Raw genomic sequence first — 144,179 nt, 5'->3', positions numbered from 1 at the left:
GACTCGGCGCTCCGGTGAGGGCGGACGGCGCGGGGCTGAGACACTCCCGTGCGGGCGGCACGGCTACCGGCTGGAAGGCGCTCCCGTGTGAGCGGCCTGGGTCCCGGCTGGAAGGCGCTCCCGTGGGGGCAGCCCGGTGCGGGGCTGAGACGCTGCCGTGTGGGTGGCCTGGCTACCGGCTGGAAGGCGCTCCGGTGAGGGCGGACCGGCTCCCGGCTGGAAGGCGCTCCCGTGGGGGCAGCCCGGTGCGGGGCTGAGACACTGCCGTGTGGGCGGCCCGGTGCGGAGCGGAGACGGTGCTCCGGCGGCTGAGACGGCGTTCTGGCGGCGGCGACCTGGAGCTCCCGTTGCAACAGCTGCGTCCACTGGACTGGAGGGCGGCAGCTTCGACCACCCCAGGGCCGCGGAGCTTGAACCGCGGGACTGATACCATCGCCCGGTGGGGTATCGCCTCGGCGCAGAGGGAGAAGAGGAGGGAAGAGACAGTAACTCTAAGACTTTTGCCTCCATCACAGTGAGGAGGTGTTTGGTGAACTCACTGTGGTGGATGTTAATTTGTGTTTATTGTGTGTTGTTATTATTACCTGTATGGCTGCAGGCAACAGCATTTCGTTCAGACCGAAAGGCCTGAATGACAATAAAGGAAATCTAATCTAAATCTAATCTAATCTAATCTATAATATGAGTTTGACACAGACATTCGTTTTCTCTGCTTTGTTCCATCAAGCACTCCAAGTCGGGTGCCAAAGGGTCAGTTACAGGACACTCTGCCTCTCCATTATCCAAGAGCACTCACAGATGATATTCATCAAAGGATGTAGGAAAATAAAGCTCCCTTTCAATTGCTGTGTTTCACTGCCAGAAAAATTGCATGCCGACAGATTATAAATTAGTCAGAGTCATACAGCATGGAAGCAGGCCCTTCGGCCCAACTTGCCCACACCGGCCAACATGTCCCATCTACATTAGTTCCACCTGCCTGCCTTTAGCCCATATCCCCCTAAATATGTCCTATCCATGTATTTGTCCAATCTATATATTACTAAAACTGTCATCTTGACCACTTCCTGTCTGCGTTGTAATTAAATTTGCGCAAAAAACGATCCCCATCACCATTCTCCTCTGGTGCAAGTCAAGTAAGTTTTGTTCCGATCAGTGAAATAGTACAAAAGTTATGAAGGTTTTGAAGGTTCCCCCTCCTCCACACCCCCCTCCCCCACACCACCCTTCCCCCACACCACCCCTCCCCCACATCTCCCCTCCCCCAACCCCCCTTCCTCACCGCCTGAGAGGAACAGGTGAGTGGTGGAATATTGCATTGGGGAATGGTTTGCGTTGGGGGTGACCAGGCCTCCCGTGTGACTGGGACCCAATGGGTCCCACTTAGTCTAGTTGCTTCTTAAATGCTGCAGTAGTCCTACCTCCTCCGGCAGCTCGTTCCATTCACCCACCACCTTTTGCGTGAAATAGTTACCTCTCAGATTCCTATCAAATCTTTCCCTCCCTTCACCTCAAACCTCTGGTTCTGTCTTGATGGACAGTTAATAATGTCTGTTCCATGCAGTGCACATGTATGCAGAACTATTATATTCTGTGAAATAATCTATATATTCTAATAACTGTACTAATTGAAGGTAGTGGCACAGAAAGAGCTGTTTAGCTCACCATGCTTTTGTTGGGCTAATGAGGCTATTGCCAGATCCAACTCTTGGCCCATGCATTTGTAGTTCCTGGCAGTACTAGGGCTCATCAAAATGCCTGTCATCAGTGTTGTGGGTTTCTGCCTTTATCAGGCTGCCAAACAATGAAGTACTGGACCCTTATCACCCCTTGCATGCAGACATTTTTGCTCAGTTCCCCTCTAGTCATTTCTCCCAACTACTTAAATCTCTGAAATGGATCCTTCCTTTTCATCCTGTGGAGATCTCTCACACTTGTGCTGGATCTCCCCTCAGTCTTCCCTTATCCGCATCTTAGCCAACCTCTCTTCATTACAAAAATTCTCCTGATATTACCCCCATGTATCTGAGTTAGTTTATTGTCACGTGTACCGAGGTACAGTGAAACGCTTTTGTTGCGAGCTAACCAGTCAGCTGAAAGACAATGCATGATTACAATCGAGACCGCAATCCCTGTAATGCCATCACATCCTTTTTATAATGCAGTGATGTGAACTGCGTAAAGTATCCTAGCTGTGGCTCGGAGATGCAGTTCCAGTGTGATTTTCCTAAATTTATAATAATACAGAAACCCATCACTTTTATGCCAGTCTAAGAGAAACAATCCTCTCACACATATCCATCATGTCCTGACTACGGGTGCCATCTACAATGTGTTTGTACGTTCTCCCTGTGACCTCGTGGGTTTCCGGTTTGCTCCGGTTTCCTTCCACATTCCAAAGACATACAGGTTTGTAGGTTCATTGTCCCGGTAAAATTGTCCCTTGTGTATAGGATAACGGTGATCGCAGGTCGGCATGGACTGGATGGGCCGAAGGGCCTGTTTCCGTGCTGTAACTCTAAAGTCTAAACCCCCCTCCCCCATGATTCCTTACTCCATTCTCTTAAAATAAGTGATCAATGACTGTACCATGCCCACCGATTCATTGCTTGGACATGGGAGGAAACTAAACCCCTTCCACGCAGATCAAACCCGAGTCACTATCGACCCCGGCTCCCTGGAGCTGAGGGTTTGCAGCACTGCACTGCCGTGGCATTATCTGTCCTTCATAGGTCTGTGAACATGGTAGTTCAGGCCCTCTCTGTGTCTCTGTGATGTTCAGTACCTGACCATTTATTTATCTTCAGCGTCTTACGATACACTTTGCTGGATTGAAGATCATTTGCCACTTTTGCTGCCCACGTCACCAAAGCCTTTTCTTGCCACCTTCGACTCTCTTCCTCACTGTGTTAATCAATGCCATTTTTGGTGCCATTTATGAATCTCAAAATCATGGCTCCTACTCTGTCCAGATCATTATTGTAAAAAACAGGAGACCCAGCAATGATTGCCGTGAAATCCGATCCCACATATCTCTGCTCTCACCAAAACCCCTGGGAATCTTTCCCCTTTCCTTTGTCCGACTGAACTAACCAACCAACCACTTCGCTGTGGTGTTAATATCATGAAGGCCAAACTCTGATGATATCTATGTAGACTACATCAAAGGTTCAACTCTCTTGCTAGATTTGTAATTCATAAATCACTTCATTGCAGCTTGCTTTATAAACCGCTCCAAAAATGTAGATTGAATGCAGCCTGGATATTGGGGCAACAACTGAATAGATTTATGAGACTACTGGGATTTCCTTCCCTGTCAAGTTTCTGGGTTGTGAATGGGGAGGTTGGGGGTGGGGGTGGGGGGGGGGATCGCCATGCAACACTATTGTGAGTCAATAGCACAGTCATAGATTGATACAGTGTGGAAACAGGCCCTTCGGCCCAACTCGCCCACACTGGCCAACAATGTCCCAGCTATCCTAGCCCCATTTGCCTGCGCTTGGTCCATAACCCTCCAAACCTGTCCTATCCATGTACCTGGTCAACTGTTTCTTAAACGATGGGATAGTCCCAGCCTCAACTACCTCCCCTAGCAGCTTGTTCCATACATCCACCACCCTCTGCGTGAAAACATTATCCCTCGGATTCCTATTAAATCATTTCCCCTTCACCTTGAACCTACAGTATGTCCTCTGGTCCTTGATTCCCCTCCTCTGGGTGAAAGACTGTGCATCTACCCGATCTATTCCTCTGTACCCCATCACAGTGAGTGATTACATGTGTAGGAAGGAACTGCAGATGCTGGTTTACACCAAAGACAGACACAAAATGCTGGAGTAATTTATTAGGTCATGCAGCTTCTGTGAAAAAAAGGAATAGGTGATGTTTCGGGTCGAAACCCTTCTTCAGACTGAAAGTCAGGAGAAAGGGGAATAAGAGATGTAGTGTAGACGGTAACCGGATGAGTGATTACACACTCGTTGCACTGCTCCATTTTCCACCACTAGGCAGTGTACAAGAGCTGTTCCTATCACTCTGCTTGGAACTTGTCCGATCTAACTTCATTTTCCCCACTCTGACACCACCAAGCAGTTCCATCTTTCCTCTTACTTGCTCTCGTAACTCCAGATCTCCCACTTACACCCAGAAATTTAATTACTTCTCTTCACCTCAGACCAACGGAGTACTGCATGCCGTGTTGTGATAAATATGCACCAGAGCCTCTTATCTTGTTTTGAGATGTAAGTGTACTCAGCTGTCTGTCTCTACTGAATATTTGTAACATATCAAAACAGAATAAAATCCTCACATCTTCTCCATCTCCTTTGCTTCACATATCCAATGTTACGACAATTATCCACCCTTAATCGCACAACATTATATGAACGGTGAATGCTGAAACACAGCTAGAAAAATGGTTAAAGAGAAACTCTCATCATCTATATCTCTCGTTTCCCTTTCCCGTGACTTTCAGTTGAAGAAGGGTCTCGACCCGAAACGACGCCCATTCCCTCGCTCCAGAGATGCTGTGCTGTGTTTGTACATTCCCCCTGTGACCACTGCCTGAGTTACTCCAGCATTTTGTGTCCATCTTTTAAACCAACATCATCAGCTCCTTCCTACACAAGAGAAACTCCTGTTCAGTTGACAAAATTATTTTGATAACTGATGCGAAAAGAAAAGGACTACAAAAAAATGTGATAGTATTTACAATTATTTGTAATATTATGCTCCTCTCAACCAAGTACGTCACCTATTCCTTTTCTCTAGAGATGCTGCGTCACCCACTGAGTTACTCCAGCACTTTGTGTCTATCTTTGGATTTATGTACTTGTGTAAGGTCATGATATGTCCCAAGGTGCTTCAAAGCAGTATTATCAACTGGAAATTGATACCATGATTCTTGGGGAGATGTTAGAACTGATGACCCAACGAGAAAGGTTTTAATGAGCATTTTAATGAAGAAAAAGAAGAAGAAAGAGACCTAAGGATTTATGAAGGGAATTCTAAAGCTTTTGGAGCTGAAGAATTGCTTGCTAGTAATGGAGTGATTAGATGTTAGAATGATTAAGTGGCCATCCTTTTAAGAGCACAGATATCATGAGAATTTAATGTGATAGATGACATTGTAGAAATAGAGTGGAGTAAACAATAGAGAAATTAAAATACAATTAAATCAAGGTGATTCTCAACTAGGAGCCAATATTGTGTCGGAAAGAACTGCAGATCAACGATCCTCTAGTATCTTTGCTGCAGATGCTGGTTTAAATCGAAGCTAGACAGAAAATGCTGGAGTAACTCAGTGGGGGCAGGCAGCATCTCTGGAGAGTAGGAATGGGTGACGTTTCGGGTCGAGACCCTTCTTCAGGGTCAGAAGGGTCTAGACCCGAAACGTCACCCATTCCTTCTCTCCAGAGATGCTGCCTGTCCCGCTGAGTTGCACCAGCATTTTGTGTCTATCTCTGGGCCAATATTTGTTGCTGAGGGGGGACCTCATTAAAGTCTGTCGAGTGGTGAAAGGCCTGGATAGAGTGGACGTGGAAAGGATGTTTCCAGTAATGGGAAAGTCTAGAACCAGAGGGCACAGCCTCAGAATAAAAGGATGTACCTTTAGAATGGAGATGAGGAAGAATTTCTTTAGCTCTGGGTGGTGAGTGAATCTGTGGAATTCATTGCCCCAGATGGCTGTGGTGCCGAGCCACTGGGTATTTTCAAAGAGGAGATTGATAGGTGTTTGATTAGTAAGGGTGTCAAAAGTTATTGGCAGGAGAATGGGGTTGAGAGGGAAAACATATCAGCCATGAGCGAATGGCAGAGTAGACTTGATGGGCCGAATAGCCTAGTTCTAACCTAATTCGAACCATGGTCTTTATGGTCTTATGGTCCAACTCCGAGAATTGGCGTGAGGTAGGTTATGAGCAGCAGGGACTTTGTTAGGGAGTATTGTTCTTCTCGTTCAGTGCCTCAGAATCCTGGACAACTTGTTTCCATTCCAATTTGGGGACCCTCGGGATAGTGATGAGATTGGTGTTGTAACTACAATGATTCACACCGACAGGGTAAGTGATTTGTGGGATGGTCCAATTCCTTCTGCCACTAACGAAGTGTACCTGTGTGCTCCGGATGCATGAGCTTGAGTGTCTCACTATCATCACCAATGTTCCTTCTCCACTTCCAGTGGTCCTGGGCCTACGAGTTCCAGAAGCGGTATGGTAGAGTTGCTGCCTTGCAGCGCCGGAGACCTGGGTTTGATCCTGACTGTGGGTGTTGTCTGTGCTGTGTTTGTACATTCTCCCTGTGACCACTTGGGTCTTTTTCCGGGTGCTCCGGTTTCCTCCCACATTCCAAAGACGTACAAGTTTGTAGGTTAATTGGCTTCAATAAAAATTGTAAAACTGTCCCAGGTGCGTTGGATAGAGCTAGTGTACGGGGATTATGGGTCAGGGCCGCATCTCTAAACTATACTATAGAGAAAAGGTCAGTGTTTTGTTGCATTCTCTCCAGCAAGAGTTTGACATCTTGGAATAATTTTCTCAGCCTATCTGGAAATCACCTCCTGTGAGAGAACTCGGAAAAGAATTCCGTTTTGGGAGTCTGGTGCAAGTTGCGCAAGTGAAGCAGACCATGTTTTCCAGAGTCCATCCATGTATCTTTATTGTTGGAAGACAGTGTTACATCATGAGTGGAGGTTGGTAAGGGACCGTTGTGTGAAATGCCTTTCTTTCATGTGGTCCAGTGAACAAGCTCACTCCAAGTATTTCACTGTTAAACGTAAGCTTTGTGTGTATGCTTCAGCCCAGCCACTGAGGCTTGCATGCAATTAGTTCTAGAATGTAATTACTGAAGGTGAACAAATTACCAACAAATTCTGAAGATCAACTCCACTCCCGTGGGAGGTTTGGTGGAGTTGAGGGAGCAGAATTGTGAATCTGTGGAATTAATTGCCACAGAAGGCTGTTGTGGCCAAGTCAATGGATATTTTTAAGGAAGAGATAGATTATTGATTAGTACAGATAGATTCCTGATTAGTACAGGTGTCAGGCGTTATGGGGAGAAGGCAGGAGAATGGGGTTAGGAGGGAAGGATAGATCAGCCGTTATTGAATGGCAGTCAACTTGATGGACCAAATGGCCTAATTCTGCTCCTATCACTTATGAACATGAGAAAGAGGGAGTTAGATGTGGCCCTTGTGGCTAAAGGGATCAGGGGGTATGGAGAGAAGGCAGGTATGGGATACTGAGTTGGATGATCAGCCATGATCATATTGAATGGCGGTGCAGGCTCGAAGGGCCGAATAGCCTACTCCTGCACCTATTTTCTATGTTTCTATGTTTATTCTTTATACTCCAGCGAGTACAGGACCAGTGCTGACAAGCGCTCATCGTAGGTTAACCTACTCGTTCCTGGGATCATTCTTGGAATTGTTGGAGCAATGACGCAGCATTATTTAGTGCAGGTGTTTGCTGAGATTGCCGTAGTTGTGGAGCGTTCAGCTGGGATCACGGCTTGCACGTCATCATGAAGCAAATGGAGAATTGAGGTGAATCTTTATGAGGCAGCCACATTTGGGGAGAATGAGCTCCCATCTCCTCATCTGTTGGGGAAAGTAGCACAAATGTGTCTGGCCAGGTGTGCATTTGAATTGTTGAGACTGGAGGCAACAAAGGCATCGATGAGACTTTCAGCAGCAGGTGACCAGGGGTCGGTGAACAATGGAGATAGACACAAAAAGCTGGAGTAACTCAGCGGGTCAGGCAGCATCTCTGGAGAAAAGGAGTAGGTGACATTTCTGGTCGAGACCCTGCTTCAGACTGGAGTTGGTATTGGTTAAAGAGGTGGAAATAATCTCAGCAATGGTACAAATATGATGCCTGAAGTTTATCTTGTGTCCAATTGAATTCATTTTCAGATGTTGTTGCCAGAGTTAGTGGTTAGGAATATCTTCCTGATATTTAATTGAAAGACTGGATGTCAGATAGACAGCATGAGGGGTAAGAACCAGTCAGTTGGTGAGATGAGAGTTGGATGTTGTCAGCGTACATGCAAAAACCAATGCTGTGGTTTCAGATGATGTCACAACTCTCTGTAATTGCAATCAACATTATCATATCCATCTATCACTTTTCAACATTTAACTGCTCTCACCACCTGTTCTGCCGCTTTGCAAATGAAGATAGACATAAAATGCTGGAGTAACTCATCGAATCAGGCAGCATCTCTGGGAAAAAAAAGGAATAGGTGACATTTTGGGTCAACCTGAAATGTTACTTATTTCTTCTCTCCAGAGATGCTGCCTGACATGCTGAGTTGCATTTTGTGTCTCATCTTCAGTGTAAGCCAGCATCTGTAGTTCCTTCCCACGCGGTTTGCAAACAAAACTGCTTTTCTTTTGTCTTTCACTTTCTACAGCGGCTACAGTCAGGTTTTGGTGTTTCAGATTTAAACTTTCACAACTAGTTACTTATTGCCTGTTGACTACTGCCATCCTTGTTATTTACACCGGCTTCAGAAAACTATTTGCTATACTGAGTGCATCATCTGCACTTTCCATCCCGGCCACAGCCATTACCATCTTACCTGTCTCTATTCCTGGAATGTCAACTAATGTCTTTGCTTATTAACCCTTTGTTACTGCTGTGGTGTTCACCTTCTTATCTAATGCTCTCCACCGTATCTACAATTGTGTTGCATGTCATGTCATACTCTGAAGCTGTTACTTGTCATCGAGACAGGTTGCTTAAATTATGTTACACAATTTTGAGCTAATTTTGTTTTCATATTTTTTAATAATCTAAGATCTTTGTTCCCTTCCATTTGCACAAGTCTTATAGAAACATAGGAAATAGGTGCAGGAGGAGGCCATTTGGCCCTTCGAGACTGCACCATCATTCATTGTGATCATGGCTGATCATCCACAACCAGTAACCCATGCCTGCCGTCTCCCCATATTCCTTGTTTGATTAAATATTATTAATAAATTATGGCTAGAAATAGGGAATAACTTGACTCATAGAGCCATACACTATGAAAATATGTGTCCATCCCAAACAAAATACCCCATCTAAACTAGTCCCATTTGTCCATGCCTAGCCCATATCTCTCTAAACCTTCCCTCCCTATGTATCTGTCTCAACTACTACATCTGGTACTTGTTCCATATATCCACCACCCTCTGTGAAAAAGCTGCCCCTCAGGTTCCAATTAAATCATTCCCCTCTCACCTTAAACCTATGCCCTCTAGTTCTTGATTCCTCTACACTGTGAATTCACCCTAACTATTCCCTTCATAATATCGATAAGTTCACTGCCTTAGCCTCTTGCATGCCAAGAAATAAACTCGAAACCTGCCCAACTTCAAAAATGCTGGAGAAACTCAGCGGGTGCAGCAGCATCTATGGAGCGAAGGAAATAGGTAACGTTTCGGGCCGAAACCCTTCTTCAGACTGATAGGGGGTGGTGGGGAGAAGGAAGGAAAAAGGAGGAGGAGGAGCCCGAGGACTGGGGGATGGGAGGAGACAGCCCGAGGGCTGAGGAAGGGGAGGAGACAGCAAGGGCTAACAAAATTGGGAGAATTCAATGTTCATGCCCGCAGGATGCAGACTCCCCAAGCGGAATATGAGGTGCTGTTCCTCCAATTTCCGGTGTTGCTCAAACCAACTTCTCTTCTGTCGATTCATGTCAGCAGATGCATTGTATTCATGAAATCATAGCAATGTGATCTACTGGGGACATTAATGTGATGTGTGATTCTAATACATGCACAGCCTTGTGTGAGATGTAGTGATGAAATCCATGCCTACAGTTCACTGGACCTGGTAGGTTTTAATGTGCTTCCATGGGCAATATGGTTTACAGCCCATAATATTGTGTATTCTTCACAAGACACTTCCCCCTTTTTTGTGTTCAGATGATAAATGGAAAGATAATGAATGGAAATGCAACAGATAGACATTCTCCAAATCTGAGGAAGGACATTATTGCCATAGAGGGAGTGCAGAGAAGGTTCACCAGACTGATTCCTGGGATGTCAGGACTGTCTTATGAAGAAAGACTGGATAGACTTGGTTTATACTCTCTAGAATTTAGGAGATTGAGAGGGGATCTTATAGAAACTTACAAAATTCTTAAGGGGTTGGACAGGCTAGATGCAGGAAGATTGCTCCCGATGTTGGGGAAGTCCAGGACAAGGGGTCACAGCTTAAGGATAAGGGGGAAATCCTTTAAAACCGAGATGAGAAGAACTTTTTTCACACAGAGAGTGGTGAATCTCTGGAACTCTCTGCCACAGAGGGTAGTTGAGGCCAGTTCATTGGCTATATTTAAGAGAGAGTTAGATGTGGCCCTTGTGGCTAAGGGGATCAGAGGGTATGGAGAGAAGGCAGGTACGGGATACTGAGTTGGATGATCAGCCATGATCATATTGAATGGTGGTGCAGGCTCGAAGGGCTGAATGGCCTACTCCTACACCTAATTTCTATGTTTCTATGTTTCTATGTTTCTATTCCCAGGACTGACTTTATCCACCTATTTATCTGAAGCTTATTTGCAGGCAGGACATTTTGAGAACTAAACGAAACCAAAGGTTTTTGATTGAAATGTAGCAGAACAGAAATAGATAAAAAGATTTCCAGTCTGAAGAAAGGTCTCGATCCGAAACGTCACCCGTTCCTTCTCTCCAGAGACGCTGCCTGTCCCGCTGAGTTACTCCACCATTTTGTGTCCACCTTCAATTTAAACCAGCATCTGCAGTTCTTTCTTATATCATGGATGATGCTTGGCTTTGGAAATAGTGAACACACAGGGCTGCACGGTTAGAATGCCAGGAAAAAATGGAAAGAATGTTGAATGTCGGAATGCAGGTCCCCATGCTGAATAGATTAATAGCTGCATAGTTACACATATGACATAACAACCGAAATATTTGGTAGAAAAGACCATTTGGGACAATAAGCCACTTTGTAATTGAGAATTCCAGCCCCCCCCCCACTATCCTGTTCAATATTTTTTTGGCTCCGATGGTAGTGCACAACAACGTAGACCTTTGTATAACTGGGGAACCTAATGAACATAGAAACGTAGAGCATAGAAACAGGCCCTATGGTCTACAAATGTCCATGCCAAATATGATGCAAAGTTAAAGTAATTTAATCTGCCTGCACATGATCCATATCCATCCATTCCCTGCACTTCCATGTGCCTACAAAAAAACCTCTAGAATACCCCTCTCGTATCTGCCTCCAGTATCATCCCCGAGCAGCAGTTTCACGGCATCCACCACTCTCTGTGCGATAAAACCCTTGCCCTGCACATCTTCTTTCACCTTTGCCCCCCTGACCTTCAATCAATGTCCTTTAGTCCTTGACATTTCCACCCTGGGACAAAGGTTCTGACTGTCTACCCTATCTATGCCACTCATCATTTTATATAATTCGATATGATCTCTTGTCTACTTCTGTCTTTGCAGAGAAAACAATCCGAGTTTATCCAACCTATCCTAATGGTTAATATCCTCTAATCCTGGCAACATTCTGGTAAAGCTCTTCCGCATCCTCTCCAAAGTCTCCACATCATTCCATGTAATGGGGCAATCGGTAAAAATAGTAACTTGTTCCAAGTGTGTAGGATAGTGTGTAGGATAGTGTGTAGGATAGTATGGTGTGAGCGCTGGTTGGGGCGGACTCGGTGGGCCGAAGAGACTATTTCCACGCTGTGTCTCTAAACTAAACTAAGTATAATTCCTGGGATGACGTATTTACAGTACAAGGAAAGGTTTTGGAAGGAACAGGGCTATTTACTGAGGAGTCCTATTTACTGGAATTTACTCAGTAATAAGCGAGTTTGGTATTCCAAAAACGCAAGGAATCATGGGATTTGTCAAAGGTCACTCGCTATAAAGAAAAAGCGAATGAAGCGCTGGCTACATAAAATTCTTATCTTTATTCATGATTTATGTGTAAAAATATATTTAATCTGAGGAACGGGGGTTCCAAATAGCAGGAGAGCGTGGTGTAACAGCGAGAGAGAGAGGGGGCAGATGTGCGTGGGAGACAGGAGAGCACGCACACAGACCCGCGCCTCATCCACAGCCAGGATCGAACCCGGGTCCCCAGTGCCGTAAGCGTTGCCGAACCGCCACTGGGCCGTCCCCGTCCCCCACAGCAGAGCAGAGCTAGAGCCAGCGTCCCCGCTCTGCGCCGGCTGCAAGTCCGGGGCCGTCACCGCTCCGGGCCAGCCGCGGACTGCCGGCCAACCCGTCGGGACGGTCCAGGGCTGCCGGCCAACCTGGCGGGACAGGCAGAGCCAAGCCGGAGCCAGCGTTAACCACTCCGCGCCGGCTGCAAGTCCAGGGCCAGCAGGGCCACCCCGGACACCTCTAGCCATCCCTGGACAGGGATGGGACACCCAGGAGGGGACGGCCCAGCAGCATCTTAACAATGCCTGCAGCGCTAGAGACCGGGGCCCTGGCCCGATCCCGACCACAGACGAAACGCATCCTGCACACAACGCAGCACCACAGTTGCCAAGAATGTTTATAGCGAGTGATCTATGACCTGCGCATGCGCAGTCGGAATACCGAACTCGCTTATTCCATTTATTGAGGAATGGCTAAGAGAAGGTTTCATATAAAATGGACAAAGTGGATAGTAGCAGGCTGTTCTCTTTGGTGGAAGTATTGATGGTCACATATATGAAGTAAAGGAGAAGATAGTTAAAACAGATTTGAGGAAAATCTTTTTAATATTAGTTGTGGCTGGAATCAGGAATGCACTTCCTGCTGATGTGGTGAGGGTTGGTTCCGTATGGTTTTCAAGAGAAAATTAGATAAATATACGTTGAAGAAAAAAGAGAAAGAGCTGGTGAGTCTTGTTCTGATAGAGAGACAGCATGGTTAAGTTCATAAGTTATATGAGCAGAATTAGGCCATACGGCCCATCAATTCTACTCCACAAGTCTACACGGAATATGATGAGCAGATTGAGCTCCCTCTGTGTTGCAATCATATTATCATTCCATGGTATTCCCCTCTTAAGCACAACAAATGGGTTCATTGATCATTTACTCGTCTTTATTTGTGGGATGTTGCCATGAGCACAGTATCTGCTCTTGAACAAGTAATTTATTGTTTGAACTGGGGGCAAGCGTGTTAACATGAAATTGAGATTAGTCATCCCACAGAAGACACAATCCAATAAAATGAATCTCAACTGGGTGTGCCCCAAAATTAGTCCTTGGATCCTTCTTATTCAGTTTCTATTAGAACGACTAGGAGGAGGGGACAGAGTGCAAGATATCCAAAGATAGACACAAAATGCTGGGGTAACTCAGTGGGACAGGCAGCCTTCTGGATAGAAGGAATGGGTGGCATTTCTGGTCGAGACCCTTCTTCATACTCCATTTGGACTCTACAGTAGGATGTAGATAGGTTGAGTGGGTGAGTACTTGGAAAATGAATCATAAAGTAGGGATGCATAAGGTCCTATCATAAGGCATTGCCTTATCTAAATGGAAAGAAACAGTAAATGACTGGAGTACAGGGAGATCGCGAGGTTCTTGTGCATAAAAACCAAAAAGATTAGCAGGCAGGTGCAGCAAGTAATTAAGAAAGCAAGTGGAATATTGGCCTGTATTGTGAGGGGATTGCAGATTTAAAATGGAGTTGTCGAGGCCACACCTGCAGCATTGTGTTTTGGTCCATTGAAAGTTTAGTTTAGTTTAGAGATACAGCACAGAAACAGGCCCTTCTGCCCACTGAATCCATGCCGACCAGCGATCCCCACACTCTAGCCTACACACTAGGGGCAATTTACAATCTTTACTGAAGCCAATTAACCGACAATCCTGGATGTCTTTGGAGTGTGGGAGGAGACCAAAGCACGTGGAGAAAACCCACGGGGTCACGGGGAGAATGTACAAACTCTGTGCAGACAGCACCCGTAGTCAGGACAGAACTCGGGTCTCTGGCGCTGTAAAGGCAGCAACTCTACAGCTGCGCCACCGTGCTGCCCGAAAACCTTCAGTACCCGCAGTTCCTTCATACACAAAAAGTGTATGACTTCCTTGATTTTTATCTCTCTGCCTCCTCGATAAGGCCGAGCCGTGCATGTCACTCATTTCGCAGTTTCCCTTGCCTCTGTCAATAAATCTTTCAAATCTTATTTGGAGTGTTGTGCGGCAGTTCTGGTCGCCCCGTTACACAAAGGATGTGGAGGCTTTGGAGAGGGAGCAGAGGAGGTTTCCCAGAATGCTGCCTGGTTTAGAGGGTTTCAGTTACAATGAGAAGGATAAACTTAGATTGTTTTCTCTGGAACGTCGGGGATTGAGGGAAGTCTTGATAGAAACATAGAAAATAGGTGCAGGAGTAGGCCTTTCATTCCTTTGAAGCAGCATTGCCATTCAATGTGATCATGGTTGATCATCCAAAATCAGTACGCCATTCCTGCTTTCTCATCATATCCCTTGATTTCCATTAGCCCCAAGAGCTAAATCTAACTTTCTCTTGAATACATCAAAGGATAGAAGTATATAAAATGATGCGAGGCAGAGATGGGGTGGAACAGTCAGAACCTTTTTCCCAGGGTGGCAATGTCCAACACTAGAGTGCACAGCTATAAGGTGAGAGTGGGAACGTTCAATGGAGATGTGCAGGACAAGTTCGATACACAGAGAGTGGAGGGGGCCTGGAGTGCATCGGGAGGGGGTGGAGCTGGAGGTGGATACAACAGTGGTGCTTAACCCACCTTTAGATAGGCACATGGAAGTGCAAGGAATGGATAGTGCGCAGGTAAATGAGATCAGTTTAATGTGGCACCATGTTTGGCACAGACATTGTGGGCTGAAGGGCCTGTTCCAGTGCTGTGCTGTTCAATGTTTTATGTTCTACATTTCACTCCTACCACCAAGTCCCGGAAATAGTCATACTCTACCTTTATTTTGAGTTGTGCCATTAGAATCTACATCCCGTGTGGTTGCAAACTGCACCGAGATGTATCATTTGTGATTTCCACTGCAGGTGTATTTGCAGGGATCTTTTCTAGTAACAACAACTCTGAAGAATCTATGTCCTCTACAGAACAGATCAGGTCCACAACTCCCTGACCGCTGGGCAAATGTACCAGGGAAAGGACAGAAACTCCTGTCAGTATATGGTGTAGAATGAAGCATCTGTTGGAAGGTTAAATCACGGTTACAGCGAAGTTAGAATGATCAGATTATGGTTTGATGAAGAAGGGGGAAAAGAAGGGACATCGAGATGTTTTGACAGTTAAAATATATTTCTCATTTATAAGGGGTGATAGATTTATGATATTAAAATATTAAAAGTTCTCCTTGGAATGTTAAGAACAATTAAGAATTTCAATGTTCCATTTGAGGACATATTTCAATGAAACAATGCAAAGTTGGGAAGAAAGGGGAAAGAAGTGGATATCGAGATGTTTTGACAGTGGAAAATATTTCTCATTTAGACAATAGACAATAGGTGGAGGAGTAGGGCATTCGGCCCTTCGATCAATGTGATCATGGCTGATCATCCCCAATCAGTATTTAGAAGGGATAGAAACATAGAAAATAGGTGCAGGAGTAAGCCATTATCCAACTGATCATCCAAATGATCATCCAACTCAGTATCCTGTACCTACCTTCTCTCCATACCCCCTGATCCCTTTAGCCACAAGGGCCACATCTAACTCCCTCTTAAATATAGCCAATGAACTGGCCTCAACTACCTTCTGTGGCAGAGAGTTCCAGAACATGTCATGCTTACTGATATTTCTCATTTAGACAATTGGATAATATATATATACATATAATACTAAAACATTTAACGTTCATGAAACAACAACAAATTATGTTTCATTATAAATTTCAATAAATATTAAAGACATTCCAAGTAAGAATTTCAATGTTCTGTTTCCGGATGAATGTCAGTAAAACTCTCTTGACTCTTGACTCTTATTTATCGATATAGATCAGCAACTTTCTAAATATAACCTCCTTTGTGCACTTTTCAGCCTGCTAACTTTTCAGCCTGTGAAAGACTTTATTTACACTTTGGTACAGAAACCACACGCACTAGTCACCCGCCTTTCTCTCTTGCAGCTATCCCTCTAGTATCGTCACTTTGGTTCGTAGCCACATGTTCTATTTTTCATAATATAATTAAATGCATAATATATTGCAACACTCTAACCCGAGGAGCTAATTCTAAGCATTAGTTCAAGTCTGCGTGATTGTAACATGGATTGGGATTGTTAAGTGCGGAGAGGGGAGTGGGGAGAGGCCAGGAATATATAAAGTCAGGAACTCAAAGGCAGACTGTCATGCTCACTGATATTGCAAACTCTTTGGACAAATGCCTGGTAATTCTTAGGATTTGATTGGGTCCATGAACAGAACTCTTTGCATCGTGATTTGACAGAGTTTCATGAGACGTTTAAGAAAACATTTAGACAGGTACATTGATAGAACGGGTTTCGACAGATATGGGCCAAACGCAGGAAGGTGGGACAAGTGTAGATGGGACATGTTTGTTGATGTGGGCAAGTTAGGCTGCAGGGCCTGTTTCCACGCTGGATGACTCAATGGAATATGAGTTTTATTCAATCTCTTTTATTAATTGAATGATGAGTACTGGTTAACTTTCCCTACTTGTGTGGAATGTTTGTTGGACTCAAGTGGTTAGTGAAAAGAATTTCTCAGAGAAGCAGTGGCTAATCACATTATCACCATAACTATGAAAGGATTCAGTCCTTTAGTGAGATTATTTAGGGTGCTACGGACAACATATACATTTTATATATGTTTATATACATTACCGGTTTGTTTCTTCTGAGAATGCAAATATGGCTTACAACCCAGTGTTATGAATATTGATATATCTAACCAAGTAAACGCTGCATTCCCTCTCTCTCCATCCCTTCCCCATCCAAATCGCGCCAGCTTCTCATTCTCACCTAACAAACAGCCAACAAGGACCTGTTTCCCTTATCATTGTTACATTTTTGCATATCTTCCATTCATTTGTTCTATATCTCTCCTTTCCCTTTCCCCTGACTCTAGTCTGAAGAAGAGTCTCGACCCGAAACGTCACCTGTTCCTTTTCTCCAGAGATGCTGCCTGACCCGCTGAGTTAATCCAGCATTTTGTGTCTATCTTTGGATATTGAATATTTGCTTCATGCGACCAGCCTCGACTTTCACGGTGATTTTACCTGTTTAGAGGGAATGTTCATCGAGTAGGAATTCACACTCCGTTGTTTATTATTATAATTTTTCGTTACTCCAACACGTGGCTTATAAAATATGTGATGACGCAGTCAGCGTACAGTGCTCTCTCTGTCCTGATTCTGTTCATTTTTAAGGAATTACAGCCTTTCTCCCCCCATGAATTACAATGAAAGCTGCCAGTCGGCGGTTTCTGTTGCAAGCTCAGCAGTATGTCTGGCGTGGAAAGAAGGGGAGAAGAAAAATAAAATCTCGTATGTTAGAACTTTATATTTTTAAACAACCTGCCTGAAGACATTACTGTGAATATCCTATTGTGCTGGCTTGAAAAGGTTCCAGGGACAGATGATAATGACAGTATTTTACTCCCTCATCAGTTAAGCCAAATATCTGAAGGGGCGTAAACTTGGTATCTCTTTGAATCAATGAGATCATAAGTTACACTTTTAAGAAGGCTACTGAAGAAAGGTTCCGTCCTGAAAAGTCACCTCCAGAGCTTCTGCCTGACCCGCTGAGTTACTCCAGCACTTTGTGTCTTGTTTTGTAAACATGCTTCTTCAATTCCTTGTGTCTTCCAAGTTAGATACAATTTAGTTTAGTTTAGTTTAGTTTAGGGGCACAGCGCGGAAACAAGCACTTTAACCCACCGAGTCCGTGTCAACCAGCGGTCCCTGCACATTACAAGGGACACCCTTGGGACATTTTACAGTTTTACCAAGTGAATTAAACTACAAACCTGTACGTCTTCGGGATGTGGGAGGAAACCGGAGTACCCGGGGAAGACCCACGCAGGGAAAACGTCCAAAATCCATACAGACAAGCACCCGTCGTCAGGATCAAACCCAAGTCTCTGGTGCTGTAAGGCAGCAACCCTACTGCTGTGCCACCGTGCTACCCTTCCTCTGCGCTGGGTTAGTTAAGGAAGATCACCTTCCAAAGAACCACCACCACCATTAATTTATATTCCCTTGAGCTAGAGAAGGAAAAGAAAACATTGTATTTCAGTTAATCCTGCTGTAAATATGTGTGATTAATCGGTGTGGGTAGAATTTTTGTGAAGCTCTGATGTTCCTCTTGGTCAAATGCTTTGCTAACACTCACCATTTACTTTTGTATAAGTGGGATGAGATGTGGTTATTGATATCCGTGGAACAGGCACGTTATTCAGTAGAAGAGATGTGGCACCTTAAGGTGGAATTAGACTGAAAACATCTATTGGTCACGGATGTTTTTTACACATTGTTTGTTTTTTTAAACCCATTTCTCATTGTTTAGGTATCTGGTAAAAGTTGGTGAAAGGTCAGTTAAATTGCAATGGAGGGGCAGGCAAGTTCACAGGTGGTTGTGTTGAGTGCCAAACACACAATAGCCATTGAAGCACCGTTGATATTCAGTAAATCCTCGTTATTACAGTTGTTGTGGACAGAGTTTCCCCACGGTAATCAGCCACCACTCCCTTTAAGAACACAGGTTGCTAGTTATACTGTGGAGGCATTGAAATTGACAAGCAATTGTTTCGATCGGCACTTGTGCAATGATGAAGGACACAAGTACCGGAGTAACTCAACAGGTCAGGCAGCATTGCTGGGTAGCATGGATGGGTGACGTGTCGGTCAAGACACACTGCAGGGTCGCGCCTCACATCCGTCTGCCACGAAACCGAGACCCGCAGCAATGATGCAGCACCAACAATGTTACTCATGGCTCGCTGGTGAAAGACGTTTGATCCAGTAGACACACCTCCTTCACTGGCAATCTCTACCTGGAGTGAGATAGCTCAAATCTCCCTGGGAATCTTTCATTTTACCTCATGGAAAATATTTTGGGAAGCCTCTTCCCTCTTTAGCAGTGTGCACTGACTCTTTGGTTTCTTTGACATCATGCTGCGTGTCACAACACAGCATTTACTCCCCTCAGTAGCAGCAAAGTTCCCAGCAGCTCTAACTCTGCGTTTAGCTGCAAATAAAGGAAGCTGCAATCAGGTCATTGTGGCTTTAGAGAGCAAGTGAAACCCAACCTGGAGCAGAGTCGAAGCCTACGCTAAAGTTAGAGTCATGATTTGTTAACCCACAACTGAATTTTCAGGAGCTTACAGATTAATTTCAATACATTTTGGAAGATGATGTAAAACATTTTAATACATTTATTTACTTCTGTGATATGGTGGTCACTGACAATGCCATTGTTTATTGTCCATCCCGGATTGCGCGTGAACTAAAGGGGCAACAGTGGGTGAGCCTGGGGTCACACTGATCAAAGATGGCAAATTCCCATCCACGGTGTGAAGTGGGAGATTTTTAAAACAAACCGGTACTTTCACGATTACCATTACTGAGACTACATTTTACAGAAGTGCACACATTGGCCACCACATCCCCTTTTTGCTTGCTGCACGAATGTCACGCTGCCTTCTGCTTTCAGGGTGCTGACTGAATTTCCCCTTATCAAATACAGTACGATTCTGCAGACTCATTTTTCTCATTTGCCCACCTACCTATCTAGCAGTGGTACTGCTGAATGAGAATACTTAGCTGGGAATGCAGTAAGAAGTAACATTTGACCCAAAGTTCCTTAATAAAAATAATCCAAAAGTTTAAAATAATCTAATATTAAAAACAGAAAAGTGAAAGGCTTGGATAAGGTAGATATATGGATACGATGTTTCACTAGTGGGAGAGTCCAGGACCATAGGTCGTAGCCTCAGAATAAAAGGACGTTCCTTTAGAGCAGAGATGCGGAGGAATTTCTTTAGTCAGAGGGTGGTGAATCTGTGGAATTCATTGTCACAGAAGGCTGTGGACGCTGTCAATAGCGATTTTAAAGGCAGAGATAGATGGATAAATTGATTCTTGATTAGTACAGGTGTCAGGGGTTATGGGGAGAAGGCAGGAGAATGAGGTTGTGAGGGAGCGATAGATCAGCCATGATTGAATGGTGGAGTAGACTTGATGGGCCGAATGGTCTCATTCTGCTTCTATCACATGAGAAAATATTGGAAATACTCAGCAGATGAGCCAGTTAACAATTCATTTAGAATCTTTCATCATGTTCCCGATGTTGGGGAAGTCCAGAACAAGGGGTCACAGTTTAAGGATAAGGGGGAAATCTTTTAGGACTGAGATGAGAAAAATATTTTTCACACAGAGAGTGGCGAATCTCTGGAATTCTCTGCCACAGAGGGTAGTTGAGGCCAGTTCATTGGCTATATTTAAGAGGGAGTTAGATGTGGCCCTTGTGGCTAAAGGGATCAGGGGGTATGGAGAGAAGGCAGGTACGGGATACTGAGTTGGATGATCAGCCATGATCATATTGCACCTATTTTCTATGTTTTCTATGTTTCTATCAAGACTTTCACACATTGGAGCATTCACGTTAAAATGTTACAAAGGCCTTTTCGGTGACTTGGATGTAAGATAGAGCGTTAACTCTAAGTAATCCTTACCCACAAACAAGGGCACTGGATTTTGGGTGTGAAACAAAGTAATTTATAATGAACGTTGTTAGCATCTGCTGCGGGCGTTTATCAAGGTTCTGGGATCACAAACACCCTGACTTAGAGTCAGAGTCATACGGCACAGAAGGGGAACCTTTGGACCAACTTGTCCATGCCGACCAAGACACTTCATCCAAGCTAGTCCCACCTGCTCGCATTTGGCCCATATCCTCTAAACCTTTCCTATCCATGCACTCGTTCTCCATCTCTTAACACCCCACTAGGGACAATGATGGTAGAGCTACATTCCATGGAGTTAAACTACACTATTTATTTTGCTTCATTTTTATTTCCTCTCCTGGCCCCTCTCCCAGCCAAATCTTTAGTTGCTCCATTGGTAGCTCACCCAAGATAACATTCTTTTACTGTGAACCTTGCCAATAAATATCAAGGGATTATTCATGACATTTGATATCAGAGCTAAACTTCCAATTACACATGCACTTAAAAACTGGACTCAGTTGAGCTTTTTCAAATTCATAAATCATACATTATAAAAATTTTAAACCTGCCTTCATGCATTTTAACCTGTTCGTAGGTGTTTACAATCTGAGATTGGTGCCATATACCTGCTCCTTGAACCATCTCATTTTTAGTTTAGTGTAATTTAGTTTAGAGATACAGTGCAGAAACAGGCCCTTCAGCCCACCGAGTCCGCATCAACAAACGATCCCCACACACTAACACTATCCTACACACCCTAGGGACAATTTACAATTATACCAAGCCAATTGCCCTACAAACATGTACACCCTTGGATGTGTGGCAGGAAACCGGAGCTCCCGAAGAAAACCCACGCAGGTTGCGGGAGAGCTGACATTTATTTCTAGAGGACTAGAATACAAAAACATACATGTAATGCTTTATAAGATGTTGGTCAGACTGCATTTGGAGTGTTGTGAGCAATTTTGGACTCCATAGATGTGCTGGAGCTGGAGAGGTTCCAGGGGAGGTTTATGAGAATGATCCCAGAGATTAGTGGGTTAACTTATGATGAGTGTTTGACAGCACAGGGGCTCTACGCGCTGGAGTTTAGAAGAATGAGGAACCTTATTAAAACTTACCGAATAGTGATAGGCTTGGATAGAGTGGATGTGGAGAAGATGTTTCCACTAGTGGGAGAGGCTAGGACCAGAGGTCACAGCCTCAGAATAAAAAGACATACCTTTCGGAAGGAGATGAGGAGGAATTTCTTTAGTCAGAGGGTGGGGAATCAGTTGAATTCATTGCCATAGTGGGTTGTGCAGGCAATGTCAATGGGTATTTTTAAGTGAGAGATAGATAGATTCTTGATTCATAAGGGTGTCAGGGCTTATGGGGAGAAGGCAGGAGAATGGATTGAGGGGGAGACTTAGATCAGTCTGAAGAAGGGTCTAGACCTGAAAAGTCACCTATTCCTTCTCTCCAGAGATGCTGCCTTTCCCACTGAGTTACTTCAGCATTTTGTGTCAAGAATGAGTCGACTGGGCTTGTATTCACTGGAATTTAGAAGGATAAGAGGGGATCTTATAGAAACATATAACATTCTTAAAGGGTTGGACAGGCTAGATGCAGGAAAAACATTCCCGATGTTGGGGCAGTCCAGAACCAGGGGTCACAGTTTAAGAATAATGGGGAGGCCATTTAGGACTGAGATGAGGAAAAATGTCTTCACCCAGAGAGTTGTGAATCTGTGGAATTCTCTGCAACAGAAGACAGTGGAGGCCAATTCACTGGATGTTTTCAAGAGAGAGATAGATTTAGCTCTTAGGGCTAAAGGAATCAAGGGATATGGGGAACAAACAGGAATGGGGTACTGATTTTAGATGATCAGCCATGAATGGCGGTGCTGGCTCGAAGGGCCGAATGGCCTATTCCTGCACCTATTTTTCTATGTTTCTATGTTAGATCAGCCATGATTGAATGACAGAATAGACTTGATGGGCCAAATGGCCTAATTCTCTTCCTCTCACTTATAAGCACCCATAGTTAGGATCGGCCCTGGGTCTCACTGGCGTTGTGAGGCAACAACACTATCACTTCGCTGATGTTAATGTGCATATTTTACTCATTTTATCCGTGGGTCTGTGATGTAGGACACACCCTTCCCAATAAAAGCACACATCCAGCGAACTAACGGTCCTGCCCACTGTTTGACACAGTTCCTATCCTGGCAGAAAATGTGCAAAAAAACCCCATTTAATAAAAATGTGCGGTCTGTTTGGAGGCTGGAAGGAAGGAAGGAAACAGACAGGAATGATAAGTATCACAGGAAGTGCTCTGAGTGACACTCCTTTCACTTGAGGCCTTTGAGAAAACCCAGGCTGGCCTAAGGAAGCAGGGAAACAACGTATAGAGTTGGGATGTGGACCCTGAGATCAGTCAGTGGAAAAGGTCACTAAGCAGATGGAGTTCATGTGCCTTGGCACATTCCCCTTTTTACATACTAAGTTAGTGCTTACCAGACAGTTAAAGTTAAAGAAATTCCACTCCAGCATTTGATGAGAAAAGCCCACTTTAGTTTAGTTTAGTTTAGAGATACAGTGCAGAAACAGGCCCTTCGGCCCACCGAGTCCGCACCGACCGGTGATCCCAGCACACTAACACTATCCTACACACACTGGGGACATTTTACATTTAGTTTAGTTGTTTGTATAACTTAATGCAGTGAAAGTCAGACTGCCTTGCTTGTGTTCCCTGAACCTTTCTCTCTGCCTCTTCCTAGATATATTTAGTACAGTTTTAGTTTAGAGTCACAATGCAGAAACAGACCCTTCGGCCCACCGAGTCCGCGCCGACCAGCCGCCCCGCACACTAACACTCTCCTACACACTCAGGGAACCTCTGAGGGAAACCTATGCCATCATAGGGGTGACTGCCTACAGACAGTACTGGATCTATAGATCCCTGGAGTTTCGAGGCAGCAGTACTAATTGCTGCACCACCATACCACCCACATTGAGTCGATGAGGTTTCTATTCACTGGAGCTCAGAAGAATAAGAGAGGATCTAACTACCGGTGGCACAGTGACACATTGGTAACGTTGCTGCTTTACAGTGCCAGGGACCTGGCTTTGATCCTGACATTGGTACTGTGTGTGTGCGGAATTTACACATTCTCCCTGTGACCGCGTGGGTTTTCCCTGGGTGCTCCGGTTTCCTCCCACACTCCAAACACGCGCAGGTTCGTAGGTTAATTGGCTTCTGTAAATTGTCCCCAGTGTGCAGGATAGAACTGGTGAACAGGTGATCATTGATTAGCATGGACTCGGTGGGCCGAAGGGCCAGTTTCACGCTGTATCTCTAAACAAAACTAAATTAATTGGAGATACACAAAAATGCTGGAGAAACTCGGCGGGTGCAGCAGCATCTATGGAGCGAAGGAAATTTCCTTCGCTCCATAGATGCTGCTGCACCCGCTGAGTTTCTCCAGCATTTTTGTGTACCTTCGATTTTCCAGCATCTGCAGTTCCTTCTTAAACAAATAAATTAATTAATTGGAGACCCTTGGACTATCTTTAATCAGACTTTACTGGACTTTACCTCACACTAAACATTATTCCCCTTATCCTGTATCTGTATACAGTGGACGATATGATTGTAATAATGTATAGTCTTTTCGCTGACTGGATAGCATGCAACAAAAAAGCTTTTCACTTTACCTCGGTACACGTGACAATAATAAACTAAACTAAACTCAAACTGGCAAAGTTCTGATGCGCACAGGCTGACTGGATATGGGGAGAATGTTTCTCTTGGCTATAGTATCTGGAATGATGGGTTTACGGGGCAAGAGATTTGGGATTGAGATGTGGAAAGGTTTCGTCAGGGGATGGTGCAACTGTGAAATTACCCACCACAGGATATCAAGGTCAAGTTGATGAATATTTTAAGAAAGAAATGGATAAATTCTTGATTCATCACGAATCACGGAGTATGGGGAGATCATGAGCAAAATGGTATTGTTGAAGATGATCAGGCATTACCATAGTGAACGTGTAGCAGGCTCAAAGGGCTGAATATATAGAACAGTACAGCATAGGAAACAGACCCTTCAGCCCACAATGTTTGTGCTGAACATGGTACCAAGTTGAACTGATCGTATCTGCCTGTACATGATCCATATCTCTTTATTCATAGAAACATAGAAACATAGAAAATAGGTGCAGGAGTAGGCCATTCGGCCCTTCGAGCCTGCACCGCCATTCAATATGATCATGGCTGATCATCCAACTCAGTATCCTGTACCTGCCTTCTCTCCATACCCCCTGATCCCTTTAGCCACAAGGGCCACATCTAACTCCCTCTTAAATATAACCAATGAACTAGCCTTAACTACTTTCTGTGGCAGAAAATTCCACAGATTCACCACTCTCTGTGTGAAATTTTTTTTTCTCATCTCAGTCCTAAAAGACTTCCCCCCTTATCCTTAAACTATGACCCCTTGTTCTGGACTTCCCCAACATCGGGAACAATCTTCCTGCATCTAGCTTGTCCAACCTCTTAAGAATTTTGTACGTTTCTATAAGATCCCCCCTCAATCTTCTAAATTCTAGCGAGTACAAGCCGAGTCTATCCAGTCTTTCTTCATATGAAAGTCCTGCCATCCGAGGAATCAGTCTGGTGAACCTTCTCGGTAATCCCTCTATGGCAAGAATGTCTTTCCTCAGATTAGGAGACCAAAACTGTACGCAATACTCCAGGTGTGGTCTCACCAAGGCCCTGTACAACTGCAGTAGAACCTCCCTGCTCCTATACTCAAATCCTTTTGCTATGAATGCTAACATACCATTCGCCTTCTTCACTGCCTGCTGCACCTGCATGTTGCTGTGCCTACCTGAACGTTCACTATCTTATCTGCCTCCACCACCACTCCTGACAATGTGTTCCAGGCCCCCACTACTCTCTGTGTAAAAAAACTTGCCCCGCACATCTCTGTTCAACCTTTCCATTCTCACTTTATAGTTCGGCTCCCTAGTGCTGCCTATTTTTTACCTGAGGTAAAAGGTTCTGACTGAAGGTTCGATCTATGCCTCTCATCATTCTATATACTAATGGCCTGCTCCTGATCCTGTTTTCTATGAGGGGAACATTAAACAGCCAAGGAATTGCTGAATTAGAAACACACCTTCCTGGCAGTCACACAATATGGCAATTCATTCACTGATTTATCACCATAATTAATCACCGTTAATTTGTTTGCAAAAAGACTATACAGGAGGTGAGGAAAGTCTTTGCGGAGGAAAACTTTGTGAACCATTCGCTTCATTGGCCACATGGGATTGCTCACGTTATCCATGCGAGCAATCAATCTTTGTAATTACACTTTAATCAATCATTGCTGTGCACTCTAATGTTCACGCAGAGAGCCTGTTCCATCAGTTGACCGGTCTATTACTGAAATAATTGGCACCATAGATCAATTTGGTACCATAGATCAAGCAGATATATATATATCATCTAATTCTACTCTTTTGGACAAGAAGTCATGTTCTACTCTTGCCTTGATAAAATCCTCAAAATTGCTCATTACATCAATGCTCATGAACAAATTGCACAATTATAATTAAAATCCAATCTAATCCAATCATTCCAGCAGACGGTTTATTTCCATACCTTTATTAGTTTTAAGGTAGACAAAAATGCTGGAGAAACTCAGCGGGTGAGGCAGCATCTACAGAGCGAAGGAAATGGGCGACGTTTCGGGTCGAGACCCTTCTTCTATTCATTAGTTTTAACATATTTTCTATAAAGTGGTGTACACAATACTCAAGATGCAATTACAACCAACAATTGATTTAGAATAGAACACAGTGCTGGAGTAACTCAGCGGGTCAGGCAGCATCTGCAGAAGGAAGAGATGGGAAATGTCTCAGGTCAGTATCCTTCTTCAGACTGATTGGAGTGAGTGTGTGGGGGGGAGGGGGGAGGGGAGAAAGCTGGACAAGAGGCAGGGCTGGGATAAAGCCTGGTTAGTTGAGTTTAGTTTAGAGATACAGCACAGAAACAGACTCTTTGTCCCACCGAGTCTGCGCTGACCAGTGATCAGTGTGCACTTAACACTATCCGACACAGTAGGGACACTTTCCACTTTGCAGAAGATGTCTTTGGAGTATGGGAGGAAACCAGAGCACCTGAAGAAAACCTATAGGTCACGAGGAGAATGTACAAAACTCTGCACAGACAGCACTCATAATCAGGATCGAACCCAGGCCTCTGGTGCTGTAAGACAGTAATTCTACCGCTGCGCCACAGCGACGCCCTTAAGTGAAAGGTGGTCAACAGGCAGTGGGGGTTGACTGGCAAATGGATGGATAAAGACGATAGGTGGAAAGGAGACAAAGGTTGTCAAATGTGGAGAGACGAGAAGTGAAATGTGGTCAGGGGAAGGGGGGGGGGGGGGGGGTGGGGGTGATATAGGTGCAAGGAGATGAGTATGGGGAATCTGGGCAAGATAGTGGATGAGAGAGAATGAAAAGAGAGGGGAAGGGGTGTGTTACTCCAAATTGGAGAATTCAATGTTCACATCGTTGGGTCATGAGCTTGCCCAAGCGGAATATGAAGTGTTGTTTCTCTGTGTTGCCTGTGACCTCACTCTGGCAATGGAGGAGGCCCAGGAGAGAACTCTTGGTCATATGCATTTTTTCCCAGTATTCCGGCCATCTTTCTTACTCCACCCGCCCCCACCCTAACCTTTCCACCTATATCTCTTCCTCCACATTTCCATTCCTACTCTCCTTATTTGACACTCTTTTGTCTACTTTTGCATCTCCAGCCTTTGTCCACACATCGGTCAATTTAACTCCTATTTAACTCCTCCCTCACCTGTATCAACCTATCAACTGCCAGGCTTTGTCCCACCCCCACCTCTTTTCCAGCTTTCTCTCCCCTACTCCGATCAGTCTGAAGGAAGGTCCCGATCCGAATCTTTGCTTCTCCATTCCTTCCACAGATGCTGCCTGACCCGCTGTGTTACTCCAGCACTCTGCATTTTATTCTACATTCCAGCATCTGCAGTTACTTATGTCTCCATTACGATTTTGAGCGGAGATAATTTTGATCTTCACCAAAAATAAAAAGCCGTGTTTCCCTCAAATGTGGAAAAGTATCAGATTGTGACCCAGTTCACATCATTCCAGACTACAACTGAGCAGGGCTGATATGAAAGCCTGAAGGGCCTGTCCCATTTGCGCGTCATTTATGCGACATCATTTACGTGTCACGACGCGCGCATCGTGCGCATTACGCGCGCATGGTGCGTGGCGATGTAGGCAGTGACGCGCGGTCACGCGCGACGACCCAGGGTTTTGTGATGTACAAAATCTTCGCACGCCATCTGCATGATGTGCAAATGATGACCAAGTGGGACAGGCCCTTGAGTCCCTTCAATTTAATTGTAGCACTTATCACATGTTGAACATGATGCTCATTGAAACAAATGCTGCAGAATAACTTCATACAGTGCAGCTAAGATCCCTGGTCTGAACTAAGTTAGCTGTTCACCGCTGCAACAGCTGTAGGTGACAACTACCTGAGGGGAAACAAAGATAGAAAATGCGTGCAATCCCACTCCAGTGACCACTGCAACATTTATCAGAACGGGGGGGGGGGGGGGAAAACGATGAACCAAGTTCTTCTGCAGTGACGATACACACAAAAAGCTGGAGTAACTCAGCGGGACAGGCAGCATCTCTGAAGGGAAGGAATGGGTGATGTTTCGGGTTGAGACCCTTCTTCGGACTGGACCTTTGTTCATCTGCAGTGCCCTCCATAGTCAAATAGATCGCCTTGAGTCACCGGGTTGCAACACAAGGCAAGTCTTTTGACAGAGACTGGAAGCGCTGGCAAAACCCAGGGAGAACTACACCCTAATGAGTCGACTCCCTCCAAATCACAAACCCTTCAGGCAAATTGGATTGTTAGCAGTTGGGAGGGAAGTCAGTGCAGAAAAAGAGGAGCTAATTAATACTTTGCATTCTGTTGCTGGAGCTTAGATTCCTTTTTCTCTTCCCTTTGATTTAGCGACCTGACTTGCTGCTATCAACATTAAAATGATGGAGTGACTATAGAAATCTGGTATCTATCTTGGATATGGATTCCAGAAATGAAATTTGAGCCACTAATTCATGACAACTAAACATTGAGCATGAAGGATAATGAAGACTCCATCTATTCTGTCACTATGCACAGCTGCTAGAGCTGCTGCCTCACAGCACCAGAGACACGGGTTCGATCCTGACCTTGGGAGCTGTCCGCGTGGAGTGTGCATGTTCTCCTTGTGACTGCGTGGGATATCTCCAGGTGCCCCAGTTTCCCCTCTCATCCTGAAGATGTGTGGGTTTGTGGCCTCTGTAAATTGCCCCTGGTGCGTAGGGAGCGGATGGGAAAGTGGGATAGCATAGAACTAGGGAGAATGGGTGATCAGTGGTTAGTGTGGACTTGGAGGGCCGAAGGGTTGTTTCCATGCTGAATCTTTCAAACCGAATCACACTGTACACAGGTTCAACTTCTCAGAGGTGTGAGAAGGTGATTGTGAAGCTGGCAAATAAACAGGATAATTCGAGTGGGATAACCATGTATTATTTTTAATACTTTAATTTAGACTTTAGAGACATTACAGATACAGTGCAGAAACAGGTCCTTTGGCCACCCGAGTCCGTGCCGACTAGCAATCACCCCGTACACTAATGCCCCTGTCCCACTTAGGAAACCTGAACGGAAACCTCGCGTGAATTTGCACCCCACCCAAGGTTTCCGTGCGGTTCCCGGAGGTTGCTGGTGGTTGCCAGAGGTTGCAGGTAGTGGAAGCAGGTAGGGAGACTGACAAAAACCTCCGGGAACCTTGGGTGGGGTGCAAAGTCTCCAGAGGTTTCCGTTCAGGTTTCCTATGTAGGACAGGGGCATAGCACTACCCTACACACACTAGGGACAATTAACCTCCAAACCTGTATGTGTTTGTAGTTTGGGAGGAAACCAGAACACCCAGAGAAAACCATGCGGTCACAGGGAGAACGTACAAACTCTGTACAGACAACACCCATAGTCAGGATCGAACTTGAGTCTCTGGTGCTGTAAGGCAGCAGCTTTACCGCTGCGCCACTGTGCCTTCCTATACACCGGAAGAAGTGACTGAGAATTGTGTGTGTCCCATCTAGAGTCCTGGCTAGCAATTGGCAAGGCTCTGCAGTGTGCCCACACAGCCAGTGATGAATAAATTGGAGATCAGATACAAATTTATGAACTTATGCCATTTATTAACGGGTCCCAAAGGAGCCTGTCACTGCATTGACCGCTGATCAAAAAGCCGCCAACATGAAAATAAATTAGCTTAGAAGGGAGCACTAGCAATTATTTTCATGTTGGCGGCTTTTTCATCAGAGGTCAATGCAGTAACAGGCTCCTTTGGGACCCGTTAATAAATGGCATAAGTTCATAAATTTGTTTCGTATAGACCAATGCAAGGTTGGATATGCTTGGTTATAGATGATTAAACTAACTTATTGAAGTTATATTCATCTTCTCTGCTGTAAAGACTGCATATAAATGACTGAATTTCCTGCAGCAAGTAAGAATTTCATTGTCCCATCCGGGACAAATGACAATAAAACACTCTTGACTCTTGATAACAGCTCAAGAGTAAAAGGAATGAGATGAGTGTCAGATGGAGAGTGGTGGTAACTGGCCTATGTGGATGCATTGAGCTGAAAGGTCAACTTACTTGCAGTTTGTTTCAATGGACTGCTGTCTTGCAGGTTTAGAAATCACGTTAGTTCCTATAGTTTAACAGTCAGTACATCCTCAGTGTGATGTGGCAACCACAGAGATTAGTAGAAAGCAGTTTTGTTTCCAGACGTGTGCAGAGCTACGGGATTACAGATGGAGCAGGAAGGAAATAATCAACTGAAGTACTTGATCGGAATCAATTTCAATCACTTCTGTTGCACAAGAAATGAACTTTGAACTTTGGACAGAAATAATACATTTGTATTTACAAGATGGAGGCACAGTGGCGCAGCGGTAGAGTTACTGCCTACAATGCCAGTGACCTGAGTTCGATCCTGACCTCGGGTGCTGTCTGTGTAGAGTTTGCATGTTGTCCCTGTGGCAGCGTGGATTTTCTCCGGGTGCTCTGGTTTCCTCCCACCTTCCAAAGACACGCAGATTTGTAGGTTAATTTGGCTTCGTTCTGTAAATTGCCCCTGGTGTGCAGGATAGAAATAGTGTATGGGTGGCTGCTGGTCTGCGTGGACTTGGTGGGTCAATGGGGCCCATTTCCACGCTGTATCTCTAAACCAAACTAACCTAAACAAAACTATCTTTTAAGCCAGAATGGGAACAGTACATGGGGATCTTGTTATCGGGATGAATTGGTTTATAGCAGTGAAATTCCCAAATCCATGAAGAAAAGTTCAGACAGTTCAAAGGGGAACCATTTGATAAAGTTGACATGCTCTTTTAGAAGTAGACACAAAATGCTGGAGTAACTCAGTGGGACAGGCAGCATCTCTGGAGAGAAGGGATTCCTTCTCTACAGAGATGCTGCCTTTCCCGCTGAGTTACTCTGGGATTTTATGTCTATCTTCGATTTAAACCAACATCTACAGATCCTTGCTACACATGCTTTTTTAGAAGTTGGTCTCAGATTTGTGCTGTGGAGGGCCATTCAGCTTCCTAAAGGGGCTGTCCCACTGTACGTGCTAATTCAAGAGCTCCCCCGAGTTAAAAAAAAATTAAACTCGTGGTAAGCACGTAGAATGTACGTTGCGGGTACGTCGGAGCTCGGGACGTCTCTTAGCGGCTCGTAACGCTAACGGCAGGTACTCGGAAAACGGGAAGACTCGTGAAGATTTTTCAACGTGTTGAAAAATGTCCACGAGAGCCCCGAGTACCTACGAGCGGCTATTACCATAATTCTCCAAGTTCGAATCAGGGGAAACTTGGTAGAACTCTTGAATTCGCTCGTACAGTGGGACAGCCCCTTAACCTGAGGTAGTCGGAAAACATGGACAGGGGATCAGCAAATGGGGCAAGTTAGCTTTCCAAGTTCTGAAAAGAAGAATTAATAATTTGAAGAGTGTCAAATTACATGCAGGTTTCATAACTGTGCATGTGTTATGGTGAAATATCTGACTCATCATTAAGTCCATGAACTTGAAATTAAATACATAACAAATTACAAATCTTTTCTTTATGGTACATATTTACCTCAGGTGCAGTTGAAGACAGATTATAATACAAGACTGAGCCATAAACGACAGCCATTCCCCAGCGCAAGTGGTTGCCTGATCAATTCCAACTATTCAATAAGGTCAGTATTCTGAGATGCAGAAAAATCATTTGATGTTCCAGCTCCTCTTTGCTATCTAATCATTTCTGACCGTCAAATAGAACCAAAGATGTGTCTATTTCTTTCTATCATAATGTTCACTTTCCTGGCAACATTCACTATTTGGAATAAAAACATAAGATTGGCTATTTATATGGGTTGCTGATGACTTCAGAAGTTGCACCCAAGTAAATTGTTATAGAAATGAGGAAAACTAAATACAAGAAACACAACCACAGTTTACTTTCAGCTATCCAGCATCCACCAAAAATGGGGGTGCTGTTTACATGAAAATTGGTCAAAACTTATCTATCTACAGCATACGGATAAAGGATAAAGGGAATAATGATTAGTGCAAGATAAGGTCCAGTAGTCTGATTAAAGATAGCCTGAGGATCTCCAATGAGGTAGATGGTAGCTCAGGACCGCTCTCTCGTTGGTGATAGGGTGTTTTTTTCAGGAAGGGGAAAAAAGAAATAAATAACATATATAACAACATATAACATATAACAATTACAGCACGGAAACAGGCCATCTCGACCCTTCTAGTCCGTGCCGAACACATAATCTCCCCTAGTCCCATATACCTGCGCTCAGACCATAACCCTCCATTCCTTTCCCATCCATATAACTATCCAATTTATTTTTAAATGATAAAAACGAACCTGCCTCCACCACCTTCACTGGAAGCTCATTCCACACAGCTACCACTCTCCGAGTAAAGAAGTTCCCCCTCATGTTACCCCTAAACTTCAGTCCCTTAATTCTCAAGTCATGTCCCCTTGTTTGAATCTTCCCTACTCTCAGTGGGAAAAGCTTTTCCACGTCAACTCTGTCTATCCCTCTCATCATTTTAAAAACCTCTATCAAGTCCCCCCTTAACCTTCTGCGCTCCAAAGAATAAAGCCCTAACTTGTTCAACCTTTCTCTGTAATTATAGAAATAATTATAGAAATAAATTTTAATGATGAGATGTGGATAGAGGAGGAGAATAAGTTATTGCCATCAGTTCATTAGTGATAGGAGCAGAATTAGGCCCAACAAGTCTCCTCCGCCATTCAATCATGGTTGGTCTATCTCTCCCTCCTAACCCCATTCTCCTACTTTGTCCCCATGACCCCTGACACCTGTGCTAATCAAGAATCTATCTATCTCTACCTTAAAATATCCATTGACGGACTCCACAGCCTTCTGTGGCAATGAATTCCACAGATTCACCACCCTCTGATTAAATAACTTCCTCCTCATCTTCCTCAATGAACATCCTTTAATTCTGAGATTATTACCTTTGGTCCTAGACTCTCCCATTAGTGGAAACATCCTCTCCACATCCACTCTATCCAAGCCTTTCCCTATTCGGTAAGTTTCAATGCCTCCCTTCCCTCCCTCCCTCATCCTTCCAAACTCCAGCGAGTAGAGAAACCCAGTGCCGTCAAACGCGCATCACACGTTATTTAACCCACTCATTCCTGGGATCATTCTGGTAAACCTCCTCTGGACCACCTCCAGAGCCATCACATCCTTCCTCGGATATGCCCCCCCCAAATTGCTCATGATACTCTAAAAGCTGTCTGACCAGCGCCTTATAGAGCATCAGCATTGAATCCCTGATTTTGTATTCCAGTCCTCTGGAAATAAATGCTAGTTCCCCTCGGATCAGTGTGACGGTTCTCCTCTAATCTAAGGTAGACACAAAATGCTGGAGAAACTCAGCGGGTGAGGCAGGATCTATGGAGCGAGGGAATGGGGGACGTTTCGGGTCGAGACCCTACTTCAGACTGAATCCACTAATCTAACCATTACGTTGTAAGTGGACGTGCGAGAGTGGGTGTGGAGGAGGCTCCAAGCTGACAAATGACACATGATCTCACTTTGACTTGTTGATTTCAAACTCCCCGCAGCTGCGTAAAGAAACCGTTTGTTCCAATGAAGGCGAAGTGACTCAGTCCTTCCCCTTTCCCCAGAGCGCTGCCTGGCTGGGACACACACAGAGAGAAACAGACAGAGACCCCCTCGCCGAGTGCCCCGGGCACGGACGCTGCCCAGCGCTGCCCACAGGACATTCACAAGTCCACCCAGCCCACGGCTGCTACTGCCATGGATGCATCGGAGCCGCCCAACGCCGTCAGGAGATCCCGCAGCTTCCACTTTAAGAGCCTGACAACATTCCTCGGCAAAATGAGCAACCGAAGAGCAATAGGTAAGGACAGAATCTTCTTTCATTTAAAAACCCCATCCTGTTGTCAAACGAATGGGTGGAAACTTCTTCCCAAACAGTGACAAGACACTGACTTGGATAGGAGCGTGTGAGTTTTAAAAGAGTTTCTGAGAGTTATGTTTTCTGGCTGATAGTTTATAAAGTGTCTGTTTAACACAAGAGCGGGGCACCCGAGAGATTTTCTTCTTCTCGCTCCATGCTGCCGTCTGGTATAAATCGCCCCGTGGCACTAAAGTCCCAGCTTCGACTGGAAGCATCGGACAACATCAACTTTTCAACATTCAATGCTGCGGCATTCGGCGAAAAGTAAATATCAACTCATCTTTGACTTGATTATACACCAATGCCCGCGATAGTTTATCCGCATGGTTTGCCTTTGCACCGATCCCATCTCTTCATTCATTACAGAACGTTTGATTTGTCAACATAAAAATATGATTCATGGTACACAAGTGGAATGGTCTTAACTGTAGGACTCTGTGACTTGTTGGAAAAGCGTGATGGGGATTTGAAATGTACCTTCAGCGTCCCCGTAAGGGTTTCGTCAAGATGAAAGTTTAACTTTCTGACATCTGGTGTTTTCGTTTTCACTTATCGCCGACGTTAACTGTTAAACACTGACAGCTTGGAAAGTTTATACCAAACGGTAACCACTGCTTAGTGCGCACGCCCATATCTCAAATCTAGATCTCAAAGATGATTAAGAGTTTTTCGAAGAAATTTGATTTGGTTGTCTGGCCTCAGAAGATGGGGCAGTGCCTAGGGACATAGAGTGACATAGAGTGATACAGTGTGGAAACTGTGATACTTCAGCCCAACTTGCCCACACCGGCCATCATGTCCCATCTACACTAGTCCCACTTGCCTATCTTAATTGTTTCTTAAACATTGCAACAACCCTGTCTCAACTACCTCCACTGGCAGGTCATTCCCACACCCTTTGTGTGGAAAAAGTTACTACTCAGATTCCTATTAAACCTTCACCGCCACCACCTCCAACTTAAACCCATGTCCTCTGATTCTTAAGTCCCCTACTCTGGACAAGAGACTCTGTGCATCTACCTGATCTATTCCTCTCCTGAATTTGTACTTGAGCTGTTGCTATTGGCTTTGACAACTTTGATTCAAGGAGCTGAGAATTTAGCCATCCCAGGTCACAATCCAACAGCATCTAGGAGGTTTGTAGTAGGTTGGGTGGACTCATGACCTTGACAGAGAATAGGGTCAGGCCTGGTTATGCTCCCCTCGACAGTGTGATTTTACCCTATGTTCCATATCTCAGCTTGTATGTGAATACCCGTCCACCACCGATTTTCTGGCACCCTTGGCTCCAGCACCTTTCTGGATTATCCGTTTTGCCAGACCAACAGAGGTCATGGCCTCCGAGAGGAATCCGATGGTACGGGAACGGTCTGCCTAGGGCGGCTGTCGAGGGGCCGAGATACTAACCTGCAAAGTCATCCTTGGAAATCCGTTATGGGAATGGGACTGCCGTCTCCAGAGCCCCGGCCGCAGGGGACAAATTTGACCCACCGATCGACCACGGAAATCCATGTGAAGTTAAGATAGACCATCTCACCCAGTCTAGGTGCGGGAGGACCTCGGGGGGTTTCAAGTGTTCTCGTGTAATTTTGTCTGGATTAAAGGAGGTGCTGGACCATCTCGGTGGTGGATGTATAATTTCAAACATTTTGTACTTGTATCAATGCGACTTTATGAATGAGTTCATCAAGTCATAAATATAACACATTTCACATTAGGTTGTATTTGGAGTATTATTGGAAAGGTGGACCAAGATAATACCACTGGCCATTCCTTCCTACACATTGACCCAGATATTACATGTTTTGTTTTCACTGATTGTGCCAGGACATTATTAGCCAGGGTTTGCCGCCATTAATAGAAAATAGACACAAAGTGCTGGAGTAACTCAACTGGGTCAGGCAGCATCTCTGGAGAAAAAGGAGGGGTGATGTTTTGGGTCGGCACCCTTCCTCGGACTGAAAGTAGAGGGGAGGGAACTGGAGGTGGGAAAAGGCCAGAACAAAGCAGGGCCAGCAACAGATGACCAAGGAAGGGTGGAGCCCATAATGGCCAGGACATTGGGATTGTCTGCTCTTCTGAACATTACCCATTGAGAGCCCTTTGTGTTTACTATCTGCAGCAGAAGGAGCTTGATCCTATCTCTGACAGCTCTAGTGCAATGATGTATGGCAACTCAGTTAATTCAAATCCATTTTCCAAATGCAGCAGCTGGAAGCAGTCTAAAAAATCGGTATTACTTAAGGAGACTCGTAGTGATAATTGGGCATATATTCTGATAGAGATATAGCTCCAGAACCTTCAGCCAGCCATGCTTGCTGCTAACTTGAATGTTAGGTTTGAAGTTTCATTTTGCAGATCCCATGGTGTTAACTTCCATCCCATTGCCGGTGCAGTCATCACTGGTGATTCCCTGACTAGCATCAAGACTTTAGTTGATAAATGTGCTCACTTATGAGCACATGCAATGGGGCTGGTGAGGAGAGTGGTAAAACAAATGAATCCTATGAACCAATTGTAGCTAATCCATGTCTTCCCTGGCTTAGTCAGCTGTCAAACCAGCTTAATACAAGTGTTTTTGAGTGCTTCTGAGGGTTAGAAACATTCAGTGACTTTTAACACCATTTTAAGTTCAATGGTACTTTTTAGTCACATGTACGAAGGTCCAGCAAAATTTGTATACAGTTCAGTAAAAGTATTCCTGTACATAATCACATCAGATTTAGTACAAGTGTTTAGGAATAGTACGTTGTAATAGTGTACAGCAGTCGCCAGGTTTGGTGCCATTTTTGAGTTCATGTTGTTATGAGTCCAGAGTTTGTAACTTGGCTACAAAGGCCTGTTGGCCTGGCGGTGTTGGCGGGTTGGCCTGGCCAAGCGTAGATGTTGGAGTTCACCATCGCTGCTCCACCGTTCATGCCATTTCAGGTCTCATCCAGACTGAGCGCTCGGTGTCTTGGAGTGGCCCCCGATCTAGTCAAGCCCCAGGCTGTTGCGGGGCCTCCAGCGGCCCTCTCCATTGTTGCGGTGCACTGTACTGCCTCTTGCAGCCGATACCTCCCCTCCCACCCCTCTTTGCTTTGGTTTGTACCAAAGATAAGACACAAAGTTCTGGAGCAACACGCGTTTGGTGCCGCCATCTTGAATCTCTTCACCCTACTCTCTGGCCCTCTGGGATGAGCAGGGCTGGGCTTGGCGGCTGGCCTCCTTACTATTTGCAATACCAACCAATTCCAACAAACCCGCTTAAAATAATGTATAAAACTGAACTATATTCAGCTAATATGACCTAATATTAAGCATAGTCTATCTTAGCACTACTTCACCCGGCAGATTCTCAGTGTTACTGGTGGGGAATTGCTGCATCTTAGGCTTCAGTACAGGAGCAGATGATGGATCTGTAAGTGGAATGGTGCCAAGAAAAGGCGAGCAAAGAATGTACAGTACTCACAAGGCTTCCACATTTCAATGTGAGCATGCAGAAATCCTGAACTTGGTGGCAGTTTAGTCACGAACTACTGCATATTCCTGTAAGGCTTATGATTTGCACTTAATATGATCAATGAGACCTCAATATATGTGGAAAGTAACTGCAGATGCCTAATGTATACCGAAGATAGACACAAAGTGCTGGAGTTACTCAGCCGGTCAGACAGCATCTCTGGAGAAAAAGTTTAGATAGGTGACGTTTCGGATCGGGACCTTTCTTCAGGTCTGAAGGAGGTCTGGCATTTCAGGTCAGGATCTTAGGACCTGAAGAAAGGTCCCGACCCGAAACGCCACCCACCTCTTTCTCCAGAGATGTTTCCTGACCCGTTGAGTTACTCCAGCAGTTTGTGTCTTATCTTTGGTACAAACCAGAATCTGCAGTTCTTTGTTTCAGCAAAACATTGTTGCTGTGTCATTTGTAACATCTGACAATTTCCTGCACCTTTATAGGGAACCCTACACGCAACTCGGGCTGTAAATATCATTGTAAGATATCGGTAGGAACCAGAAATACTAATAGCAGTTAAGTGCCTTATTTGGGTTGTTGTAAGGAGAGGATTTATCTGTGGATATACCTTATTGCTGCTGTCACTGAAGCACTTTATCATTAGGCCCATTACCAACGAGGCCTAGAGCTATGAATTCATTTTCAGAGGGTTTTAAGTTAGTCGTAAGGGAAATCTCCTTTGAGGTGTCAGAAAATATGCTTTTACCTTTGGGCAATCCTCTGTAATTTAACCTTCAAATGACAAGGAACACAGAAGCAGGAGAGGATCCTGAACAGGAGAATGAGAAGAGTGTAGAGTTACTGAGCCACATGACGGTACAGAGCACAAAATCTTATCTTCTGCAACATAAAAGCAATATCTGAGAAGATTCAAGTACTCAAATATATATTCCTCGAGTATTATGTAGATTCCTGAAGTCTGACCAGAAGCGATGTTTTAGGAATTCTATTGCTTTGTTTGTGTTGGTGAGAATAGCCATGATCACAATGAATGGCGGTGCTGGCTCGAAGGGCCGAATGGCCTCCTCCTGCACCTATTTTCTATGTTTCTAGAATACATTTCACAGATCAGACCCTTGCAGTCCAAAGCAAGTGATGTGCTACATTTTATCTGTGATCAACCATGGGTGTTGGCAGGTGATAGACACGAATGTTCATTAGGGCTCCCCTATTCATTTCAATCTCCGTGGAAGCAGCTTCTCAACCTGCGGGTTTATGAGGCCTTTATGAGCAAATGGGATTCTTGGAGGTGGAAGGCCCTGCGGACTGCACTTGCGTTATATACACGTCAGAATGAGAAGCAATAACAAGCCACAAAGGTTTGTGGCCACAGGCATGTGATCTTCAACATCTTCATGACTCACCAGTCTCAAAACGGTTTGTACACCACTGAAATTCTCTATTCTTCTTTATATTCCTCAATTTGTCTTTTGATTTAAAAAAATTCCCAATTGTATGAAGGACATGAAGGTGACCAATTGTCCTTGTTGTATCTTGCACCGAAGTGCTTGAGGATAAACGGCAGGACTTGTCGCAACTTGATCCTGCTGCAGGGTATCAGTGAGAGGAAGCTGAATCCCGGGAAAATCTACATCCCAGACATGACTGCTGGATGTATTCTCCAGTGGGCCAGTGATTGCTGGAAGCCACACTTATAGAGCCATGCAGCGTGGAAGCAGGCCCTTCAGCCCAACTTGCCCACGCCGACCAACTGCATTAGTCCCACTCGCCGGTGTTTGGCTTGTATCCCTCTAAACCTTTCCTATCCATGTACCTGTCCAAATGTTTTATATATGTTGTGATCGTACCTGCCTCAACTACTTCCTCTTGCAGCTCATTCCATGCGCCCACAAACCTTTGCTTAAAGTGTCCTTGTACCCTTCAGAAGTGGGGATTAAATCCTATCATTGTCATTTTGGAGAAACAGCGTGGAACCAGGCAACTTCGGCATGCCGACCATCGATCACCAGTTCACACTCGTTCTATGTTCTGCACATTAAGGGTATTTTACAGAATCCAATTAACCAACAAACCTTTGGGATGTGGGAGGAAACCGGAGCACCCGGATGAAACCCACGAGATCATGGGGAGAACGTGCAAACTCCACGCACAGAGAGCACCCGAGATCAGGGTCGAACCCGGGTCTCTGGCACTGTGAGGCAGCAGCTCTATGCTACGCAACTGCCATAATCAGATGGTCTCCTTCCTGTAATGTAATGCAGCTGATGTTACGTGGTAGCCAAGTGCATCTTGTACAAATTTGTAAAGACTCCTGATTAGATACAAATTTATTAATTTAGTAGTGATGCACATAATGGAAGTTGAACGAGACGCACACAACAGTTGAGAATTAAGCATTGTTAAGTTATAGCAAATGTTGAACAATAGTGCCAAAGGACCATTGTACAAGATGGTGCCTGAAAGACATACAGTATTCATTAAGTGGGAGGCTTCTGACCGTAATGTAGATAACAGTTTTTGAATAATGTGATGAGATGAGTGGGGAGTCTAATGATTAGATGCGTAAGTTCTGCATCACTTCCCCGGCAAAAAGAGGAACTGGAAAGAAAAGCATGTGAAAGAAAACAACAAACTGTGCAGCATTCGTAGCTAAGGGGCTTTCTGATGATCTCATCTCCTGCCCGGCAGAAATGGTCGCAGCAGATTTAACATAACTCGGCGCACCTCCTTCTCCTGACTCTGCAAGAAAAGCCTTGGATTTCCCACCAAGGCTGCTTCTGTCGTAGCTCCATCTGTAGCTCTGCATCTCCCTGATGGGAAAGCCACTTCTTCATTCAGCCATTGCTTAGAACTGTGCGAAGTGGTAGAGATTTGAAACACTTCACAATTTCTCGTGTGCCTTGGCCTGAGTGCAGGTTAAATAGTCTAGATCAGAGGGATAAATGACGTCCTCCTTTTAAATCTTTAACATCTTCACGTTGACCTCTAGTGTTGTCTATTATAGCAACTTTGTTGTCTAATTCTCTCCCCATCCATCTTCATTGTGGAACTGTCAACTCCCAGGGATTGTTCGATGTACCCTACAAAGAGGCAGGCATAGCTGGGGCCCATATGGGTGCCTATGGCTATGCCTTGTATTTGGAGGAAGTTGGAGAAGTCGAAGGAGAAGTTGAAGAAGGGTCTCGACCCGAAACATCACCCATTCCTTCTATCCAGAGATGCTGCCTGACCCGCTGAGTTATTCCAGTATATTCTGTCTATTTCAGCAATTTAAAAACGAAGGGTCTCGACCCGAAACCTCACCCATTCCATCTATCCAGAGATGCTGTCTGTCCCGCTGAGTTACTCCAGCATTTTGTGCCTACAATGATAAAACCCTTGCTTGTTCTGACACTTCCATGTCTTCACTGCTGTACGTTCTGGTTTTACCAGTGTTGACTTACCAGATTTAACAAACCAGGTGAATTATTTATTTCTATCTCCTTTGGATTATGTTTATAATAAATCCAGGAATCCAAATCGTGAAGTTGAAAGTTTCAGCAGAGTGCGGACAGTCCAATCCCGCTGTTCTTTGCACGTGGCTTTCTATTCTTTTTTCATTTGATTGAACAGGGAAACAACTGGGGAAGAAATATATTTGAATGGTCACAGCTTCCAATTTCATCTGTGGTTGATGACGATTAAGGTTTTTTCCAAAATAGACTTGGAAAAATAATAGTCATAGAGCTATGCAGCACGACCACAGACTCTTTGGCCGAACTCACACATGGTACCTTCCTGAGTTAGTCCCACTTGCTAGCTCATGAACCTGTCCAAATATCTTTTACGCATTCTAATTGAACCTGCCTCTACCACTTCCTCCAGCAACACACTCCATATACTCTCCTCTCTGTGTGGAAAAACCCACCCCAGGTCCTTTAAATCTTTCCCTTCTCACTTCAAATCTATCCCTCTAGTTTTAGACTTCCCTACTCTGGAAAAAATATGGTAACTACATGATTTTATAAATGTCTATAATATCACCCCTCAGTCTTCTTTACTACAAGGAAAACCATTCCAGCCTCTCCATATAACTCAAGCACTCCTGTCATGCAACATCCTTTTCAGCACTCTCTCGGGCGCAATGACATCTTTCCTTTAATATGGTGACCAGAACAGAGCGCAATATTCCAGGTGTGATCTTAGCAATGTTGTGAAACGTGATACTCCAATTCTTGCACCCAACGCCTTCTCCAAAGAAGGAAAGCGGGCCTACCCTGACTAAAATTATAAAATGGTAATTATTAAATATAAATAGTAAAGGCACGGGAGAATTATGCTTTCCTAAGATATCGATCTCTTAGGTAGGCATAATTCTCCCGTGCCTTTCATCCGCAGTACATTTAACACGCGGAAGTATGTGCTACTCATGAGCCGTTGATGCTGGTTCAAGCCGTCAGTGGCAATGGTCTATAGGGGCAGCTGAAATTCTGCCTTTACACCGTGGACTGCGTGCATGTGCTGCGCACTGCGCATGCGCAGCGCAGGTTTCTTTTAAAAGCCGACTGACAGCTCACCGGGGAGAGAACAATCTGCGCATCCGCGGTTTTCAAGATTTTTTAAACCCGACTGACCAAAGATACTGACTGCCTACCCTGACTAATTACTCATGGCACGTGCCTGTAAAGTGTACATCTTCTTTACCATCTTTTCTACCTGAATCACCACTTTTAGGGAACCATGTACTTGAGGATCTAGGACTCTCTGTTCTACCACACTCCCCAGGGGCTTATCGTTCACTGCATCAGTCCTTCCTGTTTTGACTTTTCAAAACGCATCATTCTGCACCTGTCTGTATTAAATTTAATCTGCCATTACATTGCCTACTTTCTCAGTTAATGTCGATGCACAGAGCTGAAAAATTTACAAGCTTACAGCAAATTTAGTAAAAACTCTCTGCGTTCTGTCCTTTGAGGTTACAGTGTATCCCTCAGATGTCACAGCAACTAGTCTGATATTTATTTGTGTGAGAAAGACATGACTTGAATCTTGATGTTCAAATATTCTCTTCCTGGCCTTCACTCTTACCTCTGGAGTTCCAATAGGATATTGCCTGTCTCCTCTTCCTTAACCACATGCCACCCCTTGGTGTGCTCATTTGGAGGTGCAGAGCCAAATGTCCGTAAACATGGCTTGGATGGTGAACACAATCACTGCGCATCAAAGAGATATTGACTTGGATGGTTCATAATTTGGACTCTAATTTGTGCCAATCACCAGGTTATTGTTTAGTTTAGAGATACAGTGTGGAAACAGGCCCTTCGGCCCACTGGGTCTGCACCGACCAGTGATCTTGGCATATAAACACTATCCTACACGCACTACTGACAATTTTGACATTTACCAAGCCAATTTACCTACATGCCTGTATGTCTTTGGTTGTGGTAGGGTGTAGATGATTGCTGCTGTTGTCCTTGAATGATTCCTGCTTCTGATCAGCAATTGGTATTTTGGTTGAAAAGTACATATGTGAAGGAGGTACAAGCAAATGCTGGTTCACAAAATCAGACCCAGAGTACTGGAGTAACTCAGCGGGTCTGGAGAACATTGATAGGTGACATGTCATGTTGGGATCAAAGATAAATAATCCTCGGGCAACTAATCATTTCTCAGCTAAGCTTTTTGACCTGAGGAGAATTGCAGTGATCTGTGGTTTCTCAACTTGACTTGTATGCCAAGAGTCAGGCTGAGAAACCATGGACCATACAATTCTTCTTGTCCAAGAGTTTACTGAAAAAATGGCTAGTTGCCTGAAGATTTTGAATCTCTGTAGAATTGTAGCAGAACAGGGGCGCAGGGAATCACAGGGGGGGGGGGGCATTGAGAGAAGCTCTCACCTTCGAGTGAGGAGGTGAACTTCTTCAAAGTAGGCCATACTTTGAGGAGATTTAGCACTCCACAAGGTGCTGGAGTAACTCAACGGGCCAGGCTACAGTCTGAAGAAGAGAACTTGACCCAAAGTGTCGCCCATCCTCGTCTTCCAGAGATGAAGAAGGGTTTTGGCCCGAAACGTTGCCTATTTCCTTCGCTCCATAGATGCCTCTGCACCCGCTGAGTTTCTCCAGCATTTTTGTGTACCTTCGATTTTCCAGCATCTGCAGTTCCTTCTTGAACACTTCCAGAGATGATGCCCAATACTCCAGCACTTTGTTCTCTACAAAATATCTGAGCCAATTCTTGGGTTTCTCTTCTCCTTTGGGGACGGGCGGTGTGACTCTTTTTGTGCTGCCACCATTCTTGTTTAGCATGCAGGTCTTGTTTCCTTTAGCCATGTTTTATGTTTCGATTGGAGTAATGTTTCAGCTCTCTGTTTTGGGCTGGACTGGCATTTAAAACCTCACCCATGACCGATGGTTTCAATCCAAATCTTTTCAAGTCTGACATCAACTTTCCACATAGTGATTCTTCTCTCATGTGATTCAGAGGCAACACAGCAAATGTATAAAGGTTGGCAACATACAGCTACTGACAGCAAGGAAACTACTTCAACATTCCATGTCACTGCCTATGCCAATCATGATAAGATGTCGCAAAAACAATAGCTTGAGGGATGGGCTTCTCCCTCCCAGCTTCTAACCTTCACCTTCTGCTTTATCTATTTCTCTCCTTTGGCTTATTATACTTTTCTCTTCTGTATGTCGTTAATCTCACCAGCTTCCTTCAGCATCTTTCCTTCTTCATCCAACAATTTCTTTCCCATGATCGATTGATTGAAAGATGCAGTATAGAAACAGGTCCCACAGCTCACCGGCCATCGAACGCCCGTTATCCCACATTCTCATCTGCTCCCTACACACTCTGCGCCAATTGACCTCCCAACCCGCATGTCCTTGGGTTGTGGGAGGAAACCAGAGCGCAGGGTGACCATGCAGTCATTGGGGAGAACGTGCAAACTCAGAAGATCATAAGTGATAGGGGCAGAATAGGCCATTTGGCCCATCAAGTCTACTCCGCCATTCAATCATGGCTGATCTATCCCTCCTAACCCCATTCTCCTGCCTTCTCCCCATAACCTCTGACACCCCACAGTCTCCACACAGATAGCACCCGAGGTCAGGACCGAACCCATGTTCCTGGCAGTGTGAGGAAGCGGCTCTACCACCCTCGCGCTTCCACTTTTCCAATTGTAGACACAGAATCTCCTGCAACGACCTCTCTTCCTGGCCCTCGTTATTACCTCCTGGAATTCTAACAGGATATATCCTGGTCTGTCACCTTTAGTTTAGTTTAGAGATACAGCATGGAAACAGGCCCTTCGGCCCACCGAGTCCACGATGATCCCCGCACATTAACACCACCCTACCTCTTCCTTAACAACATATCACCCCTTGATGTGATCATTTGGAGGTGCAGATTCCAGCCAAATCCAAGTTATTATCTCCTTTGGCAACCTCTCTTGACTCTCTTCAATGTCTCTGTGCTGTCTGCCTTCCTCCTGGATGAGCCATTGTTTCATCTAACTACGTTCAGGTCATTTAAGTTCGTATCCTTGGACTACGGCCCAACCACCAGATGATCACCATTGATTTCAATGGTGATTTCAGTTCTCCAAGTCGGGCACAGTTTCAGGTTATGATAGACTAATGATACTGTGAGAGAATTACAGCTTGTTCCAAGCCTTTCCATAAAACTTTGGTGGCGTCTCTTTTGGGAGTTTTGCTCTTTGATTTCTCAACAAAGGACATGTTCATTTTAATGTACTAGAAATTATTTTGGAAAGTGCAGAGTGTTTCTGGAGTCATAGAGTAATAAACTGCAGAAACTTAGTCCGTGCCAACCATCGATCGCCCATTTATACTAATCCTAGTTAATCTCATTCTCCGTACATTCTGTCAACTACCGAGACTAGTGGTGGGGGGGGGGGCCTGGAATGCATTGCTGGGGTGGTGGTGGAGGCAAATATAATAGTGGCGTTTAAGAGGCATTTAGATCGCATGGAAGTGCAGGGATTAGAGGGATATGGACCATGTGCAGGCAGATGATATCAGTTCAACTTGGCATCGTGTTCGGCATAGACATTGTGGGCCGAAGGGCCTGTTCCTGTGCTCTACTGTTCAATGTACCCCCAGATTCTACCATTCACTTGTATACTAGGGGCATTTTGCAATGAACAGTTGACATGCCGACCTGCACATCTTTGGAATGTGGTTAAAAAACATTTTTTTTTGTGGTCAGTTAAAGTATAGGTGTTATGTGTAACTAATGCACTTTTGGATTCAGGAATGCCCATGGGTGAGCTGCAGATGTGCATGGAAACTGGCAACAATGCTCTGTGGCCTCAAGGACATGTATTGCACCAACTGCTTATGCTCATGCAAGGTATTCTGTACGTGAGCTCAATAAACGGCAGAGTCTCCACGCCCTGAAGTATCGTATTGGGGTGAATCTATTTCTGAGATCCATTGAGAATCAAGCTCTTTTGAAGAATCACAGAACAGCAATGAATTCAACAGTTTTCCTCAGTTCAAGAAAAAAAAATGTCAGAAACAAGTCCACAAGTTTAGGGACTAGCCCTTTGGCCCACCGAGTCCACACTGACCCAGCGATCAACCCGTATACTATGCTACACACTAGGGACAATTTTATCGAAGCCAATTAACCTACAAACCTGTCTGTCTTTGGAGCGTGGGAGGAAACTCCGGAGCACCCGTTGAAAACGAATGCGGTCACAGGTCACACAACGTATATATTCCGTACAGCACCCGTAGTCAGGATCGAACCGGGGTCTCTTGCGCTGAAAGGCAGTAACTCTACCGCTGCACCTCCATGTCGCCCTCATTGAAGAGATCAGACTGACTAAGAAAGACAGTACACAGGCTGAGTCATTATTGGCTGTCTGTGCAAAATGTTTACGTACATTTTCCTCAAAGGGAGAGCAGTTATGCAAATAGGTCATGTGGTGAGTGGGCATTGGGGCATGATGCATGTAAGGATCACGTGTATTGAGCCACCGGCTCTTCAATGTTAAATAAAGCAAGCAAACAAAACACTGCAGGTGCTGGAAATCTGAAATAACACAAGCTGGAAATATTTAATGATTCAGGCAGCATCTGAGCATAGAAACAAAAAAGAGACTCTACCCTCAGCTAAGTGGGCAATCTTAAAAGTTTGAGTTAAGATTATCAACAATGCTACATCCTTAGATCATAGTCAGCCCATCAGCTAAATTTAAACATTAGAGTATTAGTGTCATACAGCAGGAAGCAGTCCACTTGCCCACACCAAACAGCATAACGAATTGGAGAATGGAATATACTTTATTTTGAGCATTCATTGCCAACATCATGCAATCCTAGTCAAGTATACAATGGGTGGATGCAGAGAATTTGCTTTAGACTTTAGAGATACAGTGCAGAAAGGCCGCTCGGCCCATCGAGCCCACGCTGACCAGCGATCAATCCACACATTACACACCAGGGACGTTTTTCAATTTTTACTGAAGCCAATTAACCTACAAATCTGTAGGTCATCGTGAGGAAACCAGAGCACTCAGAGAAAACCCACACTGTCGCATGGAGAACGTACACACTCCACACAGACAACACCCGTAGTCAGGATTGAACCTGGGTCTCTGGCGCTGTAAGACAGCAACTCTACCGCTGTACCATTGTGTTGCCCTGAGGAAAATGTCAACACAATTCCTCAGGCCCAATTCTTAAGTCTGGTCAAGGTGAACCTTGTATATCATTTGTATTCACACGTTCTTCTATGAGTGCGGTTATCATCTGATATTAAATAAGGGACAGGTTTCCACAGTGAACCCATGTCTAACGTGGACAATTTGTTGAAAGTGTTTTTCATGGAAACTTTAAAGCCAAATGTAAATGAAACTGTGCTGTGGAGGTTGGATTTCCTTCAGAAATCTGAAAATACTTTACCTTCCCTCACTGAGAATAAGAATGTTTTATACCTGCAGAAGCCTACAGTGGTCTACATCCATATAGTTTAACATCACACGCTCCTTGAAATTTAATCTGAACTATAATCACAATTCTCTTGAATTGAGAGATGCATTTCATCACCTGATCCTTAATAGGGTAGAGGCCTTGCCCATCTGGACACTTTAGAATGATATCTGCATGATTTGGGTACGTTTAGAGCTTAGTCCAACTCTAACCATGATCAAGTTCTCCACACTCAAATTATTTTTTAAAAACTGCAGATGTTGGAAATCTGAAATAAAAATACAAATTATTGGAAAAAAACTCGGGGGGGGGGGGGGGGGGGGGTTAGGGCCTGTTCCTTTTCTGCACTCTTCTATGTTCCCCACGCACATTCTACAACAGGGGTAGTTATGTGAAGCAATAAATTTGGCTAACTTGCATTTATGAGCAATTGTCCTGTTAGGGCAGCACAGTGGTGCAGCAGGTAGAGCTGCTGCCTCACAGCGCCAGAGACCCGGCTTTGATCCTGACCTCGGACTGTGTGGAGTTTGAACGTTCTCCCTGTGATCGTGTGGGTTTCCTCCAGGAGCACCGGTTTCCTCCCACATCCCAAGGAGGTGAGGGTTTGTAGGTTGATTGGCCTGTGTGAAATTGCCTCCAATGCATGAGAAGGTGGAATAACATAGAACTAGTGTGATCAGGTGATCAATGGTCGGTGTGGACTTGATGGGCCGAAGGGTCCGTTTCCATGCTGTATCTCCAAACTCTTTAGACGAGGACTAGTTTATCCTAAAAATTATCATCCCTGGTCGTAACATGTCCATACCAAATAGGGGGGGGGGCCTCGGAGCATTCATAGCAACCTGAAATGGGAAGGAGAGGGGAAAGTGTATTGTGTGTTAGCCTCTTCCTTGCTGCAACACATTGGCACGTCCTTTACTCCTTGCAAGCACTGTACCAACAATGAGGCTCTTAGAGGCCGAAGGAATGAGCAGGCAGCCGTCATCCTTGGCTCCACACACTGCGGGCCTTGTTCCGGGATCCTGTCAATAGGTAATTCATGGGCAGTCTATGCGTCTCTTTCCAATTTCCTGTGAGAAGTTCAGCCTGTGAGAGGGCTCTTTGATTCCAATTTCCTCGCAGTCAAAAGGTCGCCATAGGAGAATGCAGTTTACGCCTGCATGAAAGAGAAGCAGCGATACATTTAAAAAAAAAAAACCCTCTTTAACCAGTGTTCAACTTTTCATAATATCTAGCCCACAATCAGTGACGTTTTTAAAAAAATGTGTTTCTTAAAAATATTTCCAAGAGCACTTTTATATGGAACAAATCAAGTTGGGTGTGGGGTGAAAGGATTTAGCCCACACCTTATCCAGTATTGGCTGTATAAGTTACAATCCTGAGACAATTAACAAAAAGTTAAAGAAATAAATTAAAAAAATGCATTCTTCCATTTTATAAATATTTTTTTTTTTGCCAATTTTCTTTCTAGTTCCAGCATTTAGTATTTTGAGGGCTCTCATTGTTCTTAAATGGAAAGCTAGAAATTGCTGCTAATTATGTTACTGAATATGTTTCTAATTCACATACTAGAGGTTGACATCATCACTACACAGAACAGTAATGACCCATTATAACCTATGGTGCAACAGCAATGCATTGGGAACAAATGACTGTATTTATCAACATTGAACTTGTCTATATACATAGTTATTGTGTGAATGTAACATAGCTCTATATAGAAGGAATGTCAAATGTACACGATTTGCAAAAAACACACTTTCTTGCCCAAGACAATAGACGTGCTTTCTATCCTATTTTCGATTCTAATTGCAATTTGCAATGAACTGCAGTAAAGTTGCTTTGGTTAACTTCTTATTTTCCCTATACTCAAGCTTTGTTCTACCTGCAGAATGTAGAAACAAACAAGTGCAGATACTGATTTACAAAAAGCGAACACAAAATGCTGGAGTAATGCAGCGGGTCAGTCAGCATCTCTGGAGAACATGGATAGGTAACATTTCGGGTCGGGGCCCTTCTTCGGTTCTATGTTCATTTGTTCTGTGAAATCGCTTTTTCCATATCAAATTTGATTGCACTTCAAGTGAAAGCTGAAAGAATTGTATAAGGACCATCCTTGGTACATATGACCATTAAATAAAATACTCAAATTAGAAAATATACCTGGGATACTTGAGCTTCGGTTTGTCGGTTTCTTATATTTATAATCTCCCTTTTTTAGGGTAGTTTTGTAGGTTTCCAATGTATACGTTTTTCACACAAATTAATCATTATACAGTCCATGCACAAGAACTTGACTCTAATTTTCTGAAACAGTCTGGAATTTTTTTTGTCATTCTAATGTTTTGTTTCTGACCTGTCAGAATGGATGGGGGATATCCTCCTATTAAAATTGGTCATAGCATATGTTACTGCTCATTAGTTACTACAGTATTACACTCAGTTACACAAGTTTTTAGATTGAAAGTGGTCCAGGGAGAACCAGCTGGCGTTATGGTAGGTAGCACAGGTTGGTGGTGGAAGGGTGTTTTTCGGACTGGAGGCCTATGACAAGAGGTATGCCTCGAGGATCGCTGTTGAGAATGCACAAGGCATGATTAGTAAGTTTGCAGATGATACTAAAATAGGTGGCATCATAGAGAGTGAAGATAGTTACTAAGACTTGCAACAGGATCTTGTTAAGGTGGGCAAGCGGCCTGAGGAATGGTTAGAGTCATAGTCATAGATTAATACAGTGAGGAAACGGGCCCTTCGGCCCAACTCGCTCACACCGTCCAACAATGTCCCAGCTACCGCGTAGTCCCACTTACCTGCACTTGGTTCATAACCCTCCAAACCTGTCCTATCCATGTACCTGTCCAACTGTTTCTCAAACAATGGGATAATCCCAGCCTCCTCTACCTCCTCTGGCAGCTTGTTCCATACACCCACACATACATGTGTTAATGGAGTTTAATTCAGATAAGTGTGAGGTGTTACTCTTTGAAAAGTCAAATCAGGACAGGGTCTTCACAGTGAATGGTATGGGCCTGGGGAGTGTTGTAGAGCAGAGGGATCTATGACGACATGTACATAGTTCTCTGAAAATGGCATCATAGGTGGCTAGGGTTGGGGGTAGGGTGGTGAAGAAGGCTTTTGACATGCCATCCTTCATTCACATAATTGAGTATAGAAGTTGGGATGTTCTGTTATAATAGTACAAGATATAGGTGAGGCTGCACGGTGTCTTGCATTCTGTTTTGGTCAGCCTGATGTAGGAAGGATGCTGGTGAAATTGGATACGCTGCAAAGTCTTTTTGTGTTTAGAGATAAACATGCATACTTATCCCCAAAGCATAGCAAAATGCCGTCAGCCTCAAGCTGCCCGTGTTCTGGGCCGAGCAACCGCAGGCCTGGTTCGCGCACGTTGAGGCACAGTTCCACCTGCGGAACATTGTCATCGACGACACAAAATATTTCCACATTGTTGAGGCTCTCACTCGGGAGACGGCCTCGCAGTTGCTGCCGTTCTTGCAGGACCCACCGGCGCTCGCGAAGCACGACGGCCTCAAAGCCCTCCTCCTACGTACATTCGACCGCCGCTCTGGGCTGCGTTTTCTTGTTGACTCCGGGGCCATCGTGAACATCCTGAGATGTCACACTGTGCCCCAGGAATGAAATGGAGCGGAGGCCGAATTGGCATTTGGAGGGGTTGATGATGTGGCCGTGATCCTGGAGCTGCTGGAACGGAGTCCGCAGGTGCTCGAGGTGCTCTTGCTGAGAGCAGCTCGCGACCCGGATGTTGTCGAGGTAAATGTAGAGGCCGTCCGCCGGCCGATCCAGCGGCACCTGTTGTGCTGGTTTCCCCTGACCCGGTTAGTTCTGTTCCTCCCTCCCTGTTACGGTCCCCTGGCTTTGTTCCGCCAGTCCCCTCTGTTACGCCCAACCCATCTCCAGTCACCACACATTCCAGTCGCCGTGTCCGGCCCCCTGCTCGGTTCCGTACCTCGGGTTCTGGGGGGGGGGGTCCTGTAGCGACACCTGGTGGTGGCCCTGGGTTATTGAACCCTTGTGATTGGCTGGAGAAGCCACATGAGTGCGGGTGTTTGTTTTCGCGGGTTTTTTTACTGCATTGATTTATTCTAGCGCCACACGTGTGGAATCAACATCGTGTATTTGGCTGTCTCTGGCGATTTCAGTAATTTTGTTGTTTTTGTTTTCAAAATAAAACAATTTTACTTGCTCACCGTCTCGACTCGCCAAACAACTCGATATATGTAGACTTTCTTGATTAGCAGAAGACTAGGGGATAAGAATGAATATTCAGCACCTTGTTGGTATCAGGAATGCATTGCTCAATAGAATCATGGAAGCAGATCTATTGATGTTCCAAAAGTAACGCCTTTAAATCAGCCATGATCACTGAATGGCGGTGCTGGCTCGAAGGGCCAAATGGCCTACTCCTGCATCAATTGTCTATTGTCTATTAAACATGCAGTGTCCAGGGTCTTGAATATAATTTTGCTTTCCCTATTCTATGGCAGTAAAAACTGCTGTTATATGGTACATATAGGGATGGATTATATTTGAATTTACATTGATAAAATCTATCTTGTAATTAACAGAGTGGCCATACAATCATTAGGATAAGGTTTTGTTACTGTGAATTGACATGGGCTTCCTTTTTATTTGAGGTACTGACTGTTTTCTATATACATCACTGGTGCTCTTCACACCTGACGCTAACAGCAGGGTGAAGGCTTATGTGATTTCTGTACTGGGTGTTATTAGGAATGGAATATTTCCATTTCAGATCATTTTTGGCATTATAACTTGCTCAAACGATAGAGCTTCCTGTTTATTCACAACAGTAGCTCTGCTGCCCTTTGCGTTCTGTTGCAAATTAATGAGCTATGTATTCCAGCTAAAAGTGAGAGTTGTTCAGTGGAGCTGGAAGAACAATATAACTAATTATATTAGACTGGAAAGAATCCTAGTTACTCACACCATGGCCATCTCATAGCACACGGCATTGATTTTGGTACAGAGCTTGGTAATTAATTTTGGCTCATTGGGCACGATTTTTAAAAACATTTTATTTATTTTTTTGGCTCATTTGGTACTCTTCAATGTTTCTAGTTTATTTGGTAAATGTGTGAGTTGATTTATTCAGCCAGTTCAAACTCTGCGACTGCCAACAAAATCAATGGGTATCATGGACTCCTTAGGCGTTGGGACTGAAATTACGGGAACGAAATGACAACAATTTGCAGGTTCTTGTTTCAATCTTTGATACAGGAAGAACAAGTATTTGTTCAAGTTGCTTTCTGAACATTACATTTCATGTCATTGAAATTATTTATGTTTTGTGAGCATCGATCATAGTTAATCAACAGCCCATTCCCAGATTATCTTCACCCAATTTATGGACACCCCTACAGATAAATGAGTTCCCATAATAGTATTAAACTCTAATCTGCCTTATTAGCGAGAGGTTGAGCAGGCTAGGACTCTCTATTCCTTGGAGCGCAGGAGGATGAGGGGTGATCTTATAGACGTGTACAAAATCATGAGAGGAATAGATCGGGTAGAAGCACAGAGTCTCTTGGCCAGAGTTGGGGAATCCAGAACCAGAGGACATAGGTTTATGGTGAGGGGGGAAAGATTTAATAGGAACCTGAGAGGTAATTTTTTCACACAAAGGGTGGTGGGTGTATGGACGAGCTTCCGGAGGAGGTAGTTGAGGCAGGTACTATTGCAACGTTTAAGAACCATTTAGACAGGTACATGGATAGGACAGGTTTAGAAGGATATGAGTAAATGTAGGCAGGTGGGACAAGTGAGGATGGGACATGTTGGTTGGTGTGGACAAGTTGGACCAAAGGGGCTGTTTCCACGCTGTATGACTATGACAATGTAAATTCACAAGTCCTACACAATCGCTCCAGTTTTAGTTACTGTTCTGATCTGCTGTCTCGTGTGGTTCTGATACCATTCGTTACAATACTGTGGAGGCATGGTCACCATATTGAGTGACTTTTGTGTAATTTCCGACTTGTGGATCAAATCGACATATGGACATCTGTTAAGACGGAACTTGTCTGCTACCCAGGGACAGCCTGAGCAAAGATGATTCAGAATCAAAATTAACTTGAATTTCCTCAGTGCATGGAGGGAGGGAGGGAGGGATGGAGGAACGTGACTTGGACTACTCGTATATACATATTTCAGTACACATTTTTCTTCGTTCCTGGGCCGAACTCTGTTCCTATGGTTTGTTGTTACTGCTTAATGGCTTTTAGCTGGGGTTGTTTGTGCTTCTCGTGAATATCCTTCCACCAATCTTCACATAACCCATCTAGCACTTTCATCCGTATTTATTCACCTCGCTTTGCCTTAATTTCACTACACTATTTCTACATGTATCACGTTTCTTTTATAACTGGTTGCTGTGTACAGATGCTTCTCCTGAATTTTGTGCTGTATTTATTCATGGCTTTTATGCTCTTACGACTCTTAGTTTGAGATTCCTGTGCAATCATTGTTGATGGTTTTTTTTTTATTAGCAACTGGTTGAAGGAGGAGTTTTGACCGGACTTTGTATGAACTGCTTGGTTTTGCTCAAATTGTGGAATGAACCCTTTAAAACCACCCGGGCCAAACTATATGACCTAAATTGAGTGTCATGTGAAGGGGAACATTTCCAACATTGAATTAGTGGCTCACGTGCCCGGCTAGCGTGCAGCAAAAGCTTTTCATTGTATCTTGGAACACGTGACAATAAACTCAACTAAACTAAATTACTCTCTTTGTATTATTTTAACATTCAATTTTGTGATCTGGGCGTCAACAGTAAGATCAGCATTTATTCCCGTCTCTAATGCCCCTGTCCCACTTGGGAAACCTGAACGGAAACCTCTGGAGACTTTGCGCCCCACCCAAGGTTTCCGTGCGGTTCCCGGAGGTTTTTGTCAGTCTCCCTACCTGCTTCCACTACCTGCAACCTCCGGCAACCACCTGCAACCTCCGGAGACCGCACGAAAACCTAGGGTGGGGCGCAAAGTCTCCAGAGGTTTCCGTTCAGGTTTCCTAAGTGGGACAGGGGCATAACTAAACTTGAGAAGGTGATTGTGAGCTACCTATTTGAATCGCTTCTGACCTGTTGAAGATACTCCTAAGTGCTGCTGGACAGGGATATCCAAGATTTAGATCCAATGGTGATGAAGGACCAATAATATACGTCCATACTGGAACTGGGTGTGAATGATGGAGGAAGATTAATATATTTGCTTACATCGTGGTGTGGAACAAAGCCACACTTTTCAGATTCAACATATTGAATGCTGTCATTTGAACAAAGACAATAATGCAACTAAAGAGTTAAATTCTTAAATCCTTTCTTTGAAAAGCAAGCCTTCTTCCCCCAGCCCTGTGCTTCCGGGGGCTGTTTCTATTTATGAAGCCCCGTCTGCCGTGCACACTTTCTGAGGCACATGATTCACAGGACAGTTCGCCTGAGTATCTTTGCGAAAAATATTCCCAGCAGCTTCCTCCACTGCCCCCCCTCCTCTAACCTCCCTCAATCTGGCCTGATTGAATGAGGAAGGAAACTGCCTGGGAAGGCTTGTCCCTTTTGGTAGAATATCAAGATGATTTTTTTTTTTTTCCCAAACATTTTTTTGCACAAGGACACATCACCACTTCAGAAAGAGTTTTTCCATATGTTCCAATTCTTTGAATATCCTGCTCTAGAAAAAAAGTTCAATTTTTGAACTGCATTAGTGCTGGCATTTCATTAGGGCATGGAGTCAGAGATTTGTGGACATTTACAGCTCAGATAAAAAGACCGTTCAGCCCACCACTTCCAATCTCGCTAAAAATAGAGATATTTGGATGAATCCAACTTCCCAGCTCACAGTCTATGCTGTCAAAGATTATAGGACGTCGGGCACACATCCAGGCACTTTGTTTTGATGTAATGAGGGCTTCTGTCCCCACCACAGACTTCTAGCATTTTCCTTAAAATAGGACTATTCCAGTAGTGGGATAATCATACTCTGTGGCAAAGATTGGTCTATATTTCTCTTCCCTAGCCTCTTTTCTCTCATCCCCCATCCTATTGTCAACTATAGAAAATGGGTCGGAGTCACGATAGGTCAGAATGTTATCAGTTGTTATCAAACAGGGGGTGAGCAGCCCAGGAATCTACTGCAATGTTATCTGAAATTAATTATTCCGCAAATGATCAGTGTGCGCATTATTAATGAATGGCTACTTTGCTGGGGTTTAGAGGATAATACTTTGAAGGCCCAACTGGAGCCAAACGCCTTTGAGGAGAAAAGTGAAGGAGAAAATTGAAAGTTAAGGGCGGGGAGGGTGGGTGGAGGAAAAATGATTTGCATGTTATAATTAAATGTGCTTCTGTACAAGGGACGGGTTGAGATGGAAATAGATGGAGTTGATCTAGAGTGAAGGTGTGCCTTGTTAGGACTAATGGCTTTATCCTGCTCCTAAAAATTCTTCCGTTCTTATGTAATAGATTGCGAACATTTGCGTGTGTGTGCACGAGTCTGTGCATCTGTATGTATATCTGCCTGTGTGTGTGTGTGTGTGTGTATGAGTGTATGAATGTGTGTATGTGTGAGTGTCTGTGTATCTGTATGTGTGAGTTCCAGTGTCTATGCACCTTTCTGTGTGTGTGTGTGCACGTGCCTACATGTTCCTGTCTATGTACCTTTCTGAGTGGATATTTGTGGGGGTGTACGATTCTGTGTGTACTTGCATGAAACTGTCTCTACACCTGTGTGCGTGTGTGTGTGTGTGTGTGTGTGTGTACTTGCATGAGCCTGTCAATGTACCTTTCTGCGTGTGTGTGTGTGTTTGGTTGTGTGTAGGGGTGTGACTGCAGTGTAGAGCAGTTGCTGCCCATCTAAATTTAAACACCGGGTCACTGCTTTGGGCTGGGTTTCAGCTTTGGCGCCAGGATGACCCACGTAATTAGAAGCAAGCTCTGTGAGTAAAGACTCAATGACTACGTTCAAATAGGTTTTTTTCTTTCCACTTCCCATGTATGAGGTCACTCTCTAAGTGTTGGGAACAGGGGAGGGGGTGGGGGTGGGGGGTGGTGGGGGTGGGGGGGGGTGGGGGGGGGGGGGAGTGGCGAGGGGGTGGGAAACATTAAACTGATTGGTTGATTAAAAGGTGGGTCCCACTTCTCAGGGAATGAATAATGAGTTTCATTCAGGCATCCGGGTGAAATTCCAGATGGAATTCTTTGGGATGCAGCCAGTGGGGGTGTATACAATTGCAAAGAATATTCATAGAAGAAGCTTAAATTTTTTTTTTACAGGAAGGCTGACATTACCTAAAAATATTACATTCAGTTAGTTCTCATTCTTGACTGTCTGTGTGAGACACAGACAGTCTGTGCATGTGTGTGTGTGTGTGTGTGCGCGCTTGTTCATGTTAGTGTTGCTTGCGTGGACACGAGTGTGTACATAAGTGTGACTGAGTGTGCATGCATGTTTTTGTGACTGCGCGATTGTGTGTGGGAGCATATGTATGCGTGCATGCTTATTTGTGCGTGTGTGTGGTGTATGTCAGGGAGCTCGTATTTGTGCATGTGTGCTCCATGCATGTGTGCCCATGCATAGAGCCAGGCCTTTGATTATTAATTGATGAATTAAGGTCTGGATAATGGACAAGAATTTTCTTCTAAAATGTAATGCATACACAGCTAGTAATGAGTAAATTGTACGGTACGTTGTGGCAGGGAAGAGTTACCTGTGAATTGTGACAAATTGTTATTCATCATTTTGTAGTTGGTTTTGCCGAAATGGCTTCTTCACCTAATTATCTCTGAGTTTAATTAAATTGACTTGCTCTGTAAATTTGAAGCTGTTACTTAAGTGCAATTGGCTTGGTAAATGTAAAAATTGTCCTTCGTGTGTGTGTGTGTGTGTAGGATAGTGTTAATATGCAGGAATCGTGGTCGGCTCGGACCTGGTGTGCCGAAGGGGCCTGTTTCTGCGCTGTATCTCTGAACTAAACTAAACAATTCTCCCTAAACATTATTCCCAAAGTATCATCTACAAATGGCAGCTCAAATATGTACAATATTGTACTAAGTGTGTTTTCTGTTTCCACACCATTCTTTTAGCTGCTCATTTACTATTCGCAAGTTATTAACAATCGGTGGTCTGTTATGGTCAGTTTTACCATGTGGATCTTAACAGCAGAAATCATGATGGGATTGGTCTAAGTTTTTTTGACGTAGAAGTCTTGCATGATGTAAAGAAAATATTTGTTAGCATGGAATAGCTCATCAACTAATGGGTCACTATGTCTAAATCATAAGCTGTTTTAAATTTAAGCAGCTCTTCTTCCATAAAAATTCAACCAGGTGTTAAATTAATATTTGTATGTAGCAGATTTTGAATAAAGTTGTGCACATTTCTAAACTCTGATTTTCCATTAACGTACTGTAAAGTGGTCTAGATTATCTCCTCTGTGGAATGCTGAGGCGCTAAGGTGATTGGTGTCTAACTTGTGCTAAATACCATAAGACTATAAAAGATTGGAGCAGAATTTGATCATTCGGCCCATTGAGTCTACTACCATTCGATGATGGCTGATCTATTTTTCCCTCTCAGCTCCATGCTTTTGCCTCCTGCTCCTGCCCGTATTAATCAAGAACTTATCAATCACCACTTCAAATATACCCAATGACTTGGCCTCCACCACTGCCCGTGGCAATGAATTCCACAGATTCGCCACCCTCTGGCTAAAGAAATTCCCGTTTCCACCAGGTCTGTTTGACAGCATTTGGGAATGGCGAATGGGAGCCATTGCTTTCCCCCTTGCCCAGGATAGTGTGGCCAATTGTGGTGCCTCATCCATCGTCACGGTTCACTCATAGATCATGTTTGGTCTTTATCTACATCCTACAGAGGTAGCTACTTGGGAATGACTGGAAATCCCCAATGTAATTAAGGCATGTAAACTCCTCCCAATTTGCCACACCTTTCCTCGTGTAGTTTGTGGCATTTCTCTGCATTCTGAAGCCTAAGTCCCATGTAGTGGCATTGTGTTATTTTTCATTGTTTTTACATGTCACTTATCTGGTGAGGAAGCTGGTGAAGGACATAGTGATTGAATACGTTGCTCCACATCCTCGCATTGTAATGGCAAAGTGGTTTGTGTTTCCTGTTGAATCCAACAGCTAACCTGCTTCAGGGATATTTTATTTTATCAAATTTGGATGCGATTTTAAAATCTTCAGCACAAGGTCTTTGCTGCCGTTTCCAGAGATGTTTTTAGCACCATTGACGCGGGGGCTCAAACCCCAGTAACCCGGTTGAAGATTCAAGGTTCAAATCCTGGCATGGTTTATTCTATCTTTTATCCTTCTGAAGTAAGTACCATCTCAACCTGTAACTAGCAAGATGTGTTCTAGTCACCGTTCAACTGTGCTACCACATGCAGACGTATCAAGGTTGAACAAGTTAGGTCTTTATTCTTTGGAGCGCAGAAGGTTAAGGGGGGAACTTGATAGAGGTCTTTAAAATGATGAGAGGGATAGACAGAGTTGACGTGGATAAGCTTTTCCCATTGAGAGTAGGGAAGATTCAAACAAGAGGACATGACTTGAGAATTAAGGGACAGAAGTTTAGGGGTAATACGAGGGGGAACTTCTTTACTCAGAGAGTGGTAGCTGTGTGGAATGAGCTTCCAGTGGAAGTGGTGGAGGCAGGTTCGATTTTATCATTTAAAAATAAATTGAATAGGTATATGGACGGGAAAGGAATGTAGGGTTATGGTCTGAGTGCAGGTAGATGGGACTAGGGGAAAATAAGTGTTCGGCACGGACTTGAAGGGCCGAGATGGCCTGTTTCTGTGCTGTAATTGTTATATGGTTGTATGGTTATATCTCTTGGGACTTTGGAAAAGGAGTCAGTGCCACATCAGCTATGTATGCTCAATGAAGACTGATCTCTGTGGCATTTGGTCTATTTTTATTTTCTATCACGGTACTAGGTCGAGGGACTTGCAGGAACTTAAATTTGACAGATTTCAGAGGGGCACTTCAAACTGAAGTGTATTTTACACTGACACGCATATTACAAGGATGTTGTCAGAGCTTGAGGGAGCAGGCTACGACCGTATTCTTTAGAGCATAGGAGTTTGACTTGGAGATGTATAAGATCATGAGGTGAATAGATAAGGTAGATGCACAGAGTCTTAGACCCAGAGCATTGGAGTCAAGAGCTAGAGGACATAGGTTTAAGGTGAGAGGAGAAAGATTTAATTGCATTGAAGGACCTTTTCATGCTGTTTCTCTAAACTAAAACTTTCTAACCAATATCTCATAAGCATTTCATTAAGTTGGAAAGAGTGCAGAGAAGATTAACCAGGGCATTGCCAGGACTTGAGGGCCTGAGCTATAGGGAAAGTTTGAGCAAGCTAGGATTATATTCCTTGGAGCCTCGGAGTTTAAGCAGGGATCTTGTAGAAGTGTATAAGATCTTGAGGGAAATAGATAGGGTCGACGCACAGTCTTTGACCCAGAGTAAGGGAACCCAGAAGCAGAGGACATAGGTTTAAGGTGAGAGGGGAAAGATTTAATTGGAATCTGAAGGGCAACTTTTTCACTGATTGTGGGTATACAGAATGTGCTGCCAGAGGAGGTAGTTGAGAGAGAAAGTATAATAACATTTAAAAGGTAGATGGGCAGGAAAGGTTTAGAGGGATAAGGGCCAAATGCGAACAGGTGGGACTGGTATAGATGGGGCATCTTGGTTGGCATGGGCAAGCTGGGCCGAATGGCCTGTTTCTGTGCAGTATGACTATGACTATATGGACACATTGTTAGCATATATATATATATATATATAGAGAGAGAGAGAGACTGAAAGACACTCTGAGTGAGAGAAATGAGACTGTGTGTGACAGAGACTGTGTTTGTAACAGAGAGACTTTGTGCGTGACATGGCGAGAGAGAGAGACTGTGTGAAAGAGACTCTGAGAGACCGAGGGGGAGAGAGCGAGAGACTGTGTTTGTGAAAGAGAGACCGAGATAGAGAGAGACACAGAAGAGAGAAAGTGAGAGAGAGAGTGTGAGTGATGACACGCTGCAATAGGTCACTCCCATCAGCACTGCTGAGTTTATTTGAATTCACTCCGCCTGAAGTCGGCTTTTTCCTCGGCTTTGCCATGGAATTACTTGGCACCAAATTAGAATCGTGGAGAACAGAGGTGACTTTAGATCTACTTGTTGTCGGGGCTGTAGCCTTGTGAATCCGGATGGTGGGATGATCGTGACGGACGGCGGTAAATCAGGTTGGAATTGGCTGCTGAGTTCTTTCTAAAGCATCTGTCTGGATTCACATTCTTCAGACCAAATAGACGCACCGTATTCCCGAATTCGGGAGCTGGATAATTGATTATTTTCTTTGTTGGCCGTGAGGGATGCGGGTGGGATGGGATATGTGGCCATGGGGTAATAAGGCGGGAGGAAGGGGGAAAGGGGCGGATAGGGGTGAGAAATAATCATTTGAGCTGAACACTGAGTACTTGAGTAATTCAGAGCGTCAGGCAGCATCTGTGGAGGTGGGGGGCAACATCGCCCGGTGGGGAATCGCCTCAGCGCAGAGGGAGAAGAGGAGGGAAGAGACAGTAACCCTAAGATTTTTGCCTCCACCACAGTGAGGAGGTGCTTGGAGGATACACTGTGGTGGTGTTAATTTGTGTTTATTGTTGTTTATTATTGTATGATTGTATGTATGACTGCAGGCACGAAATTTCGTTCAGACCGTAAGGTCTGAATGACAATAAAGGTATTCAATTCAATTCAATTCAATTCAATGGATAGGGACGTTTCAGTTTGGGGGCCCTTCACGCTGAAGCCTTGAGTCTGGAGAAGTGTCCCGGCCCGAAACGTCTCCATTCCCTCTGCAGATGCTGCCTGACTCTCTGAGTTCATCCAGCACTTTGTGTGTTGCTCCGTGATTTCAGTACCTGCAGTTCTTTGTGAGTCTGTGATCATTTGATCTATTCATTTCCCTCTGGGTCGGGTATCACAGCAGGGTATGGAAACATACATCACTTTCTCAAATGCTTTAACTCCCCTTCCCATTCCCACACTGACCTTTCTGTCCTGGTATTTAGCTTGGGCAGCTTACAACCCAGCGCCATGAATATTGATGTTTCTAACTTCAACCTTTGAATCTCCTCTCCCAACACTATTCGCCGTACTAGTTTCACTGTTGTCCTGTTGATTTTCATTGCCTGTATAACTCGTTATCACGGCCCACAGCCAACAATGGCCTGTTTCCTTGCTTTTTTGTATATCTTTCATTAATTTGTTCTATGTCTCTGAATATCATCGCCTGTTTCCCTTTCCCCTGACTCTCAGACTGAAGAAGGATCTTGACCTAAAACGTCACCCATTCCTTTTCTCCAGAGAGGCTGCCTGACCCGCTGAGTTACTCCAGCATTTTGTTTGTCTATCATCACTTTCTCTCAATGGGCATTTCTTCAAAGCATGTTTGGCAGGCAAAATATAAGCACAGAAACGCAACTGTAATCTGTCCCAAGCTGCTAGACTGCTTGAGCGGGTCTATTCCGCATCTTCTGAAGACCAGATACTGGTTATTAGACAGTAAATAGTAACCCTGTCTTAAGTCTCACCCGGATCTAGACTGTGGTTTGCAAAAATTGCCGTCGACAAGCCACCGTGCCCAGCCTCTGAAATGAAAATAGAGAACGTTGGAAATGGGTTGAGTATTAGTCTGCTTCAAACCATTCCAAAAAAATCAAATACTGCAGATGCTGACATCTGAAAAGGCTGGACATTCTTTAACGGGCAGCTGGCGTCTGCAAGGGGAAGGGAGGGGGTGAGGCGAGGGAACCAAGCAATTAAGATAGAACCAATTCAGAAAGAACATCAGTCTGACGAAGGGACTCGACCCAAAACGTCGCCCTTTCCTTCTCTCCAGAGATGCCGCCTGTCCCGCTGAGATACTCTCGCATTTTATGTCTACCTTTGAATTAAACCAGCATCTGTCCTGTCCTCTTCCTCCTATTGATGAGGGAATTGGGAAAAGGTATAAAGTTAGTGGAAATTTTCAAGGTCTTGAGTATCATGGCCACGCTCCCAAGTTTCTCCAGCATTTTTGTCTACCTTATTCTTAAGGGGTGAGCCAGAGAGTTACTGACCATTGTCTTTTACTCGTGCTGAAGTTATGGCAGTATTGTGGTCAAAGATCTTGGGTTATTGTTTCAGTTTAGGTTAATATTGTCATGGGTTAACTTTGTTTTGCAACCTATCCAAACAGATCAGATATACTAAATGTAAATACAATCAAATCAAACTCGAGTATAACAGATAGAGCAAAAGGTAAGGTAGAGAGTGCAGAACATTGTTCTCAGCAATGTAATGGATTTTGGACCTTTTTTGACTTGCAACATGGTGCGGGAGCAAGGTGACTCTTTGCATGAAGATTGATATAGAGTCAGTCTTACAGTGTGGAAACAGGCCCTTTGGCCTAACTTTGACCCATACTGACCAGTATGCCCCATCTACACTAGTCCCACCTCCCTGCATTTGGCCCATATCCCTCTAAACCTATCCTATCCATGTACTTGTCCAAATATGTTTTAAATGTTGTGATAATACCTGCCTCAAATACCTCCTCTGGCAGCACGTTCTATTTACCTCCCACTCTTGTAGGGGAAAACCCTCCAGTCCCTATTAAATCTTTCCCTCTCACCTTAAACCTATGTCCTCTGGTTCTTGTTTCACCTACTCTGGGTAAAAGACTGTGCATTTACCTCATCTATTCCTCTCATGATCTTACACATCTCTACAAGATCTCCCCTCATCCTCCTGCTCTCCAAGGAATAAAGTCCCAGCCTGACTAACCACTCCCTATAGCTCAGGCCCTGGTAAATCTTCTCTGCATCCATTCCTGTTTAATAACATCTTTCCTCTAACAGGGTGACCAAAACTGAACACTAGTCTAAATGTGGCCTCACCAATGTCTTGTACAATTGTAACATGACCTCCCAACTTCTATACTCAATACTCTGATTTTTAAATGCCAATGTGCTGAAAGCCTTCTTGACTACCCTATTTACCTGTGATGCCGCTTTCAAGGAACTATGTACCTGTACTCCTAGATCCCTCTGGTCTACAGCACTCCCCAGAGCCCTGCCATTCACTGTGAAGGTCTTGCCCTGGTTAGACGTCCTAAAATGTAACACTTGCACCGCTCTACATTAATCTCTATCAACCATTCCTCATCCCATTTGCTCAACCGATCAAGATCCTGTAATGTTTGACAACCATTTTCACGATCTACAAGACCACCCACTTTAGTGTCACCTGCAAACTTACTAATCATGCGTTGTGCGTTCTCATTCAAATCATTGCTGTAAATGAATGAATGAATGAATGAATGAATACGTTTATCGTCATTGCACAATACTGTGCAACGAAATTCCATTGCATCTCCTCCGGTTAAAAAATACAAACACGACAACCATTGACACACATGTACACTTATTAGTAAAAATAATAAATAAGTATTTAAAAATAATTTTAAAAGAATGTTGCATTTCTTGGAATTACATTTTGCTTCCCCAGTGTTCTCTGTTGGAATTAAGCTCTTTTATCGCACATGGGTAGAAACTATTTTTTAGTCTACAGAGACCTGAATCGCCTCCCAGAGGGTAGCAGAGTGAAAAGGTGGTTGGCAGGGTGGGATGTGTCCTGCAAGCATCGGGCCCTATATATATCATCCAAGGAGGGCAGTTGAGCGTTTGTAATGCTCTGTGCAGTTTTTATAACTCTCTGCAGCGCCCTCCTCTCAGCCACAGTGCAGCTAGCAAACCACACCAAAGCAAATAACAAACAGCAATGGGCCCAGCACTGCATCCTGAGGCTCACCACTAGTAACAGGCCTCCCGTTTGGAAAACAACCTTCTATCATTACCCTCTGCTTCCTTCCTTGAAGCCAGTTTTCTATCCATTTAGCTACCTCTCCTTGGTTCCCATGTCACCTAACCTTCCAGAGCAGCCTACCATGCAGAACCTTTTCAAATGTCTATGAATGAGCTGCGATAGTCCTTTAGGCAGCTAACACAATAGAGAAACATCTTGGTCCTTGGTAAAATGTTTGTTTCCCCCTCGGGGATTGAGCAATCCCTAACATCATTCTGAAGAAGGGTCTCGACCCGCGACGTCACCCACAGATGAGGTCGCGACCCGAAACGTCACCCATTCCTTCTATCCACAGATGCTGCCTGAATTACTCCAGCATTTTGTGTCTATCCTGATATCTCCTAGTCTGGACACATTTGAAATAGAGGACCAATGAATGGAATCCTCCCTGAAGACTAAAGACCTTCTGACCTAGCACATGGCACATTGCCGTTTAATGACAAGGTTAAGTATATTTAACTTCAAAGCAATAGTTGATTACTAGATTGGATGTGGGCTGATAAAGTTGGTCACAGGCTTCAGTGGCTCCTGAGCTGTTGGGACTCGAGGAGAATGTTGTTTGGAGGCCAGGTTCACTAAAGGAGCTCTGAGGATATAAGGAGGTAAATATGATGGAGCTTTGCCTGATGATCTTTGTAGATCATACATAATGTTGATTAAGCATAAGGAACACCGGAGAATATGTGAATGGGCTAAATTGCTTAATGATTTGCACATAATCCTTAGAAAGAGTGAGACTGCCTTGTATTTTTATATTTTCTTGTGGAATCTTTATCAGACAAGAGCTGTGTGGCAGCGGTGGTGTTACTGCCTTACAGCTCCAGTGACCCGGGTTTCATCCTGACTATGAAGGCTGTCTGTTCGGAGTTTGTACGTTCTCTCTGAAACATCTGGTTTCCTCCCACACTCCAAAGACGTACAGGTTTGTAGGCTAATTGGCTTGGTAAAATTGTAAAATGTGTCTAGTGTTAGTATGCAGGGATCACTGGTCGGCACGTTCTTGTTCCCACGCTGTATCTCTAAACTAAACTAAAGAGTTATTGTGTTATAAAAACATAGAGACATAGAAAATAAGGTGCAGGAGGAGGCCATTTGGCCCTTCAAGCCTGCACCGGCATTCATTGTGATCATGGCTGATCATCCACAATCGGTAACCCATGCCTGCCTTCTCCCCATATCCCTTTATTCTGCTAGCCCCAAGAGCTCTTTCTAACTCTCTTTTAAATTCACCAGTGAATTGGCCTCTACTGCCTTCTGTGCAGAGAATTCCACAAATTCACAACCCTCTGGATGAAAAAGTTTATTTTTTTCATCTCAATTTTAAATGGCCTGCCCTTTATTCTTAGACTGTGGCCCCTGGTTCTGGAATCCCCCAACATTGGGATCATTTTTCCTGCATCTAGCTTGTCCAGTCCTTTTTATAATTTTATACATATCTATAAGATCTTCCCTTCATCCTTCTAAATTCCAGTGAATGTATACCAAAGAGCTGAGGTAACTCAGTAGGTCAGGCAGCATCTCTGGAGGAAAAGGATGGGTGACGTTTCAGGCCGGGGCCCTTCTATATATCGTCTATATATCGTGTTGTATGATGTGTTTTAAGATTTGGATCATTGTAATCGAAATACATCTTCTCCAAGTTCCTCGGTGTTCACTGCAGCTTTCAGGGTCAAGTTTGGGATATTCCTGTCCTTGTTAAATCTTTTAGGAGCACCTATGCTTATTAATGTGCAAAATAATTTCATAATCTCAGTTTTGGTCTTGGCCTTTCTCCCATCTCTTATTCAGGCTATCAATATATAGCACAATGATAACTTGTGAGAGATTGCCGTCTCTCTCTGACTGGACCCTAACCTCTTTATGCATGTGACAATGTTCCCAGCACCTCCCAATGGACAAAAGTACATCAACAAATCGGTGACATTGCAGGGAGCCTCTTAAATCAATATGCTATATGGATTTAGTAGAAGTCTATCACTACCCTTGTTGCAGAGCTGGGACATCTTAACATTATATTGATCATTATTTAAACAGAATAAGAATGTGGCACTGCTGGTAGAGCTGCTACCCCACAGCACCGGAGACAAGGTCACCCACCTGACCTTGGGTGCAATATCTATGTGGAGTTTTCCCATTCTCCCTCTGACTGCGTGGGTTTCCTCTGGGTGCTCCGGTTTCCTGCCACATGCCAAAGATGTGCAAGTTTAATTGGCCTCTGTGTAATTGCCTCCTGATATGTAGGGGGTGGATGAGATAGTGGAAAAAACCCCCAAAGAACTAGTGTGAATGGGTCATCGATGGTTGGTGTGGGCTTAAGGGCCTGATTCCATGCTGCATCTTTCATCATCAGGGCTGCCAATTCTCACGCATTGAGCATGAGTCATGCATTTCACAAAATTCTCAGGCTCTCACGCTGATCACAAATTTCTCACACTCAAAAATCTACAGGTGCTGAAAGTTCAAAATAAAGCAAAAATTGTTTTAGAGGCGCGCAAAAATCACGAGGGGAATATATAAGGTGAATGCATAGTTTTTTCCCAGGATATGTGATTCAAGCACTAGAGGGCATTGGTTTAAAGCAGGGCTGACAAACTACCGGCCCGCCGGATGATTTGGGGGGAAAAAATGTAGTTTTGTTTTTCCCGTGCAGATGGTGTGATAGGTGAGACCCAGCGGTGGTTCCAGCACAAACCTCCACCCCCCCCCCCCCCCATCCCGAGGCACCGCTCACACCTCCCACCCTCACCTCCGGCGGCACTGTGTCCGTCGACCGCTCTGTCCACACCCCATGGAGTTTTAACCCCGGCCCGGAGCCAGAGCGGACCGGGTGAGTGGGGGCGTCGGTGCCGCCTCTGGAGCCACGGGGATGAATCTCGGGCTAAGACACACACAAGGTTTAAAGGGATATGGGCCAAATGCGGATAAATGGGACTAGTTTAGATGGGGCATCTTGTTCTGCATGAACAAGTTGGGAAGAAGGTCCTGTTTCCATGCTGTAAGACTATGACACATTGTAGAAAGGGTGCAATTACTCTGGACAGGATCCAGGGGCTATTTATGAAGATGTTGGCAGGGCTGGAATTGTTTTTTTCACTTTGAAGAAAGATTTGATAACTGGGATTGTATTCTCTGCAGCAACGGAGGTGAAGAAAAAACTTAGTTGCGGTGAATAATATCATGAGAATAGGACCTGTTTCGCTTACTAAAGAGTGTAGGAAGGAACTGCAGATGCTGGTTTAAACTGAAGGTAGATACAAAAAGCAGGAGTAACTCAGCAGGACAGGCAGCATCTCTGGAGAGAAAGAATGGGTGATGTTTCGGGTCGAGACCTTCAGACTGAAGAGGTTGAAAACCAGCCATAAAACACAATGACTGGAGATGTGTGTTTTGCAACTAAGGGCAGAAATCAGAATCATGTGTTCATCTTTATTGACATGACACCATAATAAATATATTACAGAAAAAAATAATTTAATGGGATGGCACGGTGGCGCAGCGGTAGAGTTGCTGCCTTACTACCATATGGGTTTCCTCTGGATATTCCGGTTTCTCCCACATCCGAAAGAAGTGCAGGTTTGTAAGTTAATTGGCTTCTGTAAATTGTCCCTGGCGTGTAGGATCGAACTGGTGTATGATAGATTGCTGATCGGTGTGGACTTGGTAGCTGAAGGGCCTTTTCCATATATATGTTTTACATATATCTTAATTTCATTGAATGATATACGATTGAATATGTGGCATTATTTTCATCTTGCTTCTATAGTCAAAGGGTAAGGTTGATTGATTTATTTGTGCAGAACAATGATGGAAGTCCGACTCTTGCCTTGTTTCTCTGGTTTTTTTTCTCTATGTATAACAGCATGAATTATAATCTGATTTCTATACATGAATATAGTCATTCATGTGTTGCACCTATTGATCAGAGCCTGGCTCTACTGTGGAATTTAATTAGGAATGTAATTTAGCCTAACCTTATTCATACCTAATCCAATTTAAAGCATAAATGTTGCATTCAAGTGTAAGTTAAAAGACTCGTGACAGTATGCCCCAGATTGCACAATTTCAAGCTGAAAAATGTGAAAGCTCCCTACCGAGGGAGGAGGGACACCCCCCCCCCCCCCCTTCCACCCCTCGTTCGCTACGCACCCTCACAATTTCTCACTCTTAACTCTCACCCAATGTTGGCAGCCCTGCATCATTGAGAGAAAACAATGTGAATGGAAGAAGTAAATATATATAAAAGATGTATAAGGGAAGGAAAAAGGAGTATGGATGAGGAATGTCTATTTGTGGTTATTATTTATTCCTCCATTGTTGAGGACCAAGAGTTGGAAGCATCTATCTGTAATCTAATATGCGTGTGAAGCATTATTGCTATTTATAGGACTGTAATATTTTGGTCCACTCAGTGGTGCAGCTGTCGGAACTGCTGCCTCAATGCCAGAGATCTGAATTCAATCCTGACCTTGGGTGCTGTTTGTGTGGAGTTTTACACGTTTTCCCTGTGACTAAGTGGGTTTGCTAATGGAATCAAGGGATTATGGGGTGAAAGCAGGAATGGGGTACTGATTTTGGATGATATTGAATGTCGGTGCTGGCTCGAAGGGCCGAATAGTCTACTTCTGCACCTATTTTCTATGTTTATGTTTTTATGTTTCCTCTAGTTGTGTCAGTTTCCGACCTGGTCCCAAAGACATGCGGTTAATTGGCCTCTATAAATCGCCTCTATTGTGTAGGGAGTGGATGAGAAAGTTGGATAATGCTGAACTAGTGTGAATGGGTGATCGATGGTTGGTGTGGACTCGGTGGGCTGAAGGGCCTGTTTCTACGCTTTCAGTCAATTCAGTTCAATGTCCATTTTAAGATTTGGCGAATATTTCCAATGAGAATGTTTTTGTCCTTATTCTGGCTCCTTTGGAAGAAGCAGTTTCATTATATACTGTCTGTTGGGAAAATATAATCAGACAAGGCCAACCTGAAGCAGTTCAAGATAAAAAGCTGAGGAGAGCGCAAGCCAACTTGAGTATTGTGGCCAAAACTTGCAGCCTGCTGTTATGGAAAGTTACAATTTTTACAGACCACACATGTAGCCAACAATGTTCTGTTGTCCTGAATTGCCTTGAACCATCCTTTTGATAAAAGTTTGCATCCTTTTATAATCATACATAAACAAGTGTGGCTTCCTTTCCCACGACATCTGTTTCTTAAACGTGGAACTTGAAACCGAGGGAGGCAGGAAAATAGCATCAGCTTCTGTTTTAGTAACAGTGAGTGAAATATCTTGACGTTAGCTGGCTATTGTTCACGAATGACGAACCCACTCAAGGCTCAAGTGCACTGGCTGCCTTCATTGTTCGGATGTTGTTTGAAACATAGAAACATAGAAAATGGTGCAGGAGTAGGCCATTCGGCCCTTTGAGCCAGCACTACCATTCACTATGATCATGGCTGATCATTCAGATTCAGTACCCCGTTACTGCTTTCTCCCCCATATCCCTTGATTCTGTTAGCCCTAACAGCTATACCCAACTCACTCGAATACATCCAATGAATTAGCCTCCACTGCCTTCTGTGGCAGAGAATTCCACAGATTCACAACTCTCTGGGTGAATTTTTTTTCTCCTCATCTCAGTCCTAAATGGCCTGCCCCTTATTCTTAAACTGTGACCCCTAGTTCTGGACTTCCTGCAACATCGGGAACATTTTTCCTGCATCTAGCCTGTCCAATCCCTTACAAATTTTGTATGTTTCTGTAAGATACCCTCTCATCCTTCTAAATTCCAGTGAATATAAGCCCAGTCGATCCATTCTTTCATCATATTTCATCATATGCGCACACCAGCAGCATAGAAAACCGCGACGACTATGTGTTATAGGTTAGAAGACCGTTCACTAATAGGTGACCCAAATTTACAAATTCAATATTTGTGAATGAGTCCTGAAATGACCCCAAGGACAAGATTCCACATTGAAATAAAGCATATATTTACTTCAGAGACTGCTCACAAAATATAATAGATGGTGATATATTCAGCTGAGACTAAATGCACCCACTATCTAGCAAGACATAATGCAGAAGAACCCTATGTCCCCCCCCCCCCCCCCCCCTCCCCCCTCGCCTTAATACTATGTCTTCTGGTTCGCCATTCCCCTATTCGGGGCAAAACACTCTTTGCCAAAAGTCTTCTTGTGCATGTTAATGCCCCTGTCCCACTTAGGAAACCTGAACTGAAACCTCTGGAGACTTTGCGCCCCACCCAAGGTTCCCGTGCGGTTCCCGGAGGTTTTTGTCAGTCTCCCTACCTGCTTCCACTACCTGCAACCTCCGGCAACCACCTGCAACCTCCGGGTACCGCACGGAAACCTTGGGTGGGGCGCAAAGTCTTCAGAGGTTTCCGTTCAGGTTTCCTAAGTGGGACAGGGACATTATAGTCTGACGCAACAATGGTGAATGCACATATTGCATTTTTTTTAAATTGCTAAGGTGAAGCAAGATGCATTCGTAGTGGATTCATCTCTGGTCACTTATTGGGAATTGTAACCTTTTCCATTATTATTTGCCCGGCAACAGTTGAGTGTACTTGTGCAGTGAAGAGAGGGAAGTAATTGGATGAATGACTGCTTTCTTGGCAGGGTGAGGTAAGCTGTATGTTTTTCCAAATTCCACACATAATGCAGTGAATCCCCTTTCCACTGAATCCTTGCCAAGAGAAACGTAGGTTTCCTTTCATAAAATGCCATCTAGTTGATGCCATTTATTGATGTTAACTGGGTCCTCTGTGGTATGAATGCTTAACTAGTGGGAAAATGTTCTATTTTGAGCTCTCTCCGTTTTGTGTATCCGTTTATACCTGTCTCCTTAGGAATGTCTTGTGGTTGGAAGGCATTGCAGCATAACTTCCAAACTCCTCTATTTTGTGCGTCATTGAGCATAGAAATGAGTCTTTTGGCCCACCACGTCCATGCCAACCATCGAGTATCCACCTGACCCTGCTGCATATTTTAGTTAGTTACAGGGTGGAAATAGTAAAAATAAATTCAGCTCTAGGAAATAATTATTAGTGCGGGGCGTGGCATGGGAGACACATACTAGACTCCAGTTAATGAATAATGCAGAATGATTAGAGAGCCAAGGACTTAGTCCAAATCGGAATTATATCAAAGTCTTGATTTTAATAGTGAGTGTATAGACTGATTGCTTATTTTTCATCAAGAGACTCATTTACTGGTTACTTAAAATAAGCTGGTCTTTAGACATTACTTCAGAGATACAGGCCCCTTTGGTTGAAGTCCATGCCGACCAACAATCACCCCATATGCTAACACTACCCTACACATTAGAGCAAATTGAGACTTTAGAGATACAGTACGGAAACAGGCCCTTCATCCCACTGAGTCCACACTGACCAACAATTACTTGTTCACACTAGTTCCATGTTATTTAGTTTTTTCATCCATTCCGTACATCCTATGGGCAAATTAGACTTTAGAGATACAGTGCGGAACCAACCCCTTCGACCCACCAAGTACGTACCGATCAGCGATCACCCCGTGCACTAGCACTATCCTACACACTCGGGACAATTTACAATTTTATTAAAGCCAATTAACAATACAATACAATACAATATTTATTGTCATTTGAACCTCGGTGAGGTTCAAACGAAACTCTGTTTCTACAGCCATACAAACAAAAACGATTTCTACTAGACACACAACCAATTTAATTCACACAAACATCCATCACAGTGAACCTCCTCCTCACTGTGATGGAAGGCAAAGACTTTTAACCTACAGTCCTGTACATTTTTGGAGTGTGGGAAGAAACCGGTGCACTCGGAGAAAACCCACGCAGGTGGGAGAATACATAAACTCTGTACAGACAATACTCCTAGTCAAGAACTCCTAGTCAGGAACTCTTAGTCAGGCAGCAACTCTACCACTGCACCACCATGCTGCCCGATGTCTAGATTTTAATAGTGAGTGTGCAGGCTAATTGCTTTTTTTTTTTTTTTCATGGAGAGTCTCATTTACTAGCTACTTAAAATAAACCGGACATAATTTTTACTTTAGAAAATGATTAAAGTGTATTCTGAAACATGAGACAAATCCCTTAGTGGAACAAGAATCAGTCCACCAGAGTTTAATATGAGTTTTTAATCCTAAATGAGCTCTTGGAGGGGATGTTTCTCAAAGGGGAGAAGTAGGATACAGACAAAGTTGCAAATCAAACATTTGAGTTCATCTGATTTGCAATTAAATTGAAAGTAAACAGCTGGAACCATCGTTTCAGACTCGAGGGTTTGTGCTGGTATATTTTCATGAATTTGAACTGCCCCCTGCTGTTTTGGTGGTGTCTGAATGTGGCATCAATTTAGGTGAGATGTCTTTGGAAATAAACTTGTTTTGAAACAAACTTGTTCAAATACTGCGGGCATGAAATACTGCAGGTAAGTCTCTTACTTCCCTTTGATCAATCCTTCTGAATGCGGGTAATTTCTTAAGGGCAGGATGATTCAGTACTGCAGATGGACACATCATGCTGCAGTAACTTGGCGGGTCAGTCCGCAGCTCTGGAGAAAGAAAAAAGGTGACTTTTGGGGTTGAGACTCATCTGCGACTTAGTCTAATCACGTACTGTAACACCTTGTGATCTTGTTCTCACTGCGCTGTGATCAGTGTGGGCTGAAGCGAAAGAATCGGTTGTAATTGACAATTCAATGTATCCTGGGGGAATGAAAGCTTGTGATTGCCCTTCAATGGTTGTGCATTCTGCTGTCAGTCATTAAACCTTGTGCAGGAGGCTGGCTTGGTGCCTTGGAATTGCATCCAACATCTTCAAAAGAGGAGGAGAAGCTGGGAAAATGTTAAACAATAACTCACACAGTGCTGTCTATCTGTTGGTTTTCGTGGTAAATTATCGGCTAGACCGTGGTATCTCCACCTGGGATGTATTGAGTTTTCAGTCCTAGTATAGTTTGTTGTTACGTGTACCGAGGTACAGTGAAAAGCTATTGTTGCGTGCCATCCAATCAGCAGAAAGACAATACATGATTACAATCGAGCCTGTACAGTGTATAGATACATGAGGGAATGTTAATGCAAGGTAAAGCCAGCAAAGTCCAATCAAGGACAGTGTGAGGGGTCACCAATGAGGTAGATAGTAGGTCAGCACTGCTCTTTGGTTGTGGTGGGATGATTCAGTTGCCTGATAATTCTTTGCATTCCCAGTGCTATGATGGTGGCATCTCTGCCCGCATGACTATGCAGACTCTAACACCTCTAAACCTTACATTGTTTGAATTGTTGTGAAATTGAAGAAAATAATCTTCTGAATGTTAGCAGGGTACGCAGAAGAGTAGAACATGTGACAACAGTCCACTCTCCCCCCCCCCCCCCCCGACCATGTGGGCAGCCAATCTTACATTGGGAGACAATTGCACTATTCTCATAGTGCTGGGGTTACATTCTCTTCAGTCCAATCATTTTGTACGTTCAGAATAGCGGCACCCACAGCAATCTACGTACTATTCAGAGTCCATTGGGATCATATGGAGGGAGTTCAACGTGATAGCGGGTGGAAAGAGCGCAAACCCCCTGTGGTGGGAATGACTCGTTCCTCCAGCTGCAAAGGCAAATTGAAAAGCTTTTGTTTAATGCGCAAGCTGGGAGCCAATGTAATACCAGACACCATATGCAAAGGAGAAATCAGGAAGTCCTGGTTTTAAAATATCCTAAGCTTTCATTAAGAAAGTCGTCGGAGAGAGGCGGAAGAGGCTCTAAAGATATTCGCAAAAAGCTGGAGTAACTCAATGGGTCAGACTGTACATCTGGAGAAAAGGGTCTCCAGAGACGCTTTCTGAACCGCTGCGTTACTCCAGCCTTTTGCGTCTTTCTTTGGTTTAAAGCAGCATCTGCAGTTCCTTCCTACACAGTCCAGACTCTAAACTGCTCATGTCCCAGGAAAGGAGCAAACACACTGTGGTGGTTTTAAGGGGATGAGGAAGCGTGATAACGCTGAGGTATGCAAGACCACAAAGATCAGATGGCGCAGGGAATATCGAAGTTAAAGAGAAGTTTTAGAAGGGAAATGGGAAAAAGAGGAAAAAAAACAGGATTTTAGTTTAGCTTAGAGATGTAGTGTTGGAACAGGTCCTTCGGCCCACTGATTCCACACCGATCAAAGGTTAAATGTACACTAGTTCAATTCTACACACCGGGGCGAATTTACAGAAGCCAATTCACCTACAAACCTGTAAGAAAGAACTGCAGATGCTGGTTCAAATCGATTTTAGCCTACAAACCTCCACATCCGGGAGGAATGTGGGAGGAAACTGGTGCATCCGAGGAGAACCCACGCGGTCACAGGGAGAACGTACAAACTCCATACAGACAGCACCCGTAGTCAGGATCGAACCCGGGACTCTAAGCAGCAACTCTGCCACTGTGCAGGATAGATGAAGGGAGGTGAGAGGAAGTTTATGTGGAGCTAATAGGCCAACTGATCTGAATCTGTGCAATAAAAGACCTTCATTTCTGTGTAAAATACTTTGCATATCGTAGCTGTGTGGCCGAGCAACAGTTAATTGACTACACAAAAAAGCTGGAGAAACTCAGCGGGTGCAGCAGCATCTATGGAGCGAAGGAAAAAGGCAACGTTTCGGCCCGAAACGTTGCCTTTTTCTTTGGGTTTCGGCCCGAAACGTTGCCTTTTTCCTTCGATCCATAGATGCTGCTGCACCCGCTGAGTTTCTCCAGCATTTTTGTGTACCTTTGATTTTCCAGCATCTGCAGTTCCTTCTTAAACAGTTAATTGACTAACTCTTTTTGTTACAGAGCAGGAGGCTAAAGACGCATGTGATTGGCTGCGGGCAGCAGGATTTCCTCAGTATGCACAGCTCCATGAAGGTAGGTGTGGCCGCAGGCCTTATTTATTTGTTTGATTTGTGTTTTGAAAGGGAGAGGACAAAGGGGAAACTGTGGCCCTGAGAAATTAGTTTTAAATCTGCCGTCTGAGAACAATGCCAACCCCCAGGATGTTTGGTATTGTCCCCGAAATCAGAAGCAGTCTTTGTGCCTCCTCTGTTTCCATCAGTTGCTCTTCTCTTTTTTTGCCCAAGTGGATGTTTCTTAACTAACATAACGGCTGGGAGGCCACAGGGAATGTAACAGTCCAAAATAGCTCATTACTGCTTCCCCCAGGACACTTAGAGACGGGCATTGAATGATCGATTGATTGAAAGATACATAATGGAAACCGGCAGACCATCGGTTACCTGTTCACACTAGTTCTACAGTATATTATCCCATTTACGCATCCACTCCCTGCATGCTAGGCTCAATTTACAGAGGCCTATTAACCTACAAACCTGTACATCTTTGGAGTGTGGGAGAAAACCCTTGCGGTTACAGGGAGAACGTACAAACTCTGTGTAGACAGTAGCTGTAGTCGGGATCGAACCAGGTTCTCTCGCGCTGTAAGACAGCAACTCTACCGTTGCGCCACTGTGCTGTCCATTTTGTATGTGGGCATGATATTGACCTGTTTCCAACCTGTAGCATCTCCTCAATATCCACCATAGGCCAAAAGCTTATTTGGTGGTGCAGCCATGCCCTGAATGCTAATCTCCTCGCGTTGAGTTCTGCAGTCATCGTTAGTGGAGGTGGTGTTTTCTCGAGACCATTCTTTGATCTAGGTACTCGTCTCCCAGGACCTGGACCACTTCCACAGTATCAGTAGATGCTCTCGAGCCACAGTTTGAGAACCTTGCAGTCCTTATTGGCTTCTGAAGAATCACTTCATCTGCAGCTAGAGTTCACCTGCTTGGTTTAGCTTAGTTTAGAGATGGAGTGCGAAAACAGGCCCTTCGGCCCACTGAGTCTGTGCCGACCAGCGATCCCCGCTCACTAACACTACCCTGCACACACTAGGAGACCATTTACAATTTTACCAAACCAATTAGCCTACAAACCTGTACGTCTTTGGAGTGTGGGAGGAAACCGGAGCTCCCAGAGAAAGCCCACACGGGTCAGTGGGAGAATGTATAAAGTTCGTACAGACAGCACCTGTAGTCGGGATCGAACCCGGGTCTCTGGCGCTGTAAGGTAGCAACTCTGCCACAGCATCACTGTGCTGTCCTACTCTTTAACCTGCTCTTTAAGAGCTAAAGGTAGAGTTGAAGTTAAACTGGTACAGGCAAGTGCCAGTTTTTTGTTTTTTTTTAAATTAATTCCCTACTTCATTGAGATTCCAGCATTAATATCTTGTGGCTTCGAGATCCCTGACAAGTCACGGAGTGCCTGCTCCCTACTTTCAGAACTAATAATCCGGAGTTAACAAATGGTTAACTTCTCGAATGACTTTTGTTTTAAATATTTATTATCTATTATAATGGAGCTTCCTGTTTTAAAATTCTATACAAAACCTTTATGTGGGCACTTTATATATTTGATTAAAGCAAACATTTTAAGTGCAATAAAGGCTTGACAGTAACTCTGCGTGACCCTGGGAGGGTCGGCAGGGAACAATTACTGGAAGTAAAGCATGCAGAGAACTGATCTTTCGCCAGTTCTCCTCTCTCTTACTCAACTCTCACCCTCGGGCTAACAGCTTGCCCCTCAATGAAAGCACATGTTGTCGCTCCCTTTGGGAAAATTGCTTCCATCCCGGGAAAAGGAAATCCCAGTCATTGCTGCCTGTACATTCCAGTGTGGCATTTGTTAAATCTCCGTTTGAACTGGGCTGCCTGCAAAGTTGGGGGAAAGCGCTGAAATTATGTTGAGCTTACGTTGCCCTTTGGTTTCCCTTGGACCACTGCCCATACAAAGCAACCTTCATTGTGTGCAGTTCTGTCCTGAGATTGCAGCTCAGTGCTCACACTGTTCCTTCACTTCATCTGTGTCTACCGAGACATTAACTGCTCTAGACAGTCTTTTTAATCTGTACTGAATGAAACAGGACGGGTCCTGTTTAGATCATTTCCGTGACACCAAGGTCGTTACCATTTTCTATTTTACGTGCTGCAGTCAAAATGCTAGAATGTTGATGACAGTTCTATATCCAACTGACCCCATGAGACTGTAACACCCGCTCCATGAGAATAGTCACAGCACTATGGGTCGCACGGTGGCGCAGCAGTAGAGATGTTGCCTTACTGCACTAGAGACCTGGGTTCAATCCTGACCACGAATGCTGTCTGTACAGAATTTGTACGTTCCTCCTGGGACCGCGTGGGTTTGCTCCGGGTGCTCTGGTTCCCTCCCACACTCCAAAGATGTACAGGGTTGTAGGTTAATTTACGACAGGAAGTTGTAAAATTGTCCCTAGAGTGTATTTTAGGTTAGTGTAAGGGGTGATCGCTGGTCGGTGTAGACTTGGTGGGCTGAAGGGCCTGTTTCAGCACTATCTCTGAAGTCTGAATACTGCGGTTAGATGAATGATTTTATTCCTTATTTTTCAGACTCCCATTTTCCCATTGACATCACAGCTGTCAAGAATGATCATGATTTTCTCGACAAGGATTCGTTGAAATCTGTGTGCAGGTAACTGCTGTTAGGCTTTATAAATTGTGCCCTTTGCTTCTCCATCGATCAAGATCAGAATCAGAAATGTTTATTTGTCATCTGCATTGGATATGAACTGGGACAGGTTAAGGTTTATTGTTCTTGCAAGTAACTAGGTACAGTGGAAAGCTTTGTTTTGCATGCTCTACAAACTCATCCCATACATCAATCAATTCAAACCCAACTACAATAGATCGAACGAAGGGGAAGATGCATGCTGTAGCTTTACAGATACATTAGAATCAAAAACGACAATGAATATACCCACTATGTCTGTGGGTGATTCTAATGCATCATAGCCCAGAATCTACAGGGAGTACCGCCTCAAGAAGACCCAGACCACCCAGGCCACGATCTCCTCTCACTGCTACCAAATGGGAAGATGGTACAGGAGCCCAAGAACCATTACCTCCAGGTCTGAAGAAGGCTCTCCACCCAAATCGTCACCCATTCCTTCTCACCAGAGACGCTCTCTGTCCCGCTGAGTTACTCCAGCATTTTGAATCTATCTTCGGGGTAAACCAGCATCTGCAGTTCCTTCTTACGCAATTATACAATAAGTGATCAGTCATTCTAAGTAAACTATGGTTTGATGGTGCAAAAACCATAGTATGTAGAGCAACCGTGATAGTGCACAGTCCATAGTGGTTTGGTACGGTTGTGGCTGTTGGGTTAGGGTTGTGCAATGTGATTCAAGAACCTGATGATTAGTGGGAAGAAGCTGTTCTTGAACCTGGAGGTAATGGTCCTCGTACTCCTGTACCATCTTCCCACTGGCAGCAGTGTGAAGTGAGCGCGGCACTTCTCATAGGTCCTGGGCTTTGATGCATTAGAATTACCCACAGACATAGTGGGTCACTTTGCTTCAGTCACCAATTGCATGTGTACATTAGGGTCAGTGACTGGATGGCACGCAATGAAAGCTTTTCACTCATGCCACAGTAAACTAAACTGAAACTATAGTGATTGGCATTGATATCAGAGCAAGTGTAATTGATGTATAAATTGTCCTTGTGTGTTCTCTGCTGCAAGTAGCTCCAGTGTATCCGTATATAATAAGCTGAAAGTTGCCTAAATCCTTAATGTTTGAAAATGGTGGACTCCATCTGCATCCATGTTCTGCACACACACTTGAAACTTTCTTCTTTGAAGAGTTGGTCCAATAGAATCTTTAGCCATTGGGGAAACCTTGTGGAAACCATGTGCTGACATTTTGTTCCTCTTCTGATGTACGTGGAAGAGAAAAAAAGGTTGGGATATTGGAGCGGAGGTTGAAGGGTTCGAATTTACATGTAATTTTCAGCCACTGTGGTGAGTCTGGGCTGGTTTCAAGTCACGATTTGCTGACAGACAATGTGGGTACCAGGGAAATGGTCCGAAATATAATCAGGAATTTGTAAATGCAGCTGCTCACAAACTTCCTCATCTCTGCCGCTGTGTATGGCCTCCTTCCTCAGTATCAAGCAAAGCTTCCTCCTCTCGGGGAGAGGGAAGGTCACTGTTTTGTTTGCTTTGTTTTGCTGAGGCTTGCCTTCTGCTTCAAAGAGTATGCAAGAAGTGAGAATGACCCTTAGTTACCCCGATTCCCACCAAAGTGTGGCGAGCTGCTTGCGCCAAACAGTTAGATTCTAGGTGAGACCTACAGTGGGGAAAATGTAACATTCAACTGACGTAAAGATGAGACGCGATGATGTACTTTTGACATCATTAGTAAACGCATAACAGAGTGAGAGAGGAAATAATTAATTATCAGATATACTGATCCAGAGATACTCCTGGAAGGTGTGACTAACTCCTTGTGTATGTTTTGGAAAGATCACCATTTTGTTCCAATAAGATGTAATAAAAATGAACTGCACATGCTGGTTTACACCAAAGATTGACACTAAATGCTGGTGTAACTCAGCGGATCAGTCAGCATCAGCGACATTTCGGGTCGAGACCCTTCTTCAGACTCTTGAATCTGAAGAAGGGTCCTGACCCAAATCATCACGTGTCCATTTTCTCCAATGTTGCTGTCTGAACCGGTGAGTTACTCCAGTACTTTTTGTGTCTTATCTTAAGATTTTGTTCTGAGTTGCTTTGTGTGGGGATGTTTGAGGGCCCTGACTATTCCTAGTGCAGTTGGTGAATTGTTTTTGCACATGGGCCATTGTCGCTGCATCCCACACAAAAGCTCTTCCCTAATCTCTCTGCTTGCAGAAGCACTTCTGCATACTCGTTGGAGAACCAGAGTTGTCTGCGGTTCTTCTGCAAATACAACTATCTGTAAACACAATACATTGATATGTCCCTGTAGATATAAATCTATATGTTTATCTACCAAATGAAACTGTAGTTCCACAATGATCACGGGTGCAGAAATGAATGTGAGAAGATGAGTAATTAGTGACGTTAGTGATTTCTGCTGGGGAGTCATTGTGAATTGCAACCAAGTCTGATGAAGGGTCTTGACCCGAAACATCCCCTATTCCTTTTCGCCAGAGACGCTGCCTGACCCGCTGAGTTACTGCAGCGTTTTGTGTCTATCCGAGTTAGCAAGTGTATGTTGGTGATGGGGCCGCAAATGATTTAATTTCCTGTTATCAATGACTTCTGCCGTGTGGTCAGTCTTTGGCAGTGGAAGGAAATCATTGCCGCATGACCATGGCTGGCAGTAAATATTTTTGAAACGCTTCTTGTGCCAAATATTCACGCTGAGCTGGTGAGTCAGTACCTGGAACCAATTCTGTGAGGCTACAACTCGCCAAATGAGAGGGGCTTCTGTTCCACCGTGTTAAAACATTTGCATCATAAAATGGCCTCGTGGGATCCTGATTTTCATGCATTCACGTGACACCTGCTTGCTTCCAGTCAAAACCTCAGACACCTGACTGAAGCCGGAACAAATGGTGTTTGGTATGATTAACATAGAAACGTAGTAAATAGGTGCAGGAGTAGGCCATTCGGCCCTTCGAGCCTGCACCGCCATTCAATATGATCATGGCATCAGTATCCCGTACCTGCCTTCTCTCCATACCCCCTGATCCCTTTAGCCACAAGGGCCACATCTAACTCCCTCTTAAATATAGCCAATGAACTTCTGTGGCAGAGAGTTCCAGAGATTCACCACTCTGTGTGAAAAATGTTTTTCTCATCTCGGTCCTAAAGGATTTCCCCTCTATCCTTAAGCTGTAACCCCTTGTCCTGGACTTGTAGTCAAAATGGGTCAGAATAATGAATTGACTACTAGGCGAGGGGCACACAGGAAGGAAAGCAGTAACTGAGTTATCTCAATAACTTAATGCAGTGAGTCAGACTGTTTCTTGTGATCCCTGAACATTTCTCTCTTTGCCTCTTCCTAGATATATTTAGTATAGTTTTAGTTTCGAGATACAGCAGGGAAACAGGCTCTTCGGCCCACTGAGTCCATGACGGCCAGCGATCCCCACAAATTCACACTATACTACACACACCGGGGACAATTTACATTTTTACCGAAGCCAATCCGTCTACAAACCTGTACGTCTTTGGAGTGTTTGAGGAACCCGGAGCACCCAGAGAAAACCCATGCAGCTCACGAGGAGAACATGAAAACTCCACACAGACTGCACCCATAGTCAGGATCAAACCTGGATTACAGGCGCTGTAAGGCAGCAGGTCTACTGCTGCGCCACTGTGCCACATGATTAATGCCCAGACTATAAATAAAAACATGTTATTTAAGTGCTTAATGATACAAATTATTGTATACAGACACAGATTCTAATATGTCTGATGAGTGGTCACTGATCCAAACTGTTGGCTCTGTCTCTTGCCTCGCAATATAGTTTAATTTAGAGATACAGCGTGGAAACAGGCCCTTTGGCCTACCGAGTCCATGCTGGCCAGCGATCACCCGTACAATTCTTCTATCCTACACACTAGGGCCAATTTAACGAAGGCAATTCATCTACAATCCCTGCAGGTGGGAGTAAACCGGAGCACCTGGAGAAAACCCACATGGCCATGGGGAGATCGTGCAAACTCTGTACAGACAGCACCCTTAGTCAGGATCGAACCCGGTTCTCTGGCGCTGTTAGGCAGTAACTCGACCACTGTGCCACCCTCCAAAGGGAATTGCTGCAGACCTGCGGTCTATTTACTGCGTATTTGATGTTTTGTTTCATATGCTCTGGATCTGCAGTGTTTTGCTTCGCCTTCTATTTCTGTGTCTCATTGACTATGTCACCATTTTCGACTGGCTTACTTACTTACTGCCTATTATACCTCCTGACATGTGGGGCAGCAACAAAGGTCCTCCACTCAGTAGTGTTGATTCCTTCCGTTGCTGTTTCCATAACATATTTGTTTTACGAGACCGGGTTGTTAGCCCTGTGCTCAACCCCCAACCTGGAGGACCATTGGATCGCTCTTCGTCTTGCCTCTACCCTTTGACCTGTCCAGCATGGGAGACCCTAACAGGAAACAAATCTCCCGCTGGCATAGCTCTGGGGTCACTGAGACACACAAGCTCCCCGATCACGACAAGGTTGCAATCCAACACAGAGTAATTTTTTTTTTTGTTTTTTTTTTTTTGGGCTGGCTAGATTGCAGGTTTTAGTAATACTGTCTAAATCTGTATAACTTTGTCAGGAGACTAGATTTTAAACCTGACCTAAGCAAAGCTTTTTTAATTTTGCATCAGGAGACTACATATTTATCTTGACCTAAGCAAAGCTTACTTCTTGCTTTTTGCTGTGGTTTTGTCACGACATTTCTGTCATGCTGTTATGGTCAGCAAATGATTCACATCAGTTATTTTAAAATACAGCATCTTCCACTTTGTGTGATCTCATGTTTATTCAAGGGTAGCCTTTCGATTTCAACCCTCTACCAACAACGGTTGCTCTAAGGGATGAAGCATGATCAGAAATCACCAGTGCCTGTACATTATATTTTCTCTCCTCTATCATCACCCTTCAGCCAAGGATGTTTGCAGAAATGTCACTTTGACAGGCTTGGATAGGCAGTCTACCACTTCCTTTAGATTATGGGGTGAGGTTGTACGTGGGCATTGATACGTTCACATTTCAATTACATGGTTACTCAAGACTGCTGCCTGACTCCTGGATTTGAGCTAACATCCATCATGCTCCAATGGCCTTGTTTCAAATTTGAATTAATTCAGCTGCATATCTCCCATACACCAAATGCCAAAGAACCCTGTGGACAACTGTGCTTTCATAGAACATAGAAATTAGAACAGCACAGGCCCTTCGGCCCACAATGCTTGTGCCGAACATGATGCCAGGTTAAACTGATCTCATCTGCCTCTACAAGATCCATACCCCTCTATTCCCTGCTCTTCCATGTGCCTATCTAAAAGCCTCCTCAACGCCACTATCATACCTGCATCCGCCACCACCCCTGGCAACGTTTCAGCTGATAGTTTCCCTATTTGAACGCTCGCATGGATCATTTGTTTTTGAGCTGAGCATAATTAGATGGCCATTTCAAATGGTTAAGACATTGTGGGCAATATAAACTCACATTTCTGGCACATTTCATTTATAAAGAGTTTCTGAAACGGCAAGCGATTCTTTCTGGAGACCATGTTCCGAATGGCCCACTCCAATGCAGGAATGGTCCACAAGGTACATGTAATTAGAGCTATGTCAGGGTTTCCTCAGTGAAGCAGGTGTTGCTGGAAACACTCAGTAAGCCAGGCTCATCTTCACCGCAGAGTGAAGATGAGTTAATATTGGATGTGTGGCCCCTTCACCTCTCACTGAGGATCTCCTAGTCTCTCCACAGGTTTGCTGTGTATTTCGAGCACTTCTTTTGCATTTGACATCCTGAAACAGAAAGCGACCATCTTGCATTATAACCAGGTTTTCTAAACTTTACAATTATTTATAGTTATTTAATTATATTTATAATTAGAAAAGGCTTGTCGGCCATTTAATTGCTTGCTCACAACTCTTGGGAGCGATATTGCTGGGTTTTACTTTGTTCCAAAGGAGATGCTGAAGAACTTGGTCATCTCATTCAAATTCCAGTCTGAAGAAGGGTCTCGACCCGAAACATCGCCCATTCCATTCTCTCCAGAGTTGCTGCCTGTCCTGCTGAATTACTCCAGCTTTTTGTGCCTATCGTCAGTTCAGTTCAGTTTAGTTTATTGTCGCGTGCAATAGTCGAGGTACAGTGAAACGCTATTGTTGCACACTAACCAGTCAGCGGAAAGACAATACATGATTACAATGGAGTCATTTACAGTGTATCCAAAGTATGTACAGTGTACATCAAAAGTATGGCTAAGAGGAGAAAGTAAACAAATAGAAAATAAACAGTCAATTACTCAGTAAGTATGATTGGTGAGTGGACACATAAAGCTGGAGTAACTCGGCATCCCTGGGGGGAAAAAGGAATAGGTGACGTTTCGGGTCGAGACCCTTCTTCAGACTTGTGATTCATGATTTGTGTGAGTAATTTAGTTCTAACAAGGGTTGATTATTTAAACACTCAGGATCAGGAATGGTGGTGGAGGAAACCATGAGGGAAATGGTCCTGAATAGAATTTGTGTTCCTTTTCTGAGATCGGGGATTATTCAGGGAATTTAGTTTTTGAATTTCTCCAGCGTTCTTCTCAGGAAATGCGTCAATCGGCAGGAATTATATTTTGAAAATAAGCCTTCCAAATTCATGCCGTTCTAATGAAAGAATATTAAGAGTTCTGGTGCTTCCTCTTGACTGAAGAGATAAATTTACGAGTGATGAAGAGGCTGCTAGGTTTGATCTTTGGTCTGTGCTGTGTTAACTAATCTCGGCAGAGATAATTGTTGGAGTGGAATTGGATCGGCCAGCTGGGTAAAATACATCTTTTAATTTTTGATTACTATTCAATGAGTTTCGATGAAAAATGGAGAGGGAATGTAGACACATTCTTGATGTCGATTTCTGAATATATTGCAGCAAAAGTAGGAACAACGGGGGATTTGTAAATGTGTAAGTGCCCTTTATGGGCGGCTATTTGCATACCGTTGCAAGGTATGCAAGCTCAGAATTTCACTGACTTCGCACGTAACAATAAAGTATTCAATTCAATTCGAACAAGGTCAAATGGGAGGGGGTGAGAGGTAACATCTCACTCCTGTGGCTCTCGGTAATATTCTGTCCTTACTGTGCAAAAGAGCCCCGATTTTAAGAGAATTTTCAGTGGACGAGTCTTTGCTGTGTCAGTTTGTGATGAAATATCCTTGCATTAACCTGATTGTATTTTTTGACAGGCGCCTGGTGATTCTGAACAAATGTGCCTATGTAAAGACAGATGCTAACACTAACAGGAAGCTGGTAAGCACACATGAATGACTGCACCGGCCCACTGTTCTATTTTCATACCCATTATCTGGGTCTTCAAAATGTAAAATCTAATTCCATAGACTTTTTTTTTTTGAACAAAGGAATTTTTATCATGTTTGTTATGGTTGAGTTGGCGAAACAAAATCACAATGATGGGAACAGAGTCTGGGTGAAGTTGTCATGTATAGCAGAACCTGTACCATAAGTTGGCAGCCTACCAACAACTATTCTGCACTATGGGTTATGTATCGTTATGCCCCTGTCCCACTTAGGAAACCTGAACGGGAAACCTCTGGAGACTTTGCGCCCCACCCAAGATTTCCATGCGGTTTCCGTGCGGTTCCCGGAGGTTTTTGTCCGTCTCCCTACCTGCTTCCACCAGGGGTTTCCGTAAGGTTTCCTAAGTGGGACAGGGGCATTATAGAGCTTGCGAATGCACCCCTGAGCCTTGTGCAAGAAATGAGAACCTTGGTGTTCTGTCAGGTCCCGCAGACATAGAGATACCTTTTTTCCACCCAACCAGATTCAAGGACAGTTTATTCCCAGATGCTATCATAAGGCCATAAGACATTGGAGTGGAATAAGGCCATTCAGCCCATCAAGTTCTACTCCGCCATTCAATCATGGCTGATCAACTGAACCATCCTACCCAACAACTAGAGAGCAGTCCTGCAGTCCTGAGCTGCTATCTACCTCATTGGAGACCCTCAGACTATCTTTAATCAGACCTTGCCGATAAAACATTGTTCCCTTTATCATGTACCTGTACACTGTGGACGGCTCGATTGTAATTGTGTATTGTCTTTCCGTTGACTGGTTAGCACACAACAAAAGCTTTTCACTGTACCTTGGTACATGTGACAATAAACTAAATTGAGTACTACACCAATGTAGGAGATGTTATGTTATGTTCTCCAGCCCATTCTCATGGTTTAGTGCCAGTACAGCTACTCTCCATCTACATCCAGATCTGAAAGAAATAGCCTCTCACCAATCCACTGCATCTAGATAGATGTTCACCCTTGGATTTTGTATGTGTGTAGTCACAGTGATACAAAAGTGAAAGACAATCTTTCCTATCTTAGCATCAGGACAAGGCTTTGACTTGTGTGGGAAGAAGCTGAAGATGCTGGTTCACACCAAAGATAGACACAAAATGCTGGTGTAACTCTCTAGAGATGCTGCATGACCCGCTGAGTTACTCCAGCATTTTGTGTCAAGACTTTAACTTACCCCACTTTAGTGGTCTTAATCCAGCCCTCCTTTAGTAGGCAATCAGGAGCCAGCATCTAAATGGAGAGAAACAGTAAATCTGTGAAGTTCAGGGGGATCTAAGTGTCCTGGTACATGATTCACCAGATGTTAGCAGGCATGCCCAAGAAGTAGTTGGAAGGATGAACAGAATATTGGATTTTACTGCAAAAAAGATTATTTAGGAGGTGTTGCTGCAATTGTGCAGGGAGTTGGTGAAAACACACTCAAAATACCACACGCAGTTAAATGGAAGTAGTAGCATTGGAGACAATCCAAAGGCGATTCACCAGGTTATATGTTGGGATGAGAGGAGTTGTTCTGTCACGATAGTCTACACTGGTTGGATTAGTGATCCTTGGAATTGGGAGGAATGAGGCGGTGATATTATTCAAACATATAAGTTCCTCGGGTGGCGTGACGAAGTGGAGCTTGAATTATTTTCACTGGTGGGAGAGTTGTGAACAATGGACACAAGTACAAAACAAGGCCCCTGGTCACTGAAAACTGGTGTGCGTAGAAATTTCTTCTCAAAGTTGGTGGAATCACAGTAAATCGCTCCCCTGAGGGTGGTGAAACCGATCATGAGATATACTTGAGATAGATATCGATAAGTATTTGATAGATCATCAAATTATTGATTGAGGATTGGCGGCACAGTTTGGGGCAGAACAGTGGCACAGTGGTCGCTGTCTTCCAACGGCAGAGATCCGCGTTTGATCCTGACTACAGGTGCTGTCTGTACTGAGTTTGGACATTCTCCCTGCGGCTGTATGGGTTTTCTCCAAGTGCTCCGGTTTCCTCCCACATCCCAAAGACGTGTAGGTTTTTAGGTTAATTGGCTTTGGTAAAAGAAATCGTGAATGATCCCATGCATGTAGGGTAGTGTACAGGGATCGCTGGTGGGTGCGGACTCGGTGGGCCGAAGGGCCTGTTTCTGCGCTGTATCTCTGAACTGGCACAGAGGTGAACATGGATAAGCCATGAGCCAGGCTCATATTGAATGGTGGGGCAGGCTTGAGGAGTCGAGTGGCCTAGTCCTGCTTCTATTTCCATGTGTTTGTGAAGGTATGACTAAGCATGGAGCTGACAGCAAGGTGGTATTGCTGGCATCAGGTTCGGGCATAGAAACCTCAAGTGGGTGGCAAGAATGTCGTTGTGGACATCGGAGGAACGTATCGGTCTGACTGCGAGATTTTTATTTTTATTCATGGAGCAGTAGAATGGTCGGAGGAGGGGGAACTCCAATACTCTGGTACAGAAATATGTATGAGTGGACCAGGAGTTGAATGTCTTTTAGCAGCTGCTGAGACGGATGGTGGTAACTTTCCAGACCTTGCTCCAAAGAAGCTACACTGTAACACGGGGTGGGATGGGGGTTGGTGTCAAGTTACTGATCATAAACCTCAGCATTATCTGTAAAAGTCTAGTCGGGAATGGTTGGGTAAGGATACCAGAAAAGACATGGTGGAGGATTATAGAACATGCAAAAACACAGGAAAAGGGCCTTCTGCCCACAAAGTCTACATCGAACATTATGCCAAGATAAACTAATCTCATCTGCTTACACATAAAATGTAAAATTCTTAAAGGATTGGACCGGCTAGATGCAGGAAAAATGTTCCCGATGTTAGAGGAGTCTAGAACCAGGGGGTCACAGTTTAAGAATAATGGGGAGGCCATTTCGGACTAAGGTGAGGAAAAATGTCTTCACCCAGAGAGTTGTGAATATGTGGAATTCTCTGCAACAGAAGGCAGTGGAGGCCAATTCACTGGATGTTTTCAAGAGAGAGATAGATTTTGCTCTTGGGGCTAAAGGAATCAAGGGATGTGGGGAAAAAGCAGGAACTGGGTACTGATTTTAGATGATCAGCAATGATCGTATTGAATGGCGGTGCTGGCTCGAATGGCCAACTCCTGCACCTTTTTTCTATGTTTCTATGATCCATATCCCTTCATTCTCTGCATATCCATGTTCCTATATAGAAACCACTTAAACATCACTATCGTATCTGCCTCCACCACCACACATAACAGCATGTTTCAGGCACATTATATGGGCGATTCCTCTCAGCAGAGTAGTTTACTTGGAGTATTACGTGCAGATCTAGTCGCCCATTATAGGAAAGATGTGGAAGCTTTTGCGAGTTCGCAGAGGAGGACTACGAGGATGTTGCCTGGATTAGAGGGGTTTTGGCTACAGGGAGAGGTTGGATAGACTTGGATAGTTTTCTCTGGAATGTCGGAGGTAAAGGGGAGACCTGATGGAAGTCTATCAACATGAGTGGCATACAGTAGATAGAGTAGACAGCCCAATCCTTTTTCCCTGGATGTAAATGTCCAACACTAGTGGGCAGAGCTATAAGACGAGAGGGGACATTTAATTGGAGATGTGCAGGACAAGTTTTTTATTTTTTATTATTTTATTTTTTTTAACAGAGTAGTGGAGACCTGGAATGGATTGCCTGGAGTGGTGGTGGAGGCAGATACGATAGTGGTGTTTAAGAGGCTCGTAGATAGAGCCGGGAGTGGAGGGATATGGACCATGTATGGGTTTATGAGATCACTTGGCATCATGTTTGTCACAAACGTTGAGTTCCTGTGCTGTTCTATGTTCTATCAGGTGGGGGGGGGATCAGAATCACCTCCATTGTTCCCTAGTGTTCTTTCTTCACGATGTGGCCCTGTCATAACACTGCTATTATCGTTGTAGGTTGATGATTCTGATGAGGACGACGTCTGTGCCATCAGTGACCGTTGGGCATTTCAGCGAGAGAGCGGGAGGTGGTCGCGCCTGGCAGCTGCTGACTTCACGTTGACCCAAGCCGAGGTCCGTAGCTCGATAATGAAGGAATCTGCCAGCCGTGAGAGCGTTCTGTCCGAGTTCAGCGATCAGGAAGCCAGCTCGGTGCACAGTAGCGCCAGCACCGGGAGCATCCAGGAAGCGTTGGTCGGCCGATCCGTCGACAATCAGTCGCCGCCAAAGGAAAACCCTGGGGGAGTCCCGGTGGCTCAGTCCCAATCAGCAGAGCTTCCTCACAACTGCACGCACGACAAGCTCCATGTTCCCACCGGAGATCAAACCACTCCGCACTTCACGGAGATCCCCAGGAAACAGAGGACCAAGAGCTTTCTTCGACGGATTGAGTCCATTCGTTTTAAGACCCTCCGGACCAAATCCAAGAACAAGGAGCCAAAGCACGTCAAGGTAGTATTGCAACAATTTAATGAACCATTACAGAGCTCCAGTCCTTTGCAAACTGGGAGCAAGAGCCCCAAGGGATTGTCGGATACCTTAACTCATTCCGGCGTGCCTTCACTTGCCGAGTGTGGATGTGTAGAACACTGCTCGGGCATTTCTAGAAGGGGCCACAGCTCAAAGCATTGCGCACTGTACCTGGAAGACTATGAAATGGGCTTCAGGGCCTCCAATCACAATAGACTAGATGATTTGTGTTCTCAGGAAGAGTACGTTGTCCGTATCCCTTCAAATCACAAGTTGGGAACCTTTCCCAAAGCCCTCTCCATAGAGAGCCTGTGTCCAGGTGCTGACAACCACTTGGTCAAATGGAGATCTGGGCTCGGCTCCTTTGGGATGTCTAATAGTGGCAGCAGCAACAATTTCCAAGGACTCTGCTTTCAGGGACGGAGCGGTTCCTGCAGCTCCGTGGATAGCAGGCTGAGTTTCTACGACAATGTGCCGGAGACTAATCCATCTCACGACGTGGATGGGTCTGAGAACTACTTCAAACAACTGGATGATGTTTTGAAGCACGTCAATGGAATAAAGCAGAAAGTGGACAGCTGGTCAAAAATGATATGCTCTGATTACAACGACACCGAGTCTGACTCTACTGGAGAAACGGTGTTCCCTTTGCAAAGTGCGAACTTTGAAGACCGCTCGATGTCTGATGTGGGGACAACTGCCAGTGATTTTGACAGCATTGGGAATTCACTAAATGAAGTTGAAGAAATGGAGATGAGGGACCGGAGAGACTCTGGAGTCGGGGCTTCATTAACCAGACCTAACAGGTAGTGACTTCTGATATTCTATTGATGGTCACAGACACCAGACGCAGATCAAAGTGCAGCTTGCTTCTATTATTCAATGATTCAATTTAAAAGATTGTATTATTAATTTAATCTCCTGCATTTTGATTTCAAAGGTTCACTGGTGATTGTTAAATAAGATTAAGTTATTTCAAGATTTCTATCTCCTTCATCTTAAATCTTTAGGACTGAGATGAGGAACATTTTTTTTCAGCCAGAGAGTTGTGAATCTGTGGAATTCTCTGCCACAGAAGGCAGTAGGGGCCAATTCACTGGATGTATTCAAGAGAGAGTTAGGTATAGCTCTTCGGGTTAATGGAATCAAGGAAAATGGGGAGAAAGCAGAAACAGGATACTGATTCTGGATGATCAGCCATGATCATATTGAATGGTCTAAGGGCCGAATGGCCTAACTCTGCACCTATTTTCTATGTTTCTCAATGGTTTCCTATAGAGGTGTTGTCCTGCATTCAAGAGATCCAGATTCCACAGAATAACTCATGCTCATCAATGCCTTGTGATCACAGAGGTTATTGATTATCACATGATAATAAATTTGTTAATAGATGGTGTACAACACTATTATATGACGCAACTCTCTATTATATTTCCTCATTTCCTTCTGATGTGTACTGTGCTCCCATGTCCTACACTGAAAGTGGAGATAGAAAGTTTACTCTCGCCGAGAGAGACATTGTACCATTACTGCTACCTCGGTCAAGATAATAATAATATTATTATTATTATTATTATTATAAAGCCAGTAAAGTCCGGATCAAAGATAGTCCAAGGGTCTCCAGTGAGATAAATAGTAGTTCAGGACTGTTCTCTTTGGGCTTTGATGAGCATGAACCCATTCATGGCAGGTAATTCATTGATCCACGACCAAGAACATCAAATACAGGAACACTTTACATGTAATTAGACTCATTATTCTAGCACAGATATAGTTGTAAATGGCTCTGAATAAGATGGAGTGAGAAAATTCAGCTGTAGCTCACATAGATAAAGATGCCAGCCTGTTCACATGGTAATTGTGAGGCCAAATATATAGATTCCATTTCAAGAGGAACAAAAGACATCCTGGGAATCTGCAATAAGGCCTAATGTGTAGTCTTCGCTGTGACGTACCCTGAGATCCTCCACGATGCAGCTGTAATGAAAAACGTCGCTGGCAAGAATGCTTGCCTTCTGTGTATCTGTGAAGGAACGCTGATTGGGTGGTGGGTGTATGTGGTCTCAGAGCAGGTTGTTGAGGCAGGGAGCATTGATTGCAACGTTTAAGAAACAATTAGACAGATACATCAATGGGACAGGTTTGGCGGGATATGGGGCAAACGCAGGCGGGTGTGATTAGTGTAAAGGGGCACGTTGGCTGGTGTGGGCACGTTGGTCCGAAGCGCCAGTTTCCACGCTGTATGTCTATGTGATTCAATTACCTTGACCCTGTGTGGTGTTAGTTAATGTGGTCTTTGGCATCCCCAGTTAATCTCTGCGTGTACTTTCCTTTAGGAAGCTGCGTTGGCACAGTTTCCAGAACTCCCACCGCCCCAGCCTGAATTCTGCTTCAATGGAAATCAACCGGCAGTCAGCAGCTCAGCTCAACCTGCTGCAACGATTCTCCTTACTGCGTCTCACTGCCATCATGGAGAAATACGCTGTCCGCAGCAAGCAGGGCTGGAACTGGTTAGTAACGAGGACTTGGACAGAATGGGCAGGGATCTCGCCATTTGTTCTCGCTCACTGGGGTGGCACGGTGACGCATTGGTAGACTTGCTACCTTTCAGCACCTGAGACCCAGGTTCAATCCTGACTACTGTATCCAGGTGTCAGCTTCTCTACATCGGCGAGACCAAGCGCAGGCTCGGCGATCATTTCGCTGAACACCTCCGCTCGTAACCTACCTGATCTCCCGGTTGCTCAGCACTTCAACTCGCCCTTCCATTCCCAATCTGACCTTTCTGTCCTGGGCCTCCTCCATTGTCAGAATGAGGCCCAGCGCAAATTGGAGGAACAGCACCTCATATTTCACTTGTGTAGTTTATATCCCAGCGGTATGAATGTTGACATCCCTAATTTCTGATAGACCTTGCTTTCTCTCTCCCTCCCCTCCCCTTTCCCAGTTCCCCTACTAGTCCCACTGTCTCCACCTATTTTCTATCTTTGTCCCACCCCCTCCCCGACATCAGTCTGAAGAAGGGTCTCGACCCGAAACGTCACCCATGCCTTCTCTCCATAGTTGCTGCCTCACCCGCTGAGTTACTCCAGCTTTTTGTGCCTACCTGACTACAGGGCTGACTGTATGGACTTTGTACGTTCTCCCCGTGACCACATATGCTTTCTCTGGGTGCTCGGGTTCCCAACCACATTTCAAAGGCGTGCAGGTTTGTAGGTTAATGGCCCCCTAGTGTACAGGATGCAAAACTGGGATAACATAGAACATGTGTCCGGGTGATCATTGGTCGGTGTGGACTCGGTAGGCTGATGGGCCTGTTTCCACATTATCTCTAAGCTAAACTAAACCACACCGCGTCTGCCAGGTATCAGACTGCAGGCAACTAGAGATAAGCGAGACACCACAGTGTCCCACATGTGCTTGATGTTTGTTGCTAATTCAGACTTACAACTAACTATAATTAGAATTGAATGTATGACATCCAAAGAAAGCATGTGAAGCAGCAGGCACAACCCACCATACAAAATTCTTAAGCGGTTGGACAGGCTAGATGCAGGAAGATTGTTCCCAATGTTGGGGAAGTCCAGAACAAGGGGTCACAGTTTAAGGATAAGGGGGAAATCTTTTAGGACCGAGATGAGAAAAACATTTTTCACACAGAGAGTGGTGAATCTCTGGAATTCTCTGCCACAGAAGGTAGTTGAGGCCAGTTCATTGGCTATATTTAAGAGGGAGTTAGATGTGGCCCTTGTGGCTAAAGGGATCAGGGGGTATGGGGAGAAGGCAGGGATGGGATACTGAGATGGATGATCAGCCATGATCATATTGAATGGCGGTGCCGGCTCGAAGGGCCGAATAGCCTACTCCTGCACCTATTTTCTATGTTTCTATGTGACGTGGTGGGTGGTACATGTACTGGGTCTGCCGCCTCACAGTTCCAGTGACTTGGGTTCAATCCTGAACTCCAGCACGGCTTGTGGAGTGTTTCCATGTTTCCTCACACAGCATGGAAACAGGCCCTTCGGCCCAACTTGCCCATGCTGACCAAGCTGCCCCATCTACACTAGTCCCACCTGCCCGTTTGGCCCTAATCCCTCTAAACCTTTCCCATCCATGTTCCAGTCCAAATGCATTTTAAATGCTGTTTAAATGCTCAACTGCCTCCTCTGGTAGCTCATTCCATATACCCACCACCTTCTTTGTGGAAAAAGCTGCCCCTTAGATTCCTATTAAATCGTTCCCCTCTCACCTTGAAACCCATCCTGAATTGGAAATATGTCCCTGTTCCTACACCATCATTATGTCTAAACCCTGATAGTCCCTCCCTATAGCACTATGGAAATGCCTTCAACAGAAGGAGTTTAATTTAGTTCAGTGTAGAGATACAATGTGGAAACAGGCCCTACGGCCCACGGACCCCCCCCCCCCCCGCACATTAACTCTATCCTACACACTAGGGAGAATTTACATTTAAACCTACAAACCTGTATGTCTTTGGGGTGTGGGAGGAAACCGAAGATCACGGGAGAACATACAAACTCGGTACAGACAGCACCCGTAGTCGGTATCGAACCTGGGTCTCCGGCGCTGTAAGTGCTGGAAGGCAGCAGCTCTACCGCTGCACCACCCAAGGTTCTGCTGTGTATTCAGTGCAGAATGGGAATCAGTCCAACCCTGAAGGATGGTCGCTTTGGCCACTGGGACAGTGTGTTTTGTTGCTCTGTTTTGATAGATGATGCTTTGGTCGAGACGTCAGATGGAAAAACAAGCTGCCAGACATCTTCCACTTGAGGGATGAGTGACTCTCATCCCTCAGGAAGTGTATGAGAGACATGGATCTTGGGGTTTGCTCCATGCTTCATTATTCCGCGAAATAGCCTAATGGTGTTTGGTAAAACGTTAACCTATGGCCTCGGGGCGGCAGTGAAATCAGATTATTTATGCAACTGTCAGAACAATCGCTTCCTCGTGCGTTTGATTAATTCCAATCTCCGCAGTGCTTGCGGGATCTGGCAACACATAGTGTCACTGGACGGTGTCCCGGCGTGTTGAGAGGATTCATCCCCGACATTTCCTTGAGGATAAAAAGCATCCGATTAGATATGTTCCCTGCTATTGTCTCTTTGCTTCTACTGTTACCAGGCAAGGAATGTACAATAACAGGAATCCACAAGACTTGGAGTCTGTCCAAGCATAGCCTTTGACCCTTGGAACAGTGCAGATGGGTTCCTCAGTGGATGGAGATAGACTGGGTCAGAGCACAGCTGTGTGAGAAGGGGAAATGTGGAATTGTTTGAAAGTTCACAAAGGGTGGAAACAGCTTGGAATGGAATTCTTTGTGTTGAGGCAGTCAGACGGATGCAAGCAGTCTGTGCTGAAGGAACGGGTTGGCCTGTGACCACTGGAAGAAACCTAGAAATCGGAAGGCTGAAGGGCTTGAAATTCAACCTTACCGTGGCCGCAAGTTGGGGTTGGGAGCTGCGTGCGGTTGAAGGCTCGCAGAGGGCACCGCGACCCACAGGGGAAGCCACAGAGTTGGAGGACCCAGCAGACTGGCCTGCAGTGTGTATCCACCGATCCGGCCCATACCTGGAGGACCCAGTGGACCGTAGTCTGGATGGGGACGTCCTCTAAGCCGCTGCTGCTTGTCCCCCGAGGAGCAACAATGACGTCCTCTCCTCGCCTGTCCACCTTTGTTTCTCTGGGGGCGCCTACCGCAGCCGACCTCGAGGGTGCAGTGGGCCTGACCCCGGTTTCCCCCCCCCCCCCCCTCCTCTCCTACTGACCTCGCTCCTCTCCCATTGCTAGCTCCTTGTGCCTCTGCTCACCCCTCAATGACAAAACACTGGGAGAATGGAGCCTGGGTGGTAGAAAAAGAGAGGGGACTGCGGTTGGGGCCTGCTGCACCTTCAATGTTGACTGCGGGAGACGGTCCCGGGAAACAAAGGTGGATGGGCAAGGAGTGTGACGTCGGTTGTTGGTCGACAGAGGAAGGGCCACAACAGCCCGGGGGTTTGCCTAAATCGGGCACCGCTCATAACAACTGGAGCATGGCCTGGACTTGGAAAATGGCGCCAAAACGTGGTGCCTCTTGCATGCAGGCTCAGTGGACTGCTTCCGTACAATTGCTGATCGGAGATGATACGGCAATACTCTACTGGACTGGATTTCACTGTTCGTTTACCCTTTGCACATGTGACTGTAAAGAACCATTGCACCATTGCCAGGTTTTCTTGGTGCTTTAATCGTGAACCGGTAAAATCAGGCAAAGCAGTGGACGTAAATCTCCAGTGCAAGCCCAGGTACTCGAGAGAAACAGGAGAGATTAGTCGCAGTCTTCCAGCAGACTAGAAGCAAGGAACTAGTGTTGAGTCTGGCACTAAGTGGCTCTTTGACCTGGAAATTCTGCCCGGTTCTAAGACGAGCAAGACATCTCCCCAATGTGAGATGATGTATTTAAGTTTCATGTCCCTTTAATCTTTGGACTTTAAGTTCCGAGTGATCTTCTGCAGTGCTCTATTTTCCCCTTGCACCTGTAAATACCAATCTTTGAACAACTGAAGTTTTTAGTTTATGAAGTTCAGTTTATTGTCCCGTGCACCGAGGTACAGCGAAAAGCTTTTGTTGCGTGTTGACCAGTCAACGGAAAGACAATGCATGATCACAATCGAGCCATCCACAGTGTACAGACACATGATAAAGGGAATAATATTTAGTGCAAGATAAAATACAGTAAGGTTTGATTAAAGATAGTCAGAGGGTCTCCAATGAGGTAGACATGTAGATACTATAATAGCTTGGGACTGAAGGACTATATAATTGATCCAACGAATCTTGCTTGGTCTCACTTCAGCTTGACTAGGCATCTGACCCGTGCTATCTGGAACAGACAGTGCTGCTTGAGCCAACATAGTGCAGCAGCAGTAGAGTTGCTGCCTTAAGGGCCTGTCTCACTTTCACAACCTAATTCATGACCTTTTTTTACTCGTGGACATCAGGGTAGAAAAACCGCCCCGACCTACTTGATGCCACGAGTACCTACGACTAGCATCACGGCCTGCTGCGACCCACCTACGACCTTGTGACAACCATGCTGCGAGTATGAGTCAAGGGCAAACTCGGCAGAGGTCATGAATTAGGTTGTGAAAGTGGGACAGACCCTTTACAGCGCCAGAGACTTGGGATCGATCCTGACTATGGGCGCTGTCTGTACGGAGTTCGTACGTTCTCCCCGTGATCGCGTGGGTTTTCTTTGGGCGCTCTGATTTCGTCCCGCATTCCAAAGACGTGCGGGTTTGTAGGTTAATTGGATTGTGTAAATTCCCTCTATTGATTGATTATACCTTTAATAATCCTTTACAGGAAATTACAGTACCACGACAGCTTCAAGACAGACATAACACCACACATTTCCTCAAATGGCTTCCATACTTAACAAGCTAAAATACAAGTTAAAATACAAGTTAAAATACAAGTTAAAATACAATTAATTAAAAAAAAGTGCAGTTATTTATGCGCATTATATAACCTTATAGCAGCTGGTAAACAGGACTTCCTATGTCTCTCAGTTTTGCACATTGGTGCAATCGGCCTCTGACTGAAGATGCTGCTCTTGATCACCTTCAGGGCATGGAGTGGGTGAGTGGGGTTGGTCATTATTGAACCCAGTTTGTTCAGAGTTCTGGCCTCTGCCACCTGCTGGACCGTTCGTTGCTCAGCCCCGACCACTGAGCCGGCCTTCCTGATTAGCTTGTCCAGTCTGTTTTTGTCCGCTATGCGGGCGCCATCTCCCCAACAGGCCACAGCAAAAAACAGAGCACTGGCCACCACTGAATGGTAGACACTGCACAGTAGGGGTTGGCAGATGTTAAATGACCATAGCCTCCTTAAAAAATACAGTCGGCTTTATCCCTTCCTGTACACCGCCTCCATATGACACTTCCAGTCCAGCTCACTGTCAAGCTGCACCCCAAGGTACCTGTGGTTAGCGACCACCTCCACCTCAGTGCCCTTAATGGTGATTGGTGTTGCTCGAGTCCTCCTCCTCCCCCTCCTGAAGTCCACAACTATCTCCTTGGTTTTTTTGGTGTTAAGATGGAGGTTATTGTGTGCACTCCACTCCACAAAGTTACTTATTATGTCTCTGTACTCCTCCTCATTGCCCCCTTTAATGAGGCCGACAACAGCTGTGTCATCCGAAAACTTCTGCAAAAAGCAGCTGTTGGTGTTATACTGGAGATCCGCTGTGTAGATGGTAAACAGGAATGGAGCCAGCACAGTTCCTTGTGGAGCCCCTGTGCTGCTCAAGATGGTGCCCGAGACACTGTTCTGTAGGCGCACGTACTGTGGCACGTACTCTACAGTGTAGGACAGAACTAGTGTGAATGGATGATTGTTCGTCAGCATGAACTGACCTGCTTCCACGCAGTGTCTCTTATACATATTTTAAAAAAAAGGAAAGCAAACGGGAGGAAATCGATTCAAATACCCAATGTCATGTGAAGTTCTCCCTCGGACGAAACTGCTGCTGAAATTCATTTTGTGCAGAGTCTTTATGGTATGAACTCGAAAAGAATGAGTGAGATTAAAACAGCTGAAGGCATAAGGGAGAGATGGGTTAAAGGATCAAGATAAATGACCACAAATGATAAATAACTATATACAGTAGAAAAAGGAATATTGTCAGCAATTACATTTTTTGATATTTTAATTGTCTATATCTTTCAACCGTCTGGTAACATTTTGGTGATTTATTAATTTGCTTTATTTTTTTTGCATCTGCAGGGATGTTCCTAAATTTATGAAACGAAGCAGGGAACCAGATTACCGAGGCAAAAATGTATTTGGAGTTCCGCCCATAGTGAACGTCAAGAGGTCGGGGCAGCCCTTACCTCAAAGCATCCAACAAGCCATGCGTTACCTGCGTGGCCAGTGCATGGGCCAGGTATGTCGCCGCGTCCCGCTGCTAATCTGCACCAGTCGTAGTCTTCCCAATACGTTTGTTCTCTAGATATGGTTAACTTCAGAAGTTACTGCGTTAGATATTTTGTAGGTTTCCACACTGGTGCCCCTAAATTGTAGAGGTTCCATAAAGACCCTTCATTCGGCAATTGATTATTTCTGTTCACTAATTTTAGAATCCTCTAACCTGGGGAATCCTCTAACCTGTTCTCTAATTTTATAATCCTCGAACTGTAAACTTTCACTTTATCCATGCTCCTCTCGATCTTGTACATCTCAATAATGTCTCCCCTCGGGCCTCCTGTCCTTGCTGTTACTGTGTTTGAATATCTACTCTCTCCTTAGACTGAAATGCCATCTTGTGAAGGCATTGACCAGTTCCCTGCTGCTAGTATAGACACAACATGCTGGAGTAACTCAGCGGGACAGGCAGCATCTCTGGAGCGAAGGAGCGGGTGACGTTTCGGATTGAGACCCTTCTTCAGCCTGAGAGTCAGGAGAGAGGGAACCCCGAAGAAGGGTCTCGACCTGAAACGTCACCGATTCCTTCGCTCCATAGATGCTGCCTGCCCCACTGAGTTACTCCAACATTTTGTGTCTATCTTTGGTGTAAACCAGCATCTGCTGTTCCTTCCTGCACATTTCCCTGCTGCTAGTGTTGTACATTTACATCGGTTATCTTCAATTTAAAAAATAAGTTAAAATTGATTAGAGTGGAGTGATGCACTCTAATTTTAATTATGTTTTGTTACACAGGTTGGAATTTTCAGGAAGTCTGGCGTGAAATCGCGAATCCAGGTCCTGAGGCAGATGAATGAGTACAATCCTGACAATGTTAATTACCAGGGTCAATCGGCATTCGATGTAGCAGACTTGCTGAAGCAGTATTTCCGAGACCTCCCAGAACCTATCTTCACCGGCAAACTGATAGAAACTGTTCTACAGATCTACCAGTGTGAGTACCATCAATAAATTGCTCTTATTACCACTTGATCTGTGAGATAACACTGCTTGGAGATAACATGGCTTCCATTTAAAGTCCTTTTTAACTAGTAACAGTCCACTCGGTGGGTTTGGCTTGCATATTCTCTCTTCCTTGAAGTGGCAATGTGACCACTGTAACTTTGTGCGATTTCCTTTTTCATAAGAGATATTATTACTAATGTGTTAATTTTTACAGTGGAAAAATGACCATTAGGCATTAGATTAAGATCATCCTAGATTAATTTCATCCAATGGTATGAATATTGATTTATCTAATTTCAAGTAACTCCTCTCTCTCCGTCCCTCCCCCAACCTAGTCGTCCTAATAGTTTCACCGTCGTCCTGGTTAGTCTCACTGTTTGTCTCCCCTCGTTATCACCTCAGCAGCCAACAATGGACCATTGTGGGCCCCACCTTTCCTTGATCATCGTTAGTGTCTGACTTTTTTCTTTTTGTACTTTTCATTCATTTGTTCTTTGTAGTCCAGATGTAGTTCAAAGAACCTTGCTGGGTTTTGCAGTTCATTTTCTAGTTTGCGTGGATAGGACAGGTTTGGAGGGACATGGGCCAAACATGGGCAGGTGGGACGGGTGTAGCTGGGATCTTTCGGCCCGAAACGTTGCCTATTTCCTTCGCTCCATAGATGCTGCTGCACCCGCTGAGTTTCTCCAGCACTTTTGTCTACCTTGTAGCTGGGACATGTTGGCCAGTGTGGGAAAGTTGGGCTGAAGGGCCTGTTTCCACACTGTATCACTCTATGACTCTATGGCCCCATGCTTGGAGTAATTATTAGATAGTTGTCCTGATTTCAAAGGCTAAAGCAATAAGGACGTGTCGACCCATCTGTAAAATGACTTCTTTCCCTTCCTCAGATGTACCATTGGATCAACGTCTCCAAGCTGTTCAGGCTGCCATTGTGCTGATGCCAGATGAGAACCGTGAGGTTCTTCAGTCGTTGTTGTACTTCCTCAGTGACATTGCATCGGTGCAACAAAACCAGATGACGGCTGGGAACCTGGCTGTGTGCCTCGCGCCGTCGCTGTTCCACCTCAATGTACCGAAGAAAGAAAGTTCCTCGCCAAGGTGAGCTCTAAGGTTCACTACGACTCTGTTGCTGGTAGCACGTGAAAGCAAAGGCGGACATGCCGCCGATCTGTTACTATCAGCAGTCATCCCCTCGGCTCCACTTTACTTGTCATTTAAGAAATCTGCTTGATCGATCAAAGTATAAAGTATCCTTTATTGTCATTCAAACTTTTAGTTTGAATGAAATTACGTACCTTGCAGTCATGACAGAGAATAAAATAACAGAACACACAATGAACACAGTTTAACATCCACCACAGTGAGTCTACCAGACACCTCCTCACTGTGATGGAAGGCAAACGTCTTAAAGTCCAAAAGCAATCTTGCAGGCTCCTAAGGTTGTAAAGAACAGGAATGAAAGTAAAATAAATCAAGATTTAGGCAGGTACACAGATTGGGAAAGGTTTAGAGGATTGTGGACCAGTTGGGACCATTGTAGATGGGGCAATGGTCAGCATGGTCAAGTTGGGCCAACCATTGCCCAACTCTACGACTCCGTAAGATGTAGTAATTAGCTGACATTATACTCAAACTTTGAAAGCCTGTAGAAAGTAATGAATTCCAAGATGATGAGGTTTTGGGAAAGTGAAGCAACATGAAGTGTAGATAGAGTCAGATCTGTGTGATGGACTGGGCTATATCCGCAACTCTCTGTAATTTCTTGTGGCCTTGGGCACAGCTGTGCCCAATGTGGTGTGTTAAGCATTGGTTTATTTTCAATGTGCTTGGTTATAGGCTGAGAGCCTTGGTGCCTTCTTCTGCAAATGGAGTTACCCACAAAATGGAAGAGTAAAAAGTGTTATTGAGATTAGTAATTCAATACTTCATTGTAGTGTCATCCTACGAGTGTCCAGATTGGAGAGCGGGGTTCAAGAACTTGATCTTAGAAATGACAAGGGAGAGTGGTGCTGAATGGGAGAAATCTGGAAATGAAAAGACCTCATTTGGACTACCCAGTTGTAGCATGGGACCCATACACAAATAAAAACATTGCTTCCATCGAACGTGTCCAAAGACAGGCAGCTCGATTTGTTACTAACACCTATGTGTGAGAGAGAGAGAGAGAGAAGCAAGTGTCACCAAACTTCTGAATTCTATGGGGTGGAACCCTCTCCGAGACAGACGTGAAGCTCACCGTTTGACCTGTTTTTACAAAATGTTAAATGGTCAGCTCGACATAGAATACAAGACCTACACCAAACCCAAACCAATTAGGAGCAGACGAGGGCATTCGATCCAATTTGTGATCCCAGTTACAAAGACAGATGTGTACAGCAATTCGTTCTTCCCCCGCACAATTAAAGCATGGAATAATCTCCACCCTACTATAGTTACCCAACCAGATGCAACTAAATTTAAAGTAGCTCTTTCTTCCCAATAACCCTTTCTGGCTTAAGCCCTCCCTTCAATTTGGAATATTTTGGAGGACCAAGAAACCAAGAACCAAGAAAAAATGGATCGTGGATCTAAAAGTGGCAACTGATTTCCCTCCCATGCTTGCTATTGATTTGGAAAAGCAGGAGAGCAGGAGGAGCACAGCAGCATTTAAAACATTTGTACCACCATGCAAAGAAAAAGACCAATCCGAGGAAAAACAACCTCCAACTCCTTTGGTTTAGATTTAGGTTTATTATTATTATTATTATTGTCTTATGAACCGAGGTACAGTGAAAAGCTTTTGTTCGCAGACTATCTTCTGCATGACGGGAGTGGGAGAAGAAGGAATGGCCTGTGTGGGGAAGATTATGTTGGCTGCTTTTCCATGGCAGCGTGAGGTGTAGATGGAGTCAATGGTGGACCATTGACTCCATGTGTGATGCACTGGGCTAGATCCACAACTCTCTGCAACTAACTGAGCAAGCACATTGTTCTGAGAAGTGAAAGATTTGTGTGTTAATGTGATCATATGAGCAACTGGTACAGTTTAGCCTTAAGTACGCGCTTGTATGTCCCATGCATGTCTGCCCGGCTTTTCTGAATGTTCTCGCCTTTCTCTTGCCTTATTCTAGAATGATCCGAAAGAGAGGTGTTCTCAGCAAGCCCGACCAGAGGGACCTCAGTGAGAATCTGGCTGCAACTAAGGGACTGGGCCACATGATCACAGAGTGCAAGAAATTGTTCCAGGTACCCCAAAACGAATTTTGGTTCTCAGAAGATGGCACTGCTCCAGTTCCAGGTTGACACTAATAAAATGAACATGAACTGAATGATTTAGAAATATTTTATCTGCAGATTCCCCCTTATTAACTTTATAAAATACTCCATCAGTGAACTCTCCCATAAATGTGTACGTCCTCTGTTACAATACACGGTGTTGCAGCGCTAGAGTTGCTGCCTTACAGCGCCAGAGAACCAGCACTAGAGTTACTGCCATACAGCACCAGAGACCCAGGATTGAGCCTGACTACGGGTTCTGCCTGTATGGAGTTTGTACGTTCTCCCCATGGGCTCGTTGGTTTTCTCCGGCTGCTCCGGTTTCCTCCCACACTCTAAAGACATGCAGGTTTATAGGTTAATTGGCTTTTGGCCCAAGAATTCGAAATTGGCCCTAGTGTATAGTGCACGGGAATGCTGGTTGGTGCAGGCTCAGTGGGCCGAAGGGCCTGTATCCGTGCTGTATCTCTAAACTAAACTACACTAAGATGTAGTTGTTCACTTCTCAGCGCCCACCTCCACCCCCCCCCCCCCCCCCCCCCCCCCCCCCCCTCCCCTCCAATCCACCACCCTTCCTTGGATAATGGCATTAGACTTTTGAACTCTGTATCGACCAGGATCCTCGCAGGTTCCAGGGACTAACCATTATGTGCTTTGATACATTTGGCCAAGGGTGGGTGGAGGGGAATGTGTGGCAAGAGTTGGGTGAACGACAAGCTTGGAACTCTTGCAGGGCCTTACTGCATTAAAATCAAGGCCCTGATTTCATTACTTGTTACGCTGCATGCTACATATACAACAAAAACACAAGGTACTGGAAAAACACAGCAAGGAATGGGAGCATTTGAGTTTTGACAAATAGTTTACAATTAACACTTAACTTTGTCCTGAAACGTCAACTATTTCTCTTTCCACAGGTTCTACCTGACCTGTTGTTTTTTTTTGGATTATTCAGCATAAGCAGATTTTTTGTATATCAATAATGTTGGTGGCACAATGGCACAGAGGTAGAGGTGCTGCCTTACAGCACCAGATACCCTGGTTCGATCCTGACCATGGGCGCTGTCTGTATGGAGTTTGTATGTTCTCCCCATGACCTCGTGGGTTTTCTGTGGGTGCTTCGGTTTCCTCCCACACTCCAAATACGTACAGGTTTGTAGGCTAATTGGCTTTGGTAAAATTGTAAATTGTCCCTAGTGTGTGTAGGATAGTGTTAGTGTATGGGGATCGCTGGCTGGTGTGGACTCTGTGGGCCGATGGGCCTGTTTCTGCACTGTATTTCTAAACTAAACTAAATATGTACACATCTGATTGATATTTTTGGGCGACGGTAATCAGTAAAGACAACACAGGATTGAATTTTATGCTCATTTATGCTGTGTTACAGTAAGAAGCATGGGTGTATTTTAAACATAGTTCTTAGAATGCCTGAAGGAGCGACCTATATCTTTCCACTGGAAAGAATATGACTATTCCGAAATGTAAGATGTTTTTTTACATCATTGTCCTTCTTTCCATTAGATCCCCCATGATATCATGGTGCAGTCTCGGAACTCCTACATTGCTGCTGATGCTCACCTGTTTCCCATGGAGGGTTTCAGGAGACATCCCAGTGGCATGGTCAAGGACTACATGACCCACATGGAGGACACAATCCAGGCTCTACTGAGAGAGGCGGGAGAGAAGTTTAAAGGCTGGACCAGCACTGTCGGACCTGTGAACACTGAGCTTTCCTACAAAAAGGTATTCAATGGAATTTTGGAAGATTAGTCCTGAAGTTTATACATACACTGTACATACATCATTTATACATTAATCATTGTTACTTTAATATTATTATACATATTAAACATATTAAACATACTAAAGGGCCTGTCCCACTTTCCCGAGTTGTTCACGAATTCTACTGAGTTATTCACGATTCCCCCGAGTTTTCAAACTCACAGAATGTTCGTAACGAGTCCGTAGGAGTCTGTGGATATATCGTAGCGGCTCATTATGCCAGTCGTAGGTACTCGGGGCATCGGGTAAGTCGGGACGTTTTTTCCAGCCTGATGAAAAATGTCCACGAGTGGAAAAAAAAGCCCCGAATACCTACGGCTGGCATAACGAGCCGCTACGATATATACACGGACTCCAATGGCCTCCAACGGACTCGTTACGAACATTCTGCGAGTTTGAAAACTCGGGAGAATTCGTGAATAACTCTGGAAAGTGGGACAAGCCTTAGAGTTTATACACAGAGTTATACAGCATGGAAACAGGCCCTTCGGCCCAACTTGCCCATTTCAACAAAGATGCCCCATCTGCACTAGTGTGCAAGAAAGAACTGCAGATGCTAGATAAAGTCGAAGGTAGACACACAATTCTGGAGTAATTCAGCAGGTGAGGCAGCATCTATGGAGAGAAGGAATGGGTGACGTTTCGGTTCGGGAATATATTTATATTCTGTTATATTTGTTTATATTCTTTTTATCTCTCAATCTATTATCTTCTCCGTTCTCTCCGCTTTTCACCTCTGCTCCAGCTTTTATTCATTCTGCCCTATGTTCAGAATTCAGCTTCCATCTGGCTACAAATGGATAGTGATCAGGAGCAGGAATCCTTGCTGGTGAATCTAATCTAATCCCTCCCTCATGCACAGCAGTTGCAGCAAGAAAGAGCAACCCTGGCTAACACAGACTGGGACTTTCATGGACTGGTTTGCTATACATCAGAATGTGTCCGTAATCACAAGTCATAAACACGACAGAAGAAGGGTCTCGACCTGAAACGTCACTTCTCTCCCGAGATGCTGCCTGTCCCGCTGAGTTACTCCATCCAGCATTTTGTGTCTAACATTAATAATTGCTTGACTCTGCAGACAAATCTAACGGAAAATATATGTCCAAAACAGTCACCAAACTTAGGGATGCATAAACAACAGTAAGAAAACCAGCAGAAAAGCCACTGTCTGTTTAATAAATGGTGACAGACTCAGTATTTGTTACTGGAATCATCCTATTGTGTAAACGAGTGTTTGGATCCCTTCCAGTTTTCTTTTTATCTTGGCGATGTATCTGGGTAGACATTGGATGATCTCAGACATTCCAAGTGTGCAACTCAGACAGTCATTGACTGTAGCAAAGCAAAATTGTCTACAGATACTGAACTCTCAATAGAGCAGTTTCTCTTTGTGTCTCCAGAGCCAGTGGTTATGCTGGTGGATTGCATACAGGACTTCAGCTAAACAGAACCATCCCATTTCCCCATTTTTGTTTAGATCAGAGATACAGTGTGGAAACCGGCCCTTCGGCCCACTGAGAGATCCCCGCACACTAACAACATCCTACACGCACTAGGAACATTTTACAATTAAAACAGTCAATTAACCTACACACCTGTACATCTTTGGAGTGCGGGAGCTCTCTCGCTCTCTCGCTCTCTCTCGCTCTCTCTCGCTCTCTCTCGCTCTCTCTCGCTCTCTCTCGCTCTCACTAAATCAAATTAAAATCCAACATTGCTTGAGGAATAACATTGCAATTCTTCAATTCATTCAATCACTAGGCAGTAAATATGCATGATGCACAACAAAATAATAATCTTCTGTTTAAATATGAGTTCAGTTAAATATCCATTAGAAAAATACATTATGGTTCTATCTGCTAAATCTATAATCCAGGTTCATTAACAAAGTGGAATCAACTTTATTAATTTTGTGTAACTCTGCTGACAAATTTATAAAAATAAGTTTAATGAGGCTCAATTTTTACGCTGATGAAGAAACCAACTTGCTTTTGACATAGTGGCACCTTTTGCAAGGGTGAGGTAACAATGTCGCACCAAGGTTCATTGATATAACACTATTATTTAGTTAATATTATTCTACTGATAGCTTTTGAATGCTGTACCATTGATGTACTGTAGTGGCCAAAGAATGAGAGTCTTGAAGTTATGTGTTTTTTGGTATTTATCTTAAAGATATCGGAGGAACAGTCCGAGTTACTTGGTAGATATCTTTAGTCCTGTGACCATATGTACTTTTGTATAACACTTCATAACACTTGAGGCAGTATAGTGGAGAACGCTGGTAAATATTAATAGAATGAAAATTGCAATAAACATGGAGTTACGTGAGAGGTGCAATTATTAGATTTAATGTCAGGAAGATGCAGCAATTCCATTCAATGTGGTGATCACATTCTACAAAGACATGTTCATTAAATGTTCAGTAATAATTAATTATGTTTTGGGTAGACGGGCCTTCCATTTGAAGATCAATTTCACCAGAAATTGGGAAGAAGCTGTTCCTGATGTTGCAGTTTTCAGGTTCCTATATCTTCTTCCCGATGGCAGGAGTGAAATGAGTGTGTGGCCAGGGTGATGTGGGTCTCTGATGAAACCAGGGAAGAGTGATTTTGATTACATCCAAAATAGTTTTTGCAGTGATTTTTTTCCAATCACTGATACGATGCCTTTTGTTTGTGGGGTTGATTGCAATAGCAGCAGTCGAGAATTCCTCTCTCAATGCGGTGACCATAACGTTTCACTCTGTGTCCTTGTACTGGTAGGTCGGTGATGGATATCCCCTTCGTTTATGGAAGGTAACGACTGAAGTAGAAGCGCCGCCAAACTCTGTGTTAAACCGCCTGCTCCGAGAGCGACACCTCTGGGACGATGACGTGTTGATGGGGAAAATTGTGGAGCATTTGGACAAAAATACTGAGATCTGCCATTATGCCCTGGACAGCATGGCACCACATCCCAGGAGGGACTTTGTAATTCTGAGGTAAGGCCAGTTAGCACGTTGGCAGCAGTGGGAATTTTATGTATCCCAAATAGTGTGTTACTTAGTGTGTTACAGGGAGAGATAGATCAACCGTGATTGAATGGTGGAGAAGACTTGATGGGCTGAAAGGCCTAATTCTGCACCTATCACTTATGACCTTATGACATTGCACTTCTGATTTACTGTTGGCCAAATTGAGGAATCTAGTGATTAATAGAGAACATAGAAAAGTCCAGCATGGGAAAGGCCCTTCGGCCCTCAAATTCTGTGCCAACATGATGCCGTGCTAAACTAATCTCATCTCCTTACACTTGATCCATACCCTGCATTTCCATGTACCTATCTAAAAAACTCTTAAACACCACTTTTATATCTGCCCCCACCACCACCCCAAGCAGTACGTTCCAGGTGCCCACCACACTGTTTTAACAAACATTACCCCACACATCTGTAAAATTTGCCCCTTTAATCTTGCAACTATGCCCTCTAGCCTTTGACATTTCCACCCTGGGAATGTTCTGACTGTCTACCCTATCTATTTTAAGCCTAAGCAATTTGAACAGTTTGTGTTCGTATGTCCTTTCTTGATTATGAGTATTAGATTTGGGCTGAAGGCTATTTGAATGGTTCAGTATTTTCTTGATAAACACTTGCATAATTTCACTCTGTCGAATTTCAATCACATAAACACATTTTCAGTATTATAATGATTGAGATTTGTCTTAACCTTGAGTGAAACATAATATTAACCATCAAAAAGCAAAAAAAAAAAGGTTCTGACGTTGAACATCCTGAGATGAAACGAGAGAATGGTGGAGGTACTCAGCAGGTCAGGCAGCAGCTGTAGAGAGAGAAATCGAGGTAACATTCAGGTCAATGACCTTTCATCAGAACAGGAAAAGTGTGATATCAAGCTTGTTCCAGGTTGGCAGAAGAGAGGTAGGGAAAACCTCTCTGGAAGGGAGACCAAGAGAATCCAAGTGACACAAATGCTGTAGGTGCCATCTAAGTGAAGGTGGTGGACTTTCTGATATGATTATTAATATATCAGATCTGTCTGGAGAAGCTGTAACCAGAGGGAGATCGTGAGGGGAGAATGTAACCGGCAGTACAGCAATTAGTTTTTGAAATCTGCAATAAAAGAGAATGGTGGCAATACTCAGTGGCAATCCAAGCCCACAAGTCGTGGTAACATCCTGGTGAATCTATTCTGCTCTCTTTCCAACTTAATGGCATCCTTCCTATAGCTGGGCAAGCAGAACAATACCCATTACCCAAAGTGTGGTCTCACCAATGACTTCTACAGCTGTATCATGATGTTGAATTTTTGTACTCAATACTCTCCTTAATGAAGGCTAGTGTGCCAGAGGCTCTCTTCACCAACCTGTCCACCTGAATCGCCCCTTACAGGGAACCATAAACCTGTACTCCTATATCTCGCTGTTCTACAGCTCTCTCCAGGGCTCTACCATTTCTGATGTAAGTCCTGCCCAGGTTTGATATGGCAAAATGCAATACTTCACATTTGCCATTTCCTGGCCCTTCTTATTAACTAATCGAGATCCAGTTGCAAACTTCTATATCATTTCCCACTATCCACTATGCCACCAATTTTGATGTGATCTGCAAGTTTACTAACAATGTTAAGTACCTTGTCATCCAAATTGTCGATATAGAATATAACAGTGGATTCAGCACTGATCCCTGCAGTGCACCACTGGCCCCATAGCAGAAGCATCCACGTCACAGAGCTGGAAACTGGAAGTATCTCGAGCTAATTCTGCTACCACCATCATCTATTGCAACAAGTGATGGCTCCCGCTGATTGTCGCCGGAAGCTTGCGTCCTTTTCAGGACGGACGATGACAGCGATGTCAACATTTGAAACGTGGAAGATGGACACGAAACTGCTCATGGACCTCCAGTACATAGCCTGTGGATTGATGGGTAATGCCCCTGTCCCACTTAGGAAACCTGAACGGGAACCTCTGGAGACTTTGCGCCCCACCCAAGGTTTCCGTGCGGTTCCCGGAGGTTGCAGGTGGTTGCCGGAGGTTGCAGGTAGTGGAAGCAGGTAGGGAGACTGACCAAAAACCTCCGGGAACCTCCGGGAACCGCACGGAAACCTTGGGTGGGGCGCAAAGTCTCCAGAGGTTTCTGTTCAGGTTTCCTAAGTGGGACAGGGGCATTACACTATTACAAATATCTGGTCGAGAGCAGCACGGTGGCGCAGCGTTAGAGTTGCTGCTTTACAGCGCTAGGGACCTGGGTTCGATCCTGACTACAAGTACTTGTCTGTTGGAGTTTGTACATTCTCCCCATGACCGGCGTGAGTTTTCTCCCGTTTCCTCCCACACTCCAAGGACCTACAGGTTTGTAAGTTAATTGGCTTGGTGTAACTTTGTAAATTGTCCCCAGTGTGTGTAGGTTAGTTTTGATGTGCGGGGATCGCTGGTCGGCGTGGACTCGGTGCACCAAAGATCCGCTGTATCTCTAAACTAAACTACTTTTTAAATTCAAAGACTGATTCTGCTGATGTAGGCTTGTCACACAAACATTTCATATCTAAATAACATGTGCCTCCCTCTTTGTCCAGTGGTATCCACAAGCAGTATAATTTTATGTCAAGGGCACATTTGTACAAGAACTAAACTGAAATGGCATCAAATTTAATTCACATGAGCCCTTGTTATCAGTGAACAGAGGATGCCTTCATTTCATTTACTTGTGCTGATTAGCCAAGAATCAAGAATGTTTAATTGTCATGAAACGGAACAATGAAATTCTTATGGTACACAAAAATGCTGGAGTAACTCAGCGGGTGCAGCAGCATCTATGGAGCGAAGGCAATGGGCAACGTGTCGGGCCGAAACGTTGCCTATTTCCTTCGCCCCATAGATGCTGCTGCACCCGCTGAGTTTCTACAGCATTTTTGTGTACCTTTGGATTTTCCAGCATCTGCAGTTCCTTCTTAAACACAATGAAATTCTTATCTTGGTTTAAACATCCAGTTTCTAATCCGCCACAACACTTTGTTTACTCCTGTTTCAGGACCTGGCGGGCAGATTTGCCGAAGGACTTGTGCGTTCTGGTAGCAGCCTCCATTGAGTGTGACTCGGTGCAGCTGGAGGGAGGTGTACGAGCGGTGGTGTTGAGCTCCCAGTACCTGGTTGAACCTTGTGGTCCAGGTCGCTCCCGGCTCACGCACATCTCCCGAACTGACCTGAGGTGTGTGATTTGTTCTTCCCCTTTCTCTGCCTGCATGAAGAACAGGAATGTGACCACACTGGGCAGGGGGAGCTGGATGGAATAGATGTCATGCACTGGCATAACATGTCATACCGTCATTACTGGTGGAGTTTCAAGAATTCAGGTCATTTGATCAAGTGAAATCACCTTACATATCTGGGAATGATAAGCAGCTTCCGTGATGTCGACCTATGGGGTTAGATAACAGTGTATATGTTTTTCAATACTTTTTCTCATTGTTTATCTTTTTTGCTCAATGTAAAGGATATTACTATGGATTTAGTTTCTGGTCAAGTCGAGCAGTAAAAAATAAATAAAGCATCTTCTCCTTTGAATCATAGATTCAAGGAGTTGTACAGCATGATAACAGGCAGAGTGGCCCAACATGCCCACATCAACCAACATGCCCCATCTACACTCGTCCCACCTGCCTGCATTTTGCCCATATCCCCTTAACCCTGTCATGTCCATGTACCTGTCTAAATGTTTCTTGCTATAGTACCTGCCTCAACTACCTCCTCCAACACCTCATTTGATACACCCACCACCCTTTGTGTAACAAAAAAGTTACCTCTCGGGCTCCTATTAAATCTTTCTCCCCTCACCTTAAACCTATGGCCACTGGTTCTCGATTTCCTCTACACTGTGCCAGAGACTCTGTACATTTTGTACACTTCTATAAGATCACCTCTCATTCTCCTGCGCTCCAAGGAATAAAGTCCTAGCCTGCTCATCTGCCCCCTATAGCTCAGGCCCTCGAGTCCTGGCAAAATTCCAATCAATCTTCTCTGCCCCCTTTCCAGCTTGACAACACCTTTCCTATAACACGGTGTCCTCCAAATTAATGTGCCTCGGACCCAATGTTAGAACACCTACCCTTATCCTGCAGAGCAGCAATAGACAATAGGTGCAGGAGTAGGCCATTCTGCCCTTCGAGCCAGCACCGCCATTCAATGTGATCATGGCTGATCATCCCCAATCAGTACCCCATTCCTGCCTTCTCCCCATATCCCCTGACTCCGCTACCTTTAAGAGCCCTATCTAGCTCTCTCTTGAAAGCATCCAGAGAACCTGCATCCACCGCCCTCTGAGGCAGAGAATTCCACAAACTCACAACTCTCTGTGAGAAAAGGTGTTTCCTAGTCTCCGTTCTAAATGGCTTACTCCGTATTCTTAAACTGTGGCCCCTGGTTCTGGACTCCCCCAACATCGGGAACATGTTTCCTGCCTCTCGTGTGTCCAAACCCTTAACAATCTTTCTAAGCTAAGAAACAATTGTTTCTAAGCACAGGTGGCAGAGACTCATTTCCCATTAGATCTACATTAACAATCACTCACGGCCTGGTGCTCATCATCCATTTGTCTTCAGATGCCCAAAATTGGATTGTATAAACCCACAAATAATTGCTGAATTATTTCAGCCTTAATGATGCCCAATAAACAGGGCTGACAGAGTTTGAGGACTATCCTGTGCAGTGTTGGGTCATGGTTACTGAATGACTAATGCAGAGCTGGATTCCCATCCTGGGCTGTCCATGCAATTCCTAATATTTTAACGTTGAATGTCTCCTGATTCTTCAGTCGTGACTTCAATAGAATATTAGTGGAAATGTCCTGGATAGCATTCATTACAAGTCATTAGTACAGTAGAATATTACTGTCTCATAAGTGAGATGTAGAACACATAAGGGGTGGTATGGTGGCGCAGTGGTAGAGTTGCTGCCTTACAGTGTCAGCGCCAGAGACCCGGGTTCGATCCTAACACGGGTGCTGCCTGTGCGGTGTTTGTACATTCTCCCCGTGACCTGTGTGGGTTTTCTCTGGGGTCTCCAGTTTCCTCACACACACCAACGACATAAAGGTTTGTAGGCTAATTGATTTGGTAAAATTATAAATTGCCCCTAGGGTGTGTAGAATAGCGTTACTGTGCGGGGATTGCTAGTCGTCGCAGACTCGGTGGGCCGATACACACTGTGTATCTCCAAACTAAACAAAACATAAATTAATGGTGACTAATTTTAAAACAGTGGTTCCGAAGATTGCTTTAACGGGAGGGAGATGCATGCTTGGAATGAAGGACTGACCGCAGGTTCAGTGCAAGAAATACTTAATTGAAATGTAGATGGATGTGATATAATTGAAAAATGAGGGAATGATGGGATGTACGTTGAGAGGATAAACAGCCTTTTCTTGTTCTCAACCTTTCTTCTTTCCTATTTATTTTCCAGGGGCAGGTCTCCTGAATGGTACAACAAGGTCTCGGGATATCTTTGTGCTGTGGAGGTTGCTAGGATACGGGACTCCTTTCTGCCACCAAACCCCCCGTAAGGGCTAGCGATCAAAATCCGTAATGGACTGACACTTCATACAGAAGGAAGGTGTTTATGTTGAGTGTGCATGGTGGAAGCTGCCATTTAATGGCGAAAGGTCTTCTATACCAGCGAGACAAGATATATCAGAGGTTCAGATGAAGGTGGCCCTGCAATCCATCGTGTATCACATCTGATGAATTCCAATCTTGCAGCTTTCCTGTTAGAACATCCAACTGTTTATGTAAGATACCGAGAATTCTGGCTCCAACCACCATCTTTGAAATCCTCGGCCTTTAAATGGTTAGAATATTAAAAATAGTGCGATCGGCTTTTGCGATGAAATGAGGCCGTTCTGCTCAGTATCTTGTTCTTCGGTGGCTCTCAATCGACAATAGACAATAGGTGCAGGAGTAGGCCATTCGGCCCTTCGTGCCAGCACCGCCATTCAATGTGATCATGGCTGATCATCCCCAATCAGTACCCCGTTCCTGCCTTCTCCCCATATCCCCCGACTCTCACCCCTTAACATTGGACGTTCTTGCACCTATGTACCTGCGGCAAAGAAGATGAGCATCTTAATTTGAGCTCAAAGTTGTTGTAATTTTATTATCCCAGCTTGGCCAAGTATGATTTGGATGTAGAGCTGCACACAGTGCTATTTCTTGCAACATATTCAGCTGGGAAAAGATATGCATGACAGGAAGTAGCTTGTAAATGGGATTGAGGTTGGTAAGCAATGGAATAAGGAAATGTGAGAGGGATGTAGAATTTAATGTATAGGAGTTTTTCTTACTGTGCATGTGGGGGAATGTTATTGTGGGCTCTGTGAAAGGTTGTTAAATTGAAATTTGAAATGGAGTAATGTGTTTATTGCATTTACTGTTGACGTATACCAGCTGAAGTCTTCTTCTTGCATATGGCGTGCACAGCCTAAAGTTGTCGGACAACTTGTCCTATTTGATCTTATTTGATTGTGCATGCCAGGTTGATTGCATTCGTCGAAACACGTGAAGGTTGCGATCTCCCACCCCCAGCTGAAGTGACATAAGCAGTTCTGTGTAGCAAATCGAGATGTTTGAACTATTTGAGGTTATTTGTAACCATTTTTCTAATGGAATACTGCACTAATATTTTAACACAGCATTTCAAGACACAGGGCACCTTAACAGAGAGCGTCAGATTCAGCATGACTTCGGTATTTCCACATGTACAAAACACATAAATGTATTTGCCTCCCTTTTTCTGTTCTCTCGGTCCCTTGGTTGTCCTATTCTTTGGTTAAACATACAAGATTTAGGCTGGTACCTGATCTGCAACTGAGATCCAAATGTTTGCCCTTTAGTGATAGGCATACATTAAAATTCCGTCACAGATGATATGAGACCAGAGATTGAAGACTTGTTGGATTAATGAATTCTTGATATTTCCACCATCTTTGTGAGCATCATTTGCCATTCCTATCATTGCTTAAGACAGCACAATTCTTGCTGCTTGGCTATGAACTTGAAAGCTCTTTCAATGAGGTGCCAGTCACGAAACTTTATAATTGCCCTTGATCATTGGATCTCAGGTTCTTTCAGCACCTGGAAATTATACTTTCAGCTCAGTTCAATTAAACCAAGCTCAGAGCCAAAACAGTTTGTCAAGTTAATTGAGGCCGTGGACTTGCCCATGTCTTCGAGTGCACCTGTTTCAGATGCAAATCCTTGGTCAGGCCCTCGGGTAAAAAAAATAACAAGGTGCGTAGGCTTGATCTGTATTTTTGCAAATTTATTTGTTCGTAACTTGCATCTGAGAGCCAGAAGATGATCAAACAGACCACAGAAAAGATAGGCTATACTTTTAAGTCCAATGAAGATGAATTAATTGGTTCAAAGAAAAAGAATTAGGGCAAATATTCAAAGGAAAAGCTCCTAGAGGGAGGAAAGGTGTGCGTTAAAAAAAAAACTGGAACATTAGAGATGCACCAGTTGTAAGCATTTAATGAGAAACAGTGAAAAGTTACTTGTAACCTCCAGATAAAGTCTGTACCGCCTCTTAAAGTAAACGTCTTCTTCCTGTGAATAGCATTTAACTTTGTATTAAACAAATGTGAAGTAATGTAACAATGAAATGCAAAATGCTATTATTGTGACAATGTCAGGCAAAGGAAGGCAGCTATCACGGGAATATGGTGAGATGTTGTGGAGTTTTGATTTTAGGAACTATTTAAGCAGGTTATTTGGAGTCTGGCTTGCATAGTCATGACATGGTGTGTCGTACAATGGGCTTTCCCAAGCACCAGCCCTTTCTCGAACTGAAGTTACCAACTGCTCCTTGTAAAATGAAGAAATGCAATGGGCATTAGGTAAAAGGGACATTGGCAAGTGATTTGATATATTTTTCTGACATTCCATGAGTGAACTGTGCAGAGCTTTGCTCTCTGGGATAGTGTAGTGAGAATTGACAAGTGCAGTTTGCATGATATTTTGTTCATTACAGTTAGCAAATGGAAAATGTACAGCGAGCATTGACAGTTGGTGTAATTGCAGCATTATTACTACAGTATTGTAATCTCGTGCAAGGGAAAGAAATGGACACAAGGAATGCATTTTGTGCGAAGGGTTAATGTATGTTCTGCTTATAGATATTGAAGATGGAGTGTTTTATTGGTGAGAAGTGTGTGTGAGTGAGTATTCAGGGAATGGAATGTCTGTAAGAACTTAATGGCACACGTTCTATTTAATATTGAGAATACGTCTGATCTCAGGTATTTAAAACTTAATGAGTTTTGTTGCCAACTGTACATATGTTGTATTCCTGCAGAATATGAGAAATATTTGTATGGGAATTTTTTTATATTGTCATATATTAAAAATATATTTTTTCTCAACAATCTGCTCAGAAATGTACAGATCATTTTAATAAATTTTGCTTCAAACTTGAAGTCTCCTGAGATCTTTCTTTTCACTATAAGGGGGGATTCCTGTTGTTACAATATCTTAGTTGGTAAATTTAGCATTGTGAACCATACGGAGATAATGTAGTCTCAATACATTGGTTTCAGTCCGAAGAAGGGTCTCGACCCGAAACATCACCCATTCCTTTTCTCCAGGGATGCTGCCTGTCCCACTGAGTTACTCCAGCTTTTTGTGTCTATCTTCAGATTAAACCAGAATCACCATCTATTTATTTATTTATTTATTTGATTCTTTATTTCGAACAGAATAAAAGAATAAAAAGCAAGTGTGAAACGACATACAAAAACAAAACAAGAATATTTATAAAGTGTCATAAACGATATCTATAAATAAATGAAATCGTATGTGTCCGAAAAGGAGCAGGATGAGATGGCACAATGGGCTAAGTGTTCGGCTGGCAACTGGAAGGTAGCCGGTTCGAATCCCGCTGTGAGTGCATACTGTCGTTGTGTCCTTGGGCAAGACACTTCACCCACCTTTGCCTGTATGTGAATGTGTGTGAGTGATTGGTGATGGTCGGAGGGGCCGTAGGCGCAGATTGGCAGCCACGCTTCCGTCAGTCTGCCCCAGGGCAGCTGTGGCTACAGAAGTAGCTTACCACCACCGAGTGTGACTGAGGAGTGAATGAATAATGCGATGTAAAGCGCCTTGAGTATTAGAAAGGCGCTATATAAATCCCATCCATTATTATTATTATTAATTCCCACCCCTTATTCAACTGCTTGTAATTATCTTATACAAATTTAGCAGCTATATGTACACCATATGTACACCAGCAGCTATATGTACACCAAATTATTTACATTTATACACTAATCAAATATTTACAAAGCTATACAAAAAAGAGAGAAAAAAATAAAAAGTAAAGAAAAACCCCTCATATACTATACAGTATCTGTCATATATACAACCCATCACCCTATAATCACCTTCCCAATACAATCAGTATGAAATGACTTTTAATCTACAGTTCCTTCCTGCATACCTCTGTTCAGGACTGTTTGATGAACGTTTTGTAACATTATCGGCACTAGAAACGTGGCGACACTTGTGTACTGTCTAGGTGAAGTCTGCTGTATGATTTTTACCAGGTTGTATGGAAAACAGAGCATTTCATTGTACTTAGGCACACATGACCATAAAGAATCATTGAATTGAATCTCAGCCAAAGTTTCTAATCTATAGATTCCTGCTAGAACATTTATGATTGTGCTGTTTGACTTTTAATAAGAGTAGTATACTGTCCATGCGCTGCTGTATTAGACATTCGGTTTGTAGACCACAATATTCAACCTTTCCGTGGCCAAGTCCGTGGTCCCTGCCTGCTTCAAAAGATCCACCATTATACCAGTGCCAAAGAATGCCTCTCCAGCCTGCTTGAACGACTACCAACCTGTCGGCTTTCTGCAGAAACTGCTCCCTCCGTAACTTCCTGGCCAATTCGTCCTTTCCCACCCGAACCACCCCCTCTCCGGGCACTTTCTTTTGCAACCGCAAGAAATGCTACCACTTGTCGCTTTACCTCCCCCCTTGACTCCATTCAAGGACCCAAGCAGTTTTTCCAGGTGCAGCAGAGGTTCACCTGCACCTCCTCCAACCTCATCTATTGCATTCGCTGCTCTAGGTGTCAGCTGCTCTACATTGGTGAGACCAAGCGTAGGCTTGGCGATCGCTTCGCCCAACAGCTCCGCTCGGTTCGCAATAACCAACCTGATCTCCCGGTGGTTCAGCAGTTCAACTCCCCCTCCCATTCCAAAATCTGACCTTTCCGTCCTGGGCCTCCTCCATGGCCAGAGTGAGGACCACCATAAATTGGAGGAGCAGCACCTCATATTTTGCTTGGACAGTATGAACATTGACTTCTCTAATTTCAGGCAGTTTTTACTTTCTCCTCCCCTTCTCAGCTCTCCCTCAGCCCTCTGGTTCCTCCCCTTCCTTTCTTCCTCCCGCCCCCCCCCCCCATCCTCGCATCAGTCTGAAGAAGGGTTTTGACCCGAAACGTTGCCTATTTCCTTCGCTCCATAGATGCTGCCTCACCCGCTGAGTTTCTCCAGCATTTTAACATAGAAACATAGAAACATAGAAAATAGGTGCAGGAGTAGGCCATTTGGCCCTTCGAGCCTGCACCGCCATTCGATATGATCTGATCTGATTTTTGTCTACCTTCTTACCAGAACTGTGGCATTTAGAGTATTACATGCAGTTCTAGTCGCCCCTATTGCAGGAAAGATATGGAGGCTATGGATAGGATGCAGACTGCTACCTGCATGAGGGGCTGTTAGCTACAACGAGAAGTTGGACAAACTTGGATTGTTTTATCTGGAACGCCAGAGTTCTAAGGGGGAGATATAAACACGTGGGTGCCTACTGACTGATCCATTCTGGTTACCAGAACCAATTAGATGCATTAGTTATCTCACTTATCTGTAAAAACTGGCCTGCTAAACTACTTGTGACTCCCACCATTTAAAAAAGATTATTACCAAACTTATTTTTTGTGTCCTCCCAAATTAGCTTTTCCTGTTATTGCCACTTCTTGTCAAGTAACGACATGAGGTCATTTGCATGTTTCTGCACAGGTTGGTACAAGTCCTGCTCAACATCACATCTGAAAGCCCACACCTCCACACAGGCAACAAACAGGCTGATATTGTTCCTTCTCCTCTGCATAATCTACGTATTAAACTCAAGAAGCGTTGGTCACTGGCTCCCACTCAGATTCTTCCAAACAGTATGAGATTCCTGCTGCGAAATGTCACAGAGAGAAAACATCTGTTCTGATGTTTAGATTAGAGATACAGCGTGGAAACAGGCCCTTTGGCCTACTAGGCCCACGCCGACCAGCACTTTCCCTGCATACTAACACTATCCTAAACACTAGAGACAATTTACAATCTTTATCGAAGCCAAGGAATCACAAACCTGCATGTGTTTGGAATGTGGGAGGAAACCGGAGCTCCTGCAGGAAACCCACGCCGTCATGGATAGAACGTACAAACTTTGTACAGACAGCACCCATGGTCAGGATCGAAGCTGGATCTTTGGCTGTGGAATTCTCTGCCTCAGAGGCTGGTTCTCTGGATACTTTCAAGAGAGAGCTAGATAGGGCCCTTAAAGATAGAGGAGTCAGGGGATATGGGGAGAAGGCAGGAACGGGGTACTGATTGTGGATGATCAGCCATGATCACATTGAATGGCGGTGCTGGCTTGAAGGGCCGAATGGCCTACTCCTGCACCTATTGTCCATTGGCGCTATAAGGCAGCAACTCTACCGCTGCACCACTGTGCTGCCCAAAATGACAATTGTTAGTGAATGGCAGAACAGGTCTTGCTCTTCCTTTACCTCAGACTTTAGAGATACAGTGTGGAAACAGACCCTTCGGCCCATTGAGTCCATGCTGATCAGCGACCATCCCATGCACTAGCACTATCCTACACACTGGGGACAATTTGCAGAAGCCAATTAACCAACAAACCTGTACGTCTTTGGATAAGTCTTAGAGATGGAGAATTCCAGAAGTTCATGATCCCTTTGATCAAATGAATGCCTTCCCATCTCCATCCTAACTGTATAACTACTTCATCTGAAAGTATAATGTCTAGTTCCTTCATGAGGTTGATCAATCTTCCAGCTTCTTCATTGCCATGCACCTGACAGCAACAATAAGATTAAGATTAGTTTAGAGACCCAGCATAGAAACAAGCCCTTTAGCCCATTGTATCCAAAGCGACACTTTCAACCCGTACACATTAGTTCTAAGTTATCCCATTTGCTCATCTACTCCCTACACATTGGGGGCAATTTATAAGAGTCCAATTAGCCCACGAACCTGCTCGTCTTTGGGATGTGAGAGGAAACGGGAGCACCTGTAGGAAACCCACGACAGGGAGAACGTGCAAACTCCACACAGACAGCACCCGATGTCATGATTGAACCTGGGTCCCTGGCACTGTGAGGCAGTCGCTGTGCCGCCTATGATAATGATATTCTTAATTATATATTTTAATGATATATTTTATGTCAATAACTTAGTGAGAGAGAAAGAATGGTTGAAAAGAGAATATATTTTACCTATTTTGTACTTTAAGGCAGAAAAGAATCTACTCTGGCTTCCCCATGGCATCTTCTTGGTACTCAGCCATTGCAATAATGGATCTCTGCTGCCACCTGGTGTATAAACCATGGCAATACCAATCAAGTGAACATTGTGTGGGAAGGGACTGTTGGCACTGAAGGTCGATACAAATTGCTGGAGTAATGGCGAGTTCTCACGGTGCGACCTGAAGCAAGATGTCACCCGAGTGAAGTGGTCGTGGTCCAGCACGAGTTCCGCACGATAAAGTGTTCCCACGATAAAGAGTTCCCACGGTACTCGGCAATTCTGTCATTTGTGCGACTGACTTGTCCGTCTCCCGATCTTTCCCGTTAATCGTGAATGAACATCGTGGACTGTAGTGTAGTTAATCACGTGGCACAAATGATGTCACTTTTTTTTCACACGCTATATAAATATCCTCCGTTCGTAGAATTGGCTCATTTGCAGACATGCCTATACAAAGTTGGTTCGAGTACAGGCTGGTTGTTATTTTCATTGACGTGCTGTATGCATTAGCGCAACATGAGCATCGAAAACGCTTGCGTGAAGGCAGAAGGGTGAGATTAATTAAAAAGATAATTAAGAGGAAGTCTCACTGGGTTAAGCCCATGTTTCAACGGAGACCTCAATTAGGACAATATGAGCAACTGCTTAATGTGCTGTGCGAAGAGGATAAAAGTGCATTCAAAAACTTTGTCAGAATTTCACCCGAGCTCTTTAATGAGTTAAAGAATAATTTGGGACCTCTGCTGAAGAAGACTGACACTGTAATGAGAAAGGCACTGGAACCAGGGTTGCGCATAGCAATCACCCTCCGCTACTTGGCCTCAGGCGATTCTTATAAAAGTCTGTCTTACAACTTTCTTGTCGCCACCAACAGCATCTGTGGTATTGTCAGAGAAACCTGTGAGGCGATCATCCAATTTTATTCAGCTGAAGTGATGGAATGCCCCAGTACACCAGATGCGTGGAAGAAAGTTGCACTGGGGTTTGAAAACAGGTGGAACTTTGCTCACACATGTGGGGCTTTGGATGGCAAGCATGTGGCAATTCGTAAACCACCCGGAGGTGGCTCAAATTATTTCAATTACAAGAAATTCCACTCAATTGTACTCATGGCGGTGGTTGATTATAACTACAACTTCCTGTATGTGGATGTGGGCACACCTGGAAGTGTTGGTGATGGCCGGATTTGGAAAGAAACCTGGCTTGGAAATAAAATGGAAGGTGGAACAGCAGGCATGCCTGATCCAGAACCACTGTCAGGAGAAGACAGCCCGGACATCCCATATGCGATGGTTGCTGACGAAGCCTTTGCATTACGGCCCTGGATTATGAAGCCATATCCACAGAGGAATCTAACTAGGGAACAGAGGATCTTCAATTACAGGCTGTCAAGGGCCAGGAGGGTAGTAGAAAATTCTTTTGGCATCTTGGCAAACAGATTTAGATGCTTGCTCAAGACAATGGAGCAGAAGCCCAAGAATGTGGAGAGTATAGTATATGCAGCATGTGTTCTGCACAACCTGATCCGAATGAGAGGTGCAGCTGCTGGATCAGCAACATCCATCCAGGACGGTGACCTAGTGGACAGTGACACAGGGGAAGTAACACTAGGTGCTTGGAGAAGTGGTGCGAACAAGTTGAAAATGGTCTCACTGCAGCGTTTGAAAGGTAACTCGGGCATATCCTGTGTGAAAGAGCAAAGAAACCATCTCTGCGCTTACTACAATTCACAATTGGGGAGTGTGCCGTGGCAGGACAGCATTATTGATGGGTAGCCGACCATGGGAACACTACTGCATGTTATAAGCTGACTTCCTAGTGTTGTCCTCTGAAAAGTGCTTCCTCTAAGATGTCCGTCCGCAAAACCTGCCGTTTAGAACATTGCATTGTCCCTTTAAATGCCTGAGTTGACGCTTGTTGCGGAGGTTGATGGATATAATGTGTTTTAAATAATCTGGCGTGCCTCATTTGTTGTATTTCGTGTTTGCGAGGCCCTTTTACAGACAAATGTTTTGTGTGATGCATCTCCTCTCAATATGTGACAGAAGTCGTCTTCTTATATTTTCAAATAGGAATAAAGACTTTGTATCACATTTACCGTGCTGATTGTCTTATTTTATTTTCTACCAAGAGGTGAAGAACACGTTTAAAAAGCTGGACATTTCAGTGTCCTGCACACTCAGAAATGTTAATGAGTCAAAATGTGAGAATATCACCTCCATTAAGGTCTTTTGTGTTTCAGCATGAGAGGGATTATAACATTAGAGACATTCGTCTTGTAGTGATGTATTAATGACGATTTGCAGACATCAAGCTGATAGTAAAAGATAAGTTTATTTTAAACAAGCAATGGCAATGACAATCAAAATGCAGAGGTAAAAGCTTTATCACACTTCAAGATATAATAAAATGTGTAGCCACCAACAAAAAGAAAATGCACAAGAGTAAAGGGCACATATATTAACATACAGACATTTACAAAGGACTACAGATGTAACACCAAATGGTGAGTGGCCAACAAATTAAATAAACGAAAACTCAAACTGTCATTTGAAACACCACAAAAAAAATCTACACACACAGATTTTTCACAGCTTCCGAGGGTTAACTGGGGTAGTTGACGTCAGTGCAGCCTGCTGCACTTTCTTGAAAAGGACTTTTTGCACGGACCTCTCCATAAACAACAGGCAAAGGTGTATTTCGAGCAGGCTGCAGCTCTGCAAACATCAGAGGTGATGTTGAGTGTCTCTAGAAGGAAATTAAGAGGTTACATGTCAAAAATTTCTCACGGACCTTACAATTGCGGGACCTTTCATTAAAGTACCCTTTGAAGATCAGAGTTCTTATTTTGAATCTCATTAACACAACTCATGAATAAGTTGTTGTCCATATGCGCATGGTAATGTTTATTTTTAAATTTATATTGCACAAAACACAATAGTTTACCTGTTCAGCACGGAATGGTGGATGTCCCCCCATTGCACGGGCCACTATTGTGGAGGCAACAGCTACTGGGGAGGCAATCTCAAATACACCCTGATCACCTTCTCCCTGCTCCAAGGAGCCCACAGGCAGTGGTATCTCTGGCATCTCCTCTTGCCTCTCCACCTGTCTCTCTTGCTGAGTTTCCTCCTCATTTACCTGCATGGCTAAAAACTTTCCGACTTTCTTTGACCCCTTTCTTTGCGATTTTCTGAGAGGCATCTCTGCAAGTCTTACTGTGAAAAAGATTCTCAAACAATGACAATTAGGTGGGACGTCCTCGATGGACACATGGCCCATTGGCGATATTGAGACCACCTCTTTTACTCACCTTATGTCCCTTCTGTCAAGCTTCCGGGTTTACCGTTCGCAGGAGTTCCCACGGTATTCGCAAGTGTCATTACGGATATCGCACGGATATCGCACAGGCATCTGCGTCCATACAATGTTGCAACGCTGCTCAAGACACTCTTCGAGAAATTCGAAAATGTTTGAATTTTCTCCCGACCTTACCAAGTCACACGACTACCTGCCGTGTGCGCCACGGAGGTCCTCGGTGGTCCATGAATGCCGTACTGCTATCGCAGAAGGTTCCCACGATGTTAAATCTTGTTAGGTCTTGCTTCAGGTCGCACAATGAGAAAGCCCTTTAACTCAGCGGGTCAGGCAGCATCTCTGGGGAGAAGGAATGGTTGGCATTTCGAGTCGAGACCCTTCATCAGACTGATTCAGACATCATTGCCTGTGCCCTCTCACCAACCTACTTATTTGCATTTTTAGTTGGTAAATGGCCTAACAACTTTTTTTTTAAATACATTTTTATTAGAGGCATCTGCATATCATAATCCAAACCAATGCAGACTTTGTTTAACGGTTACATATTAAATATCCAGGTTTCCAGGGACCCAGTTACCAAAGTAGCTGGGATCCTCCTTTATCGGTTACCTATTAACATTGCCTCTAATTATTTATATATATTTATAGATAGGAAAAATAAATAAAGAAAGAAAGAAATTAGAAAAATAGGATAAACTATCAATAATACAACTTAGGAAATAGGTCCGTAGGTCAGAGAATGTAACTATTCATCTAGTCCTGGGTTCAGGCTTCAGTCTGGCCACGGCATGGGTGGCGTTTCGAGTCGAGACCCTTCATCAGACTGATTCAGACACCATTGCCTGTGCCCTCTCACCAACCTACTTATTCACATTTTGAATTGGTAAATGGCCTAACAACTGAGCTTCTGACCACCCAATGCATCGTTATCTTTCTCTCAGTAAGATAATGGAAGTTAGTGATTTACTGGGACCAATTATGTGGTCGGCACGTGGTAGAGTTTCTACCTCGCAGCGGCAGAGACCCGGGTTCGATCCTGACTATAGGTGCTGTCTGTACAGAGTTTGTACATTCTCCCCGTGACCTGCGTGGGTTTTCTCCAGGTCCTCTCGTTACATTTCACATTCAAAGGCATACATTTTTGTAGTTTAAATGGCTTCGGTAAAATAGTTCCTAGTGTGTAGGATAGTGATCTGAATGGACCCAAGGTTTTATGTCTCGATAGGAAGGGTTCAGACGTTTAAGAGGTATTTAGACAAACTCATGAAAGTCAAGAGTCAATTGTACTGGGAATGGAACAATTAACCTCTTACTTGCTGCGACTTTACAGGGACATTAAGGCAACAGCATATCAAATAATACAGTAATCAATAATTCAATATATTTTCAGTACTACTGGGTAACTTAACGGCGGCATGACCAACGTCGCAGCGGCCTCTGCAGTCCGTCCGTCTGTCTTTGTTTATTTTATTGTCCTGTAGAGTGTATAGTTTGTGGTGGGTTTTTGACTGTGTATGTGTGGGGGGCGGGGGGGTGGGTGGGGAAATATTTAGATCTCTTCCCTGTACGGGGACCCGACCTTTTCCCTGTCGGGTCTCCGTTGCCGTTGGGGCCTAGCACCGTGGAGCGGCCTCCAACCGGAACGACAGCTCAATTCGTGGAGCCGGCGGAGCTGCGGACCTACCATCGTGGAGCTGGCCAGCTTCGGAGCATGGAGAGCTGCGGTGGCTCGCTGCTGTGACCCAACTCCGGTGGATGGTGACACCGGGAGCTCGCGGGTCCCCGGTGGGAGACCGCTTTGCGGGGCACCGGCAACGGCGACTTCTCCCACTCGAATTGCGGGGTTGAGCGTGACCTGGAGCGGGGCCTTACATCGCCCGGCGCGGCTTTAAATGGCCGCGGACTTGCTAGCGCCCGCCGGGGGCTCCAACATCGGGACCCGGAGCAGGGCCTTACATCGCCTGGCGCGGCTTTAAATGGCCGTGGACTTGCTAGCGCCCGCTGGGGGCTTTGACTTTGACTTCGGGAGAGGAATGGAGAGCAGGGGAGAGACAAGACTTTGCCTTCCATCACAGTGAGGAGGAGATTCACTGTGATGGATGTTTGTGTAAATTGTGTTGGTGTGTGTCTTGGTTCTTTTCTTGTATGGCTGCAGAAACCAAATTTCCTTTGAACTTCATGTGAGGTTCAAATGACAAATAAACGGTATTGTATTTAACCCGACTATACTAGTGCAAAACAATGTGTGCAGTACAACCTAAACAAAGTCCATAATAAATCTCAAACTTCTACAGGTGCACAGTAGAGAGCATGCTGACCGGTTGCATCGTGGCTTGGTTCGGCAACTTGTGCGCCCAGGAGCGGAAAAGACTGCAAAAAGTTGTAAACACTGCCCAGTCCATCATTGGCTCTGACCTCCCTACCATCAAGGGGATCTACCACAGTCGCTGCCTCAAAAAGGCTGGCAGCATCATCAAGAACCCACACCATCCTGGCCACACACTCATCTTCAGGTAGAAGGTTCAGGAGCCTGAAATCTGCAACATCCAAGTTCAGGAACAGCTTCTTCCCCACAGCCATCAGACTATTAAACTTGATTCAAACAAAAATCATAACTTTAATAGCCTATTGCACTTATTTATGTGTGTGTATATATATATATATATTCAATGATATATGGGCACACTGATCTGATCTGTATTTATTTATGCCTACAAAATTCTGTTGTGCTGAAGCAAAGCAAGAATTTCATTGTCCTATCTGAGACACATGACAATAAACTCTCCTGAATCTTGAATCTTGAATCTTGCTGAGGTGGGATTGTGGTTAGGGTTGTGCAGTGTGTTTCAAGAGTCTGATAGTTGATGGGAAGAAGCTGTTGAATGTGGAGGTCACTGTTCTCAAGCTCCTATATACCCTCTTCCTAATGGCAGCAGCGAGATGAGAGTGTGGCTAGGGTGGTGTTGGTCTCTGATGATATTAGCTGCCTTTCCAATCTCCGTAACAGCTGTAACTTGAATAAAATCGGGATGTTGTGTTGCAGGAAACAACAGAAGAATTGCAGCAATTGTAAGAAGTCATAGGTGTCAAGCAGCATGGAAGCAGGGCCTTCCCCCCAACCTGCCCACACCGACCAACATGTCCCATCTACACTAGACCCACCTGCGTGCATTTGGCTCATATCCCTGTAAACCTGTCTTATCCGTGTACCTGTCTAATTGTTTCTTAAATGTTGCAATAGTCCCTGCCTCAACTACCTCCTCCAGTAGCTCGCTCCATACACCCACCAGCCTTTGTGTGAAAAAGTTACCCCTCAGATTCCTATTAAGTCTTTCCTCCTTCATCTTCAACCTATATCCTCTGGTTCTCGATGTTGTTGGATAATTTAAAAAAAATCTTCGTATTTTATAAAGCCAATCATCAATTAACCTGCAATTAGTCAATGCTAATAAATCTGTTGAGGTGGGGTTGGCATTATCTGCGATTGACTCTAGATTCATCTGACAAGGTGTAAAAGAGACTCAGCTCCAAAATGGCAGCAGACATCAAATCAGCTTTGAACACTGATTGGCATAAATTATTATAATTGCTGTGAATATGCAATCAGGCTCACCCCATCACCAATAATAATGAATCCAATGCATTTTTGCCACAGCTCTGATTATGTGCCATGCACACCATGTGAACCTTTGAAACATAGAAACAGAAAGTAGGTGCAGGAGTAGGCCATTCAGCCCTTTGAGCCAGTACCACCATTCAAAATGATCATGGCTGGTCATCCAGAATCAGTACCCTGTCCTTACTTTCCCCCCATATCCCTTGATTCCCTTAGCCCTAAGAGGTATATCTGACTCTCTCTTGAAAACATCCAGTGAATTGGCCTCCACTGTGGCAGAGAATTCCACAGATTCACAACTCTCTGTTGTGAAAAAATGTTTCCTCGTCTCAGTCCTAAATGGCCTACCCCTTATTCTCAAACTGTGACCCCTGGTTCTGAACTGGCCTAAAATGGGGAACATTTTTCCTGCATCTAGCCTGTCCAATCCCTTAAGAATTTTATATGTTTCTATAAGATCCCTCTTATCCTTCTAAATTCCAGTGAATACAAGAGGTCCTGCAATTTACATTAAAACAGACGCTACTGAGTTCAGTTTCAGCCATGGTTAATCTAGAATATTACTTCAGATATTTATTTTTGGCTGCAGATCAAAGATCCTTCATCAAAGTAATATTTTCAATTCAAATAATACATTTCTGCATCTAAAAGGATTTTGCACTAAAATTGCACGATAGAGACCTGCCTTGCTAATTTCTACCCAGTTGTCTGATTGCTATCTTTGTCTTTACTTCACATTCACTGCATATACTTTTTTCCCCTGCTTCTCATCTTCACGCTCCCTGCCCCAAACACTTTCTCAGTCTCTTTTGCATCTCTGTCATCGTATGCCTCACTTCATTTATCTCGGCATCCATGTTCATGTTTGACCTGAAAAGCTAACCTTCTCTTTCCACTGATCTGCCTGAGCTGCAGAGCCTTTCCGGCATTTTTTGCCATTAGAGTTGCTGCCACGTAGCTTCAAAGATCCAGGTTCGATCCTGACCTCCCCTGTTGTGTGTGTGGAGGTCAGGACTGAATCGGGATCACTGTGACTTCTTATCTTCCCCCTCAGTGCTCTTGTTTCTTTCTACATCCTAGATACTTGTGGGTTGGTTGGCTGGCTAATTGGCCACTGTAAATTGTTCCTTGTGTGCAGCTGGAAATCCCTTGTGTGCAGAATGTAGAGAAAATGGGGAAATCAAACGGCATTAATGCTGTTTTATTGCACATAAAGTCATAAGGTCATAAGTGATAGCTCAAAACTGGAGGATGTTCGGCAGCTGTGGCAGGGCTTGAATGCAATCACCTCATACAAGGCGAGATCAGGAGGCAGCTCGAATGTCGGCGAAACATCACTCCCTGACGAGCTCAATGCGTTTTACGCACGCTTTGTTAGGGAGAATACTGATGTGCCTTCTCGAGCCCCCATTCGCTGTGATGGTTTTTCAGTCACAGTCACAGAGGCCGATGTCAGAAAATCCTTCAGAGGGGTGAGCCCTCGAAAAGCGCCTGGGCCTGATGTTATACCCAGTTGTGTCCTAAAAACCTGTGCGGACCAATTGGCTGGAGTTTTTACGGACATTTTCAACCTCTCACTTCTGAGGACTGAGGTTCCAACCTGCTTCAAAAGGGCATCAATTATACCAGTTCCCAAGAAGAGTAAGGTGATGTGCCTCAATGACTATCGACCTGTGGCACTAGCCGGTCATAGTGCAAACTCCATCATCAAGTTTGCTGACGATACCACTGTTGTGGGACGTATCACTGATGGGAACGAGTCAGAGTACAGAAGTGAGATCGACCGACTGACCAAATGGTGCCAGCACAATAACCTGGCCCTCAACACCAGCAAAACCAAGGAACTGATTGTGGACTTTGGAAGGGGTAGGATGGGGGCCCACAGTCCCGTTTATATCAACTGGTCGATGGTGGAAAGGGTCAAGAGCTTCAAATTCCTGGGTGTGCACATCTCTGAGGGTCTTTCCTGGTCCGAGAACACTGATGCAATCATAAAGAAAGCACATCAGCGCCTCTACTTCCTGAGAAGATTACGGAGAGTCGGTTTGTCAAGGAGGACTCTCTCTAACTTCTAACTTCTACAGGTGCACGCTGTACGAGAGCATGCTGACCGGTTGCATCGTAGCTTGGTTCGGAAACTTGAGCGCCCTGGAGCGGAAAAATCTACAAAAAGTAGTAAGCACTGCCCAGTCCATCATCGGCTCTGACCTTCCTTCCATCGAGGGAATCTATCACAGTCGATGCTTCAAAAAAGCTGGCAGCATCATCAAGGACCCACACCATCCGGGCCATACACTCGTCTCCCCACTACCTTCAGGTAGAAGGTACAGGAGCCTGATGACTGCAACGTCCAGGTTCAGGAATAGCTACTTCCCCACAGCCATCAGGCTATTAAACTCAGCTCGGAGGGCCGAAGGGCTTGTTTCTGTAATGTATCTTTAAACTAAACTAAAAAGTGAAATTCTCTGTATTATTTTCCACATCCAGCATCTGCAGGCTTTGATATTCATCTCTCCTTGAACTGTAGTTTCATTGTCTGCCATAAGGTGGAGCTTCAGTATCACAATCACTTGCAGGAAGTGATTCCTGTGACAGGTAACAACTTCAGATCTGAGCCTGATATTGGAACAGTCTCTTCGGCGATGGTAATCCAGACACTGAACAGTCCAGTCAATTCTCCATGTCACGGTAACCTTTCAAGGTGACATTTTTGTGCACTGAAATATGAAGGGCGTACTTTTATAGTTCTCTTTCTGAATTAGAGGAGCCAATGCTGGGGAGTAATTCAGTCCAGTTTGTCATTGAGTTAGTCTCTGCTGGTTACTGATCATGTCAAGTCAAGTCAAATCACATTTATTTATATAGCACATTTAAAAAACAACTCTCGTTGGCCAAAGTGCTTTACATTTGTTATAAGAATAGCACAACAAAACAGACTACATACATATATACATGTAGCCCTCACTCAGAGGACGTCAGGAAAGGCTTGGGAGTATAGATAAGTCTTTAGTCTTGACTTAAAAGAGTCGATGGAGGGGGCAGTTCTGATGGGAAAGGGGATGCTGTTCCACAGTCTAGGGGCTGCAACCGCAAAGGCGCGGTCGCCCCTGAGCTTATGCCTAGACCGTGGGACATTCAGCAACCCCAAGTCGGCCGATCTGAGGGGCCTGGAGGTGGAGTGGTGGATGAGAAGACTTTTTATGTAGGTGGGGGCAAGCCCATTGAGGGCTTTGTAGACATGGAGGAGGATCTTGAAGTTTATACGGAACCGCACAGGGAGCCAGTGGAGAGAGGCCAGGATCGGGGTGATGTGGTCCCTTTTTCGGGTGCCCCTGTCATCATGTGTCACTGTCACCAATGCTTTTAAACAACTAGTCAAGCAGAGTAAGACTTTGCTCAAATCTATTTCTGCTTTTGTGATTTTGTTTCTTTAATTTCTTTGCTCCTCTCTGGAAGGAAGTGACATCAGCTCATCCCATGGGCACAATGGTTTAAATGGCTCATTCACCGTCTCCCTAGATAACAATGTTCTATTCTACATTATCCTTGATCTCCATCTCTTTTGATGTCTCGTTTTCACACCTGACCCTTATCTCTGCATCTCCCTCTCCATTGACTCTCAGTGTGAAGAAGGGCCTCGACCCGAAACGTCACCCATTCCTTCTATCCAGAGATGCTGCCTGTCCAGCATTTTGTCCTGAGTTACTCCAGCATTTTGTGTCTATCTTCAATGGATGAATGGTTCTTTATTGTCATGTACGCCCAGCACAGTGAAAACCTGTTGCACAGCCTCAAATGCACAGTCGCCACAATTTTGGCGCGTTTAAAATAACAAACAGAACCCCTGAAAACACAAGATTAGATTAGATTAGATTATTTAATGACCACACAGTCAAGATGGTGGAATTCAGGTTCAGTACAGGATGTTACAAGGTAGGCTGATTCCCGTCAAACATAACATAAAACTCAACATCATACAATATACAGTACATGCATGGGGAGGATATGTGCTGTTATCATAGTGTGTTCAGAATTCGGGTTTGCGTGTGGGTAAAAACTGTTTTTAAATCGAGATGTCTTTGCAGGCAGTGAGCTGTAGCGCCTTCCTGATGGCAGTCCAAAGTCCAAAGTCTGGTCCACATTTTAGAAGCCCTGGAGATCCCCTGATTCAGGGTGGACACACAAACTCCGCACAGACAAGCACCCGTAGTCAGGATTGAACCCGGGTCTCTGGCGCTGTAAGGCAGTAGCTCTACCGCTATGCCACCGTGCCACCCTCTTGTCCCGGGAACTAAAGATAAGGCAATGTTGGCTCTGGCATCAACACCCACAACCAAAGGAAAAAATATTACAATTAATTCAACATGAGAATAACCATTCTGAAAATGTGAAGTAATTTGAAAGTGTGAAGTTTTGATTAAAAAACCTTCCATGAAGAAAGGTCATTGAATTGCTGATCTTAAGCTTTTGCCAGTTATTAAATACATTTGCTGTCAAATGCTTTACAGGTCAAGTATTACAGATATTACAGCACTGGCCCTTCACCACTGACCCAATGAACATGTTAAGAAAACGCATTACTGATCATTAACAGAGGCCACGGACACGGGAAATGGCATTTCCTTCTTAGTCAGTGGATATTAATCTGAATGAAAATCAGTAGATTCTCCCATCAGGTCCACATAATGTCCGCTGAGATAATAGTGACTGTTCTGCAAGTTTTGCCTCAACCGTGCAAAAAATGTGTGTGTGTGTGTGTGTGTGTGTGTGTGTGTGTGTGTGTGTGTGTGTGTGTGTGTGTGTGTGTGTGTGTGTGTGTGTGTGTGTGTGTGCGTGTGTGCGTGCGTGCGTGCGTGCGTGCGTGCGTGTGTGTGTATGTGTGTGCGTGCGTGCGTGCGTGCGTGTGTGTGTGTGTGTGTGTGTGTGTGTGTGTGTGTGTGACGCAAATGTGAACAAAGACAGATCCTGGTTCATTGGAATTCTAGACACGAGGAAATGCAGATGCTGGTTTATATAAAAAAAGACAGAAAGTGCTGGAGTAACTCAGTGGGACGAACGAGTGAGTTACGCCAGAACTTTGGTATTCTACTTGTGGTTAAAATTTCCAATTTCCCTGAATCCTCATGGGCTTACGCTTGGGGGATGAGAGATGCGTGTGGAATGTACGCCGTCACCCGAAGAGAAGGAGAGGCAGAGGATTATAAACAGCGGTCTATTAGAAGCTTACATCTGATTTCACAATGCAGTCAGGTCTGAGACACACAATACTGGATTTACTCAATGGGTAGCCAAAGCCCGGCAAAACCTGTAAATGAAAGAAAGAATGGGTAGACACAAAGTGCTGGAGTAACTCAGCGGATCAGGCAGCATCTCTGAAGAAGGATCTCGACCCAAATTGTCACCCATCCTTTTTCTCCAGACATACTGCCTGACCCACTGAGTTACTCCAGCACTTTGTGTCTATCGTCGGTATAAACTAGCATCTGCAGTTCCTTCCCACACACGCAGATAGGTCTTGACTGATCTGCCCCTTTAGTCAGGAACTTCCCCTATCGTCCACTTTTTCATCCAGTTTCCCGACCTCTTTCATCATAAAGTGCTTCCAGCTTTCACTATCAGGCGGTTGGACTCGAATCATTTGCCTCCTTGTCCTGGGTTCCTCCAACAAAGAAAATATTTCCTCTAATGTGTAGAAAGCAACTCCAGATGCTGGTTTACAGCAAAGATAGACACAAAATGCTGGAGTAACTCAGAGGGGCAGGCAGCGTCTCTGGAAAGAAAGAATGGGTGATGTTTCAGTTCGTGACCCTTCTTCAGACATGAATGATGGCACATAGTATTAACGTCTCAGCAACCTGGAATGTTCTACTGAGATTCACGCAATGGCAGGAATGCAAAAAGTGCTCTTTTGATTTAGATAGTTGCAAGATTTCACAAACATTAATGAAATGAAGGAAGACACAAGGCACTGAAGATGCTGGAATCTTGAGCAAGGTTCACTGTGCAGCAGTGGGTCAGGCAGCATCCGTGGAGGAAATAGATGGGTGATGTTCAATGGTTCAATGGCCCTTTACTGTCACGTGTACCAAGGTACAGTGAAATCTGATTTACCAAACAGTCGTACCAAAAAAGCAACAAGATACATAACTACATAATTCTGAACTAGTTTTGTTCCTCAGCTAATGCTAGAACATCATCAACAGTTCAGGATTCCTGGAGAGCTTGCTGCTTTCTTGGATGAAATACCTGGAGAAACAGTTCAAAGCGGAGGGTGGACGTAATGTGAGGTGTTATTTTCTAGTCATTGGGATCAGTTGGAAAAGCATCAATGAATCTTGCGAATTCTCATGATCATTTGTAACCATGGTAAATAAATGTATAGTTGATATTTACCTGAACATACATAGCAACATAGAAAATAGGTGCAGGAGGGGCCATTTGGCCCTTCGAGCCAGCACCGCCATTCATTGTGATCATGGCTGATCATCCACAATCAGTAACCCATGCCTGCCTTCTCCCCATATCCCTTGATTCCACTGGCCCCTAGAGCCCTATCTAACTATCTTTTAAATTCATCCAGTGACTTGGCTTCTACTGCCTTCTGTGGCTGAGAATTTCACAAATTCACAACTCTCTGGGTGAAAAAGTTTTTTCTCATCTCAGTTTTAAATGGACTCCCCCGACATTGGGAACATTTTTCCTGCATCTAGCTTGTCCAGTCCTTTTATAATTTTATATGTTTCAATATGATCCCGTCTCATCCTTCTAAATTCCAGTGAATACAAGCCGTCTTTCCAATCTTTCCTCATATGACAGTCCCGCCATCCCGGGGATTAACCTCGTGAACCTACTCTGCATTGCCTCAATATCAAGGATGTCCTTCCTCAAATTAGGAGACCAAAACTGCACACAATACTCCAGACGTGGTCTCACCGGGGCCCTGTACAATTGCAGAAGGACCTCTTTACTCCTATACTGAAATCCTCTTGTTACAGAGGCCAACATGCCATTAGCTTTCTTTACTGCCTGCTGTACCGACATGTTTACTTTCAGTGACTGGTGTACAAGGACACCCAGGTCTCATTCCTTTTCCCTTTTTCCTAATCTGACACCATTGAGATAATAATCTTCCCCCTTGTTCTTGCCGCCTAAATGGATACCCTCACATTTATCTACATTATACTGCATCTGCCATGCATCTGCCCACTCACTCAACCTGTCCAAGTCACCCTGCAAATCCCTAGCATCCTCTTCGCAGTTCACACTGCCACCCAGCATAGTGTCATCTGCAAATTTGCCAGTGTTACTTTTAATTCCATCATCTAAATCATTAATATATATTGTAAATAGTTGCGGCCCCAGCACCGAACCTTGCGGCATTCCACTCGCCACCGCCTGCCATTCTGACAGGGACCCGTTTATTCCTACTCTCTGTTTCCTGTCTGCCAACCAATTCTCTATCCATGTCAATACTCTACCTCCAATTCCATGTGCTCTACTTTTTCCCACTAATCTCCTGTGTGGGACCTTATCAAAGGCTTTCTGAAAGTCCAGATACACTACATCCACTGGCTCTCCTTTATCCATGTTACTTGCCACATCCTCAGAAAATTCCAGATTAGTCAAGCAGGATTTCCCCTTTATAAATCCATGCTGACTTGAACCAATACTTTAACTGCTATCCAAAGGTGCCGTTATTACTTCTGTAATAATTGACTCCAGCATCATCCCCACTACCGATGTCAGGCTAACTGGTCCATAATTCCCCATTTTCTCTCTCGCTCCTTTCTTGAAAAGTGGGATAACATTAGCTACCCTCCAATCCATTAGCTACGTTAGGTACCCTCCTCCTATAGAACATTGGAAAATGATCACCAATGCAGCCACGATTTCTCGAGCCACCTCCTTGAGTACCCTGGGATGCAGCCCATCAGGCCCTGGGGATTTATCAGCCTTCAGTCCCATCAGTCTACCCAATACTATTTCTCGCCAAATGCAAATTTATTTCTCCCTAGATCCTCTGTCCTCGAGTACATCTGGGAGTTTGTTTGTGTCTTCCTTAGTGAAGACAGGACCAAAGTACCTGTTCAACTCAATTGCCATTTCCTTGTTCCCCATAATAATTTCACCTGTTTCTGACTTCAAAGGACCCTCATTTGTCTTAACTAATCTCTGAACAACCTAAAGAAGCTTTTACTATCCTTCTTTATATTCTTGGCTAGCTTACCCTCGTACTTCATCTTTTCACCCCGTATTGCCCTTTTGTGTTACCTTCTGTTGTCCTTAGAAAGTCTCCCAATCCTCTGGCCATCCCTAATTTCCCTTGTCAGCCACGGTTGCCTCTTACTCCCTTTAGAATCTTTCTTACTCTTTGGAATGAAATGATCCTGCATCTTCTGGATTATGCCCAGAAATTCTTGCCATTGCTGTTCCACTGTCATTCCTGCTAGGATCCTTTTCCAGCCAACCTTGGCCAGCTCCTCATGCCTTCATAGTCCCCTTTGTTCAACTGCAACACTGACACTTCTGATTTAACCTTCTCCCTCTCAAATTGCAGATTAAAACCTATCATATTATGGTCACTACGTCCCAGCGGTTCCTTTACCTTGAGTTCCTTATTAAATCTGGTTCATCAGACAACACTAAATCCAGAATTGCCTTCTCTCCGGTAGGCTCCTGTACAAGCTGCTCTAAGTAGGTATGTTGCAAAGCCTACCTGAAGCGTCTTTGAAAATCTGCCGCTGCGGGTGTGCGCGATTTTGGCGCCGTTTAGAGGGGGCGGGTTTAAAACGCGATTTTCTCTAGGCTGTTCAAATCGAAGATGTTCAGCCTAGTTAATTATTAACGAAAAATCGCTGGAAGACCCCGTCGCAAAAGCTATTATTAGGTTTAAAGGCCTTGAATAATAGTTATAGTAGTTTAAAAATCAATCTCTAAACCCGCGACCGCCAGCAACCGCAGGGTCTCATAAAGCAGACAGCTGAAGGTATGCTGTATATTTTTACATTAAAAAGGGCTTCTAAAGATCCCTTTATACAAAGTTTAATATTGCGAGTAGCTCATTTTGGCCCCATTATATCGCGCAGTATTTTTCTGGGCATTTGGGGCACAAATCTACCGCAATGTGAACGTTCTAAACCAGCGCGTTCCACAGAGACCCACTGGAAAGCTGATTTAAATGGGCATTTATTTACAGCAATTGAACACTGAATTCCTTCCATTTGGCCTATAAATTAATGTAAATTAGATTTAAAAATCATGTTTTATTGTGAATTATTTGTGAATATTATTTGGACATTTAGGCTATTTAAAAATGTTAATCATTTATTAAGAAATGGATAGATGTTTAGATCTAGTAATTGAAGTCTGAAATTAGCTGCAATTAGGTAACTAACTAATTATATGCTTTAATTTCAGGTCATCCAAGTAAGATTATTTTATATTTGTTTCAGAATGCTTCAATCTATGATAACTGAAAATTTCATTCAGTTCTCTTAATTTTTAAGAAAGTTATGGGCTTTTGACTGTTCACGATCACAACTTTTTTGTTATGTCCATAGAAAATCAATAGGGAACAAGATGCTCATTTCCGAGTATGAAAATGGCCATAACTTTTTAAATACTTGAGATATGAAAGTGAATTAGGTGTCAAATTAAACTTATTTTTATGCTTTATGTGATGGGATAAATTACAGACTTGATTTTTAAAATCTCAAAATTTTGTAACATTGCTACTCTAAGAATCCATCTCGGAGGCACTCTACAAACTCCCTTTCTTGGGGTTCAGAACTAACCTGAATTTCCCAGTCTACCTGCATATTGAAATCTCCCATAACCACATAGGCATTCCCTTTGTTACATGCCAATTTTAACTCCTGCTGCAACTTGCACCCTATATCCAGGCTACTGTTTGGGGGCCTGTAGATAACTCCCATTGGTGTCTTCATACCTTTACAATTCCTCAATTCTACCCACAGCGACGCTACATCGTCAGTCCCTATGTCACCCCTCGCAAGGGACTGAATTTCATCCCTCACTCACAGAGCTACCCCACATCCTCTGCCCACCTGCCTGTCCTTCCTACAGGACGCATAACCCTGAATATTCAGTTCCCAGTCCCGATCCTCCTGCACAATGTCTCTGTAATCCCCACAATGTCATATCTACCAATCTATAACTGAGCCTCAAGCTCATCCACTTTACTTCTTATACTTCGTGCATTAATCTATAACACTTTTAATCCATTACTCACCTCACCTTTCACATTGATTCCTATTTCACTTGGCCCTATTCTCCTATCCCTTTGTGAGCTTTCTGTCCCATTAATTCTGGTGTCTTTCTTAACTTTTCCAACACTTTCTTTCCCTTTAACTCCATCCTTGTATTTCCAATTTGTCTCCTCCCCCCCACTATTTAGTTTAATCCCACCCGTGCAGCAGTGGCAAACCTACAAAAGGGACTTTAATTTAAAATCTGAAAACATTTCAGAGTAGAAGTGATAGAGGTATATATGAGGTGGCGCAGCGGTAGAGTTGCTGCTTCACCAGAAACAGAAGCCTGGGTTCAATCCTGACTACGGGTGCTGTCTGTACAGAGTTAGTACATTCTCCCTGTGACCAAGTCAGTTTTCTCCGGGTGCTCCAGTTTTCTTCCACATTTGAAAGACGTACCGGTTTGTAGGTTAATTGGCTTTGGTAAAATTAGAAAATCTCCCCTAGAGTGTAGGATAGTGTTAGTGTAAGGGGTGATCGCTGGTCAGTGCGGACTCGGTAGCTGAAGGGCCTGTTTCCTCACTGTATCTGACGTTAGTCTAAAGTAAAGTCTAGAGGCTAAAATTATGAAAGGCGTTGATGGGGTGGACATTCAGAATGATTTCCCGAGGTGGAAATGCCGGAGACATGCACAGCCTTAAATTGAGAAGGCCAAAGTTTAAAGGAGATAAGCAGATCAAAATGATTTACATAGAGAGCTGTGTCTGCCCAGACCCTGCTGCCAGGATTGGTGGTGGTGGTGGAGGTAGATACGGTAGTGGCATTTATGAGGCTTTTAGATGGGCATGTGGATATGCAGGGAATTGGAGGGATATGGGCCACGTGTAGGCAGATTAGTTTAACATGGCATTGCCTATTTCAGTGCTGTAATGTTCTATGTGTAGGAAGGAACTGCAGATGCTGGTTTAAACCAAAGATAGACACTAACTGAGAGCCCTCTGCAGACATGAATCATGGCACATAGTTTCAATGTCTCAGCAACCTGCAATGTTCTACTAAGATGTACCGAGCCAATTAACTTACAAACCATGCTGTGTAGGAAGGAACTGCGGATGCCGGTTTCAACCGAAGATAGACACAAAAAGCTGGAGTATCTCTGGAGAGAAGGAATGGGTGACGTTTCTACCCGAAACGTCACCCATTCCTTCTCTCCAGAGATGCTGCCTGTCCCGCTGAGTTACTCCAGCATTTTGTGTCAGTAACGTTGTATGCTCTAAGTTCTATGTTAATATAGAGCACTCTCTTTTGCTGCTCTGACGTTCAGCCTCGATTTTGCAATCACGTGTACAATAAGATGAACTGCAGACTCAGAGGATGAGAGTGTTACTAATTGAGCCAAGGTGACAGCCATTGCAGTAATGAGTGAAACAGTTCCTCAACACTGAGAGCAACATGGTGTGTGGAAGATAAGCCACCCCCCATTATAACGGCAGCACCTCCCACCTCACCAGCAGACAATCTTTCCAATAGACTCAGACGGAAAAATATTCAATGAGGTGTTTAAAAATAAAACAAGCTTTCATAAGGAGCCAAGATATATTTGTGCATTAATTCTGTGTGACTGTGTGAATCTCTTGGCTACATCAGAGATGCTCAGCCTGCGTCACAAACAGTTTTGGGAAGAAACACTTGACCTCTAGGAATATTCTAAATGCTAACTCGGATTATAAACAGGCTGTTGCTAATATTTACAGCACAGAAAGCCGGAGGCCAGGGTAGGAGGGAGGTGCAGTGGACTAAACTCAGAATGACCTAAATGTTGCGTGTGTGGGGTCTCGTGTGCCTGCAGGCTCTACTGGAAACACTAGGGGAGCCCTTGTACACGGCCACGCTGACTTGAAGCCAGGAGCCGAAAGCAGCCAAATCCATAGGTTTGTGGATGAACTTATGAAACTGCTCAGTCTGTATTTAATGCTTCTTCTCCTTCTTCTTCTTCTTCTTTCGTGTGGCGTGCACAGCCTAAAGTTGTTGGACAACTTGTTCTATTTGATCTTCCATTTGTGCACGTCGAGTTGATTGCATTAGTCGAAACAGGGCGGACCACTTGAAGGTTGCAATCTTCCACTCCTGCATTTAATGCTTTATGATGGAACCCAAACCCCTGGATCATGTAATGTAGAGGATTCAGGATGATGCTCAGTCAATAGCATCTCAATGGACAAAGCAAAACATTTGGATCGCATCTTAAGGGCGGCACGATGACACGGCGGTAGAGTTGCTGCCTTACAGGGCCAGAGACCTGACCACGGGTGTTGTTTGTACAGAGGTTGTATGTTCTCCCCATGACCTATGTAGGTTTCCTCCGGGGGCTCCGGTTTTCACCCACACACCAAAGACGTACAGGTTTGTGGGATAAAATTGGCTTTGGTAAAATTGTTAATTATCCCTAGCGTGCATAGGATAGCATTAGTGTGCGGGGAGCGGATCTGGTGAACCGAAGGGCCTGTTTCTGCGCTGAATCTCTAAACTAAACTAAATTACGTGGAATTCTAGCAGATATTTATATTAGCATCTGAGTCCTGAAAATGGACTGCTATCAATCTCTTCACAAGTGGTCTGTTATTGATAGTAGAAGTTGCTTAAATCTAAATCTGCTGTGGTGCTGATGTGACAAGGGGGAGGAAAGATTGAATCGAGTTCCATCGGGTTAGGTGAGTAAATGTATCTCGTGTGCTTCTCTTTCACCCTGGTCCACTTCCACCTGGGCAACAGATGTGAAGGATACCTGTTTCCGAGGGACCGGGAGGCCCTATGGCAGCTGGCCAACGTGTAGGTCAGTTGGGAGATGAGGGTTGTGGGAGGGGTGGCATTCTCCTCAAAGTGCCCGGAGGAACTCATTCCCCCCCCTCTCTTGGTCCCATGGAGGAAGGTGATAAAGTCACCAGTTTGGACCAGGCCACATTCCCTGTAGATCCCAACTTCCTTCTGACCCATAGCAATGTTTCAATGACGTCGTCTCAAACAACTCCGGTTGGCTTGAGGCAATCAGCTAACGGGCAGGTTTACAGCAGTGTATAAATTATCAACGCGCACGTCTTTGGGACCTGTGCGGGAACTGGAGGACCTGGAGAAATACACATTGGAGAATGTGACTTATCGGAGGTCAGGAGTGGCATGGAGTACTTTGCCACCCATTTATGTTGGCTGAAATGTAAAAGACTTCAATTTAAATGGGATATTGGTAAGTGATAAGCATTCTGAACTGCAATTACGTGCAGATTACAATGAACATTTTGTTTATTCTTTGTAAGCAGCAAAATCTTTCAGGAAAGAGAGGGTTAAGAGAATTTGTAATATTCTAATTGTTTATCTTGCTGTGTAAGTTGTGATCCAGATCTGGGATCAGCGTATGTGCATTTGCACTCCTTACCCTTATGTTCTTATTCAAACCAGCTGTGAGCTTGGAGAAGTTTGGAATTGGCTTGGGCTCAGGGTTGCAAAGGACACACAGAAAATGGGAGGAAGTCCTATGAAAAGGGAAGGATACCGGAGAGGGAGAACAGTTAACTGTTTCCTTGTGCGCAGAAATTATCCGTTGCTGATCCCTCCATCATTCGCATGCTTCCAGGACCAAGGATGTTTTTGGGGGGTGGGTGGGGTGAGAAAGCATTGAGGGCAGGAGGCTTGAACGGACCATGGAGGTGAGATGGTTGAACTGGTCATCAGAGAATTGGGGTCAGGAAGAGGCTTGCAGTCATCTGATGATGGGGATGAGAAGAGTGGAGTATCAGCACCACTGAGAATCAGGTGAGCAAGGTGGGAGCAGAGGCAACTGGAGCAGTTCAGGATCTGGGCCTGGTCCATTCAATTCAGGTACAAATAGGTTAACGCATACTCCACCACCACATCCAACTGGTTGCTTGTGCGTTGTCTGATTGTGTATATGGACAATATCACGTGCCACAGCTGAACATAGCAGTCCTCAGTAATTCTCCCTTTATGCGCTGTCAGCAAACATCCTTCTTCCATGCCCTCCTATACAGCGATGGCCAGAATGGCCCCAGATTGCCATGAACATATCCCCCGAAACGATACTAATTGCTCATCCACATCTTGACCCCACTATTGCTTTAGTTTAGTTTATTGTCACCTGTACTGAGTTACAATGAAAAGCTTTTTTTGCGTGCTAACCAGTCAGCGGAAAGACAATACATGATTACAATCGAGCCGTCCACAGTGTACAGATACATGATAAGGGAATAACATGAATAACGTTTTGTGCAAGATAAAGCCAGTAAAGTCCGGTCAAAGATAGTCCGAGGGTCTCCAATGAAGTGGATGGTAATTCAGGACTGCTCTCTGGTTGTAGTGGACATAGGAAGGTTCAGTGGACATAGTCAGTGGAATCATAGATGTGAAATTTGTGGTTGGCGAGGGGGATTGTCAATACCATTAGTGGAGAGAGTGCTGTATCCATTGGATAGAAGTTAAATATAAGGTTTAATTATCCCAATTAGGTTCTCTTCTTTGAACCAACTGTCTAGAAACGGTTGTTATCCCCGTGACCTGGGTAGGTTTTCCCCGGGTACTCCGGTTTCCTCCCACACTCCACAGATATACAGGTTTGTCGGCTAATTGGTTTGGTAAAATTGTAAATTGTCCCTAGTGTGTGTAGGATGGTGCTAGTGTGCGGAGTTCGCTGGTTGGCATGGACTCGGTGGGCTGAAGGGCCTGTTTCCGCAGTCCATCTCTAAACCAAGTTGAACTACAACATTAAACCTTCGCCACATAAAAGAAGAGTGCATTCCCAATTCAGGTTATGATGGAGGGTGTTAGGTGTCGGGTACAAATAGGTTAATGCATTCTCCACCAGGTCTATAATGAGATTGCTCGTGCTTCAAGTCTGATCATACATAAAGTGCAATACCACAGCCAACCAGGTGTGGTTCTCAGCTTTCCTTACCATCAGCAAGTATGCTTCTTCCATTCCCTCCCACACACTGACAGCCACGAATACACCCACATTGCTATGAACCTACCACCAAAGGTATATTAAAAGACACAAAATGCTGGAGTAACTCAACGGGTCATAGATGGAAACCTATCCACATTCTCCAGAGATGATGCCTGACCCATTGAGTTACTCCAGCACTTTGTGTCTTTTCACGCAGAGAGTGGTGAGTCTCTGGAACTCTGCCACAGAAGGTAGTTGAGGCCAGTTCATTGGCTATATTTAAGAGGGAGTTAGATGTGGCCCTTGTGGCTAAAGGGATCAGGGGGTATGGAGAGAAGGCAGGTGCAAGATACTGAGTTGGATGATCAGCCATGATCATATTGAATGGCGGTGCAGGCTCGAAGGGCCTAATGGCCTACTGCTGCACCTATTTTCTATGTTTCTATGTTTCTATGTTAATATAGCTTAGGTGATATGTTCATAGCAATTTGTAATAGGAAGATTCAATAGCAAGGTTTCCATCTATTCATGTTGCCCCAGAGGTGCTGCCTGACCCGCTGACTTACTCCAGCACTTTGTATCCTATGGTGTAAACCAGCAACTGCAGTTCCTTGTTTCTGCAAAAGCTATACTCATTAGTCCCCCCCCCCCCCCCTGTTGGTCCAGTAAAATGGATAATCCATCAATTGATATGAGAAGAATTATAGGAGAAGAATTAGGCCATTCGGCCCATCAAGTCTACTGTGTCATTCAATCATGGCTGATCTATCTTTCCCTCTCAACCCCATTCTCCTGCCTTCTTTCCACAACCCCTGACACCTGTACTAATCAAGAATCTGTCAATCCCCACCTTAGAAAATATCCTTTGACTTGGCTTCCACAGCCTCCTATGGCAAAGAATTCCATAATTCCACAAATCCAGAAAGGCTCTGGAACCAAGGCTGCTGTAAAATTGGCGGTGGACCTGTTTCAAGCTCACGCTTTGAGTCCTAACACTTTGCCTGGATTTCTGCGATAGAGTTGCTGCTTTACAGCGCTTGCAACGCCGGAGACCCGTGTTCGATCCCGACTACAGGTGCTGTCTGTACGGAGTTTGTACGTTCTCCCCGTGGCCGCATGGGTTTTCTCCGAGGTCTTCGGTTTCCTCCCACACTACAAAGACGTACATGTATGTAGGTTAATTGGCTTAGGTATGTGTAAATTGTCCCTACTGTGTGTTAGGATAGCGTTAATACGGCTGGTCGGCACGTACTCGGTGGGCCGAAGGGCCTGTTTCTGGGCTGTATCTCTAAAACTGAAGAAAAACTAAAACAGGAATGCAAGTTTCCCGTATAAATTGTATTTTGAGAGTGATTACTTTGAGATAATTAGAGTAACGGATTCTATCAGAAGTCTATTGTCCAGTAGTACCAGGCTAAGCCATAATTTGAGCTACACACTCTATGGACAATACTTCCTCCACCTCGATCTGCCGGGGTTAT

The 144,179-nt window shown here is 44.4% G+C and overlaps 1 protein-coding gene across 2 annotated transcripts; it reads left to right on the top strand.

The window, feature by feature from the left end:
- The first annotated feature begins 33,852 nt into the window (after positions 1 to 33,852).
- LOC116979142 (stAR-related lipid transfer protein 13-like) lies at positions 33,853 to 116,456 on the top strand. Of its 2 annotated transcripts, none has more exons than XM_033030657.1 (14): positions 33,853 to 34,220; positions 75,499 to 75,570; positions 78,123 to 78,204; positions 85,473 to 85,536; positions 89,510 to 90,828; positions 92,359 to 92,532; positions 98,807 to 98,966; positions 99,740 to 99,938; positions 100,840 to 101,050; positions 103,063 to 103,177; positions 104,729 to 104,950; positions 107,758 to 107,975; positions 111,027 to 111,203; positions 113,453 to 116,456. In XM_033030657.1, exons 1-14 carry the CDS (start codon positions 34,118 to 34,120, stop codon positions 113,550 to 113,552), a joined length of 3,216 nt encoding a protein of 1,071 aa, XP_032886548.1. In that variant the 5' UTR covers positions 33,853 to 34,117; the 3' UTR covers positions 113,553 to 116,456. The 2 variants fall into 2 exon arrangements, with proteins under 2 accessions (XP_032886548.1, XP_032886549.1); XM_033030658.1 differs by lacking the exon at positions 33,853 to 34,220 and adding an exon at positions 60,820 to 60,998.
- Positions 116,457 to 144,179: the final 27,723 nt, after the last annotated feature.

The sequence above is a fragment of the Amblyraja radiata genome, chromosome 12 (assembly GCF_010909765.2).
Source record: "Amblyraja radiata isolate CabotCenter1 chromosome 12, sAmbRad1.1.pri, whole genome shotgun sequence".
In the NCBI taxonomy this organism is placed as follows: domain Eukaryota; kingdom Metazoa; phylum Chordata; class Chondrichthyes; order Rajiformes; family Rajidae; genus Amblyraja; species Amblyraja radiata.
The sequence above is the reverse complement of the archived record's forward strand: the minus strand, read 5'-3'. Positions and strand labels throughout refer to the sequence as shown.

What these genes read in the sequence shown, in the direction of transcription:
- LOC116979142 (XM_033030657.1), top strand. Translation starts at nt 34,118, where the DNA reads ATGGATGCATCGGAGCCGCCCAACGCCGTCAGGAGATCCCGCAGCTTC. An exon ending in TCATTAACCAGACCTAACAG is followed by an intron (nt 90,829 to 92,358) that starts GTAGTGACTTCT and finishes ACTTTCCTTTAG; the next exon opens with GAAGCTGCGTTGGCACAGTT. An exon ending in AAAGAAAGTTCCTCGCCAAG is followed by an intron (nt 101,051 to 103,062) that starts GTGAGCTCTAAG and finishes GCCTTATTCTAG; the next exon opens with AATGATCCGAAAGAGAGGTG.